Below are 144,179 nucleotides of genomic sequence, written 5' to 3' on the forward strand. Positions count from 1 at the left end.
TGTCTTAGGGTTCTATGTATAAAATTTCGTAAAAATCCGAGGTGTGCAGAGGGTGATACAGTCAAAATACTGAGAGATGTACGAATATAAGGAAAAAACTTGCGAAAATTGCCATAAAAAAGGGGAATTTTTTTTGAAATGTTGAGTTAAGGCTCCGTTTCGACTCCAATATATTCATTTAGCCATGATATCTCTTAGGGAAAAATATCGAGCGAGTTGAACACGAGGGTAATACATTTCGGAGATATTAGTGAAATCTCCAATTCACCAAAGGGGTACCCCTTTCAGAAATCTTCAATTTCTCTAATATGAATTCGAGCAAAATTTAGATAGCGAATACTAAGGAATATGCGAGGGTCAAGGGAACAAAGGTTGTAGCCCTATGTCTTATGGTTCTATGTATAAAATTTCGTAAAAATCCGAGGTGTGCAGAGGGTGATACAGTCAAAATACTGAGAGATGTACGAATATAAGGAAAAAACTTGCGAAAATTGCCATCAAAAAGGGGAATTTTTTTTGAAATGTTGAGTTAAGGCTCCGTTTCAACTCCAATATATTCATTTACCCATGATATCTCTTGGGGAAAAATATCGAGCGAGTTGAACACGAGGGTAATACATTTCGGAGAAATTAGTGAAATCTCCAATTCACCAAAGGGGTACCCCTTTCAGAAATCTTCGATTTCTCTAATATGGATTCGAGCAATGTTTAGATAGCGAATACTAAGGAATATGGGAGGGTCATGGGAACAAAAGTTATAGCCCTATGTCTTAGGGTTCTATGTATAAAATTTCGTAAAAATCCGAGGTGTGCAGAGGGTGATACAGTCAAAATACTGAGAGATGTACGAATATAAGGAAAAAACTTGCGAAAATTGCCATCAAAAAGGGGAATTTTTTTTGAAATGTTGAGTTAAGGCTCCGTTTCGACTCCAATATATTCATTTACCCATGATATCTCTTGGGGAAAAATAACGAGCGAGTTGAACACGAGGGTAATACATTTCGGAGAAATTAGTGAAATCTCCAATTCACCAAAGGCATACCCCTTTCAGAAATCTTCGATTTCTCAAATATGAATTCGAGCAATGTTTAGATAGTGAATACTAAGGAATATGCGAGGGTCACCGAAAGAAAAGTTTTAGCCCTACGTCTTAGGGTTTTATGTATACAATTTCATACAAATCCGGGGTGTGCAGAGGGTGATACAGTCAAAATACTGAGAGATGTACGAATATAAGGAAAAAACTTGCGAAAATTGCCATCAAAAAGGGGAATTTTTTTTGAAATGTTGAGTTAAGGCTCCGTTTCAACTCCAATATATTCATTTACCCATGATATCTCTTGGGGAAAAATATCGAGCGAGTTGAACACGAGGGTAATACATTTCGGAGAAATTAGTGAAATCTCCAATTCACCAAAGGGGTACCCCTTTCAGAAATCTTCGATTTCTCTAATATGGATTCGAGCAATGTTTAGATAGCGAATACTAAGGAATATGCGAGGGTCATGGGAACAAAAGTTATAGCCCTATGTCTTAGGGTTCTATGTATAAAATTTCGTAAAAATCCGAGGTGTGCAGAGGGTGATACAGTCAAAATACTGAGAGATGTACGAATATAAGGAAAAAACTTGCGAAAATTGCCATCAAAAAGGGGAATTTTTTTTGAAATGTTGAGTTAAGGCTCCGTTTCGACTCCAATATATTCATTTACCCATGATATCTCTTGGGGAAAAATAACGAGCGAGTTGAACACGAGGGTAATACATTTCGGAGAAATTAGTGAAATCTCCAATTCACCAAAGGCATACCCCTTTCAGAAATCTTCGATTTCTCAAATATGAATTCGAGCAATGTTTAGATAGTGAATACTAAGGAATATGCGAGGGTCACCGAAAGAAAAGTTTTAGCCCTACGTCTTAGGGTTTTATGTATACAATTTCATACAAATCCGGGGTGTGCAGAGGGTGATACAGTCAAAATACTGAGAGATGTACGAATATAAGGAAAAAACTTGCGAAAATTGCCATCAAAAAGGGGATTTTTTTTTTGAAATGTTGAGTTAAGGCTCCGTTTTGACTCCAATATATTCATTTACCCATGAGATCTCTTGGGGAAAGATATCGAGCGAGTTGAACATGAGGGTAATACATTTTGGAGAAATTAGTGAAATCTCCAATTCACCAAAGGGGTACCCCTTTCAGAAATCTTCGATTTCTCTAATATGAATTCGAGCAATGTTTAGATAGTGAATACTAAGGAATATGCGAGGGTCATCGAAAGAAAATTTTTAGCCCTACGTCTTAGGGTTCTATGTATAAAATTTCATACAAATCCGAGGTGTGCAGAGGGTGATACAGTCAAAATACTGAGAGATGTACGAATATAAGGAAAAAACTTGCGAAAATTGCCATCAAAAAGGGGAATTTTTTTTGAAATGTTGAGTTAAGGCTCCGTTTCGCCTCCAATATATTCATTTACCCATGATATCTCTTGGGGAAAAATATCGAGCGAGTTGAACACGAGGGTAATACATTTCGGAGAAATTAGTGAAATCTCCAATTCACCAAAGGGGTACCCCTTTCAGAAATCTTCGATTTCTCTAATATGGATTCGAGCAATGTTTAGATAGCGAATACTAAGGAATATGCGAGGGTCAAGGGAACAAAAGTTGTAGCCCTATGTCTTAGGGTTCTATGTATAAAATTTCGTAAAAATCCGAGGTGTGCAGAGGGTGATACAGTCAAAATACTGAGAGATGTACGAATATAAGGAAAAAACTTGCGAAAATTGCCATCAAAAAGGGGAATTTTTTTTGAAATGTTGAGTTAAGGCTCCGTTTCGACTCCAATATATTCATTTAGCCATGATATCTCTTAGGGAAAAATATCGAGCGAGTTGAACACGAGGGTAATACATTTCGGAGATATTAGTGAAATCTCCAATTCACCAAAGGGGTACCCCTTTCAGAAATCTTCAATTTCTCTAATATGAATTCGAGCAAAATTTAGATAGCGAATACTAAGGAATATGCGAGGGTCAAGGGAACAAAAGTTGTAGCCCTATGTCTTATGGTTCTATGTATAAAATTTCGTAAAAATCCGAGGTGTGCAGAGGGTGATACAGTCAAAATACTGAGAGATGTACGAATATAAGGAAAAAACTTGCGAAAATTGCCATCAAAAAGGGGAATTTTTTTTGAAATGTTGAGTTAAGGCTCCGTTTCAACTCCAATATATTCATTTACCCATGATATCTCTTGGGGAAAAATATCGAGCGAGTTGAACACGAGGGTAATACATTTCGGAGAAATTAGTGAAATCTCCAATTCACCAAAGGGGTACCCCTTTCAGAAATCTTCGATTTCTCTAATATGGATTCGAGCAATGTTTAGATAGCGAATACTAAGGAATATGCGAGGGTCATGGGAACAAAAGTTATAGCCCTATGTCTTAGGGTTCTATGTATAAAATTTCGTAAAAATCCGAGGTGTGCAGAGGGTGATACAGTCAAAATACTGAGAGATGTACGAATATAAGGAAAAAACTTGCGAAAATTGCCATCAAAAAGGGGAATTTTTTTTGAAATGTTGAGTTAAGGCTCCGTTTCGCCTCCAATATATTCATTTACCCATGATATCTCTTGGGGAAAAATATCGAGCGAGTTGAACACGAGGGTAATACATTTCGGAGAAATTAGTGAAATCTCCAATTCACCAAAGGGGTACCCCTTTCAGAAATCTTCGATTTCTCTAATATGGATTCGAGCAATGTTTAGATAGCGAATACTAAGGAATATGCGAGGGTCAAGGGAACAAAAGTTGTAGCCCTATGTCTTAGGGTTCTATGTATAAAATTTCGTAAAAATCCGAGGTGTGCAGAGGGTGATACAGTCAAAATACTGAGAGATGTACGAATATAAGGAAAAAACTTGCGAAAATTGCCATCAAAAAGGGGAATTTTTTTTGAAATGTTGAGTTAAGGCTCCGTTTCGACTCCAATATATTCATTTAGCCATGATATCTCTTAGGGAAAAATATCGAGCGAGTTGAACACGAGGGTAATACATTTCGGAGATATTAGTGAAATCTCCAATTCACCAAAGGGGTACCCCTTTCAGAAATCTTCAATTTCTCTAATATGAATTCGAGCAAAATTTAGATAGCGAATACTAAGGAATATGCGAGGGTCAAGGGAACAAAAGTTGTAGCCCTATGTCTTATGGTTCTATGTATAAAATTTCGTAAAAATCCGAGGTGTGCAGAGGGTGATACAGTCAAAATACTGAGAGATGTACGAATATAAGGAAAAAACTTGCGAAAATTGCCATCAAAAAGGGGAATTTTTTTTGAAATGTTGAGTTAAGGCTCCGTTTCAACTCCAATATATTCATTTACCCATGATATCTCTTGGGGAAAAATATCGAGCGAGTTGAACACGAGGGTAATACATTTCGGAGAAATTAGTGAAATCTCCAATTCACCAAAGGGGTACCCCTTTCAGAAATCTTCGATTTCTCTAATATGGATTCGAGCAATGTTTAGATAGCGAATACTAAGGAATATGCGAGGGTCATGGGAACAAAAGTTATAGCCCTATGTCTTAGGGTTCTATGTATAAAATTTCGTAAAAATCCGAGGTGTGCAGAGGGTGATACAGTCAAAATACTGAGAGATGTACGAATATAAGGAAAAAACTTGCGAAAATTGCCATCAAAAAGGGGAATTTTTTTTGAAATGTTGAGTTAAGGCTCCGTTTCGACTCCAATATATTCATTTAGCCATGATATCTCTTAGGGAAAAATATCGAGCGAGTTGAACACGAGGGTAATACATTTCGGAGATATTAGTGAAATCTCCAATTCACCAAAGGGGTACCCCTTTCAGAAATCTTCAATTTCTCTAATATGAATTCGAGCAAAATTTAGATAGCGAATACTAAGGAATATGCGAGGGTCAAGGGAACAAAAGTTGTAGCCCTATGTCTTATGGTTCTATGTATAAAATTTCGTAAAAATCCGAGGTGTGCAGAGGGTGATACAGTCAAAATACTGAGAGATGTACGAATATAAGGAAAAAACTTGCGAAAATTGCCATCAAAAAGGGGAATTTTTTTTGAAATGTTGAGTTAAGGCTCCGTTTCAACTCCAATATATTCATTTACCCATGATATCTCTTGGGGAAAAATATCGAGCGAGTTGAACACGAGGGTAATACATTTCGGAGAAATTAGTGAAATCTCCAATTCACCAAAGGGGTACCCCTTTCAGAAATCTTCGATTTCTCTAATATGGATTCGAGCAATGTTTAGATAGCGAATACTAAGGAATATGCGAGGGTCATGGGAACAAAAGTTATAGCCCTATGTCTTAGGGTTCTATGTATAAAATTTCGTAAAAATCCGAGGTGTGCAGAGGGTGATACAGTCAAAATACTGAGAGATGTACGAATATAAGGAAAAAACTTGCGAAAATTGCCATCAAAAAGGGGAATTTTTTTTGAAATGTTGAGTTAAGGCTCCGTTTCGACTCCAATATATTCATTTACCCATGATATCTCTTAGGGAAAAATATCGAGCGAGTTGAACACGAGGGTAATACATTTCGGAGATATTAGTGAAATCTCCAATTCACCAAAGGGGTACCCCTTTCAGAAATCTTCAATTTCTCTAATATGAATTCGAGCAAAATTTAGATAGCGAATACTAAGGAATATGCGAGGGTCAAGGGAACAAAAGTTGTAGCCCTATGCCTTATGGTTCTATGTATAAAATTTCGTAAAAATCCGAGGTGTGCAGAGGGTGATACAGTCAAAATACTGAGAGATGTACGAATATAAGGAAAAAACTTGCGAAAATTGCCATCAAAAAGGGGAATTTTTTTTGAAATGTTGAGTTAAGGCTCCGTTTCGACTCCAATATATTCATTTACCCATGATATCTCTTAGGGAAAAATATCGAGCGAGTTGAACACGAGGGTAATACATTTCGGAGAAATTAGTGAAATCTCCAATTCACCAAAGGCATACCCCTTTCAGAAATCTTCGATTTCTCAAATATGAATTCGAGCAATGTTTAGATAGCGAATACTAAGGAATATGCGAGGGTCACCGAAAGAAAAGTTTTAGCCCTACGTCTTAGGGTTTTATGTATAAAATTTCATACAAATCTGGGGTGTGCAGAGGGTGATACAGTCAAAATACTGAGAGATGTACGAATATAAGGAAAAAACTTGCGAAAATTGCCATCAAAAAGGGGATTTTTTTTTTGAAATGTTGAGTTAAGGCTCCGTTTTGACTCCAATATATTCATTTACCCATGAGATCTCTTGGGGAAAGATATCGAGCGAGTTGAACATGAGGGTAATACATTTTGGAGAAATTAGTGAAATCTCCCATTCACCAAAGGGGTACCCCTTTCAGAAATCTTCGATTTCTCTAATATGAATTCGAGCAATGTTTAGATAGTGAATACTAAGGAATATGCGAGGGTCATCGAAAGAAAATTTTTAGCCCTACGTCTTAGGGTTCTATGTATAAAATTTCATACAAATCCGAGGTGTGCAGAGGGTGATACAGTCAAAATACTGAGAGATGTACGAATATAAGGAAAAAACTTGCGAAAATTGCCATCAAAAAGGGGAATTTTTTTTGAAATGTTGAGTTAAGGCTCCGTTTCGACTCCAATATATTCATTTACCCATGATATCTCTTAGGGAAAAATATCGAGCGAGTTGAACACGAGGGTAATACATTTCGGAGAAATTAGTGAAATCTCCAATTCACCAAAGGCATACCCCTTTCAGAAATCTTCGATTTCTCAAATATGAATTCGAGCAATGTTTAGATAGCGAATACTAAGGAATATGCGAGGGTCACCGAAATAAAAGTTTTAGCCCTACGTCTTAGGGTTTTATGTATAAAATTTCATACAAATCTGGGGTGTGCAGAGGGTGATACAGTCAAAATACTGAGAGATGTACGAATATAAGGAAAAAACTTGCGAAAATTGCCATCAAAAAGGGGAATTTTTTTTGAAATGTTGAGTTAAGGCTCCGTTTCAACTCCAATATATTCATTTACCCATGATATCTCTTGGGGAAAAATATCGAGCGAGTTGAACACGAGGGTAATACATTTCGGAGAAATTAGTGAAATCTCCAATTCACCAAAGGGGTACCCCTTTCAGAAATCTTCGATTTCTCTAATATGGATTCGAGCAATGTTTAGATAGCGAATACTAAGGAATATGCGAGGGTCATGGGAACAAAAGTTATAGCCCTATGTCTTAGGGTTCTATGTATAAAATTTCGTAAAAATCCGAGGTGTGCAGAGGGTGATACAGTCAAAATACTGAGAGATGTACGAATATAAGGAAAAAACTTGCGAAAATTGCCATCAAAAAGGGGAATTTTTTTTGAAATGTTGAGTTAAGGCTCCGTTTCGACTCCAATATATTCATTTAGCCATGATATCTCTTAGGGAAAAATATCGAGCGAGTTGAACACGAGGGTAATACATTTCGGAGATATTAGTGAAATCTCCAATTCACCAAAGGGGTACCCCTTTCAGAAATCTTCAATTTCTCTAATATGAATTCGAGCAAAATTTAGATAGCGAATACTAAGGAATATGCGAGGGTCAAGGGAACAAAAGTTGTAGCCCTATGTCTTATGGTTCTATGTATAAAATTTCGTAAAAATCCGAGGTGTGCAGAGGGTGATACAGTCAAAATACTGAGAGATGTACGAATATAAGGAAAAAACTTGCGAAAATTGCCATCAAAAAGGGGAATTTTTTTTGAAATGTTGAGTTAAGGCTCCGTTTCAACTCCAATATATTCATTTACCCATGATATCTCTTGGGGAAAAATATCGAGCGAGTTGAACACGAGGGTAATACATTTCGGAGAAATTAGTGAAATCTCCAATTCACCAAAGGGGTACCCCTTTCAGAAATCTTCGATTTCTCTAATATGGATTCGAGCAATGTTTAGATAGCGAATACTAAGGAATATGCGAGGGTCATGGGAACAAAAGTTATAGCCCTATGTCTTAGGGTTCTATGTATAAAATTTCGTAAAAATCCGAGGTGTGCAGAGGGTGATACAGTCAAAATACTGAGAGATGTACGAATATAAGGAAAAAACTTGCGAAAATTGCCATCAAAAAGGGGAATTTTTTTTGAAATGTTGAGTTAAGGCTCCGTTTCGACTCCAATATATTCATTTAGCCATGATATCTCTTAGGGAAAAATATCGAGCGAGTTGAACACGAGGGTAATACATTTCGGAGATATTAGTGAAATCTCCAATTCACCAAAGGGGTACCCCTTTCAGAAATCTTCAATTTCTCTAATATGAATTCGAGCAAAATTTAGATAGCGAATACTAAGGAATATGCGAGGGTCAAGGGAACAAAAGTTGTAGCCCTATGTCTTATGGTTCTATGTATAAAATTTCGTAAAAATCCGAGGTGTGCAGAGGGTGATACAGTCAAAATACTGAGAGATGTACGAATATAAGGAAAAAACTTGCGAAAATTGCCATCAAAAAGGGGAATTTTTTTTGAAATGTTGAGTTAAGGCTCCGTTTCAACTCCAATATATTCATTTACCCATGATATCTCTTGGGGAAAAATATCGAGCGAGTTGAACACGAGGGTAATACATTTCGGAGAAATTAGTGAAATCTCCAATTCACCAAAGGGGTACCCCTTTCAGAAATCTTCGATTTCTCTAATATGGATTCGAGCAATGTTTAGATAGCGAATACTAAGGAATATGCGAGGGTCATGGGAACAAAAGTTATAGCCCTATGTCTTAGGGTTCTATGTATAAAATTTCGTAAAAATCCGAGGTGTGCAGAGGGTGATACAGTCAAAATACTGAGAGATGTACGAATATAAGGAAAAAACTTGCGAAAATTGCCATCAAAAAGGGGAATTTTTTTTGAAATGTTGAGTTAAGGCTCCGTTTCGACTCCAATATATTCATTTACCCATGATATCTCTTAGGGAAAAATATCGAGCGAGTTGAACACGAGGGTAATACATTTCGGAGATATTAGTGAAATCTCCAATTCACCAAAGGGGTACCCCTTTCAGAAATCTTCAATTTCTCAAATATGAATTCGAGCAATGTTTAGATAGCGAATACTAAGGAATATGCGAGGGTCACCGAAAGAAAAGTTTTAGCCCTACGTCTTAGGGTTTTATGTATAAAATTTCATACAAATCTGGGGTGTGCAGAGGGTGATACAGTCAAAATACTGAGAGATGTACGAATATAAGGAAAAAACTTGCGAAAATTGCCATCAAAAAGGGGAATTTTTTTTGAAATGTTGAGTTAAGGCTCCGTTTCGACTCCAATATATTCATTTACCCATGATATCTCTTAGGGAAAAATATCGAGCGAGTTGAACACGAGGGTAATACATTTCGGAGAAATTAGTGAAATCTCCAATTCACCAAAGGCATACCCCTTTCAGAAATCTTCGATTTCTCAAATATGAATTCGAGCAATGTTTAGATAGCGAATACTAAGGAATATGCGAGGGTCACCGAAAGAAAAGTTTTAGCCCTACGTCTTAGGGTTTTATGTATAAAATTTCATACAAATCTGGGGTGTGCAGAGGGTGATACAGTCAAAATACTGAGAGATGTACGAATATAAGGAAAAAACTTGCGAAAATTGCCATCAAAAAGGGGAATTTTTTTTGAAATGTTGAGTTAAGGCTCCGTTTCAACTCCAATATATTCATTTACCCATGATATCTCTTGGGGAAAAATATCGAGCGAGTTGAACACGAGGGTAATACATTTCGGAGAAATTAGTGAAATCTCCAATTCACCAAAGGGGTACCCCTTTCAGAAATCTTCGATTTCTCTAATATGGATTCGAGCAATGTTTAGATAGCGAATACTAAGGAATATGCGAGGGTCATGGGAACAAAAGTTATAGCCCTATGTCTTAGGGTTCTATGTATAAAATTTCGTAAAAATCCGAGGTGTGCAGAGGGTGATACAGTCAAAATACTGAGAGATGTACGAATATAAGGAAAAAACTTGCGAAAATTGCCATCAAAAAGGGGAATTTTTTTTGAAATGTTGAGTTAAGGCTCCGTTTCGACTCCAATATATTCATTTACCCATGATATCTCTTAGGGAAAAATATCGAGCGAGTTGAACACGAGGGTAATACATTTCGGAGAAATTAGTGAAATCTCCAATTCACCAAAGGCATACCCCTTTCAGAAATCTTCGATTTCTCAAATATGAATTCGAGCAATGTTTAGATAGCGAATACTAAGGAATATGCGAGGGTCACCGAAAGAAAAGTTTTAGCCCTACGTCTTAGGGTTTTATGTATAAAATTTCATACAAATCTGGGGTGTGCAGAGGGTGATACAGTCAAAATACTGAGAGATGTACGAATATAAGGAAAAAACTTGCGAAAATTGCCATCAAAAAGGGGAATTTTTTTTGAAATGTTGAGTTAAGGCTCCGTTTCAACTCCAATATATTCATTTACCCATGATATCTCTTGGGGAAAAATATCGAGCGAGTTGAACACGAGGGTAATACATTTCGGAGAAATTAGTGAAATCTCCAATTCACCAAAGGGGTACCCCTTTCAGAAATCTTCGATTTCTCTAATATGGATTCGAGCAATGTTTAGATAGCGAATACTAAGGAATATGCGAGGGTCATGGGAACAAAAGTTATAGCCCTATGTCTTAGGGTTCTATGTATAAAATTTCGTAAAAATCCGAGGTGTGCAGAGGGTGATACAGTCAAAATACTGAGAGATGTATGAATATAAGGAAAAAACTTGCGAAAATTGCCATCAAAAAGGGGAATTTTTTTTGAAATGTTGAGTTAAGGCTCCGTTTCGACTCCAATATATTCATTTACCCATGATATCTCTTAGGGAAAAATATCGAGCGAGTTGAACACGAGGGTAATACATTTCGGAGATATTAGTGAAATCTCCAATTCACCAAAGGGGTACCCCTTTCAGAAATCTTCAATTTCTCTAATATGAATTCGAGCAAAATTTAGATAGCGAATACTAAGGAATATGCGAGGGTCAAGGGAACAAAAGTTGTAGCCCTATGCCTTATGGTTCTATGTATAAAATTTCGTAAAAATCCGAGGTGTGCAGAGGGTGATACAGTCAAAATACTGAGAGATGTACGAATATAAGGAAAAAACTTGCGAAAATTGCCATCAAAAAGGGGAATTTTTTTTGAAATGTTGAGTTAAGGCTCCGTTTCGACTCCAATATATTCATTTACCCATGATATCTCTTAGGGAAAAATATCGAGCGAGTTGAACACGAGGGTAATACATTTCGGAGATATTAGTGAAATCTCCAATTCACCAAAGGGGTACCCCTTTCAGAAATCTTCAATTTCTCTAATATGAATTCGAGCAAAATTTAGATAGCGAATACTAAGGAATATGCGAGGGTCAAGGGAACAAAAGTTGTAGCCCTATGACTTATGGTTCTATGTATAAAATTTCGTAAAAATCCGAGGTGTGCAGAGGGTGATACAGTCAAAATACTGAGAGATGTACGAATATAAGGAAAAAACTTGCGAAAATTGCCATCAAAAAGGGGAATTTTTTTTGAAATGTTGAGTTAAGGCTCCGTTTCGACTCCAATATATTCATTTACCCATGATATCTCTTAGGGAAAAATATCGAGCGAGTTGAACACGAGGGTAATACATTTCGGAGAAATTAGTGAAATCTCCAATTCACCAAAGGCATACCCCTTTCAGAAATCTTCGATTTCTCAAATATGAATTCGAGCAATGTTTAGATAGCGAATACTAAGGAATATGCGAGGGTCACCGAAAGAAAAGTTTTAGCCCTACGTCTTAGGGTTTTATGTATAAAATTTCATACAAATCTGGGGTGTGCAGAGGGTGATACAGTCAAAATACTGAGAGATGTACGAATTTAAGGAAAAAACTTGCGAAAATTGCCATCAAAAAGGGGAATTTTTTTTGAAATGTTGAGTTAAGGCTCCGTTTCAACTCCAATATATTCATTTACCCATGATATCTCTTGGGGAAAAATATCGAGCGAGTTGAACACGAGGGTAATACATTTCGGAGAAATTAGTGAAATCTCCAATTCACCAAAGGGGTACCCCTTTCAGAAATCTTCGATTTCTCTAATATGGATTCGAGCAATGTTTAGATAGCGAATACTAAGGAATATGCGAGGGTCATGGGAACAAAAGTTATAGCCCTATGTCTTAGGGTTCTATGTATAAAATTTCGTAAAAATCCGAGGTGTGCAGAGGGTGATACAGTCAAAATACTGAGAGATGTACGAATATAAGGAAAAAACTTGCGAAAATTGCCATCAAAAAGGGGAATTTTTTTTGAAATGTTGAGTTAAGGCTCCGTTTCGACTCCAATATATTCATTTACCCATGATATCTCTTAGGGAAAAATATCGAGCGAGTTGAACACGAGGGTAATACATTTCGGAGATATTAGTGAAATCTCCAATTCACCAAAGGGGTACCCCTTTCAGAAATCTTCAATTTCTCTAATATGAATTCGAGCAAAATTTAGATAGCGAATACTAAGGAATATGCGAGGGTCAAGGGAACAAAAGTTGTAGCCCTATGCCTTATGGTTCTATGTATAAAATTTCGTAAAAATCCGAGGTGTGCAGAGGGTGATACAGTCAAAATACTGAGAGATGTACGAATATAAGGAAAAAACTTGCGAAAATTGCCATCAAAAAGGGGAATTTTTTTTGAAATGTTGAGTTAAGGCTCCGTTTCGACTCCAATATATTCATTTACCCATGATATCTCTTAGGGAAAAATATCGAGCGAGTTGAACACGAGGGTAATACATTTCGGAGAAATTAGTGAAATCTCCAATTCACCAAAGGCATACCCCTTTCAGAAATCTTCGATTTCTCAAATATGAATTCGAGCAATGTTTAGATAGTGAATACTAAGGAATATGCGAGGGTCACCGAAAGAAAAGTTTTAGCCCTACGTCTTAGGGTTTTATGTATAAAATTTCATACAAATCTGGGGTGTGCAGAGGGTGATACAGTCAAAATACTGAGAGATGTACGAATATAAGGAAAAAACTTGCGAAAATTGCCATCAAAAAGGGGATTTTTTTTTTGAAATGTTGAGTTAAGGCTCCGTTTTGACTCCAATATATTCATTTACCCATGAGATCTCTTGGGGAAAAATATCGAGCGAGTTGAACATGAGGGTAATACATTTTGGAGAAATTAGTGAAATCTCCAATTCACCAAAGGGGTACCCCTTTCAGAAATCTTCGATTTCTCTAATATGAATTCGAGCAATGTTTAGATAGTGAATACTAAGGAATATGCGAGGGTCATCGAAAGAAAATTTTTAGCCCTACGTCTTAGGGTTCTATGTATAAAATTTCATACAAATCCGAGGTGTGCAGAGGGTGATACAGTCAAAATACTGAGAGATGTACGAATATAAGGAAAAAACTTGCGAAAATTGCCATCAAAAAGGGGAATTTTTTTTGAAATGTTGAGTTAAGGCTCCGTTTCGACTCCAATATATTCATTTACCCATGATATCTCTTGGGGAAAAATATCGAGCGAGTTGAACACGAGGGTAATACATTTCGGAGAAATTAGTGAAATCTCCAATTCACCAAAGGGGTACCCCTTTCAGAAATCTTCGATTTCTCTAATATGGATTCGAGCAATGTTTAGATAGCGAATACTAAGGAATATGCGAGGGTCAAGGGAACAAAACTTGTAGCCCTATGTCTTAGGGTTCTATGTATAAAATTTCGTAAAAATCCGAGGTGTGCAGAAGGTGATACAGTCAAAATACTGAGAGATGTACGAATATAAGGAAAAAACTTGCGAAAATTGCCATCAAAAAGGGGATTTTTTTTGAAATGTTGAGTTAAGGCTCCGTTTCGACTCCAATATATTCATTTACCCATGATATCTCTTAGGGAAAAATATCGAGCGAGTTGAACACGAGGGTAATACATTTCGGAGAAATTAGTGAAATCTCCAATTCACCAAAGGCATACCCCTTTCAGAAATCTTCGATTTCTCAAATATGAATTCGAGCAATGTTTAGATAGCGAATACTAAGGAATATGCGAGGGTCACCGAAAGAAAAGTTTTAGCCCTACGTCTTAGGGTTTTATGTATAAAATTTCATACAAATCTGGGGTGTGCAGAGGGTGATACAGTCAAAATACTGAGAGATGTACGAATTTAAGGAAAAAACTTGCGAAAATTGCCATCAAAAAGGGGAATTTTTTTTGAAATGTTGAGTTAAGGCTCCGTTTCAACTCCAATATATTCATTTACCCATGATATCTCTTGGGGAAAAATATCGAGCGAGTTGAACACGAGGGTAATACATTTCGGAGAAATTAGTGAAATCTCCAATTCACCAAAGGGGTACCCCTTTCAGAAATCTTCGATTTCTCTAATATGGATTCGAGCAATGTTTAGATAGCGAATACTAAGGAATATGCGAGGGTCATGGGAACAAAAGTTATAGCCCTATGTCTTAGGGTTCTATGTATAAAATTTCGTAAAAATCCGAGGTGTGCAGAGGGTGATACAGTCAAAATACTGAGAGATGTACGAATATAAGGAAAAAACTTGCGAAAATTGCCATCAAAAAGGGGAATTTTTTTTGAAATGTTGAGTTAAGGCTCCGTTTCGACTCCAATATATTCATTTACCCATGATATCTCTTAGGGAAAAATATCGAGCGAGTTGAACACGAGGGTAATACATTTCGGAGATATTAGTGAAATCTCCAATTCACCAAAGGGGTACCCCTTTCAGAAATCTTCAATTTCTCTAATATGAATTCGAGCAAAATTTAGATAGCGAATACTAAGGAATATGCGAGGGTCAAGGGAACAAAAGTTGTAGCCCTATGCCTTATGGTTCTATGTATAAAATTTCGTAAAAATCCGAGGTGTGCAGAGGGTGATACAGTCAAAATACTGAGAGATGTACGAATATAAGGAAAAAACTTGCGAAAATTGCCATCAAAAAGGGGAATTTTTTTTGAAATGTTGAGTTAAGGCTCCGTTTCGACTCCAATATATTCATTTACCCATGATATCTCTTAGGGAAAAATATCGAGCGAGTTGAACACGAGGGTAATACATTTCGGAGATATTAGTGAAATCTCCAATTCACCAAAGGGGTACCCCTTTCAGAAATCTTCAATTTCTCTAATATGAATTCGAGCAAAATTTAGATAGCGAATACTAAGGAATATGCGAGGGTCAAGGGAACAAAAGTTGTAGCCCTATGACTTATGGTTCTATGTATAAAATTTCGTAAAAATCCGAGGTGTGCAGAGGGTGATACAGTCAAAATACTGAGAGATGTACGAATATAAGGAAAAAACTTGCGAAAATTGCCATCAAAAAGGGGAATTTTTTTTGAAATGTTGAGTTAAGGCTCCGTTTCGACTCCAATATATTCATTTACCCATGATATCTCTTAGGGAAAAATATCGAGCGAGTTGAACACGAGGGTAATACATTTCGGAGAAATTAGTGAAATCTCCAATTCACCAAAGGCATACCCCTTTCAGAAATCTTCGATTTCTCAAATATGAATTCGAGCAATGTTTAGATAGCGAATACTAAGGAATATGCGAGGGTCACCGAAAGAAAAGTTTTAGCCCTACGTCTTAGGGTTTTATGTATAAAATTTCATACAAATCTGGGGTGTGCAGAGGGTGATACAGTCAAAATACTGAGAGATGTACGAATTTAAGGAAAAAACTTGCGAAAATTGCCATCAAAAAGGGGAATTTTTTTTGAAATGTTGAGTTAAGGCTCCGTTTCAACTCCAATATATTCATTTACCCATGATATCTCTTGGGGAAAAATATCGAGCGAGTTGAACACGAGGGTAATACATTTCGGAGAAATTAGTGAAATCTCCAATTCACCAAAGGGGTACCCCTTTCAGAAATCTTCGATTTCTCTAATATGGATTCGAGCAATGTTTAGATAGCGAATACTAAGGAATATGCGAGGGTCATGGGAACAAAAGTTATAGCCCTATGTCTTAGGGTTCTATGTATAAAATTTCGTAAAAATCCGAGGTGTGCAGAGGGTGATACAGTCAAAATACTGAGAGATGTACGAATATAAGGAAAAAACTTGCGAAAATTGCCATCAAAAAGGGGAATTTTTTTTGAAATGTTGAGTTAAGGCTCCGTTTCGACTCCAATATATTCATTTACCCATGATATCTCTTAGGGAAAAATATCGAGCGAGTTGAACACGAGGGTAATACATTTCGGAGATATTAGTGAAATCTCCAATTCACCAAAGGGGTACCCCTTTCAGAAATCTTCAATTTCTCTAATATGAATTCGAGCAAAATTTAGATAGCGAATACTAAGGAATATGCGAGGGTCAAGGGAACAAAAGTTGTAGCCCTATGCCTTATGGTTCTATGTATAAAATTTCGTAAAAATCCGAGGTGTGCAGAGGGTGATACAGTCAAAATACTGAGAGATGTACGAATATAAGGAAAAAACTTGCGAAAATTGCCATCAAAAAGGGGAATTTTTTTTGAAATGTTGAGTTAAGGCTCCGTTTCGACTCCAATATATTCATTTACCCATGATATCTCTTAGGGAAAAATATCGAGCGAGTTGAACACGAGGGTAATACATTTCGGAGAAATTAGTGAAATCTCCAATTCACCAAAGGCATACCCCTTTCAGAAATCTTCGATTTCTCAAATATGAATTCGAGCAATGTTTAGATAGTGAATACTAAGGAATATGCGAGGGTCACCGAAAGAAAAGTTTTAGCCCTACGTCTTAGGGTTTTATGTATAAAATTTCATACAAATCTGGGGTGTGCAGAGGGTGATACAGTCAAAATACTGAGAGATGTACGAATATAAGGAAAAAACTTGCGAAAATTGCCATCAAAAAGGGGATTTTTTTTTTGAAATGTTGAGTTAAGGCTCCGTTTTGACTCCAATATATTCATTTACCCATGAGATCTCTTGGGGAAAAATATCGAGCGAGTTGAACATGAGGGTAATACATTTTGGAGAAATTAGTGAAATCTCCAATTCACCAAAGGGGTACCCCTTTCAGAAATCTTCGATTTCTCTAATATGAATTCGAGCAATGTTTAGATAGTGAATACTAAGGAATATGCGAGGGTCATCGAAAGAAAATTTTTAGCCCTACGTCTTAGGGTTCTATGTATAAAATTTCATACAAATCCGAGGTGTGCAGAGGGTGATACAGTCAAAATACTGAGAGATGTACGAATATAAGGAAAAAACTTGCGAAAATTGCCATCAAAAAGGGGAATTTTTTTTGAAATGTTGAGTTAAGGCTCCGTTTCGACTCCAATATATTCATTTACCCATGATATCTCTTGGGGAAAAATATCGAGCGAGTTGAACACGAGGGTAATACATTTCGGAGAAATTAGTGAAATCTCCAATTCACCAAAGGGGTACCCCTTTCAGAAATCTTCGATTTCTCTAATATGGATTCGAGCAATGTTTAGATAGCGAATACTAAGGAATATGCGAGGGTCAAGGGAACAAAACTTGTAGCCCTATGTCTTAGGGTTCTATGTATAAAATTTCGTAAAAATCCGAGGTGTGCAGAAGGTGATACAGTCAAAATACTGAGAGATGTACGAATATAAGGAAAAAACTTGCGAAAATTGCCATCAAAAAGGGGATTTTTTTTGAAATGTTGAGTTAAGGCTCCGTTTCGACTCCAATATATTCATTTACCCATGATATCTCTTAGGGAAAAATATCGAGCGAGTTGAACACGAGGGTAATACATTTCGGAGATATTAGTGAAATCTCCAATTCACCAAAGGGGTACCCCTTTCAGAAATCTTCAATTTCTCTAATATGAATTCGAGCAAAATTTAGATAGCGAATACTAAGGAATATGCGAGGGTCAAGGGAACAAAAGTTGTAGCCCTATGCCTTATGGTTCTATGTATAAAATTTCGTAAAAATCCGAGGTGTGCAGAGGGTGATACAGTCAATATACTGAGAGATGTACGAATATAAGGAAAAAACTTGCGAAAATTGCCATCAAAAAGGGGAATTTTTTTTGAAATGTTGAGTTAAGGCTCCGTTTCGACTCCAATATATTCATTTACCCATGATATCTCTTGGGGAAAAATATCGAGCGAGTTGAACACGAGGGTAATACATTTCGGAGAAATTAGTGAAATCTCCAATTCACCAAAGGGGTACCCCTTTCAGAAATCTTCGATTTCTCTAATATGGATTCGAGCAATGTTTAGATAGCGAATACTAAGGAATATGCGAGGGTCATGGGAACAAAAGTTGTAGCCCTACGTCTTAGGGTTTTATGTATAAAATTTCATACAAATCCGGGGTGTGCAGAGGGTGATACAGTCAAAATACTGAGAGATGTACGAATATAAGGAAAAAACTTGAGAAAATTGCCATCAAAAAGGGGAATTTTTTTTGAAATGTTGAGTTAAGGCTCCGTTTCGACTCCAATATATTCATTTACCCATGATATCTCTTGGGGAAAAATATCGAGCGAGTTGAACACGAGGGTAATACATTTCGGAGAAATTAGTGAAATCTCCAATTCACCAAAGGGGTACCCCTTTCAGAAATCTTCGATTTCTCTAATATGGATTCGAGCAATGTTTAGATAGCGAATACTAAGGAATATGCGAGGGTCAAGGGAACAAAAGTTGTAGCCCTATGTCTTAGGGTTCTATGTATAAAATTTCGTAAAAATCCGAGGTGTGCAGAAGGTGATACAGTCAAAATACTGAGAGATGTACGAATATAAGGAAAAAACTTGCGAAAATTGCCATCAAAAAGGGGAATTTTTTTTGAAATGTTGAGTTAAGGCTCCGTTTCGACTCCAATATATTCATTTACCCATGATATCTCTTAGGGAAAAATATCGAGCGAGTTGAACACGAGGGTAATACATTTCGGAGATATTAGTGAAATCTCCAATTCACCAAAGGGGTACCCCTTTCAGAAATCTTCAATTTCTCTAATATGAATTCGAGCAAAATTTAGATAGCGAATACTAAGGAATATGCGAGGGTCAAGGGAACAAAAGTTGTAGCCCTATGCCTTATGGTTCTATGTATAAAATTTCGTAAAAATCCGAGGTGTGCAGAGGGTGATACAGTCAAAATACTGAGAGATGTACGAATATAAGGAAAAAACTTGCGAAAATTGCCATCAAAAAGGGGAATTTTTTTTGAAATGTTGAGTTAAGGCTCCGTTTCGACTCCAATATATTCATTTACCCATGATATCTCTTAGGGAAAAATATCGAGCGAGTTGAACACGAGGGTAATACATTTCGGAGAAATTAGTGAAATCTCCAATTCACCAAAGGCATACCCCTTTCAGAAATCTTCGATTTCTCAAATATGAATTCGAGCAATGTTTAGATAGCGAATACTAAGGAATATGCGAGGGTCACCGAAAGAAAAGTTTTAGCCCTACGTCTTAGGGTTTTATGTATAAAATTTCATACAAATCTGGGGTGTGCAGAGGGTGATACAGTCAAAATACTGAGAGATGTACGAATATAAGGAAAAAACTTGCGAAAATTGCCATCAAAAAGGGGAATTTTTTTTGAAATGTTGAGTTAAGGCTCCGTTTCAACTCCAATATATTCATTTACCCATGATATCTCTTGGGGAAAAATATCGAGCGAGTTGAACACGAGGGTAATACATTTCGGAGAAATTAGTGAAATCTCCAATTCACCAAAGGGGTACCCCTTTCAGAAATCTTCGATTTCTCTAATATGGATTCGAGCAATGTTTAGATAGCGAATACTAAGGAATATGCGAGGGTCATGGGAACAAAAGTTATAGCCCTATGTCTTAGGGTTCTATGTATAAAATTTCGTAAAAATCCGAGGTGTGCAGAGGGTGATACAGTCAAAATACTGAGAGATGTACGAATATAAGGAAAAAACTTGCGAAAATTGCCATCAAAAAGGGGAATTTTTTTTGAAATGTTGAGTTAAGGCTCCGTTTCGACTCCAATATATTCATTTACCCATGATATCTCTTAGGGAAAAATATCGAGCGAGTTGAACACGAGGGTAATACATTTCGGAGAAATTAGTGAAATCTCCAATTCACCAAAGGCATACCCCTTTCAGAAATCTTCGATTTCTCAAATATGAATTCGAGCAATGTTTAGATAGCGAATACTAAGGAATATGCGAGGGTCACCGAAAGAAAAGTTTTAGCCCTACGTCTTAGGGTTTTATGTATAAAATTTCATACAAATCTGGGGTGTGCAGAGGGTGATACAGTCAAAATACTGAGAGATGTACGAATATAAGGAAAAAACTTGCGAAAATTGCCATCAAAAAGGGGAATTTTTTTTGAAATGTTGAGTTAAGGCTCCGTTTCAACTCCAATATATTCATTTACCCATGATATCTCTTGGGGAAAAATATCGAGCGAGTTGAACACGAGGGTAATACATTTCGGAGAAATTAGTGAAATCTCCAATTCACCAAAGGGGTACCCCTTTCAGAAATCTTCGATTTCTCTAATATGGATTCGAGCAATGTTTAGATAGCGAATACTAAGGAATATGCGAGGGTCATGGGAACAAAAGTTATAGCCCTATGTCTTAGGGTTCTATGTATAAAATTTCGTAAAAATCCGAGGTGTGCAGAGGGTGATACAGTCAAAATACTGAGAGATGTACGAATATAAGGAAAAAACTTGCGAAAATTGCCATCAAAAAGGGGAATTTTTTTTGAAATGTTGAGTTAAGGCTCCGTTTCGACTCCAATATATTCATTTACCCATGATATCTCTTAGGGAAAAATATCGAGCGAGTTGAACACGAGGGTAATACATTTCGGAGATATTAGTGAAATCTCCAATTCACCAAAGGGGTACCCCTTTCAGAAATCTTCAATTTCTCTAATATGAATTCGAGCAAAATTTAGATAGCGAATACTAAGGAATATGCGAGGGTCAAGGGAACAAAAGTTGTAGCCCTATGCCTTATGGTTCTATGTATAAAATTTCGTAAAAATCCGAGGTGTGCAGAGGGTGATACAGTCAAAATACTGAGAGATGTACGAATATAAGGAAAAAACTTGCGAAAATTGCCATCAAAAAGGGGAATTTTTTTTGAAATGTTGAGTTAAGGCTCCGTTTCGACTCCAATATATTCATTTACCCATGATATCTCTTAGGGAAAAATATCGAGCGAGTTGAACACGAGGGTAATACATTTCGGAGATATTAGTGAAATCTCCAATTCACCAAAGGGGTACCCCTTTCAGAAATCTTCAATTTCTCTAATATGAATTCGAGCAAAATTTAGATAGCGAATACTAAGGAATATGCGAGGGTCAAGGGAACAAAAGTTGTAGCCCTATGACTTATGGTTCTATGTATAAAATTTCGTAAAAATCCGAGGTGTGCAGAGGGTGATACAGTCAAAATACTGAGAGATGTACGAATATAAGGAAAAAACTTGCGAAAATTGCCATCAAAAAGGGGAATTTTTTTTGAAATGTTGAGTTAAGGCTCCGTTTCGACTCCAATATATTCATTTACCCATGATATCTCTTAGGGAAAAATATCGAGCGAGTTGAACACGAGGGTAATACATTTCGGAGAAATTAGTGAAATCTCCAATTCACCAAAGGCATACCCCTTTCAGAAATCTTCGATTTCTCAAATATGAATTCGAGCAATGTTTAGATAGCGAATACTAAGGAATATGCGAGGGTCACCGAAAGAAAAGTTTTAGCCCTACGTCTTAGGGTTTTATGTATAAAATTTCATACAAATCTGGGGTGTGCAGAGGGTGATACAGTCAAAATACTGAGAGATGTACGAATTTAAGGAAAAAACTTGCGAAAATTGCCATCAAAAAGGGGAATTTTTTTTGAAATGTTGAGTTAAGGCTCCGTTTCAACTCCAATATATTCATTTACCCATGATATCTCTTGGGGAAAAATATCGAGCGAGTTGAACACGAGGGTAATACATTTCGGAGAAATTAGTGAAATCTCCAATTCACCAAAGGGGTACCCCTTTCAGAAATCTTCGATTTCTCTAATATGGATTCGAGCAATGTTTAGATAGCGAATACTAAGGAATATGCGAGGGTCATGGGAACAAAAGTTATAGCCCTATGTCTTAGGGTTCTATGTATAAAATTTCGTAAAAATCCGAGGTGTGCAGAGGGTGATACAGTCAAAATACTGAGAGATGTACGAATATAAGGAAAAAACTTGCGAAAATTGCCATCAAAAAGGGGAATTTTTTTTGAAATGTTGAGTTAAGGCTCCGTTTCGACTCCAATATATTCATTTACCCATGATATCTCTTAGGGAAAAATATCGAGCGAGTTGAACACGAGGGTAATACATTTCGGAGATATTAGTGAAATCTCCAATTCACCAAAGGGGTACCCCTTTCAGAAATCTTCAATTTCTCTAATATGAATTCGAGCAAAATTTAGATAGCGAATACTAAGGAATATGCGAGGGTCAAGGGAACAAAAGTTGTAGCCCTATGCCTTATGGTTCTATGTATAAAATTTCGTAAAAATCCGAGGTGTGCAGAGGGTGATACAGTCAAAATACTGAGAGATGTACGAATATAAGGAAAAAACTTGCGAAAATTGCCATCAAAAAGGGGAATTTTTTTTGAAATGTTGAGTTAAGGCTCCGTTTCGACTCCAATATATTCATTTACCCATGATATCTCTTAGGGAAAAATATCGAGCGAGTTGAACACGAGGGTAATACATTTCGGAGAAATTAGTGAAATCTCCAATTCACCAAAGGCATACCCCTTTCAGAAATCTTCGATTTCTCAAATATGAATTCGAGCAATGTTTAGATAGTGAATACTAAGGAATATGCGAGGGTCACCGAAAGAAAAGTTTTAGCCCTACGTCTTAGGGTTTTATGTATAAAATTTCATACAAATCTGGGGTGTGCAGAGGGTGATACAGTCAAAATACTGAGAGATGTACGAATATAAGGAAAAAACTTGCGAAAATTGCCATCAAAAAGGGGATTTTTTTTTTGAAATGTTGAGTTAAGGCTCCGTTTTGACTCCAATATATTCATTTACCCATGAGATCTCTTGGGGAAAAATATCGAGCGAGTTGAACATGAGGGTAATACATTTTGGAGAAATTAGTGAAATCTCCAATTCACCAAAGGGGTACCCCTTTCAGAAATCTTCGATTTCTCTAATATGAATTCGAGCAATGTTTAGATAGTGAATACTAAGGAATATGCGAGGGTCATCGAAAGAAAATTTTTAGCCCTACGTCTTAGGGTTCTATGTATAAAATTTCATACAAATCCGAGGTGTGCAGAGGGTGATACAGTCAAAATACTGAGAGATGTACGAATATAAGGAAAAAACTTGCGAAAATTGCCATCAAAAAGGGGAATTTTTTTTGAAATGTTGAGTTAAGGCTCCGTTTCGACTCCAATATATTCATTTACCCATGATATCTCTTGGGGAAAAATATCGAGCGAGTTGAACACGAGGGTAATACATTTCGGAGAAATTAGTGAAATCTCCAATTCACCAAAGGGGTACCCCTTTCAGAAATCTTCGATTTCTCTAATATGGATTCGAGCAATGTTTAGATAGCGAATACTAAGGAATATGCGAGGGTCAAGGGAACAAAACTTGTAGCCCTATGTCTTAGGGTTCTATGTATAAAATTTCGTAAAAATCCGAGGTGTGCAGAAGGTGATACAGTCAAAATACTGAGAGATGTACGAATATAAGGAAAAAACTTGCGAAAATTGCCATCAAAAAGGGGATTTTTTTTGAAATGTTGAGTTAAGGCTCCGTTTCGACTCCAATATATTCATTTACCCATGATATCTCTTAGGGAAAAATATCGAGCGAGTTGAACACGAGGGTAATACATTTCGGAGATATTAGTGAAATCTCCAATTCACCAAAGGGGTACCCCTTTCAGAAATCTTCAATTTCTCTAATATGAATTCGAGCAAAATTTAGATAGCGAATACTAAGGAATATGCGAGGGTCAAGGGAACAAAAGTTGTAGCCCTATGCCTTATGGTTCTATGTATAAAATTTCGTAAAAATCCGAGGTGTGCAGAGGGTGATACAGTCAATATACTGAGAGATGTACGAATATAAGGAAAAAACTTGCGAAAATTGCCATCAAAAAGGGGAATTTTTTTTGAAATGTTGAGTTAAGGCTCCGTTTCGACTCCAATATATTCATTTACCCATGATATCTCTTGGGGAAAAATATCGAGCGAGTTGAACACGAGGGTAATACATTTCGGAGAAATTAGTGAAATCTCCAATTCACCAAAGGGGTACCCCTTTCAGAAATCTTCGATTTCTCTAATATGGATTCGAGCAATGTTTAGATAGCGAATACTAAGGAATATGCGAGGGTCATGGGAACAAAAGTTGTAGCCCTACGTCTTAGGGTTTTATGTATAAAATTTCATACAAATCCGGGGTGTGCAGAGGGTGATACAGTCAAAATACTGAGAGATGTACGAATATAAGGAAAAAACTTGAGAAAATTGCCATCAAAAAGGGGAATTTTTTTTGAAATGTTGAGTTAAGGCTCCGTTTCGACTCCAATATATTCATTTACCCATGATATCTCTTGGGGAAAAATATCGAGCGAGTTGAACACGAGGGTAATACATTTCGGAGAAATTAGTGAAATCTCCAATTCACCAAAGGGGTACCCCTTTCAGAAATCTTCGATTTCTCTAATATGGATTCGAGCAATGTTTAGATAGCGAATACTAAGGAATATGCGAGGGTCAAGGGAACAAAAGTTGTAGCCCTATGCCTTATGGTTCTATGTATAAAATTTCGTAAAAATCCGAGGTGTGCAGAGGGTGATACAGTCAATATACTGAGAGATGTACGAATATAAGGAAAAAACTTGCGAAAATTGCCATCAAAAAGGGGAATTTTTTTTGAAATGTTGAGTTAAGGCTCCGTTTCGACTCCAATATATTCATTTACCCATGATATCTCTTGGGGAAAAATATCGAGCGAGTTGAACACGAGGGTAATACATTTCGGAGAAATTAGTGAAATCTCCAATTCACCAAAGGGGTACCCCTTTCAGAAATCTTCGATTTCTCTAATATGGATTCGAGCAATGTTTAGATAGCGAATACTAAGGAATATGCGAGGGTCATGGGAACAAAAGTTGTAGCCCTACGTCTTAGGGTTTTATGTATAAAATTTCATACAAATCCGGGGTGTGCAGAGGGTGATACAGTCAAAATACTGAGAGATGTACGAATATAAGGAAAAAACTTGAGAAAATTGCCATCAAAAAGGGGAATTTTTTTTGAAATGTTGAGTTAAGGCTCCGTTTCGACTCCAATATATTCATTTACCCATGATATCTCTTGGGGAAAAATATCGAGCGAGTTGAACACGAGGGTAATACATTTCGGAGAAATTAGTGAAATCTCCAATTCACCAAAGGGGTACCCCTTTCAGAAATCTTCGATTTCTCTAATATGGATTCGAGCAATGTTTAGATAGCGAATACTAAGGAATATGCGAGGGTCAAGGGAACAAAAGTTGTAGCCCTATGTCTTAGGGTTCTATGTATAAAATTTCGTAAAAATCCGAGGTGTGCAGAGGGTGATACAGTCAAAATACTGAGAGATGTACGAATATAAGGAAAAAACTTGCGAAAATTGCCATCAAAAAGGGGAATTTTTTTTGAAATGTTGAGTTAAGGCTCCGTTTCGACTCCAATATATTCATTTACCCATGATATCTCTTAGGGAAAAATATCGAGCGAGTTGAACACGAGGGTAATACATTTCGGAGATATTAGTGAAATCTCCAATTCACCAAAGGGGTACCCCTTTCAGAAATCTTCAATTTCTCTAATATGAATTCGAGCAAAATTTAGATAGCGAATACTAAGGAATATGCGAGGGTCAAGGGAACAAAAGTTGTAGCCCTATGCCTTATGGTTCTATGTATAAAATTTCGTAAAAATCCGAGGTGTGCAGAGGGTGATACAGTCAATATACTGAGAGATGTACGAATATAAGGAAAAAACTTGCGAAAATTGCCATCAAAAAGGGGAATTTTTTTTGAAATGTTGAGTTAAGGCTCCGTTTCGACTCCAATATATTCATTTACCCATGATATCTCTTGGGGAAAAATATCGAGCGAGTTGAACACGAGGGTAATACATTTCGGAGAAATTAGTGAAATCTCCAATTCACCAAAGGGGTACCCCTTTCAGAAATCTTCGATTTCTCTAATATGGATTCGAGCAATGTTTAGATAGCGAATACTAAGGAATATGCGAGGGTCATGGGAACAAAAGTTGTAGCCCTACGTCTTAGGGTTTTATGTATAAAATTTCATACAAATCCGGGGTGTGCAGAGGGTGATACAGTCAAAATACTGAGAGATGTACGAATATAAGGAAAAAACTTGAGAAAATTGCCATCAAAAAGGGGAATTTTTTTTGAAATGTTGAGTTAAGGCTCCGTTTCGACTCCAATATATTCATTTACCCATGATATCTCTTGGGGAAAAATATCGAGCGAGTTGAACACGAGGGTAATACATTTCGGAGAAATTAGTGAAATCTCCAATTCACCAAAGGGGTACCCCTTTCAGAAATCTTCGATTTCTCTAATATGGATTCGAGCAATGTTTAGATAGCGAATACTAAGGAATATGCGAGGGTCAAGGGAACAAAAGTTGTAGCCCTATGTCTTAGGGTTCTATGTATAAAATTTCGTAAAAATCCGAGGTGTGCAGAGGGTGATACAGTCAAAATACTGAGAGATGTACGAATATAAGGAAAAAACTTGCGAAAATTGCCATCAAAAAGGGGAATTTTTTTTGAAATGTTGAGTTAAGGCTCCGTTTCGACTCCAATATATTCATTTACCCATGATATCTCTTAGGGAAAAATATCGAGCGAGTTGAACACGAGGGTAATACATTTCGGAGATATTAGTGAAATCTCCAATTCACCAAAGGGGTACCCCTTTCAGAAATCTTCAATTTCTCTAATATGAATTCGAGCAAAATTTAGATAGCGAATACTAAGGAATATGCGAGGGTCAAGGGAACAAAAGTTGTAGCCCTATGCCTTATGGTTCTATGTATAAAATTTCGTAAAAATCCGAGGTGTGCAGAGGGTGATACAGTCAAAATACTGAGAGATTGACGAATATAAGGAAAAAACTTGCGAAAATTGCCATCAAAAAGGGGAATTTTTTTTGAAATGTTGAGTTAAGGCTCCGTTTCAACTCCAATATATTCATTTACCCATGATATCTCTTGGGGAAAAATATCGAGCGAGTTGAACACGAGGGTAATACATTTCGGAGAAATTAGTGAAATCTCCAATTCACCAAAGGCATACCCCTTTCAGAAATCTTCGATTTCTCTAATATGAATTCGAGCAATGTTTAGATAGTGAATACTAAGGAATATGCGAGGGTCACCGAAAGAAAAGTTTTAGCCCTACGTCTTAGGGTTTTATGTATAAAATTTCATACAAATCCGGGGTGTGCAGAGGGTGATACAGTCAAAATACTGAGAGATGTACGAATATAAGGAAAAAACTTGAGAAAATTGCCATCAAAAAGGGGATTTTTTTTTTGAAATGTTGAGTTAAGGCTCCGTTTTGACTCCAATATATTCATTTACCCATGAGATCTCTTGGGGAAAAATATCGAGCGAGTTGAACATGAGGGTAATACATTTTGGAGAAATTAGTGAAATCTCCAATTCACCAAAGGGGTACCCCTTTCAGAAATCTTCGATTTCTCTAATATGAATTCGAGCAATGTTTAGATAGTGAATACTAAGGAATATGCGAGGGTCATCGAAAGAAAATTTTTAGCCCTACGTCTTAGGGTTCTATGTATAAAATTTCATACAAATCCGAGGTGTGCAGAGGGTGATACAGTCAAAATACTGAGAGATGTACGAATATAAGGAAAAAACTTGCGAAAATTGCCATCAAAAAGGGGAATTTTTTTTGAAATGTTGAGTTAAGGCTCCGTTTCGACTCCAATATATTCATTTACCCATGATATCTCTTGGGGAAAAATATCGAGCGAGTTGAACACGAGGGTAATACATTTCGGAGAAATTAGTGAAATCTCCAATTCACCAAAGGGGTACCCCTTTCAGAAATCTTCGATTTCTCTAATATGAATTCGAGCAATGTTTAGATAGTGAATACTAAGGAATATGCGAGGGTCATGGGAACAAAAGTTGTAGCCCTATGTCTTAGGGTTCTATGTATAAAATTTTGTAAAAATCCGAGGTGTGCAGAGGGTGATACAGTCAAAATACTGAGAGATATACGAATATAAGGAAAAAACTTGCGAAAATTGCCATCAAAAAGGGGAATTTTTTTTGAAATGTTGAGTTAAGGCTCCGTTTCGACTCCAATATATTCATTTACCCATGATATCTCTTGGGGAAAAATATCGAGCGAGTTGAACACGAGGGTAATACATTTCGGAGAAATTAGTGAAATCTCCAATTCACCAAAGGCATACCCCTTTCAGAAATCTTCGATTTCTCTAATATGAATTCGAGCAATGTTTAGATAGCGAATACTAAGGAATATGCGAGGGTCAAGGGAACAAAAGTTGTAGCCCTATGTCTTAGGGTTCTATGTATAAAATTTCGTAAAAATCCGAGGTGTGCAGAGGGTGATACAGTCAAAATACTGAGAGATGTACGAATATAAGGAAAAAACTTGCGAAAATTGCCATCAAAAAGGGGAATTTTTTTTGAAATGTTGAGTTAAGGCTCCGTTTCGACTCCAATATATTCATTTACCCATGATATCTCTTAGGGAAAAATATCGAGCGAGTTGAACACGAGGGTAATACATTTCGGAGATATTAGTGAAATCTCCAATTCACCAAAGGGGTACCCCTTTCAGAAATCTTCAATTTCTCTAATATGAATTCGAGCAAAATTTAGATAGCGAATACTAAGGAATATGCGAGGGTCAAGGGAACAAAAGTTGTAGCCCTATGCCTTATGGTTCTATGTATAAAATTTCGTAAAAATCCGAGGTGTGCAGAGGGTGATACAGTCAAAATACTGAGAGATTGACGAATATAAGGAAAAAACTTGCGAAAATTGCCATCAAAAAGGGGAATTTTTTTTGAAATGTTGAGTTAAGGCTCCGTTTCAACTCCAATATATTCATTTACCCATGATATCTCTTGGGGAAAAATATCGAGCGAGTTGAACACGAGGGTAATACATTTCGGAGAAATTAGTGAAATCTCCAATTCACCAAAGGCATACCCCTTTCAGAAATCTTCGATTTCTCTAATATGAATTCGAGCAATGTTTAGATAGTGAATACTAAGGAATATGCGAGGGTCACCGAAAGAAAAGTTTTAGCCCTACGTCTTAGGGTTTTATGTATAAAATATCATACAAATCCGGGGTGTACAGAGGGTGATACAGTCAAAATACTGAGAGATGTACGAATATAAGGAAAAAACTTGAGAAAATTGCCATCAAAAAGGGGATTTTTTTTTTGAAATGTTGAGTTAAGGCTCCGTTTTGACTCCAATATATTCATTTACCCATGAGATCTCTTGGGGAAAAATATCGAGCGAGTTGAACATGAGGGTAATACATTTTGGAGAAATTAGTGAAATCTCCAATTCACCAAAGGGGTACCCCTTTCAGAAATCTTCGATTTCTCTAATATGAATTCGAGCAATGTTTAGATAGTGAATACTAAGGAATATGCGAGGGTCATCGAAAGAAAATTTTTAGCCCTACGTCTTAGGGTTCTATGTATAAAATTTCATACAAATCCGAGGTGTGCAGAGGGTGATACAGTCAAAATACTGAGAGATGTACGAATATAAGGAAAAAACTTGCGAAAATTGCCATCAAAAAGGGGAATTTTTTTTGAAATGTTGAGTTAAGGCTCCGTTTCGACTCCAATATATTCATTTACCCATGATATCTCTTGGGGAAAAATATCGAGCGAGTTGAACACGAGGGTAATACATTTCGGAGAAATTAGTGAAATCTCCAATTCACCAAAGGGGTACCCCTTTCAGAAATCTTCGATTTCTCTAATATGAATTCGAGCAATGTTTAGATAGTGAATACTAAGGAATATGCGAGGGTCATGGGAACAAAAGTTGTAGCCCTATGTCTTAGGGTTCTATGTATAAAATTTTGTAAAAATCCGAGGTGTGCAGAGGGTGATACAGTCAAAATACTGAGAGATATACGAATATAAGGAAAAAACTTGCGAAAATTGCCATCAAAAAGGGGAATTTTTTTTGAAATGTTGAGTTAAGGCTCCGTTTCGACTCCAATATATTCATTTACCCATGATATCTCTTGGGGAAAAATATCGAGCGAGTTGAACACGAGGGTAATACATTTCGGAGAAATTAGTGAAATCTCCAATTCACCAAAGGCATACCCCTTTCAGAAATCTTCGATTTCTCTAATATGAATTCGAGCAATGTTTAGATAGTGAATACTAAGGAATATGCGAGGGTCACCGAAAGAAAAGTTTTAGCCCTACGTCTTAGGGTTTTATGTATAAAATATCATACAAATCCGGGGTGTACAGAGGGTGATACAGTCAAAATACTGAGAGATGTACGAATATAAGGAAAAAACTTGAGAAAATTGCCATCAAAAAGGGGATTTTTTTTTTGAAATGTTGAGTTAAGGCTCCGTTTTGACTCCAATATATTCATTTACCCATGAGATCTCTTGGGGAAAAATATCGAGCGAGTTGAACATGAGGGTAATACATTTTGGAGAAATTAGTGAAATCTCCAATTCACCAAAGGGGTACCCCTTTCAGAAATCTTCGATTTCTCTAATATGAATTCGAGCAATGTTTAGATAGTGAATACTAAGGAATATGCGAGGGTCATCGAAAGAAAATTTTTAGCCCTACGTCTTAGGGTTCTATGTATAAAATTTCATACAAATCCGAGGTGTGCAGAGGGTGATACAGTCAAAATACTGAGAGATGTACGAATATAAGGAAAAAACTTGCGAAAATTGCCATCAAAAAGGGGAATTTTTTTTGAAATGTTGAGTTAAGGCTCCGTTTCGACTCCAATATATTCATTTACCCATGATATCTCTTGGGGAAAAATATCGAGCGAGTTGAACACGAGGGTAATACATTTCGGAGAAATTAGTGAAATCTCCAATTCACCAAAGGGGTACCCCTTTCAGAAATCTTCGATTTCTCTAATATGAATTCGAGCAATGTTTAGATAGTGAATACTAAGGAATATGCGAGGGTCATGGGAACAAAAGTTGTAGCCCTATGTCTTAGGGTTCTATGTATAAAATTTTGTAAAAATCCGAGGTGTGCAGAGGGTGATACAGTCAAAATACTGAGAGATATACGAATATAAGGAAAAAACTTGCGAAAATTGCCATCAAAAAGGGGAATTTTTTTTGAAATGTTGAGTTAAGGCTCCGTTTCGACTCCAATATATTCATTTACCCATGATATCTCTTGGGGAAAAATATCGAGCGAGTTGAACACGAGGGTAATACATTTCGGAGAAATTAGTGAAATCTCCAATTCACCAAAGGCATACCCCTTTCAGAAATCTTCGATTTCTCTAATATGAATTCGAGCAATGTTTAGATAGTGAATACTAAGGAATATGCGAGGGTCACCGAAAGAAAAGTTTTAGCCCTACGTCTTAGGGTTTTATGTATAAAATTTCATACAAATCCGGGGTGTGCAGAGGGTGATACAGTCAAAATACTGAGAGATGTACGAATATAAGGAAAAAACTTGAGAAAATTGCCATCAAAAAGGGGAATTTTTTTTGAAATGTTGAGTTAAGGCTCCGTTTCGACTCCAATATATTCATTTACCCATGATATCTCTTGGGGAAAAATATCGAGCGAGTTGAACACGAGGGTAATACATTTCGGAGAAATTAGTGAAATCTCCAATTCACCAAAGGGGTACCCCTTTCAGAAATCTTCGATTTCTCTAATATGGATTCGAGCAATGTTTAGATAGCGAATACTAAGGAATATGCGAGGGTCAAGGGAACAAAAGTTGTAGCCCTATGTCTTAGGGTTCTATGTATAAAATTTCGTAAAAATCCGAGGTGTGCAGAGGGTGATACAGTCAAAATACTGAGAGATGTACGAATATAAGGAAAAAACTTGCGAAAATTGCCATCAAAAAGGGGAATTTTTTTTGAAATGTTGAGTTAAGGCTCCGTTTCGACTCCAATATATTCATTTACCCATGATATCTCTTGGGGAAAAATATCGAGCGAGTTGAACACGAGGGTAATACATTTCGGAGAAATTAGTGAAATCTCCAATTCACCAAAGGGGTACCCCTTTCAGAAATCTTCGATTTCTCTAATATGGATTCGAGCAATGTTTAGATAGCGAATACTAAGGAATATGCGAGGGTCAGGGGAACAAAACTTGTAGCCCTATGTCTTAGGGTTCTATGTATAAAATTTCGTAAAAATCCGAGGTGTGCAGAGGGTGATACAGTCAAAATACTGAGAGATGTACGAATATAAGGAAAAAACTTGCGAAAATTGCCATCAAAAAGGGGAATTTTTTTTGAAATGTTGAGTTAAGGCTCCGTTTCGACTCCAATATATTCATTTACCCATGAGATCTCTTGGGGAAAAATATCGAGCGAGTTGAACACGAGGGTAATACATTTCGGAGAAATTAGTGAAATCTCCTATTCACCAAAGGGGTACCCCTTTCAGAAATCTTCGATTTCTCTAATATGGATTCGAGCAATGTTTAGATAGCGAATACTAAGGAATATGCGAGGGTCAAGGGAACAAAAGTTGTAGCCCTATGTCTTAGGGTTCTATGTATAAAATTTCGTAAAAATCCGAGGTGTGCAGAGGGTGATACAGTCAAAATACTGAGAGATGTACGAATATAAGGAAAAAACTTGCGAAAATTGCCATCAAAAAGGGGAATTTTTTTTGAAATGTTGAGTTAAGGCTCCGTTTCGACTCCAATATATTCATTTACCCATGATATCTCTTGGGAAAAAATAACGAGCGAGTTGAACACGAGGGTAATACATTTCGGAGAAATTAGTGAAATCTCCAATTCACCAAAGGCATACCCCTTTCAGAAATCTTCGATTTCTCTAATATGAATTCGAGCAATGTTTAGATAGTGAATACTAAGGAATATGCGAGGGTCACCGAAAGAAAAGTTTTAGCCCTACGTCTTAGGGTTTTATGTATAAAATTTCATACAAATCCGGGGTGTGCAGAGGGTGATACAGTCAAAATACTGAGAGATGTACGAATATAAGGAAAAAACTTGAGAAAATTGCCATCAAAAAGGGGATTTTTTTTTTGAAATGTTGAGTTAAGGCTCCGTTTTGACTCCAATATATTCATTTACCCATGAGATCTCTTGGGGAAAAATATCGAGCGAGTTGAACATGAGGGTAATACATTTTGGAGAAATTAGTGAAATCTCCAATTCACCAAAGGGGTACCCCTTTCAGAAATCTTCGATTTCTCTAATATGAATTCGAGCAATGTTTAGATAGTGAATACTAAGGAATATGCGAGGGTCATCGAAAGAAAATTTTTAGCCCTACGTCTTAGGGTTCTATGTATAAAATTTCATACAAATCCGAGGTGTGCAGAGGGTGATACAGTCAAAATACTGAGAGATGTACGAATATAAGGAAAAAACTTGCGAAAATTGCCATCAAAAAGGGGAATTTTTTTTGAAATGTTGAGTTAAGGCTCCGTTTCGACTCCAATATATTCATTTACCCATGATATCTCTTGGGGAAAAATATCGAGCGAGTTGAACACGAGGGTAATACATTTCGGAGAAATTAGTGAAATCTCCAATTCACCAAAGGGGTACCCCTTTCAGAAATCTTCGATTTCTCTAATATGGATTCGAGCAATGTTTAGATAGCGAATACTAAGGAATATGCGAGGGTCAGGGGAACAAAACTTGTAGCCCTATGTCTTAGGGTTCTATGTATAAAATTTCGTAAAAATCCGAGGTGTGCAGAGGGTGATACAGTCAAAATACTGAGAGATGTACGAATATAAGGAAAAAACTTGCGAAAATTGCCATCAAAAAGGGGAATTTTTTTTGAAATGTTGAGTTAAGGCTCCGTTTCGACTCCAATATATTCATTTACCCATGATATCTCTTGGGGAAAAATATCGAGCGAGTTGAACACGAGGGTAATACATTTCGGAGAAATTAGTGAAATCTCCAATTCACCAAAGGGGTACCCCTTTCAGAAATCTTCGATTTCTCTAATATGGATTCGAACAATGTTTAGATAGGGAATACTAAGGAATATGCGAGGGTCAAGGGAACAAAAGTTGTAGCCCTATGTCTTAGGGTTCTATGTATAAAATTTCGTAAAAATCCGAGGTGTGCAGAGGGTGATACAGTCAAAATACTGAGAGATGTACGAATATAAGGAAAAAACTTGCGAAAATTGCCATCAAAAAGGGGAATTTTTTTTGAAATGTTGAGTTAAGGCTCCGTTTCGACTCCAATATATTCATTTACCCATGATATCTCTTAGGGAAAAATATCGAGCGAGTTGAACACGAGGATAATACATTTCGGAGATATTAGTGAAATCTCCAATTCACCAAAGGGGTACCCCTTTCAGAAATCTTCAATTTCTCTAATATGAATTCGAGCAAAATTTAGACAGCGAATACTAAGGAATATGCGAGGGTCAAGGGAACAAAAGTTGTAGCCCTATGCCTTATGGTTCTATGTATAAAATTTCGTAAAAATCCGAGGTGTGCAGAGGGTGATACAGTCAAAATACTGAGAGATGTACGAATATAAGGAAAAAACTTGCGAAAATTGCCATAAAAAAGGGGAATTTTTTTTGAAATGTTGAGTTAAGGCTCCGTTTCGACTCCAATATATTCATTTACCCATGATTTCTCTTAGGGAAAAATATCGAGCGAGTTGAACACGAGGATAATACATTTCGGAGATATTAGTGAAATCTCCAATTCACCAAAGGGGTACCCCTTTCAGAAATCTTCAATTTCTCTAATATGAATTCGAGCAAAATTTAGACAGCGAATACTAAGGAATATGCGAGGGTCAAGGGAACAAAAGTTGTAGCCCTATGCCTTATGGTTCTATGTATAAAATTTCGTAAAAATCCGAGGTGTGCAGAGGGTGATACAGTCAAAATACTGAGAGATGTACGAATATAAGGAAAAAACTTGCGAAAATTGCCATAAAAAAGGGGAATTTTTTTTGAAATGTTGAGTTAAGGCTCCGTTTCGACTCCAATATATTCATTTACCCATGATATCTCTTGGGGAAAAATATCGAGCGAGTTGAACACGAGGGTAATACATTTCGGAGAAATTAGTGAAATCTCCTATTCACCAAAGGGGTACCCCTTTCAGAAATCTTCGATTTCTCTAATATGGATTCGAGCAATGTTTAGATAGCGAATACTAAGGAATATGCGAGGGTCAAGGGAACAAAAGTTGTAGCCCTATGTCTTAGGGTTCTATGTATAAAATTTCGTAAAAATCCGAGGTGTGCAGAGGGTGATACAGTCAAAATACTGAGAGATGTACGAATATAAGGAAAAAACTTGCGAAAATTGCCATCAAAAAGGGGAATTTTTTTTGAAATGTTGAGTTAAGGCTCCGTTTCGACTCCAATATATTCATTTACCCATGATATCTCTTGGGAAAAAATAACGAGCGAGTTGAACACGAGGGTAATACATTTCGGAGAAATTAGTGAAATCTCCAATTCACCAAAGGCATACCCCTTTCAGAAATCTTCGATTTCTCTAATATGAATTCGAGCAATGTTTAGATAGTGAATACTAAGGAATATGCGAGGGTCACCGAAAGAAAAGTTTTAGCCCTACGTCTTAGGGTTTTATGTATAAAATTTCATACAAATCCGGGGTGTGCAGAGGGTGATACAGTCAAAATACTGAGAGATGTACGAATATAAGGAAAAAACTTGAGAAAATTGCCATCAAAAAGGGGATTTTTTTTTTGAAATGTTGAGTTAAGGCTCCGTTTTGACTCCAATATATTCATTTACCCATGAGATCTCTTGGGGAAAAATATCGAGCGAGTTGAACATGAGGGTAATACATTTTGGAGAAATTAGTGAAATCTCCAATTCACCAAAGGGGTACCCCTTTCAGAAATCTTCGATTTCTCTAATATGAATTCGAGCAATGTTTAGATAGTGAATACTAAGGAATATGCGAGGGTCATCGAAAGAAATTTTTTAGCCCTACGTCTTAGGGTTCTATGTATAAAATTTCATACAAATCCGAGGTGTGCAGAGGGTGATACAGTCAAAATACTGAGAGATGTACGAATATAAGGAAAAAACTTGCGAAAATTGCCATCAAAAAGGGGAATTTTTTTTGAAATGTTGAGTTAAGGCTCCGTTTCGACTCCAATATATTCATTTACCCATGATATCTCTTGGGGAAAAATATCGAGCGAGTTGAACACGAGGGTAATACATTTCGGAGAAATTAGTGAAATCTCCAATTCACCAAAGGGGTACCCCTTTCAGAAATCTTCGATTTCTCTAATATGGATTCGAGCAATGTTTAGATAGCGAATACTAAGGAATATGCGAGGGTCAAGGGAACAAAACTTGTAGCCCTATGTCTTAGGGTTCTATGTATAAAATTTCGTAAAAATCTGAGGTGTGCAGAGGGTGATACAGTCAAAATACTGAGAGATGTACGAATATAAGGAAAAAACTTGCGAAAATTGCCATCAAAAAGGGGAATTTTTTTTGAAATGTTGAGTTAAGGCTCCGTTTCGACTCCAATATATTCATTTACCCATGATATCTCTTGGGGAAAAATATCGAGCGAGTTGAACACGAGGGTAATACATTTCGGAGAAATTAGTGAAATCTCCAATTCACCAAAGGGGTACCCCTTTCAGAAATCTTCGATTTCTCTAATATGGATTCGAGCAATGTTTAGATAGCGAATACTAAGGAATATGCGAGGGTCAAGGGAACAAAAGTTGTAGCCCTATGTCTTAGGGTTCTATGTATAAAATTTCGTAAAAATCCGAGGTGTGCAGAGGGTGATACAGTCAAAATACTGAGAGATGTACGAATATAAGGAAAAAACTTGCGAAAATTGCCATCAAAAAGGGGAATTTTTTTTGAAATGTTGAGTTAAGGCTCTGTTTCGACTCCAATATATTCATTTACCCATGATATCTCTTAGGGAAAAATATCGAGCGAGTTGAACACGAGGGTAATACATTTCGGAGATATTAGTGAAATCTCCAATTCACCAAAGGGGTACCCCTTTCAGAAATCTTCAATTTCTCTAATATGAATTCGAGCAAAATTTAGACAGCGAATACTAAGGAATATGCGAGGGTCAAGGGAACAAAAGTTGTAGCCCTATGCCTTATGGATCTATGTATAAAATTTCGTAAAAATCCGAGGTGTGCAGAGGGTGATACAGTCAAAATACTGAGAGATGTACGAATATAAGGAAAAAACTTGCGAAAATTGCCATAAAAAAGGGGAATTTTTTTTGAAATGTTGAGTTAAGGCTCCGTTTCAACTCCAATATATTCATTTACCCATGATATCTCTTGGGGAAAAATATCGAGCGAGTTGAACACGAGGGTAATACATTTCGGAGAAATTAGTGAAATCTCCAATTCACCAAAGGGGTACCCCTTTCAGAAATCTTCGATTTCTCTAATATGGATTCGAGCAATGTTTAGATAGCGAATACTAAGGAATATGCGAGGGTCAAGGGAACAAAACTTGTAGCCCTATGTCTTAGGGTTCTATGTATAAAATTTCGTAAAAATCCGAGGTGTGCAGAGGGTGATACAGTCAAAATACTGAGAGATGTACGAATATAAGGAAAAAACATGCGAAAATTGCCATCAAAAAGGGGAATTTTTTTTGAAATGTTGAGTTAAGGCTCCGTTTCGACTCCAATATATTCATTTACCCATGATATCTCTTGGTGAAAAATATCGAGCGAGTTGAACACGAGGGTAATATATTTCGGAGAAATTAGTGAAATCTCCAATTCACCAAAGGGGTACCCCTTTCAGAAATCTTCGATTTCTCTAATATGCATTCGAGCAATGTTTAGATAGCGAATACTAAGGAATATGCGAGGGTCAAGGGAACAAAACTTGTAGCCCTATGTCTTAGGGTTCTATGTATAAAATTTCGTAAAAATCCGAGGTGTGCAGAGGGTGATACAGTCAAAATACTGAGAGATGTACGAATATAAGGAAAAAACTTGCGAAAATTGCCATCAAAAAGGGGAATTTTTTTTGAAATGTTGAGTTAAGGCTCCGTTTCGACTCCAATATATTCATTTACCCATGATATCTCTTAGGGAAAAATATCGAGCGAGTTGAACACGAGGATAATACATTTCGGAGATATTAGTGAAATCTCCAATTCACCAAAGGGGTACCCCTTTCAGAAATCTTCAATTTCTCTAATATGAATTCGAGCAAAATTTAGACAGCGAATACTAAGGAAGATGCGAGGGTCAAGGGAACAAAAGTTGTAGCCCTATGCCTTATGGTTCTATGTATAAAATTTCGTAAAAATCCGAGGTGTGCAGAGGGTGATACAGTCAAAATACTGAGAGATGTACGAATATAAGGAAAAAAATTGCGAAAATTGCCATAAAAAAGGGGAATTTTTTTTGAAATGTTGAGTTAAGGCTCCGTTTCGACTCCAATATATTCATTTACCCATGATATCTCTTAGGGAAAAATATCGAGCGAGTTGAACACGAGGATAATACATTTCGGAGATATTAGTGAAATCTCCAATTCACCAAAGGGGTACCCCTTTCAGAAATCTTCAATTTCTCTAATATGAATTCGAGCAAAATTTAGACAGCGAATACTAAGGAATATGCGAGGGTCAAGGGAACAAAAGTTGTAGCCCTATGCCTTATGGTTCTATGTATAAAATTTCGTAAAAATCCGAGGTGTGCAGAGGGTGATACAGTCAAAATACTGAGAGATGTACGAATATAAGGAAAAAACTTGCGAAAATTGCCATAAAAAAGGGGAATTTTTTTTGAAATGTTGAGTTAAGGCTCCGTTTCGACTCCAATATATTCATTTACCCATGATATCTCTTGGGGAAAAATATCGAGCGAGTTGAACACGAGGGTAATACATTTCGGAGAAATTAGTGAAATCTCCTATTCACCAAAGGGGTACCCCTTTCAGAAATCTTCGATTTCTCTAATATGGATTCGAGCAATGTTTAGATAGCGAATACTAAGGAATATGCGAGGGTCAAGGGAACAAAAGTTGTAGCCCTATGTCTTAGGGTTCTATGTATAAAATTTCGTAAAAATCCGAGGTGTGCAGAGGGTGATACAGTCAAAATACTGAGAGATGTACGAATATAAGGAAAAAACTTGCGAAAATTGCCATCAAAAAGGGGAATTTTTTTTGAAATGTTGAGTTAAGGCTCCGTTTCGACTCCAATATATTCATTTACCCATGATATCTCTTGGGAAAAAATAACGAGCGAGTTGAACACGAGGGTAATACATTTCGGAGAAATTAGTGAAATCTCCAATTCACCAAAGGGGTACCCCTTTCAGAAATCTTCGATTTCTCTAATATGGATTCGAGTAATGTTTAGATAGCGAATACTAAGGAATATGCGAGGGTCAAGGGAACAAAACTTGTAGCCCTATGTCTTAGGGTTCTATGTATAAAATTTCGTAAAAATCCGAGGTGTGCAGAGGGTGATACAGTCAAAATACTGAGAGATGTACGAATATAAGGAAAAAACTTGCGAAAATTGCCATAAAAAAGGGGAATTTTTTTTGAAATGTTGAGTTAAGGCTCCGTTTCGACTCCAATATATTCATTTACCCATGATATCTCTTGGGGAAAAATATCGAGCGAGTTGAACACGAGGGTAATATATTTCGGAGAAATTAGTGAAATCTCCAATTCACCAAAGGGGTACCCCTTTCAGAAATCTTCGATTTCTCTAATATGCATTCGAGCAATGTTTAGATAGCGAATACTAAGGAATATGCGAGCGTCAAGGGAACAAAACTTGTAGCCCTATGTCTTAGGGTTCTATGTATAAAATTTCGTAAAAATCCGAGGTGTGCAGAGGGTGATACAGTCAAAATACTGAGAGATGTACGAATATAAGGAAAAAACTTGCGAAAATTGCCATCAAAAAGGGGAATTTTTTTTGAAATGTTGAGTTAAGGCTCCGTTTCGACTCCAATATATTCATTTACCCATGATATCTCTTGGGGAAAAATATCGAGCGAGTTGAACACGAGGGTAATACATTTCGGAGAAATTAGTGAAATCTCCAATTCACCAAAGGGGTACCCCTTTCAGAAATCTTCGATTTCTCTAATATGGATTCGAGCAATGTTTAGATAGCGAATACTAAGGAATATGCGAGGGTCAAGGGAACAAAACTTGTAGCCCTATGTCTTAGGGTTCTATGTATAAAATTTCGTAAAAATCCGAGGTGTGCAGAGGGTGATACAGTCAAAATACTGAGAGATGTACGAATATAAGGAAAAAACTTGCGAAAATTGCCATCAAAAAGGGGAATTTTTTTTGAAATGTTGAGTTAAGGCTCCGTTTCGACTCCAATATATTCATTTACCCATGATATCTCTTGGGGAAAAATATCGAGCGAGTTGAACACGAGGGTAATACATTTCGGAGAAATTAGTGAAATCTCCAATTCACCAAAGGGGTACCCCTTTCAGAAATCTTCGATTTCTCTAATATGGATTCGAGCAATGTTTAGATAGCGAATACTAAGGAATATGCGAGGGTCAAGGGAACAAAACTTGTAGCCCTATGTCTTAGGGTTCTATGTATAAAATTTCGTAAAAATCCGAGGTGTGCAGAGGGTGATACAGTCAAAATACTGAGAGATGTACGAATATAAGGAAAAAACTTGCGAAAATTGCCATCAAAAAGGGGAATTTTTTTTGAAATGTTGAGTTAAGGCTCCGTTTCGACTCCAATATATTCATTTACCCATGATATCTCTTGGGGAAAAATATCGAGCGAGTTGAACACGAGGGTAATACATTTCGGAGAAATTAGTGAAATCTCCAATTCACCAAAGGGGTACCCCTTTCAGAAATCTTCGATTTCTCTAATATGGATTCGAGCAATGTTTAGATAGCGAATACTAAGGAATATGCGAGGGTCAAGGGAACAAAAGTTGTAGCCCTATGTCTTAGGGTTCTATGTATAAAATTTCGTAAAAATCCGAGGTGTGCAGAGGGTGATACAGGCAAAATACTGAGAGATGTACGAATATAAGGAAAAAACTTGCGAAAATTGCCATCAAAAAGGGGAATTTTTTTTGAAATGTTGAGTTAAGGCTCCGTTTCGACTCCAATATATTCATTTACCCATGATATCTCTTAGGGAAAAATATCGAGCGAGTTGAACACGAGGGTAATACATTTCGGAGATATTAGTGAAATCTCCAATTCACCAAAGGGGTACCCCTTTCAGAAATCTTCAATTTCTCTAATATGAATTCGAGCAAAATTTAGACAGCGAATACTAAGGAATATGCGAGGGTCAAGGGAACAAAAGTTGTAGCCCTATGCCTTATGGTTCTATGTATAAAATTTCGTAAAAATCCGAGGTGTGCAGAGGGTGATACAGTCAAAATACTGAGAGATGTACGAATATAAGGAAAAAACTTGCGAAAATTGCCATAAAAAAGGGGAATTTTTTTTGAAATGTTGAGTTAAGGCTCCGTTTCAACTCCAATATATTCATTTACCCATGATATCTCTTGGGGAAAAATATCGAGCGAGTTGAACACGAGGGTAATACATTTCGGAGAAATTAGTGAAATCTCCAATTCACCAAAGGGGTACCCCTTTCAGAAATCTTCGATTTCTCTAATATGGATTCGAGTAATGTTTAGATAGCGAATACTAAGGAATATGCGAGGGTCAAGGGAACAAAACTTGTAGCCCTATGTCTTAGGGTTCTATGTATAAAATTTCGTAAAAATCCGAGGTGTGCAGAGGGTGATACAGTCAAAATACTGAGAGATGTACGAATATAAGGAAAAAACATGCGAAAATTGCCATCAAAAAGGGGAATTTTTTTTGAAATGTTGAGTTAAGGCTCCGTTTCGACTCCAATATATTCATTTACCCATGATATCTCTTGGGGAAAAATATCGAGCGAGTTGAACACGAGGGTAATACATTTCGGAGAAATTAGTGAAATCTCCTATTCACCAAAGGGGTACCCCTTTCAGAAATCTTCGATTTCTCTAATATGGATTCGAGCAATGTTTAGATAGCGAATACTAAGGAATATGCGAGGGTCAAGGGAACAAAAGTTGTAGCCCTATGTCTTAGGGTTCTATGTATAAAATTTCGTAAAAATCCGAGGTGTGCAGAGGGTGATACAGTCAAAATACTGAGAGATGTACGAATATAAGGAAAAAACTTGCGAAAATTGCCATCAAAAAGGGGAATTTTTTTTGAAATGTTGAGTTAAGGCTCCGTTTCGACTCCAATATATTCATTTACCCATGATATCTCTTGGGAAAAAATAACGAGCGAGTTGAACACGAGGGTAATACATTTCGGAGAAATTAGTGAAATCTCCAATTCACCAAAGGCATACCCCTTTCAGAAATCTTCGATTTCTCTAATATGAATTCGAGCAATGTTTAGATAGTGAATACTAAGGAATATGCGAGGGTCACCGAAAGAAAAGTTTTAGCCCTACGTCTTAGGGTTTTATGTATAAAATTTCATACAAATCCGGGGTGTGCAGAGGGTGATACAGTCAAAATACTGAGAGATGTACGAATATAAGGAAAAAACTTGAGAAAATTGCAATCAAAAAGGGGATTTTTTTTTTGAAATGTTGAGTTAAGGCTCCGTTTTGACTCCAATATATTCATTTACCCATGAGATCTCTTGGGGAAAAATATCGAGCGAGTTGAACATGAGGGTAATACATTTTGGAGAAATTAGTGAAATCTCCAATTCATCAAAGGGGTACCCCTTTCAGAAATCTTCGATTTCTCTAATATGAATTCGAGCAATGTTTAGATAGTGAATACTAAGGAATATGCGAGGGTCATCGAAAGAAAATTTTTAGCCCTACGTCTTAGGGTTCTATGTATAAAATTTCATACAAATCCGAGGTGTGCAGAGGGTGATACAGTCAAAATACTGAGAGATGTACGAATATAAGGAAAAAACTTGCGAAAATTGCCATCAAAAAGGGGAATTTTTTTTGAAATGTTGAGTTAAGGCTCCGTTTCGACTCCAATATATTCATTTACCCATGATATCTCTTGGGGAAAAATATCGAGCGAGTTGAACACGAGGGTAATACATTTCGGAGAAATTAGTGAAATCTCCAATTCACCAAAGGGGTACCCCTTTCAGAAATCTTCGATTTCTCTAATATGGATTCGAGCAATGTTTAGATAGCGAATACTAAGGAATATGCGAGGGTCAAGGGAACAAAACTTGTAGCCCTATGTCTTAGGGTTCTATGTATAAAATTTCGTAAAAATCCGAGGTGTGCAGAGGGTGATACAGTCAAAATACTGAGAGATGTACGAATATAAGGAAAAAACTTGCGAAAATTGCCATCAAAAAGGGGAATTTTTTTTGAAATGTTGAGTTAAGGCTCCGTTTCGACTCCAATATATTCATTTACCCATGATATCTCTTGGGGAAAAATATCGAGCGAGTTGAACACGAGGGTAATACATTTCGGAGAAATTAGTGAAATCTCCAATTCACCAAAGGGGTACCCCTTTCAGAAATCTTCGATTTCTCTAATATGGATTCGAGCAATGTTTAGATAGCGAATACTAAGGAATATGCGAGGGTCAAGGGAACAAAAGTTGTAGCCCTATGTCTTAGGGTTCTATGTATAAAATTTCGTAAAAATCCGAGGTGTGCAGAGGGTGATACAGTCAAAATACTGAGAGATGTACGAATATAAGGAAAAAACTTGCGAAAATTGCCATCAAAAAGGGGAATTTTTTTTGAAATGTTGAGTTAAGGCTCCGTTTCGACTCCAATATATTCATTTACCCATGATATCTCTTAGGGAAAAATATCGAGCGAGTTGAACACGAGGGTAATACATTTCGGAGATATTAGTGAAATCTCCAATTCACCAAAGGGGTACCCCTTTCAGAAATCTTCAATTTCTCTAATATGAATTCGAGCAAAATTTAGACAGCGAATACTAAGGAATATGCGAGGGTCAAGGGAACAAAAGTTGTAGCCCTATGCCTTATGGTTCTATGTATAAAATTTCGTAAAAATCCGAGGTGTGCAGAGGGTTATACAGTCAAAATACTGAGAGATGTACGAATATAAGGAAAAAACTTGCGAAAATTGCCATAAAAAAGGAGAATTTTTTTTGAAATGTTGAGTTAAGGCTCCGTTTCAACTCCAATATATTCATTTACCCATGATATCTCTTGGGGAAAAATATCGAGCGAGTTGAACACGAGGGTAATACATTTCGGAGAAATTAGTGAAATCTCCAATTCACCAAAGGGGTACCCCTTTCAGAAATCTTCGATTTCTCTAATATGGATTCGAGCAATGTTTAGATAGCGAATACTAAGGAATATGCGAGGGTCAAGGGAACAAAAGTTGTAGCCCTATGTCTTAGGGTTCTATGTATAAAATTTCGTAAAAATCCGAGGTGTGCAGAGGGTGATACAGTCAAAATACTGAGAGATGTACGAATATAAGGAAAAAACTTGCGAAAATTGCCATCAAAAAGGGGAATTTTTTTTGAAATGTTGAGTTAAGGCTCCGTTTCGACTCCAATATATTCATTTACCCATGATATCTCTTGGGAAAAAATAACGAGCGAGTTGAACACGAGGGTAATACATTTCGGAGAAATTAGTGAAATCTCCAATTCACCAAAGGCATACCCCTTTCAGAAATCTTCGATTTCTCTAATATGAATTCGAGCAATGTTTAGATAGTGAATACTAAGGAATATGCGAGGGTCACCGAAAGAAAAGTTTTAGCCCTACGTCTTAGGGTTTTATGTATAAAATTTCATACAAATCCGGGGTGTGCAGAGGGTGATACAGTCAAAATACTGAGAGATGTACGAATATAAGGAAAAAACTTGAGAAAATTGCAATCAAAAAGGGGATTTTTTTTTTGAAATGTTGAGTTAAGGCTCCGTTTTGACTCCAATATATTCATTTACCCATGAGATCTCTTGGGGAAAAATATCGAGCGAGTTGAACATGAGGGTAATACATTTTGGAGAAATTAGTGAAATCTCCAATTCATCAAAGGGGTACCCCTTTCAGAAATCTTCGATTTCTCTAATATGAATTCGAGCAATGTTTAGATAGTGAATACTAAGGAATATGCGAGGGTCATCGAAAGAAAATTTTTAGCCCTACGTCTTAGGGTTCTATGTATAAAATTTCATACAAATCCGAGGTGTGCAGAGGGTGATACAGTCAAAATACTGAGAGATGTACGAATATAAGGAAAAAACTTGCGAAAATTGCCATCAAAAAGGGGAATTTTTTTTGAAATGTTGAGTTAAGGCTCCGTTTCGACTCCAATATATTCATTTACCCATGATATCTCTTGGGGAAAAATATCGAGCGAGTTGAACACGAGGGTAATACATTTCGGAGAAATTAGTGAAATCTCCAATTCACCAAAGGGGTACCCCTTTCAGAAATCTTCGATTTCTCTAATATGGATTCGAGCAATGTTTAGATAGCGAATACTAAGGAATATGCGAGGGTCAAGGGAACAAAACTTGTAGCCCTATGTCTTAGGGTTCTATGTATAAAATTTCGTAAAAATCCGAGGTGTGCAGAGGGTGATACAGTCAAAATACTGAGAGATGTACGAATATAAGGAAAAAACTTGCGAAAATTGCCATCAAAAAGGGGAATTTTTTTTGAAATGTTGAGTTAAGGCTCCGTTTCGACTCCAATATATTCATTTACCCATGATATCTCTTGGGGAAAAATATCGAGCGAGTTGAACACGAGGGTAATACATTTCGGAGAAATTAGTGAAATCTCCAATTCACCAAAGGGGTACCCCTTTCAGAAATCTTCGATTTCTCTAATATGGATTCGAGCAATGTTTAGATAGCGAATACTAAGGAATATGCGAGGGTCAAGGGAACAAAAGTTGTAGCCCTATGTCTTAGGGTTCTATGTATAAAATTTCGTAAAAATCCGAGGTGTGCAGAGGGTGATACAGTCAAAATACTGAGAGATGTACGAATATAAGGAAAAAACTTGCGAAAATTGCCATCAAAAAGGGGAATTTTTTTTGAAATGTTGAGTTAAGGCTCCGTTTCGACTCCAATATATTCATTTACCCATGATATCTCTTAGGGAAAAATATCGAGCGAGTTGAACACGAGGGTAATACATTTCGGAGATATTAGTGAAATCTCCAATTCACCAAAGGGGTACCCCTTTCAGAAATCTTCAATTTCTCTAATATGAATTCGAGCAAAATTTAGACAGCGAATACTAAGGAATATGCGAGGGTCAAGGGAACAAAAGTTGTAGCCCTATGCCTTATGGTTCTATGTATAAAATTTCGTAAAAATCCGAGGTGTGCAGAGGGTGATACAGTCAAAATACTGAGAGATGTACGAATATAAGGAAAAAACTTGCGAAAATTGCCATAAAAAAGGGGAATTTTTTTTGAAATGTTGAGTTAAGGCTCCGTTTCAACTCCAATATATTCATTTACCCATGATATCTCTTGGGGAAAAATATCGAGCGAGTTGAACACGAGGGTAATACATTTCGGAGAAATTAGTGAAATCTCCAATTCACCAAAGGGGTACCCCTTTCAGAAATCTTCGATTTCTCTAATATGGATTCGAGCAATGTTTAGATAGCGAATACTAAGGAATATGCGAGGGTCATGGGAACAAAAGTTGTAGCCCTATGTCTTAGGGTTTTATGTATAAAATTTCATACAAATCCGAGGTGTGCAGAGGGTGATACAGTCAAAATACTGAGAGATGTACGAATATAAGGAAAAAACTTGCGAAAATTGCCATCAAAAAGGGGAATTTTTTTTGAAATGTTGAGTTAAGGCTCCGTTTCGACTCCAATATATTCATTTACCCATGATATCTCTTGGGGAAAAATAACGAGCGAGTTGAACACGAGGGTAATACATTTCGGAGAAATTAGTGAAATCTCAAATTCACCAAAGGCATACCCCTTTCAGAAATCTTCGATTTCTCTAATATGAATTCGAGCAATGTTTAGATAGTGAATACTAAGGAATATGCGAGGGTCACCGAAAGAAATTTTTTAGCCCTACGTCTTAGTGTTCTATGTATAAAATTTCATACAAATCCGAGGTGTGCAGAGGGTGATACAGTCAAAATACTGAGAGATGTACGAATATAAGGAAAAAACTTGCGAAAATTGCCATCAAAAAGGGGAATTTTTTTTGAAATGTTGAGTTAAAGCTCCGTTTCGACTCCAATATATTCATTTACCCATGATATCTCTTGGGGAAAAATATCGAGCGAGTTGAACACGAGGGTAATATATTTCGGAGAAATTAGTGAAATCTCCAATTCACCAAAGGGGTACCCCTTTCAGAAATCTTCGATTTCTCTAATATGCATTCGAGCAATGTTTAGATAGCGAATACTAAGGAATATGCGAGGGTCAAGGGAATAAAACTTGTAGCCCTATGTCTTAGGGTTCTATGTATAAAATTTCGTAAAAATCCGAGGTGTGCAGAGGGTGATACAGTCAAAATACGGAGAGATGTACGAATATAAGGAAAAAACTTGCGAAAATTGCCATCAAAAAGGGGAATTTTTTTTGAAATGTTGAGTTAAGGCTCCGTTTCGACTCCAATATATTCATTTACCCATGATATCTCTTGGGGAAAAATATCGAGCGAGTTGAACACGAGGGTAATACATTTCGGAGAAATTAGTAAAATCTCCAATTCACCAAAGGGGTACCCCTTTCAGAAATCTTCGATTTCTCTAATATGGATTCGAGCAATGTTTAGATAGCGAATACTAAGGAATATGCGAGGGTCATGGGAACAAAAGTTGTAGCCCTATGTCTTAGGGTTCTATGTATAAAAGTTCGTAAAAATCCGAGGTGTGCAGAGGGTGATACAGTCAAAATACTGAGAGATGTACGAATATAAGGAAAAAACTTGCGAAAATTGCCATCAAAAAGGGGATTTTTTTTTTGAAATGTTGAGTTAAGGCTCCGTTTTGACTCCAATATATTCATTTACCCATGAGATCTCTTGGGGAAAAATATCGAGCGAGTTAAACATGAGGGTAATACATTTCGGAGAAATTAGTGAAATCTCCAATTCACCAAAGGGGTACCCCTTTCAGAAATCTTCGATTTCTCTAATATGAATTCGAGCAATGTTTAGATAGTGAATACTAAAGAATATGCGAGGGTCATCGAAAGAAATTTTTTAGCCCTACGTCTTAGGGTTCTATGTATAAAATTTCAAACAAATCCGAGGTGTGCAGAGGGTGATACAGTCAAAATACTGAGAGATGTACGAATATAAGGAAAAAACTTGCGAAAATTGCCATCAAAAAGGGGAATTTTTTTTGAAATGTTGAGTTAAGTCTCCGTTTCGACTCCAATATATTCATTTACCCATGATATCTCTTGGGGAAAAATATCGAGTGAGTTGAACACGAGGGTAATACATTTCGGAGAAATTAGTGAAATCTCCAATTCACCAAAGGGGTACCCCTTTCAGAAATCTTCGATTTCTCTAATATGGATTCGAGCAATGTTTAGATAGCGAATACTAAGGAATATGCGAGGGTCATGGGAACAAAAGTTGTAGCCCTATGTCTTAGGGTTCTATGTATAAAATTTCATACAAATCTGAGGTGTGCAGAGGGTGATACAGTCAAAATACTGAGAGATGTACGAATATAAGGAAAAAACTTGCGAAAATTGCCATCAAAAAGGGGATTTTTTTTTTGAAATGTTGAGTTAAGGCTCCGTTTTGACTCCAATATATTCATTTACCCATGAGATCTCTTGGGGAAAAATATCGAGTGAGTTGAACATGAGGGTAATACATTTCAGAGAAATTAGTGAAATCTCCAATTCACCAAAGGCATACCCCTTTCAGAAATCTTCGATTTCTCTAATATGGATTCGAGCAATGTTTAGATAGCGAATACTAAGGAATATGCGAGGGTCAAGGGAACAAAACTTGTAGCCCTATGTCTTAGGGTTCTATGTATAAAATTTCGTAAAAATCCGAGGTGTGCAGAGGGTGATACAGTCAAAATACTGAGAGATGTACGAATATAAGGAAAAAACTTGCGAAAATTGCCATCAAAAAGGGGAATTTTTTTTGAAATGTTGAGTTAAGGCTCCGTTTCGACTCCAATATATTCATTTACCCATGATATCTCTTGGGGAAAAATATCGAGCGAGTTGAACACGAGGGTAATACATTTCGGAGAAATTAGTGAAATCTCCAATTCACCAAAGGGGTACCCCTTTCAGAAATCTTCGATTTCTCTAATATGGATTCGAGCAATGTTTAGATAGCGAATACTAAGGAATATGCGAGGGTCAAGGGAACAAAAGTTGTAGCCCTATGTCTTAGGGTTCTATGTATAAAATTTCGTAAAAATCCGAGGTGTGCAGAGGGTGATACAGTCAAAATACTGAGAGATGTACGAATATAAGGAAAAAACTTGCGAAAATTGCCATCAAAAAGGGGAATTTTTTTTGAAATGTTGAGTTAAGGCTCCGTTTCGACTCCAATATATTCATTTACCCATGATATCTCTTAGGGAAAAATATCGAGCGAGTTGAACACGAGGGTAATACATTTCGGATATATTAGTGAAATCTCCAATTCACCAAAGGGGTACCCCTTTCAGAAATCTTCAATTTCTCTAATATGAATTCGAGCAAAATTTAGACAGCGAATACTAAGGAATATGCGAGGGTCAAGGGAACAAAAGTTGTAGCCCTATGCCTTATGGTTCTATGTATAAAATTTCGTAAAAATCCGAGGTGTGCAGAGGGTGATACAGTCAAAATACTGAGAGATGTACGAATATAAGGAAAAAACTTGCGAAAATTGCCATAAAAAAGGGGAATTTTTTTTGAAATGTTGAGTTAAGGCTCCGTTTCAACTCCAATATATTCATTTACCCATGATATCTCTTGGGGAAAAATATCGAGCGAGTTGAACACGAGGGTAATACATTTCGGAGAAATTAGTGAAATCTCCAATTCACCAAAGGGGTACCCCTTTCAGAAATCTTCGATTTCTCTAATATGGATTCGAGCAATGTTTAGATAGCGAATACTAAGGAATATGCGAGGGTCATGGGAACAAAAGTTGTAGCCCTATGTCTTAGGGTTTTATGTATAAAATTTCATACAAATCCGAGGTGTGCAGAGGGTGATACAGTCAAAATACTGAGAGATGTACGAATATAAGGAAAAAACTTGCGAAAATTGCCATCAAAAAGGGGAATTTTTTTTGAAATGTTGAGTTAAGGCTCCGTTTCGACTCCAATATATTCATTTACCCATGATATCTCTTGGGGAAAAATAACGAGCGAGTTGAACACGAGGGTAATACATTTCGGAGAAATTAGTGAAATCTCAAATTCACCAAAGGCATACCCCTTTCAGAAATCTTCGATTTCTCTAATATGAATTCGAGCAATGTTTAGATAGTGAATACTAAGGAATATGCGAGGGTCACCGAAAGAAATTTTTTAGCCCTACGTCTTAGTGTTCTATGTATAAAATTTCATACAAATCCGAGGTGTGCAGAGGGTGATACAGTCAAAATACTGAGAGATGTACGAATATAAGGAAAAAACTTGCGAAAATTGCCATCAAAAAGGGGAATTTTTTTTGAAATGTTGAGTTAAAGCTCCGTTTCGACTCCAATATATTCATTTACCCATGATATCTCTTGGGGAAAAATATCGAGCGAGTTGAACACGAGGGTAATATATTTCGGAGAAATTAGTGAAATCTCCAATTCACCAAAGGGGTACCCCTTTCAGAAATCTTCGATTTCTCTAATATGCATTCGAGCAATGTTTAGATAGCGAATACTAAGGAATATGCGAGGGTCAAGGGAATAAAACTTGTAGCCCTATGTCTTAGGGTTCTATGTATAAAATTTCGTAAAAATCCGAGGTGTGCAGAGGGTGATACAGTCAAAATACGGAGAGATGTACGAATATAAGGAAAAAACTTGCGAAAATTGCCATCAAAAAGGGGAATTTTTTTTGAAATGTTGAGTTAAGGCTCCGTTTCGACTCCAATATATTCATTTACCCATGATATCTCTTGGGGAAAAATATCGAGCGAGTTGAACACGAGGGTAATACATTTCGGAGAAATTAGTAAAATCTCCAATTCACCAAAGGGGTACCCCTTTCAGAAATCTTCGATTTCTCTAATATGGATTCGAGCAATGTTTAGATAGCGAATACTAAGGAATATGCGAGGGTCATGGGAACAAAAGTTGTAGCCCTATGTCTTAGGGTTCTATGTATAAAATTTCGTAAAAATCCGAGGTGTGCAGAGGGTGATACAGTCAAAATACTGAGAGATGTACGAATATAAGGAAAAAACTTGCGAAAATTGCCATCAAAAAGGGGATTTTTTTTTTGAAATGTTGAGTTAAGGCTCCGTTTTGACTCCAATATATTCATTTACCCATGAGATCTCTTGGGGAAAAATATCGAGCGAGTTAAACATGAGGGTAATACATTTCGGAGAAATTAGTGAAATCTCCAATTCACCAAAGGGGTACCCCTTTCAGAAATCTTCGATTTCTCTAATATGAATTCGAGCAATGTTTAGATAGTGAATACTAAAGAATATGCGAGGGTCATCGAAAGAAATTTTTTAGCCCTACGTCTTAGGGTTCTATGTATAAAATTTCAAACAAATCCGAGGTGTGCAGAGGGTGATACAGTCAAAATACTGAGAGATGTACGAATATAAGGAAAAAACTTGCGAAAATTGCCATCAAAAAGGGGAATTTTTTTTGAAATGTTGAGTTAAGTCTCCGTTTCGACTCCAATATATTCATTTACCCATGATATCTCTTGGGGAAAAATATCGAGTGAGTTGAACACGAGGGTAATACATTTCGGAGAAATTAGTGAAATCTCCAATTCACCAAAGGGGTACCCCTTTCAGAAATCTTCGATTTCTCTAATATGGATTCGAGCAATGTTTAGATAGCGAATACTAAGGAATATGCGAGGGTCATGGGAACAAAAGTTGTAGCCCTATGTCTTAGGGTTCTATGTATAAAATTTCATACAAATCTGAGGTGTGCAGAGGGTGATACAGTCAAAATACTGAGAGATGTACGAATATAAGGAAAAAACTTGCGAAAATTGCCATCAAAAAGGGGATTTTTTTTTTGAAATGTTGAGTTAAGGCTCCGTTTTGACTCCAATATATTCATTTACCCATGAGATCTCTTGGGGAAAAATATCGAGTGAGTTGAACATGAGGGTAATACATTTCAGAGAAATTAGTGAAATCTCCAATTCACCAAAGGCATACCCCTTTCAGAAATCTTCGATTTCTCTAATATGAATTCGAGCAATGTTTAGATAGTGAATACTAAGGAATATGCGAGGGTCACCGAAAGAAAATTTTTAGCCCTACGTCTTAGGGTTCTATGTATAAAATTTCATACAAATCCGAGGTATGCAGAGGGTGATACAGTCAAAATACTGAGAGATGTACGAATATAAGGAAAAAACTTGCGAAAATTGCCATCAAAAAGGGGAATTTTTTTTGAAATGTTGAGTTAAGGCTCCGTTTCGACTCCAATATATTCATTTACCCATGAGATCTCTTGGGGTAAAATATCGAGCGAGTTGAACAGGAGGGTAATACATTTCGGAGAAATTAGTGAAATCTCCAATTCACCAAAGGGTTACCCCTTTCAGAAATCTTCGATTTCTCTAATATGCATTCGAGCAATGTTTAGATAGCGAATACTAAGGAATATGCGAGGGTCAAGGGAACAAAACTTGTAGCCCTATGTCTTAGGGTTCTATGTATAAAATTTCGTAAAAATCCGAGGTGTGCAGAGGGTGATACAGTCAAAATACTGAGAGATGTACGAATATAAGGAAAAAACTTGCGAAAATTGCCATAAAAAAGGGGAATTTTTTTTGAAATGTTGAGTTAAGGCTCCGTTTCGACTCCAATATATTCATTTACCCATGATATCTCTTGGGGAAAAATATCGAGCGAGTTGAACACGAGGGTAATATATTTCGGAGAAATTAGTGAAATCTCCAATTCACCAAAGGGGTACCCCTTTCAGAAATCTTCGATTTCTCTAATATGCATTCGAGCAATGTTTAGATAGCGAATACTAAGGAATATGCGAGCGTCAAGGGAACAAAACTTGTAGCCCTATGTCTTAGGGTTCTATGTATAAAATTTCGTAAAAATCCGAGGTGTGCAGAGGGTGATACAGTCAAAATACTGAGAGATGTACGAATATAAGGAAAAAACTTGCGAAAATTGCCATCAAAAAGGGGATTTTTTTTTTGAAATGTTGAGTTAAGGCTCCGTTTCGACTCCAATATATTCATTTACCCATGATATCTCTTGGGGAAAAATATCGAGCGAGTTGAACACGAGGGTAATACATTTCGGAGAAATTAGTGAAATCTCCAATTCACCAAAGGGGTACCCCTTTCAGAAATCTTCGATTTCTCTAATATGAATTCGAGCAATGTTTAGATAGTGAATACTAAGGAATATGCGAGGGTCATCGAAAGAAATTTTTTAGCCCTACGTCTTAGGGTTCTATGTATAAAATTTCATACAAATCCGAGGTGTGCAGAGGGTGATACAGTCAAAATACTGAGAGATGTACGAATATAAGGAAAAAACTTGCGAAAATTGCCATCAAAAAGGGGAATTTTTTTTGAAATGTTGAGTTAAGGCTCCGTTTCGACTCCAATATATTCATTTACCCATGATATCTCTTGGGGAAAAATATCGAGCGAGTTGAACACGAGGGTAATACATTTCGGAGAAATTAGTAAAATCTCCAATTCACCAAAGGGGTACCCCTTTCAGAAATCTTCGATTTCTCTAATATGGATTCGAGCAATGTTTAGATAGCGAATACTAAGGAATATGCGAGGGTCATGGGAACAAAAGTTGTAGCCCTATGTCTTAGGGTTCTATGTATAAAATTTCGTAAAAATCCGAGGTGTGCAGAGGGTGATACAGTCAAAATACTGAGAGATGTACGAATATAAGGAAAAAACTTGCGAAAATTGCCATCAAAAAGGGGATTTTTTTTTTGAAATGTTGAGTTAAGGCTCCGTTTCGACTCCAATATATTCATTTACCCATGATATCTCTTGGGGAAAAATATCGAGCGAGTTGAACACGAGGGTAATATATTTCGGAGAAATTAGTGAAATCTCCAATTCACCAAAGGGGTACCCCTTTCAGAAATCTTCGATTTCTCTAATATGCATTCGAGCAATGTTTAGATAGCGAATACTAAGGAATATGCGAGCGTCAAGGGAACAAAACTTGTAGCCCTATGTCTTAGGGTTCTATGTATAAAATTTCGTAAAAATCCGAGGTGTGCAGAGGGTGATACAGTCAAAATACTGAGAGATGTACGAATATAAGGAAAAAACTTGCGAAAATTGCCATAAAAAAGGGGAATTTTTTTTGAAATGTTGAGTTAAGGCTCCGTTTCGACTCCAATATATTCATTTACCCATGATATCTCTTGGGGAAAAATATCGAGCGAGTTGAACACGAGGGTAATATATTTCGGAGAAATTAGTGAAATCTCCAATTCACCAAAGGGGTACCCCTTTCAGAAATCTTCGATTTCTCTAATATGCATTCGAGCAATGTTTAGATAGCGAATACTAAGGAATATGCGAGCGTCAAGGGAACAAAACTTGTAGCCCTATGTCTTAGGGTTCTATGTATAAAATTTCGTAAAAATCCGAGGTGTGCAGAGGGTGATACAGTCAAAATACTGAGAGATGTACGAATATAAGGAAAAAACTTGCGAAAATTGCCATCAAAAAGGGGAATTTTTTTTGAAATGTTGAGTTAAGGCTCCGTTTCGACTCCAATATATTCATTTACCCATGATATCTCTTGGGGAAAAATATCGAGCGAGTTGAACACGAGGGTAATACATTTCGGAGAAATTAGTGAAATCTCCAATTCACCAAAGGGGTACCCCTTTCAGAAATCTTCGATTTCTCTAATATGAATTCGAGCAATGTTTAGATAGTGAATACTAAGGAATATGCGAGGGTCATCGAAAGAAATTTTTTAGCCCTACGTCTTAGGGTTCTATGTATAAAATTTCATACAAATCCGAGGTGTGCAGAGGGTGATACAGTCAAAATACTGAGAGATGTACGAATATAAGGAAAAAACTTGCGAAAATTGCCATCAAAAAGGGGAATTTTTTTTGAAATGTTGAGTTAAGGCTCCGTTTCGACTCCAATATATTCATTTACCCATGATATCTCTTGGGGAAAAATATCGAGCGAGTTGAACACGAGGGTAATACATTTCGGAGAAATTAGTAAAATCTCCAATTCACCAAAGGGGTACCCCTTTCAGAAATCTTCGATTTCTCTAATATGGATTCGAGCAATGTTTAGATAGCGAATACTAAGGAATATGCGAGGGTCATGGGAACAAAAGTTGTAGCCCTATGTCTTAGGGTTCTATGTATAAAATTTCGTAAAAATCCGAGGTGTGCAGAGGGTGATACAGTCAAAATACTGAGAGATGTACGAATATAAGGAAAAAACTTGCGAAAATTGCCATCAAAAAGGGGATTTTTTTTTTGAAATGTTGAGTTAAGGCTCCGTTTCGACTCCAATATATTCATTTACCCATGATATCTCTTGGGGAAAAATATCGAGCGAGTTGAACACGAGGGTAATATATTTCGGAGAAATTAGTGAAATCTCCAATTCACCAAAGGGGTACCCCTTTCAGAAATCTTCGATTTCTCTAATATGCATTCGAGCAATGTTTAGATAGCGAATACTAAGGAATATGCGAGCGTCAAGGGAACAAAACTTGTAGCCCTATGTCTTAGGGTTCTATGTATAAAATTTCGTAAAAATCCGAGGTGTGCAGAGGGTGATACAGTCAAAATACTGAGAGATGTACGAATATAAGGAAAAAACTTGCGAAAATTGCCATCAAAAAGGGGAATTTTTTTTGAAATGTTGAGTTAAGGCTCCGTTTCGACTCCAATATATTCATTTACCCATGATATCTCTTGGGGAAAAATATCGAGCGAGTTGAACACGAGGGTAATACATTTCGGAGAAATTAGTGAAATCTCCAATTCACCAAAGGGGTACCCCTTTCAGAAATCTTCGATTTCTCTAATATGAATTCGAGCAATGTTTAGATAGTGAATACTAAGGAATATGCGAGGGTCATCGAAAGAAATTTTTTAGCCCTACGTCTTAGGGTTCTATGTATAAAATTTCATACAAATCCGAGGTGTGCAGAGGGTGATACAGTCAAAATACTGAGAGATGTACGAATATAAGGAAAAAACTTGCGAAAATTGCCATCAAAAAGGGGAATTTTTTTTGAAATGTTGAGTTAAGGCTCCGTTTCGACTCCAATATATTCATTTACCCATGATATCTCTTGGGGAAAAATATCGAGCGAGTTGAACACGAGGGTAATACATTTCGGAGAAATTAGTAAAATCTCCAATTCACCAAAGGGGTACCCCTTTCAGAAATCTTCGATTTCTCTAATATGGATTCGAGCAATGTTTAGATAGCGAATACTAAGGAATATGCGAGGGTCATGGGAACAAAAGTTGTAGCCCTATGTCTTAGGGTTCTATGTATAAAATTTCGTAAAAATCCGAGGTGTGCAGAGGGTGATACAGTCAAAATACTGAGAGATGTACGAATATAAGGAAAAAACTTGCGAAAATTGCCATCAAAAAGGGGATTTTTTTTTTGAAATGTTGAGTTAAGGCTCCGTTTCGACTCCAATATATTCATTTACCCATGATATCTCTTGGGGAAAAATATCGAGCGAGTTGAACACGAGGGTAATACATTTCGGAGAAATTAGTAAAATCTCCAATTCACCAAAGGGGTACCCCTTTCAGAAATCTTCGATTTCTCTAATATGGATTCGAGCAATGTTTAGATAGCGAATACTAAGGAATATGCGAGGGTCATGGGAACAAAAGTTGTAGCCCTATGTCTTAGGGTTCTATGTATAAAATTTCGTAAAAATCCGAGGTGTGCAGAGGGTGATACAGTCAAAATACTGAGAGATGTACGAATATAAGGAAAAAACTTGCGAAAATTGCCATCAAAAAGGGGATTTTTTTTTTGAAATGTTGAGTTAAGGCTCCGTTTCGACTCCAATATATTCATTTACCCATGAGATCTCTTGGGGAAAAATATCGAGCGAGTTGAACATGAGGTAATACATTTCGGAGAAATTAGTGAAATCTCCAATTCACCAAAGGCATACCCCTTTCAGAAATCTTCGATTTCTCTAATATGAATTCGAGCAATGTTTAGATAGTGAATACTAAGGAATATGCGAGGGTCACCGAAAGAAAATTTTTAGCCCTACGTCTTAGGGTTCTATGTATAAAATTTCATACAAATCCGAGGTGTGCAGAGGGTGATACAGTCAAAATACTGAGAGATGTACGAATATAAGGAAAAAACTTGCGAAAATTGCCATCAAAAAGGGGATTTTTTTTTTGAAATGTTGAGTTAAGGCTCCGTTTCGACTCCAATATATTCATTTACCCATGATATCTCTTGGGGAAAAATATCGAGCGAGTTGAACACGAGGGTAATATATTTCGGAGAAATTAGTGAAATCTCCAATTCACCAAAGGGGTACCCCTTTCAGAAATCTTCGATTTCTCTAATATGCATTCGAGCAATGTTTAGATAGCGAATACTAAGGAATATGCGAGCGTCAAGGGAACAAAACTTGTAGCCCTATGTCTTAGGGTTCTATGTATAAAATTTCGTAAAAATCCGAGGTGTGCAGAGGGTGATACAGTCAAAATACTGAGAGATGTACGAATATAAGGAAAAAACTTGCGAAAATTGCCATCAAAAAGGGGAATTTTTTTTGAAATGTTGAGTTAAGGCTCCGTTTCGACTCCAATATATTCATTTACCCATGATATCTCTTGGGGAAAAATATCGAGCGAGTTGAACACGAGGGTAATACATTTCGGAGAAATTAGTGAAATCTCCAATTCACCAAAGGGGTACCCCTTTCAGAAATCTTCGATTTCTCTAATATGAATTCGAGCAATGTTTAGATAGTGAATACTAAGGAATATGCGAGGGTCATCGAAAGAAATTTTTTAGCCCTACGTCTTAGGGTTCTATGTATAAAATTTCATACAAATCCGAGGTGTGCAGAGGGTGATACAGTCAAAATACTGAGAGATGTACGAATATAAGGAAAAAACTTGCGAAAATTGCCATCAAAAAGGGGAATTTTTTTTGAAATGTTGAGTTAAGGCTCCGTTTCGACTCCAATATATTCATTTACCCATGATATCTCTTGGGGAAAAATATCGAGCGAGTTGAACACGAGGGTAATACATTTCGGAGAAATTAGTAAAATCTCCAATTCACCAAAGGGGTACCCCTTTCAGAAATCTTCGATTTCTCTAATATGGATTCGAGCAATGTTTAGATAGCGAATACTAAGGAATATGCGAGGGTCATGGGAACAAAAGTTGTAGCCCTATGTCTTAGGGTTCTATGTATAAAATTTCGTAAAAATCCGAGGTGTGCAGAGGGTGATACAGTCAAAATACTGAGAGATGTACGAATATAAGGAAAAAACTTGCGAAAATTGCCATCAAAAAGGGGATTTTTTTTTTGAAATGTTGAGTTAAGGCTCCGTTTCGACTCCAATATATTCATTTACCCATGATATCTCTTGGGGAAAAATATCGAGCGAGTTGAACACGAGGGTAATACATTTCGGAGAAATTAGTAAAATCTCCAATTCACCAAAGGGGTACCCCTTTCAGAAATCTTCGATTTCTCTAATATGGATTCGAGCAATGTTTAGATAGCGAATACTAAGGAATATGCGAGGGTCATGGGAACAAAAGTTGTAGCCCTATGTCTTAGGGTTCTATGTATAAAATTTCGTAAAAATCCGAGGTGTGCAGAGGGTGATACAGTCAAAATACTGAGAGATGTACGAATATAAGGAAAAAACTTGCGAAAATTGCCATCAAAAAGGGGATTTTTTTTTTGAAATGTTGAGTTAAGGCTCCGTTTCGACTCCAATATATTCATTTACCCATGAGATCTCTTGGGGAAAAATATCGAGCGAGTTGAACATGAGGTAATACATTTCGGAGAAATTAGTGAAATCTCCAATTCACCAAAGGCATACCCCTTTCAGAAATCTTCGATTTCTCTAATATGAATTCGAGCAATGTTTAGATAGTGAATACTAAGGAATATGCGAGGGTCACCGAAAGAAAATTTTTAGCCCTACGTCTTAGGGTTCTATGTATAAAATTTCATACAAATCCGAGGTGTGCAGAGGGTGATACAGTCAAAATACTGAGAGATGTACGAATATAAGGAAAAAACATGCGAAAATTGCCATCAAAAAGGGGAATTTTTTTTGAAATGTTGAGTTAAGGCTCCGTTTCGACTCCAATATATTCATTTACCCATGATATCTCTTGGGGAAAAATATCGAGTGAGTTGAACACGAGGGTAATACATTTCGGAGAAATTAGTGAAATCTCCAATTCACCAAAGGGGTACCCCTTTCAGAAATCTTCGATTTCTCTAATATGGATTCGAGCAATGTTTAGATAGCGAATACTAAGGAATATGCGAGGGTCATGGGAACAAAAGTTGTAGCCCTATGTCTTAGGGTTTTATGTATAAAATTTCATACAAATCCGAGGTGTGCAGAGGGTGATACAGTCAAAATACTGAGAGATGTACGAATATAAGGAAAAAACTTGCGAAAATTGCCATCAAAAAGGGGATTTTTTTTTTGAAATGTTGAGTTAAGGCTCCGTTTTGACTCCAATATATTCATTTACCCATGAGATCTCTTGGGGAAAAATATCGAGTGAGTTGAACATGAGGGTAATACATTTCAGAGAAATTAGTGAAATCTCCAATTCACCAAAGGCATACCCCTTTCAGAAATCTTCGATTTCTCTAATATGAATTCGAGCAATGTTTAGATAGTGAATACTAAGGAATATGCGAGGGTCACCGAAAGAAAATTTTTAGCCCTACGTCTTAGGGTTCTATGTATAAAATTTCATACAAATCCGAGGTGTGCAGAGGGTGATACAGTCAAAATACTGAGAGATGTACGAATATAAGGAAAAAACTTGCGAAAATTGCCATCAAAAAGGGGAATTTTTTTTGAAATGTTGAGTTAAGGCTCCGTTTCGACTCCAATATATTCATTTACCCATGAGATCTCTTGGGGTAAAATATCGAGCGAGTTGAACAGGAGGGTAATACATTTCGGAGAAATTAGTGAAATCTCCAATTCACCAAAGGGTTACCCCTTTCAGAAATCTTCGATTTCTCTAATATGCATTCGAGCAATGTTTAGATAGCGAATACTAAGGAATATGCGAGGGTCAAGGGAACAAAACTTGTAGCCCTATGTCTTAGGGTTCTATGTATAAAATTTCGTAAAAATCCGAGGTGTGCAGAGGGTGATACAGTCAAAATACTGAGAGATGTACGAATATAAGGAAAAAACTTGCGAAAATTGCCATAAAAAAGGGGAATTTTTTTTGAAATGTTGAGTTAAGGCTCCGTTTCGACTCCAATATATTCATTTACCCATGATATCTCTTGGGGAAAAATATCGAGCGAGTTGAACACGAGGGTAATATATTTCGGAGAAATTAGTGAAATCTCCAATTCACCAAAGGGGTACCCCTTTCAGAAATCTTCGATTTCTCTAATATGCATTCGAGCAATGTTTAGATAGCGAATACTAAGGAATATGCGAGCGTCAAGGGAACAAAACTTGTAGCCCTATGTCTTAGGGTTCTATGTATAAAATTTCGTAAAAATCCGAGGTGTGCAGAGGGTGATACAGTCAAAATACTGAGAGATGTACGAATATAAGGAAAAAACTTGCGAAAATTGCCATCAAAAAGGGGAATTTTTTTTGAAATGTTGAGTTAAGGCTCCGTTTCGACTCCAATATATTCATTTACCCATGATATCTCTTGGGGAAAAATATCGAGCGAGTTGAACACGAGGGTAATACATTTCGGAGAAATTAGTGAAATCTCCAATTCACCAAAGGGGTACCCCTTTCAGAAATCTTCGATTTCTCTAATATGGATTCGAGCAATGTTTAGATAGCGAATACTAAGGAATATGCGAGGGTCATGGGAACAAAAGTTGTAGCCCTATGTCTTAGGGTTCTATGTATAAAATTTCGTAAAAATCCGAGGTGTGCAGAGGGTGATACAGTCAAAATACTGAGAGATGTACGAATATAAGGAAAAAACTTGCGAAAATTGCCATCAAAAAGGGGATTTTTTTTTTGAAATGTTGAGTTAAGGCTCCGTTTCGACTCCAATATATTCATTTACCCATGAGATCTCTTGGGGAAAAATATCGAGCGAGTTGAACATGAGGGTAATACATTTCGGAGAAATTAGTGAAATCTCCAATTCACCAAAGGCATACCCCTTTCAGAAATCTTCGATTTCTCTAATATGAATTCGAGCAATGTTTAGATAGTGAATACTAAGGAATATGCGAGGGTCACCGAAAGAAAATTTTTAGCCCTACGTCTTAGGGTTCTATGTATAAAATTTCATACAAATCCGAGGTGTGCAGAGGGTGATACAGTCAAAATACTGAGAGATGTACGAATATAAGGAAAAAACATGCGAAAATTGCCATCAAAAAGGGGAATTTTTTTTGAAATGTTGAGTTAAGGCTCCGTTTCGACTCCAATATATTCATTTACCCATGATATCTCTTGGGGAAAAATATCGAGTGAGTTGAACACGAGGGTAATACATTTCGGAGAAATTAGTGAAATCTCCAATTCACCAAAGGGGTACCCCTTTCAGAAATCTTCGATTTCTCTAATATGGATTCGAGCAATGTTTAGATAGCGAATACTAAGGAATATGCGAGGGTCATGGGAACAAAAGTTGTAGCCCTATGTCTTAGGGTTTTATGTATAAAATTTCATACAAATCTGAGGTGTGCAGAGGGTGATACAGTCAAAATACTGAGAGATGTACGAATATAAGGAAAAAACTTGCGAAAATTGCCATCAAAAAGGGGATTTTTTTTTTGAAATGTTGAGTTAAGGCTCCGTTTTGACTCCAATATATTCATTTACCCATGAGATCTCTTGGGGAAAAATATCGAGTGAGTTGAACATGAGGGTAATACATTTCAGAGAAATTAGTGAAATCTCCAATTCACCAAAGGCATACCCCTTTCAGAAATCTTCGATTTCTCTAATATGAATTCGAGCAATGTTTAGATAGTGAATACTAAGGAATATGCGAGGGTCACCGAAAGAAAATTTTTAGCCCTACGTCTTAGGGTTCTATGTATAAAATTTCATACAAATCCGAGGTGTGCAGAGGGTGATACAGTCAAAATACTGAGAGATGTACGAATATAAGGAAAAAACTTGCGAAAATTGCCATCAAAAAGGGGAATTTTTTTTGAAATGTTGAGTTAAGGCTCCGTTTCGACTCCAATATATTCATTTACCCATGAGATCTCTTGGGGTAAAATATCGAGCGAGTTGAACAGGAGGGTAATACATTTCGGAGAAATTAGTGAAATCTCCAATTCACCAAAGGGTTACCCCTTTCAGAAATCTTCGATTTCTCTAATATGCATTCGAGCAATGTTTAGATAGCGAATACTAAGGAATATGCGAGGGTCAAGGGAACAAAACTTGTAGCCCTATGTCTTAGGGTTCTATGTATAAAATTTCGTAAAAATCCGAGGTGTGCAGAGGGTGATACAGTCAAAATACTGAGAGATGTACGAATATAAGGAAAAAACTTGCGAAAATTGCCATAAAAAAGGGGAATTTTTTTTGAAATGTTGAGTTAAGGCTCCGTTTCGACTCCAATATATTCATTTACCCATGATATCTCTTGGGGAAAAATATCGAGCGAGTTGAACACGAGGGTAATATATTTCGGAGAAATTAGTGAAATCTCCAATTCACCAAAGGGGTACCCCTTTCAGAAATCTTCGATTTCTCTAATATGCATTCGAGCAATGTTTAGATAGCGAATACTAAGGAATATGCGAGCGTCAAGGGAACAAAACTTGTAGCCCTATGTCTTAGGGTTCTATGTATAAAATTTCGTAAAAATCCGAGGTGTGCAGAGGGTGATACAGTCAAAATACTGAGAGATGTACGAATATAAGGAAAAAACTTGCGAAAATTGCCATCAAAAAGGGGAATTTTTTTTGAAATGTTGAGTTAAGGCTCCGTTTCGACTCCAATATATTCATTTACCCATGATATCTCTTGGGGAAAAATATCGAGCGAGTTGAACACGAGGGTAATACATTTCGGAGAAATTAGTGAAATCTCCAATTCACCAAAGGGGTACCCCTTTCAGAAATCTTCGATTTCTCTAATATGGATTCGAGCAATGTTTAGATAGCGAATACTAAGGAATATGCGAGGGTCATGGGAACAAAAGTTGTAGCCCTATGTCTTAGGGTTCTATGTATAAAATTTCGTAAAAATCCGAGGTGTGCAGAGGGTGATACAGTCAAAATACTGAGAGATGTACGAATATAAGGAAAAAACTTGCGAAAATTGCCATCAAAAAGGGGATTTTTTTTTTGAAATGTTGAGTTAAGGCTCCGTTTCGACTCCAATATATTCATTTACCCATGAGATCTCTTGGGGAAAAATATCGAGCGAGTTGACCATGAGGGTATTACATTTCGGAGAAATTAGTGAAATCTCCAATTCACCAAAGGCATACCCCTTTCAGAAATCTTCGATTTCTCTAATATGAATTCGAGCAATGTTTAGATAGTGAATACTAAGGAATATGCGAGGGTCACCGAAAGAAAATTTTTAGCCCTACGTCTTAGGGTTCTATGTATAAAATTTCATACAAATCCGAGGTGTGCAGAGGGTGATACAGTCAAAATACTGAGAGATGTACGCATATAAGGAAAAAACTTGCGAAAATTGCCATCAAAAAGGGGATTTTTTTTTTGAAATGTTGAGTTAAGGCTCCGTTTTGACTCCAATATATTCATTTACCCATGAGATCTCTTGGGGAAAAATATCGAGTGAGTTGAACATGAGGGTAATACATTTCAGAGAAATTAGTGAAATCTCCAATTCACCAAAGGCATACCCCTTTCAGAAATCTTCGATTTCTCTAATATGAATTCGAGCAATGTTTAGATAGTGAATACTAAGGAATATGCGAGGGTCACCGAAAGAAAATTTTTAGCCCTACGTCTTAGGGTTCTATGTATAAAATTTCATACAAATCCGAGGTGTGCAGAGGGTGATACAGTCAAAATACTGAGAGATGTACGAATATAAGGAAAAAACTTGCGAAAATTGCCATCAAAAAGGGGAATTTTTTTTGAAATGTTGAGTTAAGGCTCCGTTTCGACTCCAATATATTCATTTACCCATGAGATCTCTTGGGGTAAAATATCGAGCGAGTTGAACAGGAGGGTAATACATTTCGGAGAAATTAGTGAAATCTCCAATTCACCAAAGGGTTACCCCTTTCAGAAATCTTCGATTTCTCTAATATGCATTCGAGCAATGTTTAGATAGCGAATACTAAGGAATATGCGAGGGTCAAGGGAACAAAACTTGTAGCCCTATGTCTTAGGGTTCTATGTATAAAATTTCGTAAAAATCCGAGGTGTGCAGAGGGTGATACAGTCAAAATACTGAGAGATGTACGAATATAAGGAAAAAACTTGCGAAAATTGCCATAAAAAAGGGGAATTTTTTTTGAAATGTTGAGTTAAGGCTCCGTTTCGACTCCAATATATTCATTTACCCATGAGATCTCTTGGGGAAAAATATCGAGTGAGTTGAACATGAGGGTAATACATTTCGGAGAAATTAGTGAAATCTCCAATTCACCAAAGGGTTACCCCTTTCAGAAATCTTCGATTTCTCTAATATGCATTCGAGCAATGTTTAGATAGCGAATACTAAGGAATATGCGAGGGTCAAGGGAACAAAACTTGTAGCCCTATGTCTTAGGGTTCTATGTATAAAATTTCGTAAAAATCCGAGGTGTGCAGAGGGTGATACAGTCAAAATACTGAGAGATGTACGAATATAAGGAAAAAACTTGCGAAAATTGCCATAAAAAAGGGGAATTTTTTTTGAAATGTTGAGTTAAGGCTCCGTTTCGACTCCAATATATTCATTTACCCATGATATCTCTTGGGGAAAAATATCGAGCGAGTTGAACACGAGGGTAATATATTTCGGAGAAATTAGTGAAATCTCCAATTCACCAAAGGGGTACCCCTTTCAGAAATCTTCGATTTCTCTAATATGCATTCGAGCAATGTTTAGATAGCGAATACTAAGGAATATGCGAGCGTCAATGGAACAAAACTTGTAGCCCTATGTCTTAGGGTTCTATGTATAAAATTTCGTAAAAATCCGAGGTGTGCAGAGGGTGATACAGTCAAAATACTGAGAGATGTACGAATATAAGGAAAAAACTTGCGAAAATTGCCATCAAAAAGGGGAATTTTTTTTGAAATGTTGAGTTAAGGCTCCGTTTCGACTCCAATATATTCATTTACCCATGATATCTCTTGGGGAAAAATATCGAGCGAGTTGAACACGAGGGTAATACATTTCGGAGAAATTAGTGAAATCTCCAATTCACCAAAGGGGTACCCCTTTCAGAAATCTTCGATTTCTCTAATATGGATTCGAGCAATGTTTAGATAGCGAATACTAAGGAATATGCGAGGGTCGTGGGAACAAAAGTTGTAGCCCTATGTCTTAGGGTTCTATGTATAAAATTTCGTAAAAATCCGAGGTGTGCAGAGGGTGATACAGTCAAAATACTGAGAGATGTACGAATATAAGGAAAAAACTTGCGAAAATTGCCATAAAAAAGGGGAATTTTTTTTGAAATGTTGAGTTAAGGCTCCGTTTCGACTCCAATATATTCATTTACCCATGAGATCTCTTGGGGAAAAATATCGAGTGAGTTGAACATGAGGGTAATACATTTCGGAGAAATTAGTGAAATCTCCAATTCACCAAAGGGTTACCCCTTTCAGAAATCTTCGATTTCTCTAATATGCATTCGAGCAATGTTTAGATAGCGAATACTAAGGAATATGCGAGGGTCAAGGGAACAAAACTTGTAGCCCTATGTCTTAGGGTTCTATGTATAAAATTTCGTAAAAATCCGAGGTGTGCAGAGGGTGATACAGTCAAAATACTGAGAGATGTACGAATATAAGGAAAAAACTTGCGAAAATTGCCATAAAAAAGGGGAATTTTTTTTGAAATGTTGAGTTAAGGCTCCGTTTCGACTCCAATATATTCATTTACCCATGATATCTCTTGGGGAAAAATATCGAGCGAGTTGAACACGAGGGTAATATATTTCGGAGAAATTAGTGAAATCTCCAATTCACCAAAGGGGTACCCCTTTCAGAAATCTTCGATTTCTCTAATATGCATTCGAGCAATGTTTAGATAGCGAATACTAAGGAATATGCGAGCGTCAATGGAACAAAACTTGTAGCCCTATGTCTTAGGGTTCTATGTATAAAATTTCGTAAAAATCCGAGGTGTGCAGAGGGTGATACAGTCAAAATACTGAGAGATGTACGAATATAAGGAAAAAACTTGCGAAAATTGCCATCAAAAAGGGGAATTTTTTTTGAAATGTTGAGTTAAGGCTCCGTTTCGACTCCAATATATTCATTTACCCATGATATCTCTTGGGGAAAAATATCGAGCGAGTTGAACACGAGGGTAATACATTTCGGAGAAATTAGTGAAATCTCCAATTCACCAAAGGGGTACCCCTTTCAGAAATCTTCGATTTCTCTAATATGGATTCGAGCAATGTTTAGATAGCGAATACTAAGGAATATGCGAGGGTCGTGGGAACAAAAGTTGTAGCCCTATGTCTTAGGGTTCTATGTATAAAATTTCGTAAAAATCCGAGGTGTGCAGAGGGTGATACAGTCAAAATACTGAGAGATGTACGAATATAAGGAAAAAACTTGCGAAAATTGCCATCAAAAAGGGGATTTTTTTTTTGAAATGTTGAGTTAAGGCTCCGTTTCGACTCCAATATATTCATTTACCCATGAGATCTCTTGGGGAAAAATATCGAGCGAGTTGAACATGAGGGTAATACATTTCGGAGAAATTAGTGAAATCTCCAATTCACCAAAGGCATACCCCTTTCAGAAATCTTCGATTTCTCTAATATGAATTCGAGCAATGTTTAGATAGTGAATACTAAGGAATATGCGAGGGTCACCGAAAGAAAATTTTTAGCCCTACGTCTTAGGGTTCTATGTATAAAATTTCATACAAATCCGAGGTGTGCAGAGGGTGATACAGTCAAAATACTGAGAGATGTACGCATATAAGGAAAAAACTTGCGAAAATTGCCATCAAAAAGGGGATTTTTTTTTTGAAATGTTGAGTTAAGGCTCCGTTTTGACTCCAATATATTCATTTACCCATGAGATCTCTTGGGGAAAAATATCGAGTGAGTTGAACATGAGGGTAATACATTTCAGAGAAATTAGTGAAATCTCCAATTCACCAAAGGCATACCCCTTTCAGAAATCTTCGATTTCTCTAATATGAATTCGAGCAATGTTTAGATAGTGAATACTAAGGAATATGCGAGGGTCACCGAAAGAAAATTTTTAGCCCTACGTCTTAGGGTTCTATGTATAAAATTTCATACAAATCCGAGGTGTGCAGAGGGTGATACAGTCAAAATACTGAGAGATGTACGAATATAAGGAAAAAACTTGCGAAAATTGCCATCAAAAAGGGGAATTTTTTTTGAAATGTTGAGTTAAGGCTCCGTTTCGACTCCAATATATTCATTTACCCATGAGATCTCTTGGGGTAAAATATCGAGCGAGTTGAACAGGAGGGTAATACATTTCGGAGAAATTAGTGAAATCTCCAATTCACCAAAGGGTTACCCCTTTCAGAAATCTTCGATTTCTCTAATATGCATTCGAGCAATGTTTAGATAGCGAATACTAAGGAATATGCGAGGGTCAAGGGAACAAAACTTGTAGCCCTATGTCTTAGGGTTCTATGTATAAAATTTCGTAAAAATCCGAGGTGTGCAGAGGGTGATACAGTCAAAATACTGAGAGATGTACGAATATAAGGAAAAAACTTGCGAAAATTGCCATAAAAAAGGGGAATTTTTTTTGAAATGTTGAGTTAAGGCTCCGTTTCGACTCCAATATATTCATTTACCCATGAGATCTCTTGGGGAAAAATATCGAGTGAGTTGAACATGAGGGTAATACATTTCAGAGAAATTAGTGAAATCTCCAATTCACCAAAGGCATACCCCTTTCAGAAATCTTCGATTTCTCTAATATGCATTCGAGCAATGTTTAGATAGCGAATACTAAGGAATATGCGAGGGTCAAGGGAACAAAACTTGTAGCCCTATGTCTTAGGGTTCTATGTATAAAATTTCGTAAAAATCCGAGGTGTGCAGAGGGTGATACAGTCAAAATACTGAGAGATGTACGAATATAAGGAAAAAACTTGCGAAAATTGCCATCAAAAAGGGGAATTTTTTTTGAAATGTTGAGTTAAGGCTCCGTTTCGACTCCAATATATTCATTTACCCATGAGATCTCTTGGGGTAAAATATCGAGCGAGTTGAACAGGAGGGTAATACATTTCGGAGAAATTAGTGAAATCTCCAATTCACCAAAGGGTTACCCCTTTCAGAAATCTTCGATTTCTCTAATATGCATTCGAGCAATGTTTAGATAGCGAATACTAAGGAATATGCGAGGGTCAAGGGAACAAAACTTGTAGCCCTATGTCTTAGGGTTCTATGTATAAAATTTCGTAAAAATCCGAGGTGTGCAGAGGGTGATACAGTCAAAATACTGAGAGATGTACGAATATAAGGAAAAAACTTGCGAAAATTGCCATAAAAAAGGGGAATTTTTTTTGAAATGTTGAGTTAAGGCTACGTTTCGACTCCAATATATTCATTTACCCATGATATCTCTTGGGGAAAAATATCGAGCGAGTTGAACACGAGGGTAATATATTTCGGAGAAATTAGTGAAATCTCCAATTCACCAAAGGGGTACCCCTTTCAGAAATCTTCGATTTCTCTAATATGCATTCGAGCAATGTTTAGATAGTGAATACTAAGGAATATGCGAGCGTCAAGGGAACAAAACTTGTAGCCCTATGTCTTAGGGTTCTATGTATAAAATTTCGTAAAAATCCGAGGTGTGCAGAGGGTGATACAGTCAAAATACTGAGAGATGTACGAATATAAGGAAAAAACTTGCGAAAATTGCCATCAAAAAGGGGAATTTTTTTTGAAATGTTGAGTTAAGGCTCCGTTTCGACTCCAATATATTCATTTACCCATGATATCTCTTGGGGAAAAATATCGAGCGAGTTGAACACGAGGGTAATACATTTCGGAGAAATTAGTGAAATCTCCAATTCACCAAAGGGGTACCCCTTTCAGAAATCTTCGATTTCTCTAATATGGATTCGAGCAATGTTTAGATAGCGAATACTAAGGAATATGCGAGGGTCATGGGAACAAAAGTTGTAGCCCTATGTCTTAGGGTTCTATGTATAAAATTTCGTAAAAATCCGAGGTGTGCAGAGGGTGATACAGTCAAAATACTGAGAGATGTACGAATATAAGGAAAAAACTTGCGAAAATTGCCATCAAAAAGGGGATTTTTTTTTTGAAATGTTGAGTTAAGGCTCCGTTTCGACTCCAATATATTCATTTACCCATGAGATCTCTTGGGGAAAAATATCGAGCGAGTTGAACATGAGGGTAATACATTTCGGAGAAATTAGTGAAATCTCCAATTCACCAAAGGCATACCCCTTTCAGAAATCTTCGATTTCTCTAATATGAATTCGAGCAATGTTTAGATAGTGAATACTAAGGAATATGCGAGGGTCACCGAAAGAAAATTTTTAGCCCTACGTCTTAGGGTTCTATGTATAAAATTTCATACAAATCCGAGGTGTGCAGAGGGTGATACAGTCAAAATACTGAGAGATGTACGCATATAAGGAAAAAACTTGCGAAAATTGCCATCAAAAAGGGGATTTTTTTTTTGAAATGTTGAGTTAAGGCTCCGTTTTGACTCCAATATATTCATTTACCCATGAGATCTCTTGGGGAAAAATATCGAGGGAGTTGAACATGAGGGTAATACATTTCAGAGAAATTAGTGAAATCTCCAATTCACCAAAGGCATACCCCTTTCAGAAATCTTCGATTTCTCTAATATGAATTCGAGCAATGTTTAGATAGTGAATACTAAGGAATATGCGAGGGTCACCGAAAGAAAATTTTTAGCCCTACGTCTTAGGGTTCTATGTATAAAATTTCATACAAATCCGAGGTGTGCAGAGGGTGATACAGTCAAAATACTGAGAGATGTACGAATATAAGGAAAAAACTTGCGAAAATTGCCATCAAAAAGGGGAATTTTTTTTGAAATGTTGAGTTAAGGCTCCGTTTCGACTCCAATATATTCATTTACCCATGATATCTCTTGGGGAAAAATATCGAGCGAGTTGAACACGAGGGTAATATATTTCGGAGAAATTAGTGAAATCTCCAATTCACCAAAGGGGTACCCCTTTCAGAAATCTTCGATTTCTCTAATATGCATTCGAGCAATGTTTAGATAGCGAATACTAAGGAATATGCGAGCGTCAAGGGAACAAAACTTGTAGCCCTATGTCTTAGGGTTCTATGTATAAAATTTCGTAAAAATCCGAGGTGTGCAGAGGGTGATACAGTCAAAATACTGAGAGATGTACGAATATAAGGAAAAAACTTGCGAAAATTGCCATCAAAAAGGGGAATTTTTTTTGAAATGTTGAGTTAAGGCTCCGTTTCGACTCCAATATATTCATTTACCCATGATATCTCTTGGGGAAAAATATCGAGCGAGTTGAACACGAGGGTAATACATTTCGGAGAAATTAGTGAAATCTCCAATTCACCAAAGGGGTACCCCTTTCAGAAATCTTCGATTTCTCTAATATGGATTCGAGCAATGTTTAGATAGCGAATACTAAGGAATATGCGAGGGTCATGGGAACAAAAGTTGTAGCCCTATGTCTTAGGGTTCTATGTATAAAATTTCGTAAAAATCCGAGGTGTGCAGAGGGTGATACAGTCAAAATACTGAGAGATGTACGAATATAAGGAAAAAAACTTGCGAAAATTGCCATCAAAAAGGGGATTTTTTTTTTGAAATGTTGAGTTAAGGCTCCGTTTCGACTCCAATATATTCATTTACCCATGAGATCTCTTGGGGAAAAATATCGAGCGAGTTGAACATGAGGGTAATACATTTCGGAGAAATTAGTGAAATCTCCAATTCACCAAAGGCATACCCCTTTCAGAAATCTTCGATTTCTCTAATATGAATTCGAGCAATGTTTAGATAGTGAATACTAAGGAATATGCGAGGGTCACCGAAAGAAAATTTTTAGCCCTACGTCTTAGGGTTCTATGTATAAAATTTCATACAAATCCGAGGTGTGCAGAGGGTGATACAGTCAAAATACTGAGAGATGTACGCATATAAGGAAAAAACTTGCGAAAATTGCCATCAAAAAGGGGATTTTTTTTTTGAAATGTTGAGTTAAGGCTCCGTTTTGACTCCAATATATTCATTTACCCATGAGATCTCTTGGGGAAAAATATCGAGTGAGTTGAACATGAGGGTAATACATTTAAGAGAAATTAGTGAAATCTCCAATTCACCAAAGGCATACCCCTTTCAGAAATCTTCGATTTCTCTAATATGAATTCGAGCAATGTTTAGATAGTGAATACTAAGGAATATGCGAGGGTCACCGAAAGAAAATTTTTAGCCCTACGTCTTAGGGTTCTATGTATAAAATTTCATACAAATCCGAGGTGTGCAGAGGGTGATACAGTCAAAATACTGAGAGATGTACGAATATAAGGAAAAAACTTGCGAAAATTGCCATCAAAAAGGGGAATTTTTTTTGAAATGTTGAGTTAAGGCTCCGTTTCGACTCCAATATATTCATTTACCCATGATATCTCTTGGGGAAAAATATCGAGCGAGTTGAACACGAGGGTAATATATTTCGGAGAAATTAGTGAAATCTCCAATTCACCAAAGGGGTACCCCTTTCAGAAATCTTCGATTTCTCTAATATGCATTCGAGCAATGTTTAGATAGCGAATACTAAGGAATATGCGAGCGTCAAGGGAACAAAACTTGTAGCCCTATGTCTTAGGGTTCTATGTATAAAATTTCGTAAAAATCCGAGGTGTGCAGAGGGTGATACAGTCAAAATACTGAGAGATGTACGAATATAAGGAAAAAACTTGCGAAAATTGCCATCAAAAAGGGGAATTTTTTTTGAAATGTTGAGTTAAGGCTCCGTTTCGACTCCAATATATTCATTTACCCATGATATCTCTTGGGGAAAAATATCGAGCGAGTTGAACACGAGGGTAATACATTTCGGAGAAATTAGTGAAATCTCCAATTCACCAAAGGGGTACCCCTTTCAGAAATCTTCGATTTCTCTAATATGGATTCGAGCAATGTTTAGATAGCGAATACTAAGGAATATGCGAGGGTCAGGGGAACAAAACTTGTAGCCCTATGTCTTAGGGTTCTATGTATAAAATTTCGTAAAAATCCGAGGTGTGCAGAGGGTGATACAGTCAAAATACTGAGAGATGTACGAATATAAGGAAAAAACTTGCGAAAATTGCCATCAAAAAGGGGAATTTTTTTTGAAATGTTGAGTTAAGGCTCCGTTTCGACTCCAATATATTCATTTACCCATGAGATCTCTTGGGGTAAAATATCGAGCGAGTTGAACAGGAGGGTAATACATTTCGGAGAAATTAGTGAAATCTCCAATTCACCAAAGGGTTACCCCTTTCAGAAATCTTCGATTTCTCTAATATGCATTCGAGCAATGTTTAGATAGCGAATACTAAGGAATATGCGAGGGTCAAGGGAACAAAACTTGTAGCCCTATGTCTTAGGGTTCTATGTATAAAATTTCGTAAAAATCCGAGGTGTGCAGAGGGTGATACAGTCAAAATACTGAGAGATGTACGAATATAAGGAAAAAACTTGCGAAAATTGCCATAAAAAAGGGGAATTTTTTTTGAAATGTTGAGTTAAGGCTACGTTTCGACTCCAATATATTCATTTACCCATGATATCTCTTGGGGAAAAATATCGAGCGAGTTGAACACGAGGGTAATATATTTCGGAGAAATTAGTGAAATCTCCAATTCACCAAAGGGGTACCCCTTTCAGAAATCTTCGATTTCTCTAATATGCATTCGAGCAATGTTTAGATAGCGAATACTAAGGAATATGCGAGCGTCAAGGGAACAAAACTTGTAGCCCTATGTCTTAGGGTTCTATGTATAAAATTTCGTAAAAATCCGAGGTGTGCAGAGGGTGATACAGTCAAAATACTGAGAGATGTACGAATATAAGGAAAAAACTTGCGAAAATTGCCATCAAAAAGGGGAATTTTTTTTGAAATGTTGAGTTAAGGCTCCGTTTCGACTCCAATATATTCATTTACCCATGATATCTCTTGGGGAAAAATATCGAGCGAGTTGAACACGAGGGTAATACATTTCGGAGAAATTAGTGAAATCTCCAATTCACCAAAGGGGTACCCCTTTCAGAAATCTTCGATTTCTCTAATATGGATTCGAGCAATGTTTAGATAGCGAATACTAAGGAATATGCGAGGGTCATGGGAACAAAAGTTGTAGCCCTATGTCTTAGGGTTCTATGTATAAAATTTCGTAAAAATCCGAGGTGTGCAGAGGGTGATACAGTCAAAATACTGAGAGATGTACGAATATAAGGAAAAAACTTGCGAAAATTGCCATCAAAAAGGGGATTTTTTTTTTGAAATGTTGAGTTAAGGCTCCGTTTCGACTCCAATATATTCATTTACCCATGAGATCTCTTGGGGAAAAATATCGAGCGAGTTGAACATGAGGGTAATACATTTCGGAGAAATTAGTGAAATCTCCAATTCACCAAAGGCATACCCCTTTCAGAAATCTTCGATTTCTCTAATATGAATTCGAGCAATGTTTAGATAGTGAATACTAAGGAATATGCGAGGGTCACCGAAAGAAAATTTTTAGCCCTACGTCTTAGGGTTCTATGTATAAAATTTCATACAAATCCGAGGTGTGCAGAGGGTGATACAGTCAAAATACTGAGAGATGTACGCATATAAGGAAAAAACTTGCGAAAATTGCCATCAAAAAGGGGATTTTTTTTTTGAAATGTTGAGTTAAGGCTCCGTTTTGACTCCAATATATTCATTTACCCATGAGATCTCTTGGGGAAAAATATCGAGGGAGTTGAACATGAGGGTAATACATTTCAGAGAAATTAGTGAAATCTCCAATTCACCAAAGGCATACCCCTTTCAGAAATCTTCGATTTCTCTAATATGAATTCGAGCAATGTTTAGATAGTGAATACTAAGGAATATGCGAGGGTCACCGAAAGAAAATTTTTAGCCCTACGTCTTAGGGTTCTATGTATAAAATTTCATACAAATCCGAGGTGTGCAGAGGGTGATACAGTCAAAATACTGAGAGATGTACGAATATAAGGAAAAAACTTGCGAAAATTGCCATCAAAAAGGGGAATTTTTTTTGAAATGTTGAGTTAAGGCTCCGTTTCGACTCCAATATATTCATTTACCCATGATATCTCTTGGGGAAAAATATCGAGCGAGTTGAACACGAGGGTAATATATTTCGGAGAAATTAGTGAAATCTCCAATTCACCAAAGGGGTACCCCTTTCAGAAATCTTCGATTTCTCTAATATGCATTCGAGCAATGTTTAGATAGCGAATACTAAGGAATATGCGAGCGTCAAGGGAACAAAACTTGTAGCCCTATGTCTTAGGGTTCTATGTATAAAATTTCGTAAAAATCCGAGGTGTGCAGAGGGTGATACAGTCAAAATACTGAGAGATGTACGAATATAAGGAAAAAACTTGCGAAAATTGCCATCAAAAAGGGGAATTTTTTTTGAAATGTTGAGTTAAGGCTCCGTTTCGACTCCAATATATTCATTTACCCATGATATCTCTTGGGGAAAAATATCGAGCGAGTTGAACACGAGGGTAATACATTTCGGAGAAATTAGTGAAATCTCCAATTCACCAAAGGGGTACCCCTTTCAGAAATCTTCGATTTCTCTAATATGGATTCGAGCAATGTTTAGATAGCGAATACTAAGGAATATGCGAGGGTCATGGGAACAAAAGTTGTAGCCCTATGTCTTAGGGTTCTATGTATAAAATTTCGTAAAAATCCGAGGTGTGCAGAGGGTGATACAGTCAAAATACTGAGAGATGTACGAATATAAGGAAAAAAACTTGCGAAAATTGCCATCAAAAAGGGGATTTTTTTTTTGAAATGTTGAGTTAAGGCTCCGTTTCGACTCCAATATATTCATTTACCCATGAGATCTCTTGGGGAAAAATATCGAGCGAGTTGAACATGAGGGTAATACATTTCGGAGAAATTAGTGAAATCTCCAATTCACCAAAGGCATACCCCTTTCAGAAATCTTCGATTTCTCTAATATGAATTCGAGCAATGTTTAGATAGTGAATACTAAGGAATATGCGAGGGTCACCGAAAGAAAATTTTTAGCCCTACGTCTTAGGGTTCTATGTATAAAATTTCATACAAATCCGAGGTGTGCAGAGGGTGATACAGTCAAAATACTGAGAGATGTACGCATATAAGGAAAAAACTTGCGAAAATTGCCATCAAAAAGGGGATTTTTTTTTTGAAATGTTGAGTTAAGGCTCCGTTTCGACTCCAATATATTCATTTACCCATGAGATCTCTTGGGGAAAAATATCGAGCGAGTTGAACATGAGGGTAATACATTTCGGAGAAATTAGTGAAATCTCCAATTCACCAAAGGCATACCCCTTTCAGAAATCTTCGATTTCTCTAATATGAATTCGAGCAATGTTTAGATAGTGAATACTAAGGAATATGCGAGGGTCACCGAAAGAAAATTTTTAGCCCTACGTCTTAGGGTTCTATGTATAAAATTTCATACAAATCCGAGGTGTGCAGAGGGTGATACAGTCAAAATACTGAGAGATGTACGAATATAAGGAAAAAACTTGCGAAAATTGCCATCAAAAAGGGGAATTTTTTTTGAAATGTTGAGTTAAGGCTCCGTTTCGACTCCGTTTCATTTACCCATGAGATCTCTTGGGGTAAAATATCGAGCGAGTTGAACAGGAGGGTAATACATTTCGGAGAAATTAGTGAAATCTCCAATTCACCAAAGGGTTACCCCTTTCAGAAATCTTCGATTTCTCTAATATGCATTCGAGCAATGTTTAGATAGCGAATACTAAGGAATATGCGAGGGTCAAGGGAACAAAACTTGTAGCCCTATGTCTTAGGGTTCTATGTATAAAATTTCATACAAATCCGAGGTGTGCAGAGGGTGATACAGTCAAAATACTGAGAGATGTACGAATATAAGGAAAAAACTTGCGAAAATTGCCATCAAAAAGGGGAATTTTTTTTGAAATGTTGAGTTAAGGCTCCGTTTCGACTCCAATATATTCATTTACCCATGATATCTCTTGGGGAAAAATATCGAGCGAGTTGAACACGAGGGTAATACATTTCAGAGAAATTAGTGAAATCTCCAATTCACCAAAGGGGTACCCCTTTCAGAAATCTTCGATTTCTCTAATATGGATTCGAGCAATGTTTAGATAGCGAATACTAAGGAATATGCGAGGGTCACCGAAAGAAAATTTTTAGCCCTACGTCTTAGGGTTCTATGTATAAAATTTCATACAAATCCGAGGTGTGCAGAGGGTGATACAGTCAAAATACTGAGAGATGTACGAATATAAGGAAAAAACTTGCGAAAATTGCCATCAAAAAGGGGAATTTTTTTTGAAATGTTGAGTTAAGGCTCCGTTTCGACTCCAATATATTCATTTACCCATGATATCTCTTGGGGAAAAATATCGAGCGAGTTGAACACGAGGGTAATATATTTCGGAGAAATTAGTGAAATCTCCAATTCACCAAAGGGGTACCCCTTTCAGAAATCTTCGATTTCTCTAATATGCATTCGAGCAATGTTTAGATAGCGAATACTAAGGAATATGCGAGCGTCAAGGGAACAAAACTTGTAGCCCTATGTCTTAGGGTTCTATGTATAAAATTTCGTAAAAATCCGAGGTGTGCAGAGGGTGATACAGTCAAAATACTGAGAGATGTACGAATATAAGGAAAAAACTTGCGAAAATTGCCATCAAAAAGGGGAATTTTTTTTGAAATGTTGAGTTAAGGCTCCGTTTCGACTCCAATATATTCATTTACCCATGATATCTCTTGGGGAAAAATATCGAGCGAGTTGAACACGAGGGTAATACATTTCGGAGAAATTAGTGAAATCTCCAATTCACCAAAGGGGTACCCCTTTCAGAAATCTTCGATTTCTCTAATATGGATTCGAGCAATGTTTAGATAGCGAATACTAAGGAATATGCGAGGGTCATGGGAACAAAAGTTGTAGCCCTATGTCTTAGGGTTCTATGTATACAATTTCGTAAAAATCCGAGGTGTGCAGAGGGTGATACAGTCAAAATACTGAGAGATGTACGAATATAAGGAAAAAACTTGCGAAAATTGCCATCAAAAAGGGGATTTTTTTTTTGAAATGTTGAGTTAAGGCTCCGTTTCGACTCCAATATATTCATTTACCCATGAGATCTCTTGGGGAAAAATATCGAGCGAGTTGAACATGAGGGTAATACATTTCGGAGAAATTAGTGAAATCTCCAATTCACCAAAGGCATACCCCTTTCAGAAATCTTCGATTTCTCTAATATGAATTCGAGCAATGTTTAGATAGTGAATACTAAGGAATATGCGAGGGTCACCGAAAGAAAATTTTTAGCCCTACGTCTTAGGGTTCTATGTATAAAATTTCATACAAATCCGAGGTGTGCAGAGGGTGATACAGTCAAAATACTGAGAGATGTACGAATATAAGGAAAAAACTTGCGAAAATTGCCATCAAAAAGGGGAATTTTTTTTGAAATGTTGAGTTAAGGCTCCGTTTCGACTCCGTTTCATTTACCCATGAGATCTCTTGGGGTAAAATATCGAGCGAGTTGAACAGGAGGGTAATACATTTCGGAGAAATTAGTGAAATCTCCAATTCACCAAAGGGTTACCCCTTTCAGAAATCTTCGATTTCTCTAATATGCATTCGAGCAATGTTTAGATAGCGAATACTAAGGAATATGCGAGGGTCAAGGGAACAAAACTTGTAGCCCTATGTCTTAGGGTTCTATGTATAAAATTTCATACAAATCCGAGGTGTGCAGAGGGTGATACAGTCAAAATACTGAGAGATGTACGAATATAAGGAAAAAACTTGCGAAAATTGCCATCAAAAAGGGGAATTTTTTTTGAAATGTTGAGTTAAGGCTCCGTTTCGACTCCAATATATTCATTTACCCATGATATCTCTTGGGGAAAAATATCGAGCGAGTTGAACACGAGGGTAATACATTTCAGAGAAATTAGTGAAATCTCCAATTCACCAAAGGGGTACCCCTTTCAGAAATCTTCGATTTCTCTAATATGGATTCGAGCAATGTTTAGATAGCGAATACTAAGGAATATGCGAGGGTCACCGAAAGAAAATTTTTAGCCCTACGTCTTAGGGTTCTATGTATAAAATTTCATACAAATCCGAGGTGTGCAGAGGGTGATACAGTCAAAATACTGAGAGATGTACGAATATAAGGAAAAAACTTGCGAAAATTGCCATCAAAAAGGGGAATTTTTTTTGAAATGTTGAGTTAAGGCTCCGTTTCGACTCCAATATATTCATTTACCCATGAGATCTCTTGGGGTAAAATATCGAGCGAGTTGAACAGGAGGGTAATACATTTCGGAGAAATTAGTGAAATCTCCAATTCACCAAAGGGTTACCCCTTTCAGAAATCTTCGATTTCTCTAATATGCATTCGAGCAATGTTTAGATAGCGAATACTAAGGAATATGCGAGGGTCAAGGGAACAAAACTTGTAGCCCTATGTCTTAGGGTTCTATGTATAAAATTTCGTAAAAATCCGAGGTGTGCAGAGGGTGATACAGTCAAAATACTGAGAGATGTACGAATATAAGGAAAAAACTTGCGAAAATTGCCATAAAAAAGGGGAATTTTTTTTGAAATGTTGAGTTAAGGCTCCGTTTCGACTCCAATATATTCATTTACCCATGATATCTCTTGGGGAAAAATATCGAGCGAGTTGAACACGAGGGTAATATATTTCGGAGAAATTAGTGAAATCTCCAATTCACCAAAGGGGTACCCCTTTCAGAAATCTTCGATTTCTCTAATATGCATTCGAGCAATGTTTAGATAGCGAATACTAAGGAATATGCGAGCGTCAAGGGAACAAAACTTGTAGCCCTATGTCTTAGGGTTCTATGTATAAAATTTCGTAAAAATCCGAGGTGTGCAGAGGGTGATACAGTCAAAATACTGAGAGATGTACGAATATAAGGAAAAAACTTGCGAAAATTGCCATCAAAAAGGGGAATTTTTTTTGAAATGTTGAGTTAAGGCTCCGTTTCGACTCCAATATATTCATTTACCCATGATATCTCTTGGGGAAAAATATCGAGCGAGTTGAACACGAGGGTAATACATTTCGGAGAAATTAGTGAAATCTCCAATTCACCAAAGGGGTACCCCTTTCAGAAATCTTCGATTTCTCTAATATGGATTCGAGCAATGTTTAGATAGCGAATACTAAGGAATATGCGAGGGTCATGGGAACAAAAGTTGTAGCCCTATGTCTTAGGGTTCTATGTATAAAATTTCGTAAAAATCCGAGGTGTGCAGAGGGTGATACAGTCAAAATACTGAGAGATGTACGAATATAAGGAAAAAACTTGCGAAAATTGCCATCAAAAAGGGGATTTTTTTTTTGAAATGTTGAGTTAAGGCTCCGTTTCGACTCCAATATATTCATTTACCCATGAGATCTCTTGGGGAAAAATATCGAGCGAGTTGAACATGAGGGTAATACATTTCGGAGAAATTAGTGAAATCTCCAATTCACCAAAGGCATACCCCTTTCAGAAATCTTCGATTTCTCTAATATGAATTCGAGCAATGTTTAGATAGTGAATACTAAGGAATATGCGAGGGTCACCGAAAGAAATTTTTTAGCCCTACGTCTTAGGGTTCTATGTATAAAATTTCATACAAATCCGAGGTGTGCAGAGGGTGATACAGTCAAAATACTGAGAGATGTACGCATATAAGGAAAAAACTTGCGAAAATTGCCATCAAAAAGGGGATTTTTTTTTTGAAATGTTGAGTTAAGGCTCCGTTTTGACTCCAATATATTCATTTACCCATGAGATCTCTTGGGGAAAAATATCGAGTGAGTTGAACATGAGGGTAATACATTTCAGAGAAATTAGTGAAATCTCCAATTCACCAAAGGCATACCCCTTTCAGAAATCTTCGATTTCTCTAATATGAATTCGAGCAATGTTTAGATAGTGAATACTAAGGAATATGCGAGGGTCACCGAAAGAAAATTTTTAGCCCTACGTCTTAGGGTTCTATGTATAAAATTTCATACAAATCCGAGGTGTGCAGAGGGTGATACAGTCAAAATACTGAGAGATGTACGAATATAAGGAAAAAACTTGCGAAAATTGCCATCAAAAAGGGGAATTTTTTTTGAAATGTTGAGTTAAGGCTCCGTTTCGACTCCGTTTCATTTACCCATGAGATCTCTTGGGGTAAAATATCGAGCGAGTTGAACAGGAGGGTAATACATTTCGGAGAAATTAGTGAAATCTCCAATTCACCAAAGGGTTACCCCTTTCAGAAATCTTCGATTTCTCTAATATGCATTCGAGCAATGTTTAGATAGCGAATACTAAGGAATATGCGAGGGTCAAGGGAACAAAACTTGTAGCCCTATGTCTTAGGGTTCTATGTATAAAATTTCATACAAATCCGAGGTGTGCAGAGGGTGATACAGTCAAAATACTGAGAGATGTACGAATATAAGGAAAAAACTTGCGAAAATTGCCATCAAAAAGGGGAATTTTTTTTGAAATGTTGAGTTAAGGCTCCGTTTCGACTCCAATATATTCATTTACCCATGATATCTCTTGGGGAAAAATATCGAGCGAGTTGAACACGAGGGTAATACATTTCAGAGAAATTAGTGAAATCTCCAATTCACCAAAGGGGTACCCCTTTCAGAAATCTTCGATTTCTCTAATATGGATTCGAGCAATGTTTAGATAGCGAATACTAAGGAATATGCGAGGGTCACCGAAAGAAAATTTTTAGCCCTACGTCTTAGGGTTCTATGTATAAAATTTCATACAAATCCGAGGTGTGCAGAGGGTGATACAGTCAAAATACTGAGAGATGTACGAATATAAGGAAAAAACTTGCGAAAATTGCCATCAAAAAGGGGAATTTTTTTTGAAATGTTGAGTTAAGGCTCCGTTTCGACTCCAATATATTCATTTACCCATGAGATCTCTTGGGGTAAAATATCGAGCGAGTTGAACAGGAGGGTAATACATTTCGGAGAAATTAGTGAAATCTCCAATTCACCAAAGGGTTACCCCTTTCAGAAATCTTCGATTTCTCTAATATGCATTCGAGCAATGTTTAGATAGCGAATACTAAGGAATATGCGAGGGTCAAGGGAACAAAACTTGTAGCCCTATGTCTTAGGGTTCTATGTATAAAATTTCGTAAAAATCCGAGGTGTGCAGAGGGTGATACAGTCAAAATACTGAGAGATGTACGAATATAAGGAAAAAACTTGCGAAAATTGCCATAAAAAAGGGGAATTTTTTTTGAAATGTTGAGTTAAGGCTCCGTTTCGACTCCAATATATTCATTTACCCATGATATCTCTTGGGGAAAAATATCGAGCGAGTTGAACACGAGGGTAATATATTTCGGAGAAATTAGTGAAATCTCCAATTCACCAAAGGGGTACCCCTTTCAGAAATCTTCGATTTCTCTAATATGCATTCGAGCAATGTTTAGATAGCGAATACTAAGGAATATGCGAGCGTCAAGGGAACAAAACTTGTAGCCCTATGTCTTAGGGTTCTATGTATAAAATTTCGTAAAAATCCGAGGTGTGCAGAGGGTGATACAGTCAAAATACTGAGAGATGTACGAATATAAGGAAAAAACTTGCGAAAATTGCCATCAAAAAGGGGAATTTTTTTTGAAATGTTGAGTTAAGGCTCCGTTTCGACTCCAATATATTCATTTACCCATGATATCTCTTGGGGAAAAATATCGAGCGAGTTGAACACGAGGGTAATACATTTCGGAGAAATTAGTGAAATCTCCAATTCACCAAAGGGGTACCCCTTTCAGAAATCTTCGATTTCTCTAATATGGATTCGAGCAATGTTTAGATAGCGAATACTAAGGAATATGCGAGGGTCATGGGAACAAAAGTTGTAGCCCTATGTCTTAGGGTTCTATGTATAAAATTTCGTAAAAATCCGAGGTGTGCAGAGGGTGATACAGTCAAAATACTGAGAGATGTACGAATATAAGGAAAAAACTTGCGAAAATTGCCATCAAAAAGGGGATTTTTTTTTTGAAATGTTGAGTTAAGGCTCCGTTTCGACTCCAATATATTCATTTACCCATGAGATCTCTTGGGGAAAAATATCGAGCGAGTTGAACATGAGGGTAATACATTTCGGAGAAATTAGTGAAATCTCCAATTCACCAAAGGCATACCCCTTTCAGAAATCTTCGATTTCTCTAATATGAATTCGAGCAATGTTTAGATAGTGAATACTAAGGAATATGCGAGGGTCACCGAAAGAAATTTTTTAGCCCTACGTCTTAGGGTTCTATGTATAAAATTTCATACAAATCCGAGGTGTGCAGAGGGTGATACAGTCAAAATACTGAGAGATGTACGCATATAAGGAAAAAACTTGCGAAAATTGCCATCAAAAAGGGGATTTTTTTTTTGAAATGTTGAGTTAAGGCTCCGTTTTGACTCCAATATATTCATTTACCCATGAGATCTCTTGGGGAAAAATATCGAGTGAGTTGAACATGAGGGTAATACATTTCAGAGAAATTAGTGAAATCTCCAATTCACCAAAGGCATACCCCTTTCAGAAATCTTCGATTTCTCTAATATGAATTCGAGCAATGTTTAGATAGTGAATACTAAGGAATATGCGAGGGTCACCGAAAGAAAATTTTTAGCCCTACGTCTTAGGGTTCTATGTATAAAATTTCATACAAATCCGAGGTGTGCAGAGGGTGATACAGTCAAAATACTGAGAGATGTACGAATATAAGGAAAAAACTTGCGAAAATTGCCATCAAAAAGGGGAATTTTTTTTGAAATGTTGAGTTAAGGCTCCGTTTCGACTCCGTTTCATTTACCCATGAGATCTCTTGGGGTAAAATATCGAGCGAGTTGAACAGGAGGGTAATACATTTCGGAGAAATTAGTGAAATCTCCAATTCACCAAAGGGTTACCCCTTTCAGAAATCTTCGATTTCTCTAATATGCATTCGAGCAATGTTTAGATAGCGAATACTAAGGAATATGCGAGGGTCAAGGGAACAAAACTTGTAGCCCTATGTCTTAGGGTTCTATGTATAAAATTTCATACAAATCCGAGGTGTGCAGAGGGTGATACAGTCAAAATACTGAGAGATGTACGAATATAAGGAAAAAACTTGCGAAAATTGCCATCAAAAAGGGGAATTTTTTTTGAAATGTTGAGTTAAGGCTCCGTTTCGACTCCAATATATTCATTTACCCATGATATCTCTTGGGGAAAAATATCGAGCGAGTTGAACACGAGGGTAATACATTTCAGAGAAATTAGTGAAATCTCCAATTCACCAAAGGGGTACCCCTTTCAGAAATCTTCGATTTCTCTAATATGGATTCGAGCAATGTTTAGATAGCGAATACTAAGGAATATGCGAGGGTCACCGAAAGAAAATTTTTAGCCCTACGTCTTAGGGTTCTATGTATAAAATTTCATACAAATCCGAGGTGTGCAGAGGGTGATACAGTCAAAATACTGAGAGATGTACGAATATAAGGAAAAAACTTGCGAAAATTGCCATCAAAAAGGGGAATTTTTTTTGAAATGTTGAGTTAAGGCTCCGTTTCGACTCCAATATATTCATTTACCCATGAGATCTCTTGGGGTAAAATATCGAGCGAGTTGAACAGGAGGGTAATACATTTCGGAGAAATTAGTGAAATCTCCAATTCACCAAAGGGTTACCCCTTTCAGAAATCTTCGATTTCTCTAATATGCATTCGAGCAATGTTTAGATAGCGAATACTAAGGAATATGCGAGGGTCAAGGGAACAAAACTTGTAGCCCTATGTCTTAGGGTTCTATGTATAAAATTTCGTAAAAATCCGAGGTGTGCAGAGGGTGATACAGTCAAAATACTGAGAGATGTACGAATATAAGGAAAAAACTTGCGAAAATTGCCATAAAAAAGGGGAATTTTTTTTGAAATGTTGAGTTAAGGCTCCGTTTCGACTCCAATATATTCATTTACCCATGATATCTCTTGGGGAAAAATATCGAGCGAGTTGAACACGAGGGTAATATATTTCGGAGAAATTAGTGAAATCTCCAATTCACCAAAGGGGTACCCCTTTCAGAAATCTTCGATTTCTCTAATATGCATTCGAGCAATGTTTAGATAGCGAATACTAAGGAATATGCGAGCGTCAAGGGAACAAAACTTGTAGCCCTATGTCTTAGGGTTCTATGTATAAAATTTCGTAAAAATCCGAGGTGTGCAGAGGGTGATACAGTCAAAATACTGAGAGATGTACGAATATAAGGAAAAAACTTGCGAAAATTGCCATCAAAAAGGGGAATTTTTTTTGAAATGTTGAGTTAAGGCTCCGTTTCGACTCCAATATATTCATTTACCCATGATATCTCTTGGGGAAAAATATCGAGCGAGTTGAACACGAGGGTAATACATTTCGGAGAAATTAGTGAAATCTCCAATTCACCAAAGGGGTACCCCTTTCAGAAATCTTCGATTTCTCTAATATGGATTCGAGCAATGTTTAGATAGCGAATACTAAGGAATATGCGAGGGTCATGGGAACAAAAGTTGTAGCCCTATGTCTTAGGGTTCTATGTATAAAATTTCGTAAAAATCCGAGGTGTGCAGAGGGTGATACAGTCAAAATACTGAGAGATGTACGAATATAAGGAAAAAACTTGCGAAAATTGCCATCAAAAAGGGGATTTTTTTTTTGAAATGTTGAGTTAAGGCTCCGTTTCGACTCCAATATATTCATTTACCCATGAGATCTCTTGGGGAAAAATATCGAGCGAGTTGAACATGAGGGTAATACATTTCGGAGAAATTAGTGAAATCTCCAATTCACCAAAGGCATACCCCTTTCAGAAATCTTCGATTTCTCTAATATGAATTCGAGCAATGTTTAGATAGTGAATACTAAGGAATATGCGAGGGTCACCGAAAGAAAATTTTTAGCCCTACGTCTTAGGGTTCTATGTATAAAATTTCATACAAATCCGAGGTGTGCAGAGGGTGATACAGTCAAAATACTGAGAGATGTACGCATATAAGGAAAAAACTTGCGAAAATTGCCATCAAAAAGGGGATTTTTTTTGAAATGTTGAGTTAAGGCTCCGTTTCGACTCCAATATATTCATTTACCCATGATATCTCTTGGGGAAAAATATCGAGCGAGTTGAACACGAGGGTAATATATTTCGGAGAAATTAGTGAAATCTCCAATTCACCAAAGGGGTACCCCTTTCAGAAATCTTCGATTTCTCTAATATGCATTCGAGCAATGTTTAGATAGCGAATACTAAGGAATATGCGAGGGTCAAGGGAACAAAACTTGTAGCCCTATGTCTTAGGGTTCTATGTATAAAATTTCGTAAAAATCCGAGGTGTGCAGAGGGTGATACAGTCAAAATACTGAGAGATGTACGAATATAAGGAAAAAACTTGCGAAAATTGCCATCAAAAAGGGGAATATTTTTTGAAATGTTGAGTTAAGGCTCCGTTTCGACTCCAATATATTCATTTACCCATGATATCTCTTGGGGAAAAATATCGAGCGAGTTGAACACGAGGGTAATACATTTCGGAGAAATTAGTGAAATCTCCAATTCACCAAAGGGGTACCCCTTTCAGAAATCTTCGATTTCTCTAATATGGATTCGAGCAATGTTTAGATAGCGAATACTAAGGAATATGCGAGGGTCATGGGAACAAAAGTTGTTGCCCTATGTCTTAGGGTTCTATGTATAAAATTTCGTAAAAATCCGAGGTGTACAGAGGGTGATACAGTCAAAATACTGAGAGATGTACGAATATAAGGAAAAAACTTGCGAAAATTGCCATCAAAAAGGGGATTTTTTTTTTGAAATGTTGAGTTAAGGCTCCGTTTCGACTCCAATATATTCATTTACCCATGAGATCTCTTGGGGAAAAATATCGAGCGAGTAGAACATGAGGGTAATACATTTCGGAGAAATTAGTGAAATCTCCAATTCACCAAAGGCATACCCCTTTCAGAAATCTTCGATTTCTCTAATATGAATTCGAGCAATGTTTAGATAGTGAATACTAAGGAATATGCGAGGGTCACCGAAAGAGAATTTTTAGCCCTACGTCTTAGGGTTCTATGTATAAAATTTCATACAAATCCGAGGTGTGCAGAGGGTGATACAGTCAAAATACTGAGAGATGTACGCATATAAGGAAAAAACTTGCGAAAATTGCCATCAAAAAGGGGATTTTTTTTGAAATGTTGAGTTAAGGCTCCGTTTCGACTCCAATATATTCATTTACCCATGATATCTCTTGGGGAAAAATATCGAGCGAGTTGAACACGAGGGTAATATATTTCGGAGAAATTAGTGAAATCTCCAATTCACCAAAGGGGTACCCCTTTCAGAAATCTTCGATTTCTCTAATATGCATTCGAGCAATGTTTAGATAGCGAATACTAAGGAATATGCGAGGGTCAAGGGAACAAAACTTGTAGCCCTATGTCTTAGGGTTCTATGTATAAAATTTCGTAAAAATCCGAGGTGTGCAGAGGGTGATACAGTCAAAATACTGAGAGATGTACGAATATAAGGAAAAAACTTGCGAAAATTGCCATCAAAAAGGGGAATTTTTTTTGAAATGTTGAGTTAAGGCTCCGTTTCGACTCCAATATATTCATTTACCCATGATATCTCTTGGGGAAAAATATCGAGCGAGTTGAACACGAGGGTAATACATTTCGGAGAAATTAGTGAAATCTCCAATTCACCAAAGGGGTACCCCTTTCAGAAATCTTCGATTTCTCTAATATGGATTCGAGCAATGTTTAGATAGCGAATACTAAGGAATATGCGAGGGTCATGGGAACAAAAGTTGTTGCCCTATGTCTTAGGGTTCTATGTATAAAATTTCGTAAAAATCCGAGGTGTGCAGAGGGTGATACAGTCAAAATACTGTGAGATGTACGAATATAAGGAAAAAACTTGCGAAAATTGCCATCAAAAAGGGGATTTTTTTTTTGAAATGTTGAGTTAAGGCTCCGTTTCGACTCCAATATATTCATTTACCCATGAGATCTCTTGGGGAAAAATATCGAGCGAGTTGAACATGAGGGTAATACATTTCGGAGAAATTAGTGAAATCTCCAATTCACCAAAGGCATACCCCTTTCAGAAATCTTCGATTTCTCTAATATGAATTCGAGCAATGTTTAGATAGTGAATACTAAGGAATATGCGAGGGTCACCGAAAGAGAATTTTTAACCCTACGTCTTAGGGTTCTATGTATAAAATTTCATACAAATCCGAGGTGTGCAGAGGGTGATACAGTCAAAATACTGAGAGATGTACGAATATAAGGAAAAAACTTGCGAAAATTGCCATCAAAAAGGGGAATTTTTTTTGAAATGTTGAGTTAAGGCTCTGTTTCGACTCCAATATATTCATTTACCCATGATATCTCTTGGGGAAAAATATCGAGCGAGTTGAACACGAGGGTAATACATTTCGGAGAAATTAGTGAAATCTCCAATTCACCAAAGGGGTACCCCTTTCAGAAATCTTCGATTTCTCTAATATGGATTCGAGCAATGTTTAGATAGCGAATACTAAGGAATATGCGAGGGTCATGGGAACAAAAGTTGTTGCCCTATGTCTTAGGGTTCTATGTATAAAATTTCGTAAAAATCCGAGGTGTACAGAGGGTGATACAGTCAAAATACTGAGAGATGTACGAATATAAGGAAAAAACTTGCGAAAATTGCCATCAAAAAGGGGATTTTTTTTTTGAAATGTTGAGTTAAGGCTCCGTTTCGACTCCAATATATTCATTTACCCATGAGATCTCTTGGGGAAAAATATCGAGCGAGTAGAACATGAGGGTAATACATTTCGGAGAAATTAGTGAAATCTCCAATTCACCAAAGGCATACCCCTTTCAGAAATCTTCGATTTCTCTAATATGAATTCGAGCAATGTTTAGATAGTGAATACTAAGGAATATGCGAGGGTCACCGAAAGAGAATTTTTAGCCCTACGTCTTAGGGTTCTATGTATAAAATTTCATACAAATCCGAGGTGTGCAGAGGGTGATACAGTCAAAATACTGAGAGATGTACGAATATAAGGAAAAAACTTGCGAAAATTGCCATCAAAAAGGGGAATTTTTTTGGAAATGTTGAGTTAAGGCTCCGTTTCGACTCCAATATATTCATTTACCCATGATATCTCTTGGGGAAAAATATCGAGCGAGTTGAACACGAGGGTAATACATTTCGGAGAAATTAGTGAAATCTCCAATTCACCAAAGGGGTACCCCTTTCAGAAATCTTCGATTTCTCTAATATGGATTCGAGCAATGTTTAGATAGCGAATACTAAGGAATATGCGAGGGTCATGGGAACAAAAGTTGTTGCCCTATGTCTTAGGGTTCTATGTATAAAATTTCGTAAAAATCCGAGGTGTGCAGAGGGTGATACAGTCAAAATACTGTGAGATGTACGAATATAAGGAAAAAACTTGCGAAAATTGCCATCAAAAAGGGGATTTTTTTTTTGAAATGTTGAGTTAAGGCTCCGTTTCGACTCCAATATATTCATTTACCCATGAGATCTCTTGGGGAAAAATATCGAGCGAGTTGAACATGAGGGTAATACATTTCGGAGAAATTAGTGAAATCTCCAATTCACCAAAGGCATACCCCTTTCAGAAATCTTCGATTTCTCTAATATGAATTCGAGCAATGTTTAGATAGTGAATACTAAGGAATATGCGAGGGTCACCGAAAGAGAATTTTTAGCCCTACGTCTTAGGGTTCTATGTATAAAATTTCATACAAATCCGAGGTGTGCAGAGGGTGATACAGTCAAAATACTGAGAGATGTACGAATATAAGGAAAAAACTTGCGAAAATTGCCATCAAAAAGGGGAATTTTTTTTGAAATGTTAAGTTAAGGCTCCGTTTCGACTCCAATATATTCATTTACCCATGATATCTCTTGGGGAAAAATATCGAGCGAGTTGAACACGAGGGTAATACATTTCGGAGAAATTAGTGAAATCTCCAATTCACCAAAGGGGTACCCCTTTCAGAAATCTTCGATTTCTCTAATATGGATTCGAGCAATGTTTAGATAGCGAATACTAAGGAATATGCGAGGGTCATGGGAACAAAAGTTGTAGCCCTATGTCTTAGGGTTTTATGTATAAAATTTCATACAAATCTGAGGTGTGCAGAGGGTGATACAGTCAAAATACTGAGAGATGTACGAATATAAGGAAAAAACTTGCGAAAATTGCCATCAAAAAGGGGAATTTTTTTTGAAATGTTGAGTTAAGGCTCTGTTTCGACTCCAATATATTCATTTACCCATGATATCTCTTGGGGAAAAATATCGAGCGAGTTGAACACGAGGGTAATACATTTCGGAGAAATTAGTGAAATCTCCAATTCACCAAAGGGGTACACCTTTCAGAAATCTTCGATTTCTCTAATATGGATTCGAGCAATGTTTAGATAGCGAATACTAAGGAATATGCGAGGGTCATGGGAACAAAAGTTGTTGCCCTATGTCTTAGGGTTCTATGTATAAAATTTCGTAAAAATCCGAGGTGTACAGAGGGTGATACAGTCAAAATACTGAGAGATGTACGAATATAAGGAAAAAACTTGCGAAAATTGCCATCAAAAAGGGGATTTTTTTTTTGAAATGTTGAGTTAAGGCTCCGTTTCGACTCCAATATATTCATTTACCCATGAGATCTCTTGGGGAAAAATATCGAGCGAGTAGAACATGAGGGTAATACATTTCGGAGAAATTAGTGAAATCTCCAATTCACCAAAGGCATACCCCTTTCAGAAATCTTCGATTTCTCTAATATGAATTCGAGCAATGTTTAGATAGTGAATACTAAGGAATATGCGAGGGTCACCGAAAGAGAATTTTTAGCCCTACGTCTTAGGGTTCTATGTATAAAATTTCATACAAATCCGAGGTGTGCAGAGGGTGATACAGTCAAAATACTGAGAGATGTACGAATATAAGGAAAAAACTTGCGAAAATTGCCATCAAAAAGGGGAATTTTTTTGGAAATGTTGAGTTAAGGCTCCGTTTCGACTCCAATATATTCATTTACCCATGATATCTCTTGGGGAAAAATATCGAGCGAGTTGAACACGAGGGTAATACATTTCGGAGAAATTAGTGAAATCTCCAATTCACCAAAGGGGTACCCCTTTCAGAAATCTTCGATTTCTCTAATATGGATTCGAGCAATGTTTAGATAGCGAATACTAAGGAATATGCGAGGGTCATGGGAACAAAAGTTGTTGCCCTATGTCTTAGGGTTCTATGTATAAAATTTCGTAAAAATCCGAGGTGTGCAGAGGGTGATACAGTCAAAATACTGTGAGATGTACGAATATAAGGAAAAAACTTGCGAAAATTGCCATCAAAAAGGGGATTTTTTTTTTGAAATGTTGAGTTAAGGCTCCGTTTCGACTCCAATATATTCATTTACCCATGAGATCTCTTGGGGAAAAATATCGAGCGAGTTGAACATGAGGGTAATACATTTCGGAGAAATTAGTGAAATCTCCAATTCACCAAAGGCATACCCCTTTCAGAAATCTTCGATTTCTCTAATATGAATTCGAGCAATGTTTAGATAGTGAATACTAAGGAATATGCGAGGGTCACCGAAAGAGAATTTTTAGCCCTACGTCTTAGGGTTCTATGTATAAAATTTCATACAAATCCGAGGTGTGCAGAGGGTGATACAGTCAAAATACTGAGAGATGTACGAATATAAGGAAAAAACTTGCGAAAATTGCCATCAAAAAGGGGAATTTTTTTTGAAATGTTGAGTTAAGGCTCCGTTTCGACTCCAATATATTCATTTACCCATGATATCTCTTGGGGAAAAATATCGAGCGAGTTGAACACGAGGGTAATACATTTCGGAGAAATTAGTGAAATCTCCAATTCACCAAAGGGGTACCCCTTTCAGAAATCTTCGATTTCTCTAATATGGATTCGAGCAATGTTTAGATAGCGAATACTAAGGAATATGCGAGGGTCATGGGAACAAAAGTTGTAGCCCTATGTCTTAGGGTTTTATGTATAAAATTTCATACAAATCTGAGGTGTGCAGAGGGTGATACAGTCAAAATACTGAGAGATGTACGAATATAAGGAAAAAACTTGCGAAAATTGCCATCAAAAAGGGGATTTTTTTTTTGAAATGTTGAGTTAAGGCTCCGTTTTGACTCCAATATATTCATTTACCCATGAGATCTCTTGGGGAAAAATATCGAGTGAGTTGAACATGAGGGTAATACATTTCAGAGAAATTAGTGAAATCTCCAATTCACCAAAGGCATACCCCTTTCAGAAATCTTCGATTTCTCTAATATGAATTCGAGCAATGTTTAGATAGTGAATACTAAGGAATATGCGAGGGTCACCGAAAGAAAATTTTTAGCCCTACGTCTTAGGGTTCTATGTATAAAATTTCATACAAATCCGAGGTGTGCAGAGGGTGATACAGTCAAAATACTGAGAGATGTACGAATATAAGGAAAAAACTTGCGAAAATTGCCATCAAAAAGGGGAATTTTTTTTGAAATGTTGAGTTAAGGCTCCGTTTCGACTCCAATATATTCATTTACCCATGAGATCTCTTGGGGAAAAATATCGAGCGAGTAGAACATGAGGGTAATACATTTCGGAGAAATTAGTGAAATCTCCAATTCACCAAAGGCATACCCCTTTCAGAAATCTTCGATTTCTCTAATATGGATTCGAGCAATGTTTAGATAGCGAATACTAAGGAATATGCGAGGGTCATGGGAACAAAAGTTGTTGCCCTATGTCTTAGGGTTCTATGTATAAAATTTCGTAAAAATCCGAGGTGTGCAGAGGGTGATACAGTCAAAATACTAAGAGATGTACGAATATAAGGAAAAAACTTGCGAAAATTGCCATCAAAAAGGGGAATTTTTTTTGAAATGTTGAGTTAAGGCTCCGTTTCGACTCCAATATATTCATTTACCCATGAGATCTCTTGGGGTAAAATATCGAGCGAGTTGAACAGGAGGGTAATACATTTCGGAGAAATTAGTGAAATCTCCAATTCACCAAAGGGTTACCCCTTTCAGAAATCTTCGATTTCTCTAATATGCATTCGAGCAATGTTTAGATAGCGAATACTAAGGAATATGCGAGGGTCAAGGGAACAAAACTTGTAGCCCTATGTCTTAGGGTTCTATGTATAAAATTTCGTAAAAATCCGAGGTGTGCAGAGGGTGATACAGTCAAAATACTGAGAGATGTACGAATATAAGGAAAAAACTTGCGAAAATTGCCATAAAAAAGGGGAATTTTTTTTGAAATGTTGAGTTAAGGCTCCGTTTCGACTCCAATATATTCATTTACCCATGATATCTCTTGGGGAAAAATATCGAGCGAGTTGAACACGAGGGTAATATATTTCGGAGAAATTAGTGAAATCTCCAATTCACCAAAGGGGTACCCCTTTCAGAAATCTTCGATTTCTCTAATATGCATTCGAGCAATGTTTAGATAGCGAATACTAAGGAATATGCGAGCGTCAAGGGAACAAAACTTGTAGCCCTATGTCTTAGGGTTCTATGTATAAAATTTCGTAAAAATCCGAGGTGTGCAGAGGGTGATACAGTCAAAATACTGAGAGATGTACGAATATAAGGAAAAAACTTGCGAAAATTGCCATCAAAAAGGGGAATTTTTTTTGAAATGTTGAGTTAAGGCTCCGTTTCGACTCCAATATATTCATTTACCCATGATATCTCTTGGGGAAAAATATCGAGCGAGTTGAACACGAGGGTAATACATTTCGGAGAAATTAGTGAAATCTCCAATTCACCAAAGGGGTACCCCTTTCAGAAATCTTCGATTTCTCTAATATGGATTCGAGCAATGTTTAGATAGCGAATACTAAGGAATATGCGAGGGTCATGGGAACAAAAGTTGTAGCCCTATGTCTTAGGGTTCTATGTATAAAATTTCGTAAAAATCCGAGGTGTGCAGAGGGTGATACAGTCAAAATACTGAGAGATGTACGAATATAAGGAAAAAACTTGCGAAAATTGCCATCAAAAAGGGGATTTTTTTTTTGAAATGTTGAGTTAAGGCTCCGTTTCGACTCCAATATATTCATTTACCCATGAGATCTCTTGGGGAAAAATATCGAGCGAGTTGAACATGAGGGTAATACATTTCGGAGAAATTAGTGAAATCTCCAATTCACCAAAGGCATACCCCTTTCAGAAATCTTCGATTTCTCTAATATGAATTCGAGCAATGTTTAGATAGTGAATACTAAGGAATATGCGAGGGTCACCGAAAGAAAATTTTTAGCCCTACGTCTTAGGGTTCTATGTATAAAATTTCATACAAATCCGAGGTGTGCAGAGGGTGATACAGTCAAAATACTGAGAGATGTACGCATATAAGGAAAAAACTTGCGAAAATTGCCATCAAAAAGGGGATTTTTTTTGAAATGTTGAGTTAAGGCTCCGTTTCGACTCCAATATATTCATTTACCCATGATATCTCTTGGGGAAAAATATCGAGCGAGTTGAACACGAGGGTAATATATTTCGGAGAAATTAGTGAAATCTCCAATTCACCAAAGGGGTACCCCTTTCAGAAATCTTCGATTTCTCTAATATGCATTCGAGCAATGTTTAGATAGCGAATACTAAGGAATATGCGAGGGTCAAGGGAACAAAACTTGTAGCCCTATGTCTTAGGGTTCTATGTATAAAATTTCGTAAAAATCCGAGGTGTGCAGAGGGTGATACAGTCAAAATACTGAGAGATGTACGAATATAAGGAAAAAACTTGCGAAAATTGCCATCAAAAAGGGGAATTTTTTTTGAAATGTTGAGTTAAGGCTCCGTTTCGACTCCAATATATTCATTTACCCATGATATCTCTTGGGGAAAAATATCGAGCGAGTTGAACACGAGGGTAATACATTTCGGAGAAATTAGTGAAATCTCCAATTCACCAAAGGGGTACCCCTTTCAGAAATCTTCGATTTCTCTAATATGGATTCGAGCAATGTTTAGATAGCGAATACTAAGGAATATGCGAGGGTCATGGGAACAAAAGTTGTTGCCCTATGTCTTAGGGTTCTATGTATAAAATTTCGTAAAAATCCGAGGTGTACAGAGGGTGATACAGTCAAAATACTGAGAGATGTACGAATATAAGGAAAAAACTTGCGAAAATTGCCATCAAAAAGGGGATTTTTTTTTTGAAATGTTGAGTTAAGGCTCCGTTTCGACTCCAATATATTCATTTACCCATGAGATCTCTTGGGGAAAAATATCGAGCGAGTAGAACATGAGGGTAATACATTTCGGAGAAATTAGTGAAATCTCCAATTCACCAAAGGCATACCCCTTTCAGAAATCTTCGATTTCTCTAATATGAATTCGAGCAATGTTTAGATAGTGAATACTAAGGAATATGCGAGGGTCACCGAAAGAGAATTTTTAGCCCTACGTCTTAGGGTTCTATGTATAAAATTTCATACAAATCCGAGGTGTGCAGAGGGTGATACAGTCAAAATACTGAGAGATGTACGAATATAAGGAAAAAACTTGCGAAAATTGCCATCAAAAAGGGGAATTTTTTTTGAAATGTTGAGTTAAGGCTCCGTTTCGACTCCAATATATTCATTTACCCATGATATCTCTTGGGGAAAAATATCGAGCGAGTTGAACACGAGGGTAATACATTTCAGAGAAATTAGTGAAATCTCCAATTCACCAAAGGGGTACCCCTTTCAGAAATCTTCGATTTCTCTAATATGGATTCGAGCAATGTTTAGATAGCGAATACTAAGGAATATGCGAGGGTCATGGGAACAAAAGTTGTTGCCCTATGTCTTAGGGTTCTATGTATAAAATTTCGTAAAAATCCGAGGTGTGCAGAGGGTGATACAGTCAAAATACTGTGAGATGTACGAATATAAGGAAAAAACTTGCGAAAATTGCCATCAAAAAGGGGATTTTTTTTTTGAAATGTTGAGTTAAGGCTCCGTTTCGACTCCAATATATTCATTTACCCATGAGATCTCTTGGGGAAAAATATCGAGCGAGTTGAACATGAGGGTAATACATTTCGGAGAAATTAGTGAAATCTCCAATTCACCAAAGGCATACCCCTTTCAGAAATCTTCGATTTCTCTAATATGAATTCGAGCAATGTTTAGATAGTGAATACTAAGGAATATGCGAGGGTCACCGAAAGAGAATTTTTAACCCTACGTCTTAGGGTTCTATGTATAAAATTTCATACAAATCCGAGGTGTGCAGAGGGTGATACAGTCAAAATACTGAGAGATGTACGAATATAAGGAAAAAACTTGCGAAAATTGCCATCAAAAAGGGGAATTTTTTTTGAAATGTTGAGTTAAGGCTCTGTTTCGACTCCAATATATTCATTTACCCATGATATCTCTTGGGGAAAAATATCGAGCGAGTTGAACACGAGGGTAATACATTTCGGAGAAATTAGTGAAATCTCCAATTCACCAAAGGGGTACCCCTTTCAGAAATCTTCGATTTCTCTAATATGGATTCGAGCAATGTTTAGATAGCGAATACTAAGGAATATGCGAGGGTCATGGGAACAAAAGTTGTTGCCCTATGTCTTAGGGTTCTATGTATAAAATTTCGTAAAAATCTGAGGTGTGCAGAGGGTGATACAGTCAAAATACTAAGAGATGTACGAATATAAGGAAAAAACTTGCGAAAATTGCCATCAAAAAGGGGATTTTTTTTTTGAAATGTTGAGTTAAGGCTCCGTTTCGACTCCAATATATTCATTTACCCATGAGATCTCTTGGGGAAAATTATCGAGCGAGTAGAACATGAGGGTAATACATTTCGGAGAAATTAGTGAAATCTCCAATTCACCAAAGGCATACCCCTTTCAGAAATCTTCGATTTCTCTAATATGAATTCGAGCAATGTTTAGATAGTGAATACTAAGGAATATGCGAGGGTCACCGAAAGAGAATTTTTAGCCCTACGTCTTAGGGTTCTATGTATAAAATTTCATACAAATCCGAGGTATGCAGAGGGTGATACAGTCAAAATACTGAGAGATGTACGAATATAAGGAAAAAACTTGCGAAAATTGCCATCAAAAAGGGGAATTTTTTTTGAAATGTTGAGTTAAGGCTCCGTTTCAACTCCAATATATTCATTTACCCATGATATCTCTTGGGGAAAAATATCGAGCGAGTTGAACACGAGGGTAATACATTTCGGAGAAATTAGTGAAATCTCCAATTCACCAAAGGGGTACCCCTTTCAGAAATCTTCGATTTCTCTAATATGGATTCGAGCAATGTTTAGATAGCGAATACTAAGGAATATGCGAGGGTCACCGAAAGAGAATTTTTAGCCCTACGTCTTAGGGTTCTATGTATAAATTTTCATACAAATCCGAGGTGTGCAGAGGGTGATACAGTCAAAATACTGAGAGATGTACGAATATAAGGAAAAAACTTGCGAAAATTGCCATCAAAAAGGGGAATTTTTTTTGAAATGTTGAGTTAAGGCTCCGTTTCGACTCCAATATATTCATTTACCCATGATATCTCTTGGGGAAAAATATCGAGCGAGTTGAACACGAGGGTAATACATTTCGGAGAAATTAGTGAAATCTCCAATTCACCAAAGGGGTACCCCTTTCAGAAATCTTCGATTTCTCTAATATGGATTCGAGCAATGTTTAGATAGCGAATACTAAGGAATATGCGAGGGTCATGGGAACAAAAGTTGTAGCCCTATGTCTTAGGGTTTTATGTATAAAATTTCATACAAATCTGAGGTGTGCAGAGGGTGATACAGTCAAAATACTGAGAGATGTACGAATATAAGGAAAAAACTTGCGAAAATTGCCATCAAAAAGGGGATTTTTTTTTTGAAATGTTGAGTTAAGGCTCCGTTTTGACTCCAATATATTCATTTACCCATGAGATCTCTTGGGGAAAAATATCGAGTGAGTTGAACATGAGGGTAATACATTTCAGAGAAATTAGTGAAATCTCCAATTCACCAAAGGCATACCCCTTTCAGAAATCTTCGATTTCTCTAATATGAATTCGAGCAATGTTTAGATAGTGAATACTAAGGAATATGCGAGGGTCACCGAAAGAAAATTTTTAGCCCTACGTCTTAGGGTTCTATGTATAAAATTTCATACAAATCCGAGGTGTGCAGAGGGTGATACAGTCAAAATACTGAGAGATGTACGAATATAAGGAAAAAACTTGCGAAAATTGCCATCAAAAAGGGGAATTTTTTTTGAAATGTTGAGTTAAGGCTCCGTTTCGACTCCAATATATTCATTTACCCATGAGATCTCTTGGGGAAAAATATCGAGCGAGTAGAACATGAGGGTAATACATTTCGGAGAAATTAGTGAAATCTCCAATTCACCAAAGGCATACCCCTTTCAGAAATCTTCGATTTCTCTAATATGAATTCGAGCAATGTTTAGATAGTGAATACTAAGGAATATGCGAGGGTCACCGAAAGAGAATTTTTAGCCCTACGTCTTAGGGTTCTATGTATAAAATTTCATACAAATCCGAGGTGTGCAGAGGGTGATACAGTCAAAATACTGAGAGATGTACGAATATAAGGAAAAAACTTGCGAAAATTGCCATCAAAAAGGGGAATTTTTTTTGAAATGTTGAGTTAAGGCTCCGTTTCGACTCCAATATATTCATTTACCCATGATATCTCTTGGGGAAAAATATCGAGCGAGTTGAACACGAGGGTAATACATTTCGGAGAAATTAGTGAAATCTCCAATTCACCAAAGGGGTACCCCTTTCAGAAATCTTCGATTTCTCTAATATGGATTCGTGCAATGTTTAGATAGCGAATACTAAGGAATATGCGAGGGTCATGGGAACAAAAGTTGTTGCCCTATGTCTTAGGGTTCTATGTATAAAATTTCGTAAAAATCCGAGGTGTGCAGAGGGTGATACAGTCAAAATACTGTGAGATGTACGAATATAAGGAAAAAACTTGCGAAAATTGCCATCAAAAAGGGGATTTTTTTTTTGAAATGTTGAGTTAAGGCTCCGTTTCGACTCCAATATATTCATTTACCCATGAGATCTCTTGGGGAAAAATATCGAGCGAGTTGAACATGAGGGTAATACATTTCGGAGAAATTAGTGAAATCTCCAATTCACCAAAGGCATACCCCTTTCAGAAATCTTCGATTTCTCTAATATGAATTCGAGCAATGTTTAGATAGTGAATACTAAGGAATATGCGAGGGTCACCGAAAGAGAATTTTTAACCCTACGTCTTAGGGTTCTATGTATAAAATTTCATACAAATCCGAGGTGTGCAGAGGGTGATACAGTCAAAATACTGAGAGATGTACGAATATAAGGAAAAAACTTGCGAAAATTGCCATCAAAAAGGGGAATTTTTTTTGAAATGTTGAGTTAAGGCTCTGTTTCGACTCCAATATATTCATTTACCCATGATATCTCTTGGGGAAAAATATCGAGCGAGTTGAACACGAGGGTAATACATTTCGGAGAAATTAGTGAAATCTCCAATTCACCAAAGGGGTACCCTTTTCAGAAATCTTCGATATCTCTAATATGGATTCGAGCAATGTTTAGATAGCGAATACTAAGGAATATGCGAGGGTCATGGGAACAAAAGTTGTTGCCCTATGTCTTAGGGTTCTATGTATAAAATTTCGTAAAAATCCGAGGTGTGCAGAGGGTGATACAGTCAAAATACTAAGAGATGTACGAATATAAGGAAAAAACTTGCGAAAATTGCCATCAAAAAGGGGATTTTTTTTTTGAAATGTTGAGTTAAGGCTCCGTTTCGACTCCAATATATTCATTTACCCATGAGATCTCTTGGGGAAAATTATCGAGCGAGTAGAACATGAGGGTAATACATTTCGGAGAAATTAGTGAAATCTCCAATTCACCAAAGGCATACCCCTTTCAGAAATCTTCGATTTCTCTAATATGAATTCGAGCAATGTTTAGATAGTGAATACTAAGGAATATGCGAGGGTCACCGAAAGAGAATTTTTAGCCCTACGTCTTAGGGTTCTATGTATAAAATTTCATACAAATCCGAGGTATGCAGAGGGTGATACAGTCAAAATACTGAGAGATGTACGAATATAAGGAAAAAACTTGCGAAAATTGCCATCAAAAAGGGGAATTTTTTTTGAAATGTTGAGTTAAGGCTCCGTTTCGACTCCAATATATTCATTTACCCATGATATCTCTTGGGGAAAAATATCGAGCGAGTTGAACACGAGGGTAATACATTTCGGAGAAATTAGTGAAATCTCCAATTCACCAAAGGGGTACCCCTTTCAGAAATCTTCGATTTCTCTAATATGGATTCGAGCAATGTTTAGATAGCGAATACTAAGGAATATGCGAGGGTCATGGGAACAAAAGTTGTTGCCCTATGTCTTAGGGTTCTATGTATAAAATTTCGTAAAAATCCGAGGTGTGCAGAGGGTGATACAGTCAAAATACTGTGAGATGTACGAATATAAGGAAAAAACTTGCGAAAATTGCCATCAAAAAGGGGAATTTTTTTTGAAATGTTGAGTTAAGGCTCCGTTTCGACTCCAATATATTCATTTACCCATGATATCTCTTGGGGAAAAATATCGAGCGAGTTGAACACGAGGGTAATACATTTCGGAGAAATTAGTGAAATCTCCAATTCACCAAAGGGGTACCCCTTTCAGAAATCTTCGATTTCTCTAATATGGATTCGAGCAATGTTTAGATAGCGAATACTAAGGAATATGCGAGGGTCATGGGAACAAAAGTTGTAGCCCTATGTCTTAGGGTTTTATGTATAAAATTTCATACAAATCTGAGGTGTGCAGAGGGTGATACAGTCAAAATACTGAGAGATGTACGAATATAAGGAAAAAACTTGCGAAAATTGCCATCAAAAAGGGGATTTTTTTTTTGAAATGTTGAGTTAAGGCTCCGTTTTGACTCCAATATATTCATTTACCCATGAGATCTCTTGGGGAAAAATATCGAGTGAGTTGAAAATGAGGGTAATACATTTCAGAGAAATTAGTGAAATCTCCAATTCACCAAAGGCATACCCCTTTCAGAAATCTTCGATTTCTCTAATATGAATTCGAGCAATGTTTAGATAGTGAATACTAAGGAATATGCGAGGGTCACCGAAAGAAAATTTTTAGCCCTACGTCTTAGGGTTCTATGTATAAAATTTCATACAAATCCGAGGTGTGCAGAGGGTGATACAGTCAAAATACTGAGAGATGTACGAATATAAGGAAAAAACTTGCGAAAATTGCCATCAAAAAGGGGAATTTTTTTTGAAATGTTGAGTTAAGGCTCCGTTTCGACTCCAATATATTCATTTACCCATGAGATCTCTTGGGGAAAAATATCGAGCGAGTAGAACATGAGGGTAATACATTTCGGAGAAATTAGTGAAATCTCCAATTCAGCAAAGGCATACCCCTTTCAGAAATCTTCGATTTCTCTAATATGAATTCGAGCAATGTTTAGATAGTGAATACTAAGGAATATGCGAGGGTCACCGAAAGAGAATTTTTAGCCCTACGTCTTAGGGTTCTATGTATAAAATTTCATACAAATCCGAGGTGTGCAGAGGGTGATACAGTCAAAATACTGAGAGATGTACGAATATAAGGAAAAAACTTGCGAAAATTGCCATCAAAAAGGGGAATTTTTTTTGAAATGTTGAGTTAAGGCTCCGTTTCGACTCCAATATATTCATTTACCCATGATATCTCTTGGGGAAAAATATCGAGCGAGTTGAACACGAGGGTAATACATTTCAGAGAAATTAGTGAAATCTCCAATTCACCAAAGGGGTACCCCTTTCAGAAATCTTCGATTTCTCTAATATGGATTCGTGCAATGTTTAGATAGCGAATACTAAGGAATATGCGAGGGTCATGGGAACAAAAGTTGTTGCCCTATGTCTTAGGGTTCTATGTATAAAATTTCGTAAAAATCCGAGGTGTGCAGAGGGTGATACAGTCAAAATACTGTGAGATGTACGAATATAAGGAAAAAACTTGCGAAAATTGCCATCAAAAAGGGGATTTTTTTTTTGAAATGTTGAGTTAAGGCTCCGTTTCGACTCCAATATATTCATTTACCCATGAGATCTCTTGGGGAAAAATATCGAGCGAGTTGAACATGAGGGTAATACATTTCGGAGAAATTAGTGAAATCTCCAATTCACCAAAGGCATACCCCTTTCAGAAATCTTCGATTTCTCTAATATGAATTCGAGCAATGTTTAGATAGTGAATACTAAGGAATATGCGAGGGTCACCGAAAGAGAATTTTTAACCCTACGTCTTAGGGTTCTATGTATAAAATTTCATACAAATCCGAGGTGTGCAGAGGGTGATACAGTCAAAATACTGAGAGATGTACGAATATAAGGAAAAAACTTGCGAAAATTGCCATCAAAAAGGGGAATTTTTTTTGAAATGTTGAGTTAAGGCTCTGTTTCGACTCCAATATATTCATTTACCCATGATATCTCTTGGGGAAAAATATCGAGCGAGTTGAACACGAGGGTAATACATTTCGGAGAAATTAGTGAAATCTCCAATTCACCAAAGGGGTACCCTTTTCAGAAATCTTCGATTTCTCTAATATGGATTCGAGCAATGTTTAGATAGCGAATACTAAGGAATATGCGAGGGTCATGGGAACAAAAGTTGTTGCCCTATGTCTTAGGGTTCTATGTATAAAATTTCGTAAAAATCCGAGGTGTGCAGAGGGTGATACAGTCAAAATACTAAGAGATGTACGAATATAAGGAAAAAACTTGCGAAAATTGCCATCAAAAAGGGGATTTTTTTTTTGAAATGTTGAGTTAAGGCTCCGTTTCGACTCCAATATATTCATTTACCCATGAGATCTCTTGGGGAAAATTATCGAGCGAGTAGAACATGAGGGTAATACATTTCGGAGAAATTAGTGAAATCTCCAATTCACCAAAGGCATACCCCTTTCAGAAATCTTCGATTTCTCTAATATGAATTCGAGCAATGTTTAGATAGTGAATACTAAGGAATATGCGAGGGTCACCGAAAGAGAATTTTTAGCCCTACGTCTTAGGGTTCTATGTATAAAATTTCATACAAATCCGAGGTATGCAGAGGGTGATACAGTCAAAATACTGAGAGATGTACGAATATAAGGAAAAAACTTGCGAAAATTGCCATCAAAAAGGGGAATTTTTTTTGAAATGTTGAGTTAAGGCTCCGTTTCGACTCCAATATATTCATTTACCCATGATATCTCTTGGGGAAAAATATCGAGCGAGTTGAACACGAGGGTAATACATTTCGGAGAAATTAGTGAAATCTCCAATTCACCAAAGGGGTACCCCTTTCAGAAATCTTCGATTTCTCTAATATGGATTCGAGCAATGGTTAGATAGCGAATACTAAGGAATATGCGAGGGTCATGGGAACAAAAGTTGTTGCCCTATGTCTTAGGGTTCTATGTATAAAATTTCGTAAAAATCCGAGGTGTGCAGAGGGTGATACAGTCAAAATACTGTGAGATGTACGAATATAAGGAAAAAACTTGCGAAAATTGCCATCAAAAAGGGGATTTTTTTTTTGAAATGTTGAGTTAAGGCTCCGTTTCGACTCCAATATATTCATTTACCCATGAAATCTCTTGGGGAAAAATATCGAGCGAGTTGAACATGAGGGTAATACATTTCGGAGAAATTAGTGAAATCTCCAATTCACCAAAGGCATACCCCTTTCAGAAATCTTCGATTTCTCTAATATGAATTCGAGCAATGTTTAGATAGTGAATACTAAGGAATATGCGAGGGTCACCGAAAGAGAATTTTTAGCCCTACGTCTTAGGGTTCTATGTATAAAATTTCATACAAATCCGAGGTGTGCAGAGGGTGATACAGTCAAAATACTGAGAGATGTACGAATATAAGGAAAAAACTTGCGAAAATTGCCATCAAAAAGGGGAATTTTTTTTGAAATGTTGAGTTAAGGCTCCGTTTCGACTCCAATATATTCATTTACCCATGATATCTCTTGGGGAAAAATATCGAGCGAGTTGAACACGAGGGTAATACATTTCGGAGAAATTAGTGAAATCTCCAATTCACCAAAGGGGTACCCCTTTTAGAAATCTTCGATTTCTCTAATATGGATTCGAGCAATGTTTAGATAGCGAATACTAAGGAATATGCGAGGGTCATGGGAATAAAAGTTGTTGCCCTATGTCTTAGGGTTCTATGTATAAAATTTCGTAAAAATCCGAGGTGTGCAGAGGGTGATACAGTCAAAATACTGTGAGATGTACGAATATAAGGAAAAAACTTGCGAAAATTGCCATCAAAAAGGGGATTTTTTTTTTGAAATGTTGAGTTAAGGCTCCGTTTCGACTCCAATATATTCATTTACCCATGAGATCTCTTGGGGAAAAATATCGAGCGAGTTGAACATGAGGGTAATACATTTCGGAGAAATTAGTGAAATCTCCAATTCACCAAAGGCATACCCCTTTCAGAAATCTTCGATTTCTCTAATATGAATTCGAGCAATGTTTAGATAGTGAATACTAAGGAATATGCGAGGGTCACCGAAAGAGAATTTTTAGCCCTACGTCTTAGGGTTCTATGTATAAAATTTCATACAAATCCGAGGTGTGCAGAGGGTGATACAGTCAAAATACTGAGAGATGTACGAATATAAGGAAAAAACTTGCGAAAATTGCCATCAAAAAGGGGAATTTTTTTTGAAATGTTGAGTTAAGGCTCCGTTTCGACTCCAATATATTCATTTACCCATGATATCTCTTGGGGAAAAATATCGAGCGAGTTGAACACGAGGGTAATACATTTCGGAGAAATTAGTGAAATCTCCAATTCACCAAAGGGGTACCCCTTTTAGAAATCTTCGATTTCTCTAATATGGATTCGAGCAATGTTTAGATAGCGAATACTAAGGAATATGCGAGGGTCATGGGAATAAAAGTTGTTGCCCTATGTCTTAGGGTTCTATGTATAAAATTTCGTAAAAATCCGAGGTGTGCAGAGGGTGATACAGTCAAAATACTGTGAGATGTACGAATATAAGGAAAAAACTTGCGAAAATTGCCATCAAAAAGGGGATTTTTTTTTTGAAATGTTGAGTTAAGGCTCCGTTTCGACTCCAATATATTCATTTACCCATGAGATCTCTTGGGGAAAAATATCGAGCGAGTTGAACATGAGGGTAATACATTTCGGAGAAATTAGTGAAATCTCCAATTCACCAAAGGCATACCCCTTTCAGAAATCTTCGATTTCTCTAATATGAATTCGAGCAATGTTTAGATAGTGAATACTAAGGAATATGTGAGGGTCACCGAAAGAGAATTTTTAGCCCTACGTCTTAGGGTTCTATGTATAAAATTTCGTAAAAATCCGAGGTGTGCAGAGGGTGATACAGTCAAAATACTGAGAGATGTACGAATATAAGGAAAAAACTTGCGAAAATTGCCATCAAAAAGGGGAATTTTTTTTGAAATGTTGAGTTAAGGCTCCGTTTCGACTCCAATATATTCATTTACCCATGATATCTCTTGGGGAAAAATATCGAGCGAGTTGAACACGAGGGTAATACATTTCGGAGAAATTAGTGAAATCTCCAATTCACCAAAGGGGTACCCCTTTCAGAAATCTTCGATTTCTCTAATATGGATTCGAGCAATGTTTAGATAGCGAATACTAAGGAATATGCGAGGGTCATGGGAACAAAAGTTGTAGCCCTATGTCTTAGGGTTTTATGTATAAAATTTCATACAAATCTGAGGTGTGCAGAGGGTGATACAGTCAAAATACTGAGAGATGTACGAATATAAGGAAAAAACTTGCGAAAATTGCCATCAAAAAGGGGATTTTTTTTTTGAAATGTTGAGTTAAGGCTCCGTTTTGACTCCAATATATTCATTTACCCATGAGATCTCTTGGGGAAAAATATCGAGTGAGTTGAACATGAGGGTAATACATTTCAGAGAAATTAGTGAAATCTCCAATTCACCAAAGGCATACCCCTTTCAGAAATCTTCGATTTCTCTAATATGAATTCGAGCAATGTTTAGATAGTGAATACTAAGGAATATGCGAGGGTCACCGAAAGAGAATTTTTAGCCCTACGTCTTAGGGTTCTATGTATAAAATTTCATACAAATCCGAGGTGTGCAGAGGGTGATACAGTCAAAATACTGAGAGATGTACGAATATAAGGAAAAAACTTGCGAAAATTGCCATCAAAAAGGGGAATTTTTTTTGAAATGTTGAGTTAAGGCTCCGTTTCGACTCCAATATATTCATTTACCCATGATATCTCTTGGGGAAAAATATCGAGCGAGTTGAACACGAGGGTAATACATTTCGGAGATATTAGTGAAATCTCCAATTCACCAAAGGGGTACCCCTTTCAGAAATCTTCAATTTCTCTAATATGGATTCGAGCAATATTTAGATAGCGAATACTAAGGAATATGCGAGGGTCAAGGGAACAAAAGTTGTAGCCCTATGTCTTAGGGTTCTATGTATAAAATTTCGTAAAAATTCGAGGTGTGCAGAGGGTGATACAGTCAAAATACTGAGAGATGTACGAATATAAGGAAAAAACTTGCGAAAATTGCCATCAAAAAGGGGAATTTTTTTTGAAATGTTGAGTTAAGGCTCCGTTTCGACTCCAATATATTCATTTACCCATGAGATCTCTTGGGGTAAAATATCGAGCGAGTTGAACAGGAGGGTAATACATTTCGGAGAAATTAGTGAAATCTCCAATTCACCAAAGGGGTACCCCTTTCAGAAATCTTCGATTTCTCTAATATGAATTCGAGCAATGTTTAGATAGTGAATACTAAGGAATATGTGAGGGTCACCGAAAGAGAATTTTTAGCCCTACGTCTTAGGGTTCTATGTATAAAATTTCGTAAAAATCCGAGGTGTGCAGAGGGTGATACAGTCAAAATACTGAGAGATGTACGAATATAAGGAAAAAACTTGCGAAAATTGCCATCAAAAAGGGGAATTTTTTTTGAAATGTTGAGTTAAGGCTCCGTTTCGACTCCAATATATTCATTTACCCATGATATCTCTTGGGGAAAAATATCGAGCGAGTTGAACACGAGGGTAATACATTTCGGAGAAATTAGTGAAATCTCCAATTCACCAAAGGGGTACCCCTTTCAGAAATCTTCGATTTCTCTAATATGGATTCGAGCAATGTTTAGATAGCGAATACTAAGGAATATGCGAGGGTCATGGGAACAAAAGTTGTAGCCCTATGTCTTAGGGTTTTATGTATAAAATTTCATACAAATCTGAGGTGTGCAGAGGGTGATACAGTCAAAATACTGAGAGATGTACGAATATAAGGAAAAAACTTGCGAAAATTGCCATCAAAAAGGGGATTTTTTTTTTGAAATGTTGAGTTAAGGCTCCGTTTTGACTCCAATATATTCATTTACCCATGAGATCTCTTGGGGAAAAATATCGAGTGAGTTGAACATGAGGGTAATACATTTCAGAGAAATTAGTGAAATCTCCAATTCACCAAAGGCATACCCCTTTCAGAAATCTTCGATTTCTCTAATATGAATTCGAGCAATGTTTAGATAGTGAATACTAAGGAATATGCGAGGGTCACCGAAAGAAAATTTTTAGCCCTACGTCTTAGGGTTCTATGTATAAAATTTCATACAAATCCGAGGTGTGCAGAGGGTGATACAGTCAAAATACTGAGAGATGTACGAATATAAGGAAAAAACTTGCGAAAATTGCCATCAAAAAGGGGAATTTTTTTTGAAATGTTGAGTTAAGGCTCCGTTTCGACTCCAATATATTCATTTACCCATGAGATCTCTTGGGGTAAAATATCGAGCGAGTTGAACAGGAGGGTAATACATTTCGGAGAAATTAGTGAAATCTCCAATTCACCAAAGGGGTACCCCTTTCAGAAATCTTCGATTTCTCTAATATGAATTCGAGCAATGTTTAGATAGTGAATACTAAGGAATATGCGAGGGTCATCGAAAGAAAATTTTTAGCCCTACGTCTTAGGGTTCTATTTATAAAATTTCATACACATCCGAGTTGTGCAGAGGGTGATACAGTCAAAATACTGAGAGATGTACGAATATAAGGAAAAAACTTGCGAAAATTGCCATCAAAAAGGGGAATTTTTTTTGAAATGTTGAGTTAAGGCTCCGTTTCGACTCCAATATATTCATTTACCCATGATATCTCTTGGGGAAAAATATCGAGCGAGTTGAACACGAGGGTAATACATTTCGGAGATATTAGTGAAATCTCCAATTCACCAAAGGGGTACCCCTTTCAGAAATCTTCAATTTCTCTAATATGGATTCGAGCAATATTTAGATAGCGAATACTAAGGAATATGCGAGGGTCAAGGGAACAAAAGTTGTAGCCCTATGTCTTAGGGTTCTATGTATAAAATTTCGTAAAAATTCGAGGTGTGCAGAGGGTGATACAGTCAAAATACTGAGAGATGTACGAATATAAGGAAAAAACTTGCGAAAATTGCCATCAAAAAGGGGAATTTTTTTTGAAATGTTGAGTTAAGGCTCCGTTTCGACTCCAATATATTCATTTACCCATGAGATCTCTTGGGGTAAAATATCGAGCGAGTTGAACAGGAGGGTAATACATTTCGGAGAAATTAGTGAAATCTCCAATTCACCAAAGGGGTACCCCTTTCAGAAATCTTCGATTTCTCTAATATGAATTCGAGCAATGTTTAGATAGTGAATACTAAGGAATATGCGAGGGTCATCGAAAGAAAATTTTTAGCCCTACGTCTTAGGGTTCTATGTATAAAATTTCATACACATCCGAGTTGTGCAGAGGGTGATACAGTCAAAATACTGAGAGATGTACGAATATAAGGAAAAAACTTGCGAAAATTGCCATCAAAAAGGGGAATTTTTTTTGAAATGTTGAGTTAAGGCTCCGTTTCGACTCCAATATATTCATTTACCCATGATATCTCTTGGGGAAAAATATCGAGCGAGTTGAACACGAGGGTAATACATTTCGGAGATATTAGTGAAATCTCCAATTCACCAAAGGGGTACCCCTTTCAGAAATCTTCAATTTCTCTAATATGAATTCGAGCAATATTTAGATAGCGAATACTAAGGAATATGCGAGGGTCAAGGGAACAAAAGTTGTAGCCCTATGTCTTAGGGTTCTATGTATAAAATTTCGTAAAAATCCGAGGTGTGCAGAGGGTGATACAGTCAAAATACTGAGAGATGTACGAATATAAGGAAAAAACTTGCGAAAATTGCCATCAAAAAGGGGAATTTTTTTTGAAATGTTGAGTTAAGGCTCCGTTTCGACTCCAATATATTCATTTACACATGAGATCTCTTGGGGTAAAATATCGAGCGAGTTGAACAGGAGGGTAATACATTTCGGAGAAATTAGTGAAATCTCCAATTCACCAAAGGCATACCCCTTTCAGAAATCTTCGATTTCTCTAATATGAATTCGAGCAATGTTTAGATAGTGAATACTAAGGAATATGCGAGGGTCACCGAAAGAAAATTTTTAGCCCTACGTCTTAGGGTTCTATGTATAAAATTTCATACAAATCCGAGGTGTGCAGAGGGTGATACAGTCAAAATACTGAGAGATGTACGAATATAAGGAAAAAACTTTCGAAAATTGCCATCAAAAAGGGGAATTTTTTTTGAAATGTTGAGTTAAGGCTCCGTTTCGACTCCAATATATTCATTTACCCATGAGATCTCTTGGGGTAAAATATCGAGCGAGTTGAACAGGAGGGTAATACATTTCGGAGAAATTAGTGAAATCTCCAATTCACCAAAGGGGTACCCCTTTCAGAAATCTTCGATTTCTCTAATATGAATTCGAGCAATGTTTAGATAGTGAATACTAAGGAATATGCGAGGGTCATCGAAAGAAAATTTTTAGCCCTACGTCTTAGGGTTCGATGTATAAAATTTCATACAAATCCGAGGTGTGCAGAGGGTGATACAGTCAAAATACTGAGAGATGTACGAATATAAGGAAAAAACTTGCGAAAATTGCCATCAAAAAGGGGAATTTTTTTTGAAATGTTGAGTTAAGGCTCCGTTTCGACTCCAATATATTCATTTACCCATGATATCTCTTGGGGAAAAATATCGAGTGAGTTGAACACGAGGGTAATACATTTCGGAGAAATTAGTGAAATCTCCAATTCACCAAAAGGGTACCCCTTTCAGAAATCTTCGATTTCTCTAATATGGATTCGAGCAATGTTTAGATAGCGAATACTAAGGAATATGCGAGGGTCATGGGAACAAAAGTTGTAGCCCTATGTCTTAGGGTTTTATGTATAAAATTTCATACAAATCTGAGGTGTGCAGAGGGTGATACAGTCAAAATACTGAGAGATGTACGAATATAAGGAAAAAACTTGCGAAAATTGCCATCAAAAAGGGGAATTTTTTTTGAAATGTTGAGTTAAGGCTCCGTTTCGACTCCAATATATTCATTTACCCATGATATCTCTTGGGGAAAAATATCGAGCGTGTTGAACACGAGGGTAATACATTTCGGAGATATTAGTGAAATCTCCAATTCACCAAAGGCATACCCCTTTCAGAAATCTTCGATTTCTCTAATATGAATTCGAGCAATGTTTAGATAGTGAATACTAAGGAATATGCGAGGGTCACCGAAAGAAAATTTTTAGCCCTACGTCTTAGGGTTCTATGTATAAAATTTCATACAAATCCGAGGTGTGCAGAGGGTGATACAGTCAAAATACTGAGAGATGTACGAATATAAGGAAAAAACTTTCGAAAATTGCCATCAAAAAGGGGAATTTTTTTTGAAATGTTGAGTTAAGGCTCCGTTTCGACTCCAATATATTCATTTACCCATGAGATCTCTTGGGGTAAAATATCGAGCGAGTTGAACAGGAGGGTAATACATTTCGGAGAAATTAGTGAAATCTCCAATTCACCAAAGGGGTACCCCTTTCAGAAATCTTCGATTTCTCTAATATGAATTCGAGCAATGTTTAGATAGTGAATACTAAGGAATATGCGAGGGTCATCGAAAGAAAATTTTTAGCCCTACGTCTTAGGGTTCGATGTATAAAATTTCATACAAATCCGAGGTGTGCAGAGGGTGATACAGTCAAAATACTGAGAGATGTACGAATATAAGGAAAAAACTTGCGAAAATTGCCATCAAAAAGGGGAATTTTTTTTGAAATGTTGAGTTAAGGCTCCGTTTCGACTCCAATATATTCATTTACCCATGATATCTCTTGGGGAAAAATATCGAGTGAGTTGAACACGAGGGTAATACATTTCGGAGAAATTAGTGAAATCTCCAATTCACCAAAGGGGTACCCCTTTCAGAAATCTTCGATTTCTCTAATATGGATTCGAGCAATGTTTAGATAGCGAATACTAAGGAATATGCGAGGGTCATGGGAACAAAAGTTGTAGCCCTATGTCTTAGGGTTTTATGTATAAAATTTCATACAAATCTGAGGTGTGCAGAGGGTGATACAGTCAAAATACTGAGAGATGTACGAATATAAGGAAAAAACTTGCGAAAATTGCCATCAAAAAGGGGATTTTTTTTTTGAAATGTTGAGTTAAGGCTCCGTTTTGACTCCAATATATTCATTTACCCATGAGATCTCTTGGGGAAAAATATCGAGTGAGTTGAACATGAGGGTAATACATTTCAGAGAAATTAGTGAAATCTCCAATTCACCAAAGGCATACCCCTTTCAGAAATCTTCGATTTCTCTAATATGAATTCGAGCAATGTTTAGATAGTGAATACTAAGGAATATGCGAGGGTCACCGAAAGAAAATTTTTAGCCCTACGTCTTAGGGTTCTATGTATAAAATTTCATACAAATCCGAGGTGTGCAGAGGGTGATACAGTCAAAATACTGAGAGATGTACGAATATAAGGAAAAAACTTGCGAAAATTGCCATCAAAAAGGGGAATTTTTTTTGAAATGTTGAGTTAAGGCTCCGTTTCGACTCCAATATATTCATTTACCCATGAGATCTCTTGGGGTAAAATATCGAGCGAGTTGAACAGGAGGGTAATACATTTCGGAGAAATTAGTGAAATCTCCAATTCACCAAAGGGGTACCCCTTTCAGAAATCTTCGATTTCTCTAATATGAATTCGAGCAATGTTTAGATAGTGAATACTAAGGAATATGCGAGGGTCATCGAAAGAAAATTTTTAGCCCTACGTCTTAGGGTTCTATTTATAAAATTTCATACACATCCGAGTTGTGCAGAGGGTGATACAGTCAAAATACTGAGAGATGTACGAATATAAGGAAAAAACTTGCGAAAATTGCCATCAAAAAGGGGAATTTTTTTTGAAATGTTGAGTTAAGGCTCCGTTTCGACTCCAATATATTCATTTACCCATGATATCTCTTGGGGAAAAATATCGAGTGAGTTGAACACGAGGGTAATACATTTCGGAGATATTAGTGAAATCTCCAATTCACCAAAGGGGTACCCCTTTCAGAAATCTTCAATTTCTCTAATATGAATTCGAGCAATATTCAGATAGCGAATACTAAGGAATATGCGAGGGTCAAGGGAACAAAAGTTGTAGCCCTATGTCTTAGGGTTCTATGTATAAAATTTCGTAAAAATCCGAGGTGTGCAGAGGGTGATACAGTCAAAATACTGAGAGATGTACGAATATAAGGAAAAAACTTGCGAAAATTGCCATCAAAAAGGGGAATTTTTTTTGAAATGTTGAGTTAAGGCTCCGTTTCGACTCCAATATATTCATTTACCCATGAGATCTCTTGGGGTAAAATATCGAGCGAGTTGAACAGGAGGGTAATACATTTCGGAGAAATTAGTGAAATCTCCAATTCACCAAAGGGGTACCCCTTTCAGAAATCTTCGATTTCTCTAATATGAATTCGAGCAATGTTTAGATAGTGAATACTAAGGAATATGCGAGGGTCATCGAAAGAAAATTTTTAGCCCTACGTCTTAGGGTTCGATGTATAAAATTTCATACAAATCCGAGGTGTGCAGAGGGTGATACAGTCAAAATACTGAGAGATGTACGAATATAAGGAAAAAACTTGCGAAAATTGCCATCAAAAAGGGGAATTTTTTTTGAAATGTTGAGTTAAGGCTCCGTTTCGACTCCAATATATTCATTTACCCATGAGATCTCTTGGGGTAAAATATCGAGCGAGTTGAACAGGAGGGTAATACATGTCGGAGAAATTAGTGAAATCTCCAATTCACCAAAGGGGTACCCCTTTCAGAAATCTTCGATTTCTCTAAAATGAATTCGAGCAATGTTTAGATAGTGAATACTAAGGAATATGCGAGGGTCATCGAAAGAAAATTTTTAGCCCTACGTCTTAGGGTTCGATGTATAAAATTTCATACAAATCCGAGGTGAGCAGAGGGTGATACAGTCAAAATACTGAGAGATGTACGAATATAAGGAAAAAACTTGCGAAAATTGCCATCAAAAAGGGGAATTTTTTTTGAAATGTTGAGTTAAGGCTCCGTTTCGACTCCAATATATTCATTTACCCATGATATCTCTTGGGGAAAAATATCGAGCGAGTTGAACACGAGGGTAATACATTTCGGAGAAATTAGTGAAATCTCCAATTCACCAAAGGGGTACCCCTTTCAGAAATCTTCGATTTCTCTAATATGGATTCGAGCAATGTTTAGATAGCTAATACTAAGGAATATGCGAGGGTCATGGGAACAAAAGTTGTAGCCCTATGTCTTAGGGTTTTATGTATAAAATTTCATACAAATCTGAGGTGTGCAGAGGGTGATACAGTCAAAATACTGAGAGATGTACGAATATAAGGAAAAAACTTGCGAAAATTGCCATCAAAAAGGGGATTTTTTTTTTGAAATGTTGAGTTAAGGCTCCGTTTTGACTCCAATATATTCATTTACCCATGAGATCTCTTGGGGAAAAATATCGAGCGAGTTGAACATGAGGGTAATACATTTCAGAGAAATTAGTGAAATCTCCAATTCACCAAAGGCATACCCCTTTCAGAAATCTTCGATTTCTCTAATATGAATTCGAGCAATGTTTAGATAGTGAATACTAAGGAATATGCGAGGGTCACCGAAAGAAAATTTTTAGCCCTACGTCTTAGGGTTCTATGTATAAAATTTCATACAAATCCGAGGTGTGCAGAGGGTGATACAGTCAAAATACTGAGAGATGTACGAATATAAGGAAAAAACTTTCGAAAATTGCCATCAAAAAGGGGAATTTTTTTTGAAATGTTGAGTTAAGGCTCCGTTTCGACTCCAATATATTCATTTACCCATGAGATCTCTTGGGGTAAAATATCGAGCGAGTTGAACAGGAGGGTAATACATTTCGGAGAAATTAGTGAAATCTCCAATTCACCAAAGGGGTACCCCTTTCAGAAATCTTCGATTTCTCTAATATGAATTCGAGCAATGTTTAGATAGTGAATACTAAGGAATATGCGAGGGTCATCGAAAGAAAATTTTTAGCCCTACGTCTTAGGGTTCGATGTATAAAATTTCATACAAATCCGAGGTGTGCAGAGGGTGATACAGTCAAAATACTGAGAGATGTACGAATATAAGGAAAAAACTTGCGAAAATTGCCATCAAAAAGGGGAATTTTTTTTGAAATGTTGAGTTAAGGCTCCGTTTCGACTCCAATATATTCATTTACCCATGATATCTCTTGGGGAAAAATATCGAGTGAGTTGAACACGAGGGTAATACATTTCGGAGAAATTAGTGAAATCACCAATTCACCAAAGGGGTACCCTTTTCAGAAATCTTCGATTTCTCTAATATGGATTCGAGCAATGTTTAGATAGCGAATACTAAGGAATATGCGAGGGTCATGGGAACAAAAGTTGTAGCCCTATGTCTTAGGGTTTTATGTATAAAATTTCATACAAATCTGAGGTGTGCAGAGGGTGATACAGTCAAAATACTGAGAGATGTACGAATATAAGGAAAAAACTTGCGAAAATTGCCATCAAAAAGGGGAATTTTTTTTGAAATGTTGAGTTAAGGCTCCGTTTCGACTCCAATATATTAATTTACCCATGATATCTCTTGTGGAAAAATATCGAGCGAGTTGAACACGAGGGTAATACATTTCGGAGATATTAGTGAAATCTCCAATTCACCAAAGGGGTACCCCTTTCAGAAATCTTCAATTTCTCTAATATGAATTCGAGCAATATTCAGATAGCGAATACTAAGGAATATGCGAGGGTCAAGGGAACAAAAGTTGTAGCCCTATGTCTTAGGGTTCTATGTATAAAATTTCGTAAAAATCCGAGGTGTGCAGAGGGTGATACAGTCAAAATACTGAGAGATGTACGAATATAAGGAAAAAACTTGCGAAAATTGCCATCAAAAAGGGGAATTTTTTTTGAAATGTTGAGTTAAGGCTCCGTTTCGACTCCAATATATTCATTTACACATGAGATCTCTTGGGGTAAAATATCGAGCGAGTTGAACAGGAGGGTAATACATTTCGGAGAAATTAGTGAAATCTCCAATTCACCAAAGGGGTACCCCTTTCAGAAATCTTCGATTTCTCTAATATGAATTCGAGCAATGTTTAGATAGTGAATACTAAGGAATATGCGAGGGTCATCGAAAGAAAATTTTTAGCCCTACGTCTTAGGGTTCGATGTATAAAATTTCATACAAATCCGAGGTGTGCAGAGGGTGATACAGTCAAAATACTGAGAGATGTACGAATATAAGGAAAAAACTTGCGAAAATTGCCATCAAAAAGGGGAATTTTTTTTGAAATGTTGAGTTAAGGCTCCGTTTCGACTCCAATATATTCATTTACCCATGATATCTCTTGGGGAAAAATATCGAGCGAGTTGAACACGAGGGTAATACATTTCGGAGAAATTAGTGAAATCTCCAATTCACCAAAGGGGTACCCCTTTCAGAAATCTTCGATTTCTCTAATATGGATTCGAGCAATGTTTAGATAGCGAATACTAAGGAATATGCGAGGGTCATGGGAACAAAAGTTGTAGCCCTATGTCTTAGGGTTTTATGTATAAAATTTCATACAAATCTGAGGTGTGCAGAGGGTGATACAGTCAAAATACTGAGAGATGTACGAATATAAGGAAAAAACTTGCGAAAATTGCCATCAAAAAGGGGATTTTTTTTTTGAAATGTTGAGTTAAGGCTCCGTTTCGACTCCAATATATTCATTTACCCATGATATCTCTTGGGGAAAAATATCGAGCGAGTTGAACACGAGGGTAATACATTTCGGAGAAATTAGTGAAATCTCCAATTCACCAAAGGGGTACCCCTTTCAGAAATCTTCGATTTCTCTAATATGAATTCGAGCAATGTTTAGATAGTGAATACTAAGGAATATGCGAGGGTCATCGAAAGAAAATTTTTAGCCCTACGTCTTAGGGTTCGATGTATAAAATTTCATACAAATCCGAGGTGTGCAGAGGGTGATACAGTCAAAATACTGAGAGATATACGAATATAAGGAAAAAACTTGCGAAAATTGCCATCAAAAAGGGGAATTTTTTTTGAAATGTTGAGTTAAGGCTCCGTTTCGACTCCAATATATTCATTTACCCATGATATCTCTTGGGGAAAAATATCGAGTGAGTTGAACACGAGGGTAATACATTTCGGAGAAATTAGTGAAATCTCCAATTCACCAAAGGGGTACCCTTTTCAGAAATCTTCGATTTCTCTAATATGGATTCGAGCAATGTTTAGATAGCGAATACTAAGGAATATGCGAGAGTCATGGGAACAAAAGTTGTAGCCCTATGTCTTAGGGTTTTATGTATAAAATTTCATACAAATCTGAGGTGTGCAGAGGGTGATACAGTCAAAATACTGAGAGATGTACGAATATAAGGAAAAAACTTGCGAAAATTGCCATCAAAAAGGGGATTTTTTTTTTGAAATGTTGAGTTAAGGCTCCGTTTTGACTCCAATATATTCATTTACCCATGAGATCTCTTGGGGAAAAATATCGAGTGAGTTGAACATGAGGGTAATACATTTCAGAGAAATTAGTGAAATCTCCAATTCACCAAAGGCATACCCCTTTCAGAAATCTTCGATTTCTCTAATATGAATTCGAGCAATGTTTAGATAGTGAATACTAAGGAATATGCGAGGGTCACCGAAAGAAAATTTTTAGCCCTACGTCTTAGGGTTCTATGTATAAAATTTCATACAAATCCGAGGTGTGCAGAGGGTGATACAGTCAAAATACTGAGAGATGTACGAATATAAGGAAAAAACTTGCGAAAATTGCCATCAAAAAGGGGAATTTTTGTTGAAATGTTGAGTTAAGGCTCCGTTTCGACTCCAATATATTCATTTACCCATGAGATCTCTTGGGGTAAAATATCGAGCGAGTTGAACACGAGGGTAATACATTTCGGAGAAATTAGTGAAATCTCCAATTCACCAAAGGGGTACCCCTTTCAGAAATCTTCGATTTCTCTAATATGAATTCGAGCAATGTTTAGATAGTGAATACTAAGGAATATGCGAGGGTCATCGAAAGAAAATTTTTAGCCCTACGTCTTAGGGTTCGATGTATAAAATTTCATACAAATCCGAGGTGTGCAGAGGGTGATACAGTCAAAATACTGAGAGATATACGAATATAAGGAAAAAACTTGCGAAAATTGCCATCAAAAAGGGGAATTTTTTTTGAAATGTTGAGTTAAGGCTCCGTTTCGACTCCAATATATTCATTTACCCATGATATCTCTTGGGGAAAAATATCGAGTGAGTTGAACACGAGGGTAATACATTTCGGAGAAATTAGTGAAATCTCCAATTCACCAAAGGGGTACCCTTTTCAGAAATCTTCGATTTCTCTAATATGGATTCGAGCAATGTTTAGATAGCGAATACTAAGGAATATGCGAGGGTCATGGGAACAAAAGTTGTAGCCCTATGTCTTAGGGTTTTATGTATAAAATTTCATACAAATCTGAGGTGTGCAGAGGGTGATACAGTCAAAATACTGAGAGATGTACGAATATAAGGAAAAAACTTGCGAAAATTGCCATCAAAAAGGGGATTTTTTTTTTGAAATGTTGAGTTAAGGCTCCGTTTTGACTCCAATATATTCATTTACCCATGAGATCTCTTGGGGAAAAATATCGAGTGAGTTGAACATGAGGGTAATACATTTCAGAGAAATTAGTGAAATCTCCAATTCACCAAAGGCATACCCCTTTCAGAAATCTTCGATTTCTCTAATATGAATTCGAGCAATGTTTAGATAGTGAATACTAAGGAATATGCGAGGGTCACCGAAAGAAAATTTTTAGCCCTACGTCTTAGGGTTCTATGTATAAAATTTCATACAAATCCGAGGTGTGCAGAGGGTGATACAGTCAAAATACTGAGAGATGTACGAATATAAGGAAAAAACTTGCGAAAATTGCCATCAAAAAGGGGAATTTTTGTTGAAATGTTGAGTTAAGGCTCCGTTTCGACTCCAATATATTCATTTACCCATGAGATCTCTTGGGGTAAAATATCGAGCGAGTTGAACAGGAGGGTAATACATTTCGGAGAAATTAGTGAAATCTCCAATTCACCAAAGGGGTACCCCTTTCAGAAATCTTCGATTTCTCTAATATGAATTCGAGCAATGTTTAGATAGTGAATACTAAGGAATATGCGAGGGTCATCGAAAGAAAATTTTTAGCCCTACGTCTTAGGGTTCTATGTATAAAATTTCATACACATCCGAGTTGTACAGAGGGTGATACAGTTAAAATACTGAGAGATGTACGAATATAAGGAAAAAACTTGCGAAAATTGCCATCAAAAAGGGGAATTTTTTTTGAAATGTTGAGTTAAGGCTCCGTTTCGACTCCAATATATTCATTTACCCATGATATCTCTTGTGGAAAAATATCGAGCGAGTTGAACACGAGGGTAATACATTTCGGAGATATTAGTGAAATCTCCAATTCACCAAAGGGGTACCCCTTTCAGAAATCTTCAATTTCTCTAATATGAATTCGAGCAATATTCAGATAGCGAATACTAAGGAATATGCGAGGGTCAAGGGAACAAAAGTTGTAGCCCTATGTCTTAGGGTTCTATGTATAAAATTTCGTAAAAATCCGAGGTGTGCAGAGGGTGATACAGTCAAAATACTGAGAGATGTACGAATATAAGGAAAAAACTTGCGAAAATTGCCATCAAAAAGGGGAATTTTTTTTGAAATGTTGAGTTAAGGCTCCGTTTCGACTCCAATATATTCATTTACACATGAGATCTCTTGGGGTAAAATATCGAGCGAGTTGAACAGGAGGGTAATACATTTCGGAGAAATTAGTGAAATCTCCAATTCACCAAAGGGGTACCCCTTTCAGAAATCTTCGATTTCTCTAATATGAATTCGAGCAATGTTTAGATAGTGAATACTAAGGAATATGCGAGGGTCATCGAAAGAAAATTTTTAGCCCTACGTCTTAGGGTTCGATGTATAAAATTTCATACAAATCCGAGGTGTGCAGAGGGTGATACAGTCAAAATACTGAGAGATGTACGAATATAAGGAAAAAACTTGCGAAAATTGCCATCAAAAAGGGGAATTTTTGTTGAAATGTTGAGTTAAGGCTCCGTTTCGACTCCAATATATTCATTTACCCATGAGATCTCTTGGGGTAAAATATCGAGCGAGTTGAACACGAGGGTAATACATTTCGGAGAAATTAGTGAAATCTCCAATTCACCAAAGGGGTACCCCTTTCAGAAATCTTCGATTTCTCTAATATGAATTCGAGCAATGTTTAGATAGTGAATACTAAGGAATATGCGAGGGTCATTGAAAGAAAATTTTTAGCCCTACGTCTTAGGGTTCGATGTATAAAATTTCATACAAATCCGAGGTGTGCAGAGGGTGATACAGTCAAAATACTGAGAGATATACGAATATAAGGAAAAAACTTGCGAAAATTGCCATCAAAAAGGGGAATTTTTTTTGAAATGTTGAGTTAAGGCTCCGTTTCGACTCCAATATATTCATTTACCCATGATATCTCTTGGGGAAAAATATCGAGTGAGTTGAACACGAGGGTAATACATTTCGGAGAAATTAGTGAAATCTCCAATTCACCAAAGGGGTACCCTTTTCAGAAATCTTCGATTTCTCTAATATGGATTCGAGCAATGTTTAGATAGCGAATACTAAGGAATATGCGAGGGTCATGGGAACAAAAGTTGTAGCCCTATGTCTTAGGGTTTTATGTATAAAATTTCATACAAATCTGAGGTGTGCAGAGGGTGATACAGTCAAAATACTGAGAGATGTACGAATATAAGGAAAAAACTTGCGAAAATTGCCATCAAAAAGGGGATTTTTTTTTTGAAATGTTGAGTTAAGGCTCCGTTTTGACTCCAATATATTCATTTACCCATGAGATCTCTTGGGGAAAAATATCGAGTGAGTTGAACATGAGGGTAATACATTTCAGAGAAATTAGTGAAATCTCCAATTCACCAAAGGCATACCCCTTTCAGAAATCTTCGATTTCTCTAATATGAATTCGAGCAATGTTTAGATAGTGAATACTAAGGAATATGCGAGGGTCACCGAAAGAAAATTTTTAGCCCTACGTCTTAGGGTTCTATGTATAAAATTTCATACAAATCCGAGGTGTGCAGAGGGTGATACAGTCAAAATACTGAGAGATGTACGAATATAAGGAAAAAACTTGCGAAAATTGCCATCAAAAAGGGGAATTTTTGTTGAAATGTTGAGTTAAGGCTCCGTTTCGACTCCAATATATTCATTTACCCATGAGATCTCTTGGGGTAAAATATCGAGCGAGTTGAACAGGAGGGTAATACATTTCGGAGAAATTAGTGAAATCTCCAATTCACCAAAGGGGTACCCCTTTCAGAAATCTTCGATTTCTCTAATATGAATTCGAGCAATGTTTAGATAGTGAATACTAAGGAATATGCGAGGGTCATCGAAAGAAAATTTTTAGCCCTACGTCTTAGGGTTCTATGTATAAAATTTCATACACATCCGAGTTGTACAGAGGGTGATACAGTTAAAATACTGAGAGATGTACGAATATAAGGAAAAAACTTGCGAAAATTGCCATCAAAAAGGGGAATTTTTTTTGAAATGTTGAGTTAAGGCTCCGTTTCGACTCCAATATATTCATTTACCCATGATATCTCTTGTGGAAAAATATCGAGCGAGTTGAACACGAGGGTAATACATTTCGGAGATATTAGTGAAATCTCCAATTCACCAAAGGGGTACCCCTTTCAGAAATCTTCGATTTCTCTAATATGAATTCGAGCAATATTCAGATAGCGAATACTAAGGAATATGCGAGGGTCAAGGGAACAAAAGTTGTAGCCCTATGTCTTAGGGTTCTATGTATAAAATTTCGTAAAAATCCGAGGTGTGCAGAGGGTGATACAGTCAAAATACTGAGAGATGTACGAATATAAGGAAAAAACTTGCGAAAATTGCCATCAAAAAGGGGAATTTTTTTTGAAATGTTGAGTTAAGGCTCCGTTTCGACTCCAATATATTCATTTACACATGAGATCTCTTGGGGTAAAATATCGAGCGAGTTGAACAGGAGGGTAATACATTTCGGAGAAATTAGTGAAATCTCCAATTCACCAAAGGGGTACCCCTTTCAGAAATCTTCGATTTCTCTAATATGAATTCGAGCAATGTTTAGATAGTGAATACTAAGGAATATGCGAGGGTCATCGAAAGAAAATTTTTAGCCCTACGTCTTAGGGTTCGATGTATAAAATTTCATACAAATCCGAGGTGTGCAGAGGGTGATACAGTCAAAATACTGAGAGATGTACGAATATAAGGAAAAAACTTGCGAAAATTGCCATCAAAAAGGGGAATTTTTTTTTAAATGTTGAGTTAAGGCTCCGTTTCGACTCCAATATATTCATTTACCCATGATATCTCTTGGGGAAAAATATCGAGCGAGTTGAACACGAGGGTAATACATTTCGGAGAAATTAGTGAAATCTCCAATTCACCAAAGGGGTACCCCTTTCAGAAATCTTCGATTTCTCTAATATGGATTCGAGCAATGTTTAGATAGCGAATACTAAGGAATATGCGAGGGTCATGGGAACAAAAGTTGTAGCCCTATGTCTTAGGGTTTTATGTATAAAATTTCATACAAATCTGAGGTGTGCAGAGGGTGATACAGTCAAAATACTGAGAGATGTACGAATATAAGGAAAAAACTTGCGAAAATTGCCATCAAAAAGGGGATTTTTTTTTTGAAATGTTGAGTTAAGGCTCCGTTTGGACTCCAATATATTCATTTACCCATGAGATCTCTTGGGGAAAAATATCGAGCGAGTTGAACATGAGGGTAATACATTTCAGAGAAATTAGTGAAATCTCCAATTCACCAAAGGCATACCCCTTTCAGAAATCTTCGATTTCTCTAATACGAATTCGAGCAATGTTTAGATAGTGAATACTAAGGAATATGCGAGGGTCACCGAAAGAAAATTTTTAGCCCTACGTCTTAGGGTTCTATGTATAAAATTTCATACAAATCCGAGGTGTGCAGAGGGTGATACAGTCAAAATACTGAGAGATGTACGAATATAAGGAAAACACTTGCGAAAATTGCCATCAAAAAGGGGAATTTTTTTTGAAATGTTGAGTTAAGGCTCCGTTTCGACTCCAATATATTCATTTACCCATGATATCTCTTGGGGAAAAATATCGAGCGAGTTGAACACGAGGGTAATACATTTCGGAGAAATTAGTGAAATCTCCAATTCACCAAAGGCATACCCCTTTCAGAAATCTTCGATTTCTCTAATATGAATTAGAGCAAGGTTTAGATAGTGAATACTAAGGAATATGCGAGAGTCACCGAAAGAAAATTTTTAGCCCTACGTCTTAGGGTTCTATGTATAAAATTTCATACAAATCCGAGGTGTGCAGAGGGTGATACAGTCAAAATACTGAGAGATGTACGAATATAAGGAAAAAACTTGCGAAAATTGCCATCAAAAAGGGGAATTTTTTTTGAAATGTTGAGTTAAGGCTCCGTTTCGACTCCAATATATTCATTTACCCATGAGATCTCTTGGGGTAAAATATCGAGCGAGTTGAACAGGAGGGTAATACATTTCGGAGAAATTAGTGAAATCTCCAATTCACCAAAGGGGTACCCCTTTCAGAAATCTTCGATTTCCCTAATATGAATTCGAGCAATGTTTAGATAGTGAATACTAAGGAATATGCGAGGGTCATCGAAAGAAAATTTTTAGCCCTACGTCTTAGGGTTCTATGTATAAAATTTCATACACATCCGAGTTGTGCAGAGGGTGATACTGTCAAAATACTGAGAGATGTACGAATATAAGGAAAAAACTTGCGAAAATTGCCATCAAAAAGGGGAATTTTTTTTGAAATGTTGAGTTAAGGCTCCGTTTCGACTCCAATATATTCATTTACCCATGATATCTCTTGGGGAAAAATATCGAGCGAGTTGAACAGGAGGGTAATACATTTCGGAGAAATTAGTGAAATCTCCAATTCACCAAAGGGGTACCCCTTTCAGAAATCTTCGATTTCTCTAATATGAATTCGAGCAATGTTTAGATAGTGAATACTAAGGAATATGCGAGGGTCATCGAAAGAAAATTTTTAGCCCTACGTCTTACGGTTCGATGTATAAAATTTCATACAAATCCGAGGTGTGCAGAGGGTGATACAGTCAAAATACTGAGAGATGTACGAATATAAGGAAAAAACTTGCGAAAATTGCCATCAAAAAGGGGAATTTTTTTTGAAATGTTGAGTTAAGGCTCCGTTTCGACTCCAATATATTCATTTACCCATGAGATCTCTTGGGGTAAAATATCGAGCGAGTTGAACAGGAGGGTAATACATTTCGGAGAAATTAGTGAAATCTCCAATTCACCAAAGGGGTACCCCTTTCAGAAATCTTCGATTTCTCTAATATGAATTCGAGCAATGTTTAGATAGTGAATACTAAGGAATATGCGAGGGTCATCGAAAGAAAATTTTTAGCCCTACGTCTTAGGGTTCGATGTATAAAATTTCATACAAATCCGAGGTGTGCAGAGGGTGGTACAGTCAAAATACTGAGAGATGTACGAATATAAGGAAAAAACTTGCGAAAATTGCCATCAAAAAGGGGAATTTTTTTTGAAATGTTGAGTTAAGGCTCCGTTTCGACTCCAATATATTCATTTACCCATGATATCTCTTGGGGAAAAATATCGAGCGAGTTGAACACGAGGGTAATACATTTCGGAGAAATTAGTGAAATCTCCAATTCACCAAAGGGGTACCCCTTTCAGAAATCTTTGATTTCTCTAATATGGATTCGAGCAATATTCAGATAGCGAATACTAAGGAATATGCGAGGGTCATGGGAACAAAAGTTGTAGACCTATGTCTTAGGGTTTTATGTATAAAATTTCATACAAATCTGAGGTGTGCAGAGGGTGATACAGTCAAAATACTGAGAGATGTACGAATATAAGGAAAAAACTTGCGAAAATTGCCATCAAAAAGGGGATTTTTTTTTTGAAATGTTGAGTTAAGGCTCCGTTTCGACTCCAATATATTCATTTACCCATGATATCTCTTGGGGAAAAATATCGAGCGAGTTGAACAGGAGGGTAATACATTTCGGAGAAATTAGTGAAATCTCCAATTCACCAAAGGGGTACCCCTTTCAGAAATCTTCGATTTCTCTAATATGAATTCGAGCAATGTTTAGATAGTGAATACTAAGGAATATGCGAGGGTCATCGAAAGAAAATTTTTAGCCCTACGTCTTAGGGTTCGATGTATAAAATTTCATACAAATCCGAGGTGTGCAGAGGGTGATACAGTCAAAATACTGAGAGATGTACGAATATAAGGAAAAAACTTGCGAAAATTGCCATCAAAAAGGGGAATTTTTTTTGAAATGTTGAGTTAAGGCTCCGTTTCGACTCCAATATATTCATTTACCCATGAGATCTCTTGGGGTAAAATATCGAGCGAGTTGAACAGGAGGGTAATACATTTCGGAGAAATTAGTGAAATCTCCAATTCACCAAAGGGGTACCCCTTTCAGAAATCTTCGATTTCTCTAATATGAATTCGAGCAATGTTTAGATAGTGAATACTAAGGAATATGCGAGGGTCACCGAAAGAAAATTTTTAGCCCTACGTCTTAGGGTTCTATGTATAAAATTTCATACAAATCCGAGGTGTGCAGAGGGTGATACAGTCAAAATACTGAGAGATGTACGAATATAAGGAAAAAACTTGCGAAAATTGCCATCAAAAAGGGGAATTTTTTTTGAAATGTTGAGTTAAGGCTCCGTTTCGACTCCAATATATTCATTTACCCATGATATCTCTTGTGGAAAAATATCGAGCGAGTTGAACACGAGGGTAATACATTTCGGAGATATTAGTGAAATCTCCAATTCACCAAAGGGGTACCCCTTTCAGAAATCTTCAATTTCTCTAATATGAATTCGAGCAATATTCAGATAGCGAATACTAAGGAATATGCGAGGGTCAAGGGAACAAAAGTTGTAGCCCTATGTCTTAGGGTTCTATGTATAAAATTTCGTAAAAATCCGAGGTGTGCAGAGGGTGATACAGTCAAAATACTGAGAGATGTACGAATATAAGGAAAAAACTTGCGAAAATTGCCATCAAAAAGGAGAATTTTTTTTGAAATGTTGAGTTAAGGCTCCGTTTCGACTCCAATATATTCATTTACCCATGAGATCTCTTGGGGTAAAATATCGAGCGAGTTGAACAGGAGGGTAATACATTTCGGAGAAATTAGTGAAATCTCCAATTCACCAAAGGGGTACCCCTTTCAGAAATCTTCGATTTCTCTAATATGAATTCGAGCAATGTTTAGATAGTGAATACTAAGGAATATGCGAGGGTCATCGAAAGAAAATTTTTAGCCCTACGTCTTAGGGTTCGATGTATAAAATTTCATACAAATCCGAGGTGTGCAGAGGGTGATACAGTCAAAATACTGAGAGATGTACGAATATAAGGAAAAAACTTGCGAAAATTGCCATCAAAAAGGGGAATTTTTTTTGAAATGTTGAGTTAAGGCTCCGTTTCGACTCCAATATATTCATTTACCCATGATATCTCTTGGGGAAAAATATCGAGCGAGTTGAACACGAGGGTAATACATTTCGGAGAAATTAGTGAAATCTCCAATTCACCAAAGGGGTACCCCTTTCAGAAATCTTTGATTTCTCTAATATGGATTCGAGCAATGTTCAGATAGCGAATACTAAGGAATATGCGAGGGTCATGGGAACAAAAGTTGTAGACCTATGTCTTAGGGTTTTATGTATAAAATTTCATACAAATCTGAGGTGTGCAGAGGGTGATACAGTCAAAATACTGAGAGATGTACGAATATAAGGAAAAAACTTGCGAAAATTGCCATCAAAAAGGGGATTTTTTTTTTGAAATGTTGAGTTAAGGCTCCGTTTTGACTCCAATATATTCATTTACCCATGTGATCTCTTGGGGAAAAATATCGAGCGAGTTGAACATGAGGGTAATACATTTCAGAGAAATTAGTGAAATCTCCAATTCACCAAAGGCATACCCCTTTCAGAAATCTTCGATTTCTCTAATATGAATTCGAGCAATGTTTAGATAGTGAATACTAAGGAATATGCGAGGGTCACCGAAAGAAAATTTTTAGCCCTACGTCTTAGGGTTCTATGTATAAAATTTCATACAAATCCGAGGTGTGCAGAGGGTGATACAGTCAAAATACTGAGAGATGTACGAATATAAGGAAAAAACTTGCGAAAATTGCCATCAAAAAGGGGAATTTTTTTTGAAATGTTGAGTTAAGGCTCCGTTTCGACTCCAATATATTCATTTACCCATGATATCTCTTGTGGAAAAATATCGAGCGAGTTGAACACGAGGGTAATACATTTCGGAGATATTAGTGAAATCTCCAATTCACCAAAGGGGTACCCCTTTCAGAAATCTTCAATTTCTCTAATATGAATTCGAGCAATATTCAGATAGCGAATACTAAGGAATATGCGAGGGTCAAGGGAACAAAAGTTGTAGCCCTATGTCTTAGGGTTCTATGTATAAAATTTCGTAAAAATCCGAGGTGTGCAGAGGGTGATACAGTCAAAATACTGAGAGATGTACGAATATAAGGAAAAAACTTGCGAAAATTGCCATCAAAAAGGAGAATTTTTTTTGAAATGTTGAGTTAAGGCTCCGTTTCGACTCCAATATATTCATTTACCCATGAGATCTCTTGGGGTAAAATATCGAGCGAGTTGAACAGGAGGGTAATACATTTCGGAGAAATTAGTGAAATCTCCAATTCACCAAAGGGGTACCCCTTTCAGAAATCTTCGATTTCTCTAATATGAATTCGAGCAATGTTTAGATAGTGAATACTAAGGAATATGCGAGGGTCACCGAAAGAAAATTTTTAGCCCTACGTCTTAGGGTTCTATGTATAAAATTTCATACAAATCCGAGGTGTGCAGAGGGTGATACAGTCAAAATACTGAGAGATGTACGAATATAAGGAAAAAACTTGCGAAAATTGCCATCAAAAAGGGGAATTTTTTTTGAAATGTTGAGTTAAGGCTCCGTTTCGACTCCAATATATTCATTTACCCATGATATCTCTTGTGGAAAAATATCGAGCGAGTTGAACACGAGGGTAATACATTTCGGAGATATTAGTGAAATCTCCAATTCACCAAAGGGGTACCCCTTTCAGAAATCTTCAATTTCTCTAATATGAATTCGAGCAATATTCAGATAGCGAATACTAAGGAATATGCGAGGGTCAAGGGAACAAAAGTTGTAGCCCTATGTCTTAGGGTTCTATGTATAAAATTTCGTAAAAATCCGAGGTGTGCAGAGGGTGATACAGTCAAAATACTGAGAGATGTACGAATATAAGGAAAAAACTTGCGAAAATTGCCATCAAAAAGGAGAATTTTTTTTGAAATGTTGAGTTAAGGCTCCGTTTCGACTCCAATATATTCATTTACCCATGAGATCTCTTGGGGTAAAATATCGAGCGAGTTGAACAGGAGGGTAATACATTTCGGAGAAATTAGTGAAATCTCCAATTCACCAAAGGGGTACCCCTTTCAGAAATCTTCGATTTCTCTAATATGAATTCGAGCAATGTTTAGATAGTGAATACTAAGGAATATGCGAGGGTCATCGAAAGAAAATTTTTAGCCCTACGTCTTAGGGTTCGATGTATAAAATTTCATACAAATCCGAGGTGTGCAGAGGGTGATACAGTCAAAATACTGAGAGATGTACGAATATAAGGAAAAAACTTGCGAAAATTGCCATCAAAAAGGGGAATTTTTTTTGAAATGTTGAGTTAAGGCTCCGTTTCGACTCCAATATATTCATTTACCCATGATATCTCTTGGGGAAAAATATCGAGCGAGTTGAACACGAGGGTAATACATTTCGGAGAAATTAGTGAAATCTCCAATTCACCAAAGGGGTACCCCTTTCAGAAATCTTCGATTTCTCTAATATGGATTCGAGCAATGTTTAGATAGCGAATACTAAGGAATATGCGAGGGTCATGGGAACAAAAGTTGTAGACCTATGTCTTAGGGTTTTATGTATAAAATTTCATACAAATCTGAGGTGTGCAGAGGGTGATACAGTCAAAATACTGAGAGATGTACGAATATAAGGAAAAAACTTGCGAAAATTGCCATCAAAAAGGGGATTTTTTTTTTGAAATGTTGAGTTAAGGCTCCGTTTTGACTCCAATATATTCATTTACCCATGAGATCTCTTGGGGAAAAATATCGAGCGAGTTGAACATGAGGGTAATACATTTCAGAGAAATTAGTGAAATGTCCAATTCACCAAAGGCATACCCCTTTCAGAAATCTTCGATTTCTCTAATATGAATTCGAGCAATGTTTAGATAGTGAATACTAAGGAATATGCGAGGGTCACCGAAAGAAAATTTTTAGCCCTACGTCTTAGGGTTCTATGTATAAAATTTCATACAAATCCGAGGTGTGCAGAGGGTGATACAGTCAAAATACTGAGAGATGTACGAATATAAGGAAAAAACTTGCGAAAATTGCCATCAAAAAGGGGAATTTTTTTTGAAATGTTGAGTTAAGGCTCCGTTTCGACTCCAATATATTCATTTACCCATGATATCTCTTGTGGAAAAATATCGAGCGAGTTGAACACGAGGGTAATACATTTCGGAGATATTAGTGAAATCTCCAATTCACCAAAGGGGTACCCCTTTCAGAAATCTTCAATTTCTCTAATATGAATTCGAGCAATATTCAGATAGCGAATACTAAGGAATATGCGAGGGTCAAGGGAACAAAAGTTGTAGCCCTATGTCTTAGGGTTCTATGTATAAAATTTCGTAAAAATCCGAGGTGTGCAGAGGGTGATACAGTCAAAATACTGAGAGATGTACGAATATAAGGAAAAAACTTGCGAAAATTGCCATCAAAAAGGAGAATTTTTTTTGAAATGTTGAGTTAAGGCTCCGTTTCGACTCCAATATATTCATTTACCCATGAGATCTCTTGGGGTAAAATATCGAGCGAGTTGAACAGGAGGGTAATACATTTCGGAGAAATTAGTGAAATCTCCAATTCACCAAAGGGGTACCCCTTTCAGAAATCTTCGATTTCTCTAATATGAATTCGAGCAATGTTTAGATAGTGAATACTAAGGAATATGCGAGGGTCATCGAAAGAAAATTTTTAGCCCTACGTCTTAGGGTTCGATGTATAAAATTTCATACAAATCCGAGGTGTGCAGAGGGTGATACAGTCAAAATACTGAGAGATGTACGAATATAAGGAAAAAACTTGCGAAAATTGCCATCAAAAAGGGGAATTTTTTTTGAAATGTTGAGTTAAGGCTCCGTTTCGACTCCAATATATTCATTTACCCATGATATCTCTTGGGGAAAAATATCGAGCGAGTTGAACAGGAGGGTAATACATTTCGGAGAAATTAGTGAAATCTCCAATTCACCAAAGGGGTACCCCTTTCAGAAATCTTCGATTTCTCTAATATGGATTCGAGCAATGTTTAGATAGCGAATACTAAGGAATATGCGAGGGTCATGGGAACAAAAGTTGTAGACCTATGTCTTAGGGTTTTATGTATAAAATTTCATACAAATCTGAGGTGTGCAGAGGGTGATACAGTCAAAATACTGAGAGATGTACGAATATAAGGAAAAAACTTGCGAAAATTGCCATCAAAAAGGGGATTTTTTTTTTGAAATGTTGAGTTAAGGCTCCGTTTTGACTCCAATATATTCATTTACCCATGAGATCTCTTGGGGAAAAATATCGAGCGAGTTGAACATGAGGGTAATACATTTCAGAGAAATTAGTGAAATGTCCAATTCACCAAAGGCATACCCCTTTCAGAAATCTTCGATTTCTCTAATATGAATTCGAGCAATGTTTAGATAGTGAATACTAAGGAATATGCGAGGGTCACCGAAAGAAAATTTTTAGCCCTACGTCTTAGGGTTCTATGTATAAAATTTCATACAAATCCGAGGTGTGCAGAGGGTGATACAGTCAAAATACTGAGAGATGTACGAATATAAGGAAAAAACTTGCGAAAATTGCCATCAAAAAGGGGAATTTTTTTTGAAATGTTGAGTTAAGGCTCCGTTTCGACTCCAATATATTCATTTACCCATGATATCTCTTGTGGAAAAATATCGAGCGAGTTGAACACGAGGGTAATACATTTCAGAGATATTAGTGAAATCTCCAATTCACCAAAGGGGTACCCCTTTCAGAAATCTTCAATTTCTCTAATATGAATTCGAGCAATATTCAGATAGCGAATACTAAGGAATATGCGAGGGTCAAGGGAACAAAAGTTGTAGCCCTATGTCTTAGGGTTCTATGTATAAAATTTCGTAAAAATCCGAGGTGTGCAGAGGGTGATACAGTCAAAATACTGAGAGATGTACGAATATAAGGAAAAAACTTGCGAAAATTGCCATCAAAAAGGAGAATTTTTTTTGAAATGTTGAGTTAAGGCTCCGTTTCGACTCCAATATATTCATTTACCCATGAGATCTCTTGGGGTAAAATATCGAGCGAGTTGAACAGGAGGGTAATACATTTCGGAGAAATTAGTGAAATCTCCAATTCACCAAAGGGGTACCCCTTTCAGAAATCTTCGATTTCTCTAATATGAATTCGAGCAATGTTTAGATAGTGAATACTAAGGAATATGCGAGGGTCATCGAAAGAAAATTTTTAGCCCTACGTCTTAGGGTTCGATGTATAAAATTTCATACAAATCCGAGGTGTGCAGAGGGTGATACAGTCAAAATACTGAGAGATGTACGAATATAAGGAAAAAACTTGCGAAAATTGCCATCAAAAAGGGGAATTTTTTTTGAAATGTTGAGTTAAGGCTCCGTTTCGACTCCAATATATTCATTTACCCATGATATCTCTTGGGGAAAAATATCGAGCGAGTTGAACACGAGGGTAATACATTTCGGAGAAATTAGTGAAATCTCCAATTCACCAAAGGGGTACCCCTTTCAGAAATCTTCGATTTCTCTAATATGGATTCGAGCAATGTTTAGATAGCGAATACTAAGGAATATGCGAGGGTCATGGGAACAAAAGTTGTAGACCTATGTCTTAGGGTTTTATGTATAAAATTTCATACAAATCTGAGGTGTGCAGAGGGTGATACAGTCAAAATACTGAGAGATGTACGAATATAAGGAAAAAACTTGCGAAAATTGCCATCAAAAAGGAGATTTTTTTTTTGAAATGTTGAGTTAAGGCTCCGTTTCGACTCCAATATATTCATTTACCCATGAGATCTCTTGGGGTAAAATATCGAGCGAGTTGAACAGGAGGGTAATACATTTCGGAGAAATTAGTGAAATCTCCAATTCACCAAAGGGGTACCCCTTTCAGAAATCTTCGATTTCTCTAATATGAATTCGAGCAATGTTTAGATAGTGAATACTAAGGAATATGCGAGGGTCATCGAAAGAAAATTTTTAGCCCTACGTCTTAGGGTTCGATGTATAAAATTTCATACAAATCCGAGGTGTGCAGAGGGTGATACAGTCAAAATACTGAGAGATGTACGAATATAAGGAAAAAACTTGCGAAAATTGCCATCAAAAAGGGGAATTTTTTTTGAAATGTTGAGTTAAGGCTCCGTTTCGACTCCAATATATTCATTTACCCATGATATCTCTTGGGGAAAAATATCGAGCGAGTTGAACACGAGGGTAATACATTTCGGAGAAATTAGTGAAATCTCCAATTCACCAAAGGGGTACCCCTTTCAGAAATCTTTGATTTCTCTAATATGGATTCGAGCAATGTTTAGATAGCGAATACTAAGGAATATGCGAGGGTCATGGGAACAAAAGTTGTAGACCTATGTCTTAGGGTTTTATGTATAAAATTTCATACAAATCTGAGGTGTGCAGAGGGTGATACAGTCAAAATACTGAGAGATGTACGAATATAAGGAAAAAACTTGCGAAAATTGCCATCAAAAAGGAGATTTTTTTTTTGAAATGTTGAGTTAAGGCTCCGTTTTGACTCCAATATATTCATTTACCCATGAGATCTCTTGGGGAAAAATATCGAGCGAGTTGAACATGAGGGTAATACATTTCAGAGAAATTAGTGAAATCTCCAATTCACCAAAGGCATACCCCTTTCAGAAATCTTCGATTTCTCTAATATGAATTCGAGCAATGTTTAGATAGTGAATACTAAGGAATATGCGAGGGTCACCGAAAGAAAATTTTTAGCCCTACGTCTTAGGGTTCTATGTATAAAATTTCATACAAATCCGAGGTGTGCAGAGGGTGATACAGTCAAAATACTGAGAGATGTACGAATATAAGGAAAAAACTTGCGAAAATTGCCATCAAAAAGGGGAATTTTTTTTGAAATGTTGAGTTAAGGCTCCGTTTCGACTCCAATATATTCATTTACCCATGATATCTCTTGGGGAAAAATATCGAGCGAGTTGAACATGAGGGTAATACATTTCGGAGAAATTAGTGAAATCTCCAATTCACCAAAGGCACACCCCTTTCAGAAATCTTCGATTTCTCTAATATGAATTCGAGCAAGGTTTAGATAGTGAATGCTAAGGAATATGCGAGGGTCACCGAAAGAAAATTTTTAGCCCTACGTCTTAGGGTTCTATGTATAAAATTTCATACAAATCCGAGGTGTGCAGAGGGTGATACAGTCAAAATACTGAGAGATGTACGAATATAAGGAAAAAACTTGCGAAAATTGCCATCAAAAAGGGGAATTTTTTTTGAAATGTTGAGTTAAGGCTCCGTTTCGACTCCAATATATTCATTTACCCATGAGATCTCTTGGGGTAAAATATCGAGCGAGTTGAACAGGAGGGTAATACATTTCGGAGAAATTAGTGAAATCTCCAATTCACCAAAGGGGTACCCCTTTCAGAAATCTTCGATTTCTTTAATATGAATTCGAGCAATGTTTAGATAGTGAATACTAAGGAATATGCGAGGGTCATCGAAAGAAAATTTTTAGCCCTACGTCTTAGGGTTCTATGTATAAAATTTCATACACATCCGAGTTGTGCAGAGGGTGATACAGTCAAAATACTGAGAGATGTACGAATATAAGGAAAAAACTTGCGAAAATTGCCATCAAAAAGGGGAATTTTTTTTGAAATGTTGAGTTAAGGCTCCGTTTCGACTCCAATATATTCATTTACCCATGATATCTCTTGGGGAAAAATATCGAGCGAGTTGAACACGAGGGTAATACATTTCGGAGATATTAGTGAAATCTCCAATTCACCAAAGGGGTACCCCTTTCAGAAATCTTCGATTTCTCTAATATGAATTCGAGCAATGTTTAGATAGTGAATACTAAGGAATATGCGAGGGTCATCGAAAGAAAATTTTTAGCCCTACGTCTTAGGGTTCTATGTATAAAATTTCATACACATCCGAGTTGTGCAGAGGGTGATACAGTCAAAATACTGAGAGATGTACGAATATAAGGAAAAAACTTGCGAAAATTGCCATCAAAAAGGGGAATTTTTTTTGAAATGTTGAGTTAAGGCTCCGTTTCGACTCCAATATATTCATTTACCCATGATATCTCTTGTGGAAAAATATCGAGTGAGTTGAACACGAGGGTAATACATTTCGGAGATATTAGTGAAATCTCCAATTCACCAAAGGGGTACCCCTTTTAGAAATCTTCAATTTCTCTAATATGAATTCGAGCAATATTCAGATAGCGAATACTAAGGAATATGCGAGGGTCAAGGGAACAAAAGTTGTAGCCCTATGTCTTAGGGTTCTATGTATAAAATTTCGTAAAAATCCGAGGTGTGCAGAGGGTGATACAGTCAAAATACTGAGAGATGTACGAATATAAGGAAAAAACTTGCGAAAATTGCCATAAAAAAGGGGAATTTTTTTTGAAATGTTGAGTTAAGGCTCCGTTTCGACTCCAATATATTCATTTACCCATGAGATCTCTTGGGGTAAAATATCGAGCGAGTTGAACAGGAGGGTAATACATTTCGGAGAAATTAGTGAAATCTCCAATTCACCAAAGGGGTACCCCTTTCAGAAATCTTCGATTTCTCTAATATGAATTCGAGCAATGTTTAGATAGTGAATACTAAGGAATATGCGAGGGTCATCGAAAGAAAATTTTTAGCCCTACGTCTTAGGGTTCGATGTATAAAATTTCATACAAATCCGAGGTGTGCAGAGGGTGATACAGTCAAAATACTGAGAGATGTACGAATATAAGGAAAAAACTTGCGAAAATTGCCATCAAAAAGGGGAATTTTTTTTGAAATGTTGAGTTAAGGCTCCGTTTCGACTCCAATATATTCATTTACCCATGATATCTCTTGGGGAAAAATATCGAGCGAGTTGAACACGAGGGTAATACATTTCGGAGAAATTAGTGAAATCTCCAATTCACCAAAGGGGTACCCCTTTCAGAAATCTTTGATTTCTCTAATATGGATTCGAGCAATGTTTAGATAGCGAATACTAAGGAATATGCGAGGGTCATGGGAACAAAAGTTGTAGACCTATGTCTTAGGGTTTTATGTATAAAATTTCATACAAATCTGAGGTGTGCAGAGGGTGATACAGTCAAAATACTGAGAGATGTACGAATATAAGGAAAAAACTTGCGAAAATTGCCATCAAAAAGGGGATTTTTTTTTTGAAATGTTGAGTTAAGGCTCCGTTTTGACTCCAATATATTCATTTACCCATGAGATCTCTTGGGGAAAAATATCGAGCGAGTTGAACATGAGGGTAATACATTTCAGAGAAATTAGTGAAATCTCCAATTCACCAAAGGCATACCCCTTTCAGAAATCTTCGATTTCTCTAATATGGATTCGAGCAATGTTTAGATAGTGAATACTAAGGAATATGCGAGGGTCACCGAAAGAAAATTTTTAGCCCTACGTCTTAGGGTTCTATGTATAAAATTTCATACAAATCCGAGGTGTGCAGAGGGTGATACAGTCAAAATACTGAGAGATGTACGAATATAAGGAAAAAACTTGCGAAAATTGCCATCAAAAAGGGGAATTTTTTTTGAAATGTTGAGTTAAGGCTCCGTTTCGACTCCAATATATTCATTTACCCATGAGATCTCTTGGGGTAAAATATCGAGCGAGTTGAACAGGAGGGTAATACATTTCGGAGAAATTAGTGAAATCTCCAATTCACCAAAGGGGTACCCCTTTCAGAAATCTTCGATTTCTCTAATATGAATTCGAGCAATGTTTAGATAGTGAATACTAAGGAATATGCGAGGGTCATCGAAAGAAAATTTTTAGCCCTACGTCTTAGGGTTCTATGTATAAAATTTCATACACATCCGAGTTGTGCAGAGGGTGATACAGTCAAAATACTGAGAGATGTACGAATATAAGGAAAAAACTTGCGAAAATTGCCATCAAAAAGGGGAATTTTTTTTGAAATGTTGAGTTAAGGCTCCGTTTCGACTCCAATATATTCATTTACCCATGATATCTCTTGGGGAAAAATATCGAGCGAGTTGAACACGAGGGTAATACATTTCGGAGATATTAGTGAAATCTCCAATTCACCAAAGGGGTACCCCTTTCAGAAATCTTCGATTTCTCTAATATGAATTCGAGCAATGTTTAGATAGTGAATACTAAGGAATATGCGAGGGTCATCGAAAGAAAATTTTTAGCCCTACGTCTTAGGGTTCTATGTATAAAATTTCATACACATCCGAGTTGTGCAGAGGGTGATACAGTCAAAATACTGAGAGATGTACGAATATAAGGAAAAAACTTGCGAAAATTGCCATCAAAAAGGGGAATTTTTTTTGAAATGTTGAGTTAAGGCTCCGTTTCGACTCCAATATATTCATTTACCCATGATATCTCTTGTGGAAAAATATCGAGCGAGTTGAACACGAGGGTAATACATTTCGGAGATATTAGTGAAATCTCCAATTCACCAAAGGGGTACCCCTTTTAGAAATCTTCAATTTCTCTAATATGAATTCGAGCAATATTCAGATAGCGAATACTAAGGAATATGCGAGGGTCAAGGGAACAAAAGTTGTAGCCCTATGTCTTAGGGTTCTATGTATAAAATTTCGTAAAAATCCGAGGTGTGCAGAGGGTGATACAGTCAAAATACTGAGAGATGTACGAATATAAGGAAAAAACTTGCGAAAATTGCCATCAAAAAGGGGAATTTTTTTTGAAATGTTGAGTTAAGGCTCCGTTTCGACTCCAATATATTCATTTACCCATGAGATCTCTTGGGGTAAAATATCGAGCGAGTTGAACAGGAGGGTAATACATTTCGGAGAAATTAGTGAAATCTCCAATTCACCAAAGGGGTACCCCTTTCAGAAATCTTCGATTTCTCTAATATGAATTCGAGCAATGTTTAGATAGTGAATACTAAGGAATATGCGAGGGTCATCGAAAGATAATTTTTAGCCCTACGTCTTAGGGTTCGATGTATAAAATTTCATACAAATCCGAGGTGTGCAGAGGGTGATACAGTCAAAATACTGAGAGATGTACGAATATAAGGAAAAAACTTGCGAAAATTGCCATCAAAAAGGGGAATTTTTTTTGAAATGTTGAGTTAAGGCTCCGTTTCGACTCCAATATATTCATTTACCCATGATATCTCTTGGGGAAAAATATCGAGCGAGTTGAACACGAGGGTAATACATTTCGGAGAAATTAGTGAAATCTCCAATTCACCAAAGGGGTACCCCTTTCAGAAATCTTCGATTTCTCTAATATGGATTCGAGCAATGTTTAGATAGCGAATACTAAGGAATATGCGAGGGTCATGGGAACAAAAGTTGTAGACCTATGTCTTAGGGTTTTATGTATAAAATTTCATACAAATCTGAGGTGTGCAGAGGGTGATACAGTCAAAATACTGAGAGATGTACGAATATAAGGAAAAAACTTGCGAAAATTGCCATCAAAAAGGGGATTTTTTTTTTGAAATGTTGAGTTAAGGCTCCGTTTTGACTCCAATATATTCATTTACCCATGAGATCTCTTGGGGAAAAATATCGAGCGAGTTGAACATGAGGGTAATACATTTCAGAGAAATTAGTGAAATGTCCAATTCACCAAAGGCATACCCCTTTCAGAAATCTTCGATTTCTCTAATATGAATTCGAGCAATGTTTAGATAGTGAATACTAAGGAATATGCGAGGGTCACCGAAAGAAAATTTTTAGCCCTACGTCTTAGGGTTCTATGTATAAAATTTCATACAAATCCGAGGTGTGCAGAGGGTGATACAGTCAAAATACTGAGAGATGTACGAATATAAGGAAAAAACTTGCGAAAATTGCCATCAAAAAGGGGAATTTTTTTTGAAATGTTGAGTTAAGGCTCCGTTTCGACTCCAATATATTCATTTACCCATGATATCTCTTGTGGAAAAATATCGAGCGAGTTGAACACGAGGGTAATACATTTCGGAGATATTAGTGAAATCTCCAATTCACCAAAGGGGTACCCCTTTCAGAAATCTTCAATTTCTCTAATATGAATTCGAGCAATATTCAGATAGCGAATACTAAGGAATATGCGAGGGTCAAGGGAACAAAAGTTGTAGCCCTATGTCTTAGGGTTCTATGTATAAAATTTCGTAAAAATCCGAGGTGTGCAGAGGGTGATACAGTCAAAATACTGAGAGATGTACGAATATAAGGAAAAAACTTGCGAAAATTGCCATCAAAAAGGAGAATTTTTTTTGAAATGTTGAGTTAAGGCTCCGTTTCGACTCCAATATATTCATTTACCCATGAGATCTCTTGGGGTAAAATATCGAGCGAGTTGAACAGGAGGGTAATACATTTCGGAGAAATTAGTGAAATCTCCAATTCACCAAAGGGGTACCCCTTTCAGAAATCTTCGATTTCTCTAATATGAATTCGAGCAATGTTTAGATAGTGAATACTAAGGAATATGCGAGGGTCATCGAAAGAAAATTTTTAGCCCTACGTCTTAGGGTTCGATGTATAAAATTTCATACAAATCCGAGGTGTGCAGAGGGTGATACAGTCAAAATACTGAGAGATGTACGAATATAAGGAAAAAACTTGCGAAAATTGCCATCAAAAAGGGGAATTTTTTTTGAAATGTTGAGTTAAGGCTCCGTTTCGACTCCAATATATTCATTTACCCATGATATCTCTTGGGGAAAAATATCGAGCGAGTTGAACACGAGGGTAATACATTTCGGAGAAATTAGTGAAATCTCCAATTCACCAAAGGGGTACCCCTTTCAGAAATCTTCGATTTCTCTAATATGGATTCGAGCAATGTTTAGATAGCGAATACTAAGGAATATGCGAGGGTCATGGGAACAAAAGTTGTAGACCTATGTCTTAGGGTTTTATGTATAAAATTTCATACAAATCTGAGGTGTGCAGAGGGTGATACAGTCAAAATACTGAGAGATGTACGAATATAAGGAAAAAACTTGCGAAAATTGCCATCAAAAAGGAGATTTTTTTTTTGAAATGTTGAGTTAAGGCTCCGTTTTGACTCCAATATATTCATTTACCCATGAGATCTCTTGGGGAAAAATATCGAGCGAGTTGAACATGAGGGTAATACATTTCAGAGAAATTAGTGAAATCTCCAATTCACCAAAGGCATACCCCTTTCAGAAATCTTCGATTTCTCTAATATGAATTCGAGCAATGTTTAGATAGTGAATACTAAGGAATATGCGAGGGTCACCGAAAGAAAATTTTTAGCCCTACGTCTTAGGGTTCTATGTATAAAATTTCATACAAATCCGAGGTGTGCAGAGGGTGATACAGTCAAAATACTGAGAGATGTACGAATATAAGGAAAAAACTTGCGAAAATTGCCATCAAAAAGGGGAATTTTTTTTGAAATGTTGAGTTAAGGCTCCGTTTCGACTCCAATATATTCATTTACCCATGATATCTCTTGGGGAAAAATATCGAGCGAGTTGAACATGAGGGTAATACATTTCGGAGAAATTAGTGAAATCTCCAATTCACCAAAGGCACACCCCTTTCAGAAATCTTCGATTTCTCTAATATGAATTCGAGCAAGGTTTAGATAGTGAATGCTAAGGAATATGCGAGGGTCACCGAAAGAAAATTTTTAGCCCTACGTCTTAGGGTTCTATGTATAAAATTTCATACAAATCCGAGGTGTGCAGAGGGTGATACAGTCAAAATACTGAGAGATGTACGAATATAAGGAAAAAACTTGCGAAAATTGCCATCAAAAAGGGGAATTTTTTTTGAAATGTTGAGTTAAGGCTCCGTTTCGACTCCAATATATTCATTTACCCATGATATCTCTTGGGGAAAAATATCGAGCGAGTTGAACATGAGGGTAATACATTTCGGAGAAATTAGTGAAATCTCCAATTCACCAAAGGCACACCCCTTTCAGAAATCTTCGATTTCTCTAATATGAATTCGAGCAAGGTTTAGATAGTGAATGCTAAGGAATATGCGAGGGTCACCGAAAGAAAATTTTTAGCCCTACGTCTTAGGGTTCTATGTATAAAATTTCATACAAATCCGAGGTGTGCAGAGGGTGATACAGTCAAAATACTGAGAGATGTACGAATATAAGGAAAAAACTTGCGAAAATTGCCATCAAAAAGGGGAATTTTTTTTGAAATGTTGAGTTAAGGCTCCGTTTCGACTCCAATATATTCATTTACCCATGAGATCTCTTGGGGTAAAATATCGAGCGAGTTGAACAGGAGGGTAATACATTTCGGAGAAATTAGTGAAATCTCCAATTCACCAAAGGGGTACCCCTTTCAGAAATCTTCGATTTCTCTAATATGAATTCGAGCAATGTTTAGATAGTGAATACTAAGGAATATGCGAGGGTCATCGAAAGAAAATTTTTAGCCCTACGTCTTAGGGTTCTATGTATAAAATTTCATACACATCCGAGTTGTGCAGAGGGTGATACAGTCAAAATACTGAGAGATGTACGAATATAAGGAAAAAACTTGCGAAAATTGCCATCAAAAAGGGGAATTTTTTTTGAAATGTTGAGTTAAGGCTCCGTTTCGACTCCAATATATTCATTTACCCATGATATCTCTTGGGGAAAAATATCGAGCGAGTTGAACACGAGGGTAATACATTTCGGAGATATTAGTGAAATCTCCAATTCACCAAAGGGGTACCCCTTTCAGAAATCTTCGATTTCTCTAATATGAATTCGAGCAATGTTTAGATAGTGAATACTAAGGAATATGCGAGGGTCATCGAAAGAAAATTTTTAGCCCTACGTCTTAGGGTTCTATGTATAAAATTTCATACACATCCGAGTTGTGCAGAGGGTGATACAGTCAAAATACTGAGAGATGTACGAATATAAGGAAAAAACTTGCGAAAATTGCCATCAAAAAGGGGAATTTTTTTTGAAATGTTGAGTTAAGGCTCCGTTTCGACTCCAATATATTCATTTACCCATGATATCTCTTGTGGAAAAATATCGAGCGAGTTGAACACGAGGGTAATACATTTCGGAGATATTAGTGAAATCTCCAATTCACCAAAGGGGTACCCCTTTTAGAAATCTTCAATTTCTCTAATATGAATTCGAGCAATATTCAGATAGCGAATACTAAGGAATATGCGAGGGTCAAGGGAACAAAAGTTGTAGCCCTATGTCTTAGGGTTCTATGTATAAAATTTCGTAAAAATCCGAGGTGTGCAGAGGGTGATACAGTCAAAATACTGAGAGATGTACGAATATAAGGAAAAAACTTGCGAAAATTGCCATCAAAAAGGGGAATTTTTTTTGAAATGTTGAGTTAAGGCTCCGTTTCGACTCCAATATATTCATTTACCCATGAGATCTCTTGGGGTAAAATATCGAGCGAGTTGAACAGGAGGGTAATACATTTCGGAGAAATTAGTGAAATCTCCAATTCACCAAAGGGGTACCCCTTTCAGAAATCTTCGATTTCTCTAATATGAATTCGAGCAATGTTTAGATAGTGAATACTAAGGAATATGCGAGGGTCATCGAAAGAAAATTTTTAGCCCTACGTCTTAGGGTTCGATGTATAAAATTTCATACAAATCCGAGGTGTGCAGAGGGTGATACAGTCAAAATACTGAGAGATGTACGAATATAAGGAAAAAACTTGCGAAAATTGCCATCAAAAAGGGGAATTTTTTTTGAAATGTTGAGTTAAGGCTCCGTTTCGACTCCAATATATTCATTTACCCATGATATCTCTTGGGGAAAAATATCGAGCGAGTTGAACACGAGGGTAATACATTTCGGAGAAATTAGTGAAATCTCCAATTCACCAAAGGGGTACCCCTTTCAGAAATCTTTGATTTCTCTAATATGGATTCGAGCAATGTTTAGATAGCGAATACTAAGGAATATGCGAGGGTCATGGGAACAAAAGTTGTAGCCCTATGTCTTAGGGTTTTATGTATAAAATTTCATACAAATCTGAGGTGTGCAGAGGGTGATACAGTCAAAATACTGAGAGATGTACGAATATAAGGAAAAAACTTGCGAAAATTGCCATCAAAAAGGGGATTTTTTTTTTGAAATGTTGAGTTAAGGCTCCGTTTTGACTCCAATATATTCATTTACCCATGAGATCTCTTGGGGAAAAATATCGAGCGAGTTGAACATGAGGGTAATACATTTCAGAGAAATTAGTGAAATCTCCAATTCACCAAAGGCATACCCCTTTCAGAAATCTTCGATTTCTCTAATATGGATTCGAGCAATGTTTAGATAGTGAATACTAAGGAATATGCGAGGGTCACCGAAAGAAAATTTTTAGCCCTACGTCTTAGGGTTCTATGTATAAAATTTCATACAAATCCGAGGTGTGCAGAGGGTGATACAGTCAAAATACTGAGAGATGTACGAATATAAGGAAAAAACTTGCGAAAATTGCCATCAAAAAGGGGAATTTTTTTTGAAATGTTGAGTTAAGGCTCCGTTTCGACTCCAATATATTCATTTACCCATGAGATCTCTTGGGGTAAAATATCGAGCGAGTTGAACAGGAGGGTAATACATTTCGGAGAAATTAGTGAAATCTCCAATTCACCAAAGGGGTACCCCTTTCAGAAATCTTCGATTTCTCTAATATGAATTCGAGCAATGTTTAGATAGTGAATACTAAGGAATATGCGAGGGTCATCGAAAGAAAATTTTTAGCCCTACGTCTTAGGGTTCTATGTATAAAATTTCATACACATCCGAGTTGTGCAGAGGGTGATACAGTCAAAATACTGAGAGATGTACGAATATAAGGAAAAAACTTGCGAAAATTGCCATCAAAAAGGGGAATTTTTTTTGAAATGTTGAGTTAAGGCTCCGTTTCGACTCCAATATATTCATTTACCCATGATATCTCTTGTGGAAAAATATCGAGCGAGTTGAACACGAGGGTAATACATTTCGGAGATATTAGTGAAATCTCCAATTCACCAAAGGGGTACCCCTTTCAGAAATCTTCAATTTCTCTAATATGAATTCGAGCAATATTCAGATAGCGAATACTAAGGAATATGCGAGGGTCAAGGGAACAAAAGTTGTAGCCCTATGTCTTAGGGTTCTATGTATAAAATTTCGTAAAAATCCGAGGTGTGCAGAGGGTGATACAGTCAAAATACTGAGAGATGTACGAATATAAGGAAAAAACTTGCGAAAATTGCCATCAAAAAGGGGAATTTTTTTTGAAATGTTGAGTTAAGGCTCCGTTTCGACTCCAATATATTCATTTACCCATGAGATCTCTTGGGGTAAAATATCGAGCGAGTTGAACAGGAGGGTAATACATTTCGGAGAAATTAGTGAAATCTCCAATTCACCAAAGGGGTACCCCTTTCAGAAATCTTCGATTTCTCTAATATGAATTCGAGCAATGTTTAGATAGTGAATACTAAGGAATATGCGAGGGTCATCGAAAGAAAATTTTTAGCCCTACGTCTTAGGGTTCGATGTATAAAATTTCATACAAATCCGAGGTGTGCAGAGGGTGATACAGTCAAAATACTGAGAGATGTACGAATATAAGGAAAAAACTTGCGAAAAT

The sequence above is a fragment of the Humulus lupulus genome, chromosome 3 (genome assembly GCF_963169125.1).
Source record: "Humulus lupulus chromosome 3, drHumLupu1.1, whole genome shotgun sequence".
Classification (NCBI taxonomy): Eukaryota; Viridiplantae; Streptophyta; class Magnoliopsida; order Rosales; family Cannabaceae; genus Humulus; species Humulus lupulus.